At 44.0% G+C, this 115,098-nt stretch overlaps 2 protein-coding genes across 2 annotated transcripts; one reads left to right on the plus strand and one right to left on the minus strand.

The window, feature by feature from the left end:
• Nucleotides 1–6,792: 6,792 nt before the first annotated feature.
• On the plus strand, nt 6,793–87,464 carry mtor (mechanistic target of rapamycin kinase). Its single transcript, XM_079273783.1, has 58 exons — nt 6,793–6,928; nt 7,391–7,533; nt 7,735–7,843; nt 8,027–8,259; nt 8,743–8,943; nt 9,039–9,173; nt 9,258–9,533; nt 10,347–10,455; nt 10,699–10,882; nt 11,117–11,245; nt 11,459–11,703; nt 12,568–12,777; nt 12,979–13,184; nt 13,855–13,977; nt 14,303–14,386; nt 15,188–15,280; nt 15,750–15,884; nt 17,239–17,368; nt 21,896–22,146; nt 22,263–22,349; nt 26,951–27,118; nt 31,084–31,196; nt 31,536–31,698; nt 32,536–32,628; nt 32,956–33,102; nt 33,680–33,822; nt 34,050–34,212; nt 35,359–35,504; nt 53,661–53,736; nt 55,390–55,529; nt 58,053–58,153; nt 58,624–58,739; nt 61,308–61,385; nt 61,719–61,826; nt 65,623–65,748; nt 66,493–66,624; nt 69,928–70,043; nt 73,819–73,936; nt 74,164–74,352; nt 74,734–74,861; nt 75,028–75,124; nt 75,338–75,436; nt 75,553–75,675; nt 76,091–76,273; nt 76,943–77,077; nt 78,238–78,412; nt 79,944–80,079; nt 80,242–80,389; nt 83,054–83,176; nt 83,644–83,726; nt 83,815–83,887; nt 83,976–84,050; nt 84,591–84,726; nt 85,598–85,660; nt 85,752–85,832; nt 86,087–86,167; nt 86,621–86,726; nt 86,927–87,464. The coding sequence occupies exons 2-58, from the start codon at nt 7,405–7,407 to the stop codon at nt 86,940–86,942; spliced, it is 7,566 nt and encodes a 2,521-aa protein (XP_079129909.1). The 5' UTR covers nt 6,793–6,928; nt 7,391–7,404; the 3' UTR covers nt 86,943–87,464.
• Nucleotides 38,418–41,845, minus strand: angptl7 (angiopoietin-like 7). Its single transcript, XM_079274174.1, has 5 exons — nt 41,353–41,845; nt 39,992–40,092; nt 39,695–39,889; nt 39,299–39,494; nt 38,418–39,206 (listed from the first exon to the last, which is right to left on the minus strand). Exons 1-5 carry the CDS (start codon nt 41,711–41,713, stop codon nt 39,034–39,036), a joined length of 1,026 nt encoding a protein of 341 aa, XP_079130300.1. The 5' UTR covers nt 41,714–41,845; the 3' UTR covers nt 38,418–39,033.
• Nucleotides 87,465–115,098: the final 27,634 nt, after the last annotated feature.

Here is a 115,098-nt window from a genome sequence, read left to right on the forward strand (position 1 = left end):
CAAGTGCTTCATTCATTCATACATTTTATTCAAAAGCAAAAAGAACACCCATTAATCTGAAAACGGCTTTTTAAGTCTGTGAATATGTTATTTTTAACTGGAGAACATGGGGTCAACAGAATAAAAGCTCAGGGGTTTCAGAATTGAATGAACACAGTCGTTGTCAGTTTCACTTTGGATGTTTCAAGGTGATTTAAATCTGCCATTCACTATAAGCAGCTTCTAATGTTCTCACAATGAATTAAATAGAGATCAAATACAGGTTATTCCAAGACTATACTTCAAACCAGATGCTCATGCATGGTATTATTCTTCATATTAAGTGTTGTTCTGTAGAAGCTTGTTCAGAGCAAGTTGAGCTCAGCTACAGTTTTAGTTGGCTAAATGAAAGGTTCATCATCAGACTGGAATGGAACTGCTGCTCTGGTCATTAACGATGAACAAGTCAGAGTTTAATTCAGCATTCAAAGAAATATGTTCTCACAGGGTCACAGCAAGAATGACCTGCTGGACTCACATTTGAATTATTGTTTCAGGGAGGAAGCTAATGTGTGCAGCAATGCTTTCATGGTGCAGTGCAAAAAAACAACAAATGAGTGTGTTTTTGTTGTGATGATCGCATGGATTTTTCTTTTTCCTCTTTTTTGCCTGAGAGTAGTGAGACTGCTGGGAGTGCAGTAACAATGAGGCCAATGAAAGACATCCATTAAAAACTCGAGTTTCAGCTCTTTACGTTGTCATTTGTTGTCCAAATATAAAACCAGTCTTCATCACAGCTTACATTTTATGTGTCCTGAAATTGACCCATCCCATTTTGCCTGGGACCCACTGGAGCTTCCTAAAGGACCACCGGGCCTCAGACTGGGAACCACTGGCATACCTGAGTCACTAAATGAGAGAGGGAAATGTTTGCTTACCAGAGGAAACATCCATTACACCACGATCTCAACCTAATGATGAGGGTGATGTAAAAGAAGATGGCAATTATCAGTGGCGGCTGGTGGAAAATGTTCTAGGTAGGGCCATCCTATCAATTTCAGCAAACATCCCAGTATGATTTAATGCAAATGTAAGTATCAAACACGCATTATTACTTGGCAGTTAAATATTTAACATGTATTCCAACACGAAAACAATCAGTAAATAACACTTATATAATATAATATAACATGTTCATTTATTGAGATGCCCCTATGGACCTTGTTATAGGAGGTAAAGATCAGGAGAAGTAAACATGAAGTGTAATTATGAATACTGATGTTAAATTAAGCTATGATGAGTTTTCACTGTTAATTTAACATCTCTATTACATGTTGATGCCTCCATGACCAAGTTAAGCAGATGAGACTGAGGCTATGTAGAAGAAAAGATGTTCACTTTGCCGAATATGTAGCTTGACAGAGTTCTCCATGTGTGTCCTGGTGTTCTCATGTTTCCTTACCTCCTCATCCCTCACTCCCTACCCTGGTGTTCTCATGTTTCCTTACCTCCTCATCCCTCACTCCCGTAACTGTCCGTGCTGGATCCGTCCCCGTTGTTTTAAAAAGCTAAATAAATGATTAGCATGACGTCATCCAGCTAGCCAAACCTGTCTGGTGTACAGCTAGTACAGAAGCTTTGCATGTACTGCTTCCCTTTCCTGCTAGTCTGCTGTCTGATTGTGAGGTCAGGCTGATCTGATATCAGCTCTTTGGCTGCAGAATCTCCGCCAAAGTTCTCCTCTCAAACGGGTCTTGGAGGAGTCGTGCTCGCGCTGGCGCGGCCGCCTGTAGAGACTTCTACTGACGAGAACGCGCAGCTATGGGCCTGATCGTTCTGGCCCCACGCTGAATCTATTTGAGGGCGCTGATTGGCTAAATTGTATGTCACTCATTTATATCTTGAATCAGCAATTGGCTAAACTGCTTCATAGACCCGCCTCTTTTGGGCCAAAACGATTAGGCCCCCCAAGCTGCGCGTTCTCAGAGTGTCGTGCACACAGACAGAGAGCACGAGCAGAGAGCACAGGCTGAGAGGACGAGCAGGAAAAGCATATATTTTGCGCAGATATCATATTTTACACACATTACTGGGTACATTCCATCGTTCAAAAACACAAATATTGACAATTTGTATAATTTATGATTATTATTATTATTATTTTTTTTTTTTCCTTTTTTGTGTGGCTCATGGTGGGGCCATGCCCCATGGCCCTCTATTGACCAGCCGCCACTGGCAATTATGCTTCAAATGCTGTTGACCTTTGGGGTCTAATTTCCTACAACTGAAAAACAAGAGTCTAATTGGTGTGTTGTGGTAAATGTCACTGGTCAGAGCTTCATGCAATCCAATATTTCCCTCTCAGTCATACAAGCTGGATGTTTACCTGGACAATGTCTCCCCCCTGAGGCTGAAGATTATTTACACCGTGAAGAAGAAAAAGAAAAAAGAAACAGCCACACATGTACATCACCCAGAACTCATTTAATGCCGGCATATTTTGTTCCATGTCTTACGCAGAAGCTCGATGCCATTTAGTTTGTACACTTCTCGCATGCTTGTAATACTCAAACATGTTGCTTTTGACATGGTTGTATTATCATTACATGTAATGAATGTGGAGAGGTAATGTAGTTTCAATTCACTCTCATCTTTTCTGAGTCCTCTACTCTTGACAGATTCCAGTAACTGAGCTGAACTCAAGAATCTCGACATGAAAATCTACACCGACACAAACGTCACCAAGATACAACTGCTCCAGGACACGCATCGGCCTCTGGTCTTCGTTGAAGGCTACAGCAACATTGCCATCAACGTATTTCACGTCCCACCTGTTAGTGTGCGGTTAGTGAGAGAAGCTGTGCTCATGGAGAGAAAGACTGCAACCGGACAACAAAGAGAGGGACTTTAAGTCAGCATTTCCGATGCAGGTGAACAACACATTTAGTTTAATAAACTTAGTTCAGGAACGGGACCACGCCCAGAACAGGGCTCATTTCCCCTGCACAAGTATTTAAGCTCAAACGCACCTGTTCACTTCCTCTTCGACTCCGTTCTCTCATCCCTCCCCCCAACCCCATTTTTTTGTTTTCCTATTTTTCTCTCTTGCAGGATTACAGGAACGACAGGGGACTCTGCACCGCTAGAGCTTCCCAGAGATGGCCCCACCCAACAGTCTCCGTTCCCACCAGCCACTGGACACCAATGGCCCTCCATCACTTCCCTTCATCCCTCTACCTCTATCCCTACCCTACATCCCTACATCACTCTACCTCTACCCTTACCCTACATCCCTACATCCTACAACTATCATTACCCAATAAAAATGCTCGAAACTTATCCTGTTATTGGTGTGGTCCTTGTTAGTGAATTATCAATACAATAAGCATTTTGTTACATATATGGTTTTATGGAACAGAAATATGGGTAAACATGGTCCATTTATACTATTTATTATTGTGGGAATTCAAATTAAAGACAAGACTTGTCATATATTGTCATATAATTTGAAACAGGACTTGTGTAGTGACAGTCCACCGACCCTTCTGCACTGTGTTGTATGTCACGAGCTGGCATTGCTAATTAAAGCGTTCTGTAGCTTTTCTATCTTTTTACAACAACCAAATGAACCGAACAGCTTAAAGTGGTCCTGTGGACAGAAACTCAAACCCTGCCTGTAGACTTTTCCAGCTCTTTAACGGTCACCTTTGGACTCTTCATTGCCTCTCTGATGAATGTCCTCCTTGTCTGGTCCTTGGGGTTTGGCCCTCTCTTTAAGGTTTGTTTTGTTGTCATATTCTTTCCATTTTGTAATAACGGACACTGATGTTGAGCAGCTATGATTTTGACCACCAGTTTCAATTATAATGTTGCACGGTGTTTAATTGAATTCCTGAACTCCAGAGTAGTAGAAGCTGGGTTCATTTCACTCTCTATACAGATGATGAACCATTGGATCTGAGCCACTGTATTGGAGTCAGTAGCTGTGTCTCAATTCAGGGGCTGCATCCTTCGGAGGACCCAGCGTCCTTTGAGGACCGCGAAGGCTGGACCATGCGGTCTCTGAAATGAGACGGCCTACGCTACAGAGGACTTCCTGTTTCCTGCCTAGAATGCCTGCTCAGAAGGATTACTGGATACAGATATTAATATACTGTAAAGGTTTTAGTTTTAATCAGTTTTTCAATCATATATTCAATAATTCATTCACAGTTCTTTTTCATAATATAGTTTTTCTAAATTAATAATCAGTTTATAATGTAATCAGTTGCTATGTTAAAGAACTCATTTTCAATCATTTATAGTTCTTGTAAATAAAATGTATTTATCAATAACTTTTTTATTTCATTCACACACCTATATACGTATATATATTCATAAATGTATATATCAATTATAATGATTAATTAAGTTCCCACATTGTTTCCCCCTTATTCATTAACGTTACATCTTGTTCCCTTGCACCTACATGTATGTGTCATCAGTTCTGTACTAGTTAACAATCAGTAAAGATTTCAATTATTTATGATTTAGTTATAATTAAATTGACAAGAATTATGCTGCACGTTGGGGCAGTAATCTAAAGCTTTCCCTATTTTATTTATATCAACATGTAATATTATATTTATTAATCCTTAACAGTACTAACAGCCTTTGAGTCAAATGAAAATCAAAAAGATATAAAATGATCAATGAACAATATTTATTGTATATTAATTGTCATTGGTTGGATGACGTCCACTCTCAGCTGCCCCACGAGTGAGCCAAAAGCACAGAGGAGTCCTGCCCTGTGAGACACAAACACAAGAGATGAATACTTTGAACTCAAGTATACGACCTTTACATTGTTGTGTTGAATCTGGCCTCCAATGATGGAATCTTATTGCTGATACTTCTGTAGTCTTAGTGAAGGATTACTTACTCAGCCCACTGAAAGAAAGGCGACCACTGCTCTTCATCTGGTCCTGTGGTCCTCCATCTGTCTCATCTGGTCCAGAGTGAACACATCTTCTCTGTTGTCTGGGAGATCCTGGATGTTGCTTCCTGTGTTACAGCCATCGATACCTGAGTAAAAGAGACTTGGAGACTTTTTCTTAACATTAGTAATTATTAGTTTACCTTCGTCTGGTAAAGACACCTGGACTTAATAAAGAAAAATACACAACAGAATAACAACCAGTCACTGATACTTACTCTGGTTTCTGCATCTAGCATCAATTATTACTCAAAAGGAAAATCTGAATCACAGTCAGAACAGTTTATTGCCATGGTGAACATACAAGGAATTTGACATGAGGGGAGGTGCATACAATCAACACAGTGCAGAGTAGAAACATGTTAAGATTTACAGAAAAATATAAAATAAAGTGAAATATAAAATAAAGTGCACAAACGAACAGATAACAGGACTATAAACAAGTGAGATGTAAGTGATGTAAGTGTAGTGTAGAAGTGTTGTTGATGAACCCGACTGCGGATGGGAAGAAAGTGTTCGTGTGGCGTGAGGTCTTGGTCCTGATGGACCGCAGCCTGCATGAGTTAAGGTGAGAGCACCTTGGACGAGAATGTCCAGTAATTCCACAGAAGTTAGTTGAAAAGTTGGAAGTAAGTCCGCTGGAGTTGTTCCCCTGATGTTTATGAACTCATCTCTGGTGAAAGAGCTCTGGGTATCGCAGCATAAAACTGATTATGCTATTAAACTATTGTGAACACCTTCCACAGATGTCCCGCAACATTTAAGACATTCTGCCACTCGAATAATCAGTTTACATGAGCGTCTGTTTCCGACAGGCCTGATAATATAGTGTCAACTGTTCACCTTTCACTGATTTCTAAACGGAGAATGCTTTAAATGCTTTGAAGGGGGTGAATCAAAAGAAAAATGCTAAAATAAATGTAAAAGGTAACTTACCCGCAGAGGGATGGGCCATCTCTCACAGCACACTCCCCGCAGGTGCTTCTCCTTCAGCCGAAGATCTTTCAGGTGCTTCTGTTGTCCACGAGAGTATAGCGATCCAGTAGTTTCTCCAACAAGTTTTGTATTAAGTAGCTTTTCTCAAGAAGTTAAAAACTCAAAGAGTCGGCTCTCCACGATATGTCCAAGAGGTGTTTACGCTCAGGTCCAAGTGCAGAGTGAGCGATCAGAACGTTCTGAGGCCTTAGTAACCTCGGGTGGGTCCGTTTCCATGGCATTCAGTGACGCGTGCGTGAGTGAGTGCGTGCGTGTGATTAGCCAAGACAGAAAGAGAGAAATATTAATTATTTGATCTAATATATAATATATTTTTTATTTGATTTATACTAGTTATTTTAATTTTACTTATGAGTTGTAAACATTACACAACCCGTCTCTGCTTATTCTAATACAACAAATCTGTATTGGAAACGAAATTGAGAGAGAGAGAGAGAGAGAGAGATTAAGTAAATATATATACATATACATATATTTATTTATTTCTCAAATTAATCTTTCTAGTAGAGACAAGAGCCTGGATTGCAATAAGGCAGAGGACAGTTAACAAAAACAACAGCAGCAAAACGTGTTTATTAACTTGCAGTAACACATATGCACATACTTTATATTTTTTTGCTTGCAAGGCAGTCACCCTGCCCTGCAGGATTATTTTCTCCAAAATTGTCCAAATCACATTGAGTCAATTATGAAAAGAGAAACACGTATCAATAATATTCACACAAGGATGCAAACTTTTACTGAAAACTGTACTTTACTCAAGGACATATGCGCTACATGCGTTCAGCTCTGCGCAAGCCACTCGACGCAACACAGCGCTTGTGAAGTTTTCCGCACGTACCCTGCTGCAGACGGCCCAGCCTAATTTAGCGATGCGATACCTAGCTAACATTTCTCTGCACTAGCTAGGTAGTCGTACAATGAGAGATATTCTGCAAGAGCCGAATAGCAATTGACCGACACATATAAGAGAAACACGTAAGTGGTTCAAAGCGACGTTGCTATCTTGCTAACACTTTGCTACGATAGATAGCTTAACCGTAGCCATGGCTAACGTTAGCTAAACAAAAGCAGCATGATACACTCATGAGGCTCTGTGTTAGCCTGTAACCTACGTGACATAACACAACGACACACTACTTAGACATGTCAGTGTTGTACTAACTCTTGGTATTGTACAGGGTATACTTTTTCTAGTTTCGTGTAATGTCTGTTTGGTATGTTGAGTTAACCAGTAAGGTTTCTGAAGCTAACCAGACGCGTTAGCTTGCTGCAACGTCAGCTAACAACAACATTGACCTGTGTAAACAACTCAGGACGGATATAGTCTCTTTCCAAGTATGGTATTTGAACTTGTTATTCTTTTCTTTGTTGCATTTCCTTTGACGACCCAGGAAATGTTAGCGATGGCATAAATCCACGTTATATGTCTCCTTGCAGATTAAGCCATCCAAATGGTGATCATGTCAGGCACAGCCACTGTGCTGCAGCAGTTTATCAGTGGGCTGAAGAATCGAAATGAAGACACCAGAGCAAAATCTGCCAAAGAGCTGCAGCACTATGTGACCACAGAACTCCGAGAGGTAAACATGGATGTAATAGAAACCTGCCACTAGGATAGGATTACAATATACTGTTGTTGCCCACAGCTGACTGATCAGCTGTTTACACTGATTCATTGTGGATATGAAGACTTTTTAGACACCTAGTTTTCTTTTTTTTTCTTTCATTGTACAAGTCATCAGTTATGCTTTTTCAACACACATTTTTTGTGCCTTCCACAGTTAAGTCAAGATGAAGCCACTACATTCTACGATGAGTTAAACCACCACATATTTGAGCTGGTATCCAGCTCTGATGTGAATGAAAAGAAAGGAGGGATTCTCGCCATCGGTAAGCCGTAAACTTCGACATGCCAGATTAACTTCATTCAATTTAACTTTTGATTTACCAACGATCTGGTGGAATTGTCCAGAGATAAGTGACTGTCCTGCATGTATGTCACATGAAGATGTGCAATACAGCACACAGTATGTGTGAAACAGCATATTACTGAGACTCAATCCTGTGTTCCAGTGAGTCTGATTGGAGTGGAGGGAGGCAATGCCACCAGGATCAGCCGCTTTGCCAATTACCTGCGCAACCTGCTCCCGTCCAGCGACCCTGTGGTGATGGAGATGGCCTCTAAAGCCATGGGCCACCTGTCTATGGCAGGGGACACCTTCACTGCAGAGTATGTGGAGTTTGAGGTGAAGAGGGCCCTGGAGTGGCTGGGAGCAGACAGAAATGAGGGCCGACGCCATGCTGCAGTAAGTGATTCACAGACGGCAAGGGCTGTGTTGTTTGTTGTTGAAATAAAGCCACTTCTTGGTGGTGTTTACAGTATGTGTGGTGGAGATGAGGGCTGAGGACAGTTTCACTCAAAATTGTCACATTGACCCGTTTTTACTTTGTAAAGCAGCACAAAGCTAGAGTACTTTTATTTTAGTGGCACAGTTTCCTCCGGGCACATTAATCTCTCACGCTCTCTTTACCACATCGTCCCCGAGTTGATGGTGAATGGACACATCATTTTAGCAACCAAATATAACATTGTTATGACATTTAAGATGATGACGGAACAGTACACACACAATTTATTTCCAGTAGCACTTTTTTTTTTTGAATTCTAAGGGTTGATATTAATTGCCGAGTGATGTCTCAAAGCACAATATTTACACATATTTTACACTGGAAAGACCCAAGAACGGCAATCAATGCCCAGCTGTGAAATGCTTTCCTGTCCTCTCCAGGTGTTGGTGTTGAGGGAGCTGGCTGTGAGCGCGCCCACCTTCTTCTTTCAGCAAGTGCAGCCCTTCTTTGACAACATCTTCTACGCAGTGTGGGACCCCAAGCAGGCCATCCGGGAAGGGGCTGTCTCTGCACTGCGAGCCTCTCTCATCCTCACCACACAGAGGGAGACCAAGGAAATGCAGAAACCGCAGTGGTACAAAGTAAGACATCGAAGTAACTTCCCTGCATGCATTTGCTTGAATAAAGCCTTTGTCCTTGTATCAGACAACACGAGTGTTCGTCTTTTCTGTGACAGCAAACCTTCGAGGAGGCAGAGAAAGGCTTCGATGAGACTTTGGCCAAAGAGAAAGGGATGAATCGCGACGACCGGGTCCACGGGGCTCTCCTGATCCTGAATGAGCTGGTCCGCATCAGCAGCATGGAGGGAGAGGTGAGGAAGCCGCGTTCACTGTGGAAACGTTTCTCGCATCCGCAAAGTGAAACCTTCATCTCAACCGTCTCGTCTCTATGACAGCGCATGCGCGAGGAGATGGAGGAGATCACGCAGCAGCAGCTGGTCCACGATAAGTACTGCAAGGAGATGATGGGATTCGGAGCCAAGCCCCGGCACATCACGCCCTTCACCAGCTTCCAGTCGGTGCAGCCCCAGCAGTCCAACGCCCTCCTGGGCCTGCTGGGCTACAGCACGCCGCAGGGCTTCCTCAGCTTCGGAGCCACGCCGGCGCCCGCCAAGAGCTCGCTGGTGGAGAGCCGGTACTGCCGCGAGCTGATGGAGGAGCGATTCGACCAGGTAGGTCTCACAGAACAGGTCTGGCTTTTCCCAGAAAAGCAATTTCGGTAATTGCTTGATCTGACGATCATTGTGTTGTTGAATTGATGTTGTGGGCTTAAGAAGAGATGCATACCAAGCCATGGCATTTTACAATTTCCCAAGTAATTCAAGTGATAGAAATAACGATAACGTCCTAATAATAGTGCCAAAATGAGGCCCAAAAAGCTTTTACTACCCCCCCAACAGAAAATGAGAAGATTATTAAGCTGTTAATAGCTGTGATGGTGATTTACGTACAGCATAATTATGATGCTTCTTTAATGCATATCAACCCTTGCATCTCTACACTTTTACCCGGGTCTTGGCGAATGTTTTTTGTTTGAAAAACATTGTATTTATGTGCCATCTCAAAAATTCAGAAATGGAAAAATAATAGCGTACGTCGGGGTGGTGAAATCTCTTTCCATCGGCCCCAGCTTTTCTCCACCATAAGGCCCTGCAGCCAACGATGCTTGACACCAAATTGAAAAAAATGTAATTCGTGTTTCCTGCTCTGTATTAGTCCAGGAGTTTCATCTAACCAGTCGTCCATGAAGGTGGACAAGTACAAACTGGTTCATTGGACGCGTGAGGTGTAAGTTAACTCACCATCAAAAGTCACATTTTGAAAAAGAAATAACTCTACTAAGCTCCCAAAACATTGCAGCAGGCTCACGTAGAGATGAAAGGAGTATGTGTATAAGGTGAACAGCACGAGGCCAGCGCTGCTGCTTTAGCACCCGGTAAATCTTAGTTGACATTCACAAGCTTGTATTATGTGCTTTTGTCCAGGTGTGTCGGTGGGTGCTGAAATACAGGATCAGTAAAAACCCTCTAATCCAGATGACCACCCTCAACCTGCTTCCACGCCTGGCTGCCTTCCAGCCAAACACCTTTACAGGTAAGACAAGTTAATGTTTGAATGTAACCCACGATCCATTTTAATCTTTAGTCAAGTAACATGCAGCCATGCATTCTTTCCCGTCACTATATATCCACTGGGCTTTGACAAGATCGGTCCTAATATCAATGAGCTCTGCTGGGATAAATTGCTCATAGTTTCCCCCCCAGTCAGTTATGTGTCGCAGCCTACACATATCTGTGTTTAACCGTTTGCACCATGGTGCTTCTATCCACTGCTTAGACCAGTACCTGTCGGACACTATGGGCTACCTGCTGGCCTGTCTGAAGAAGGAGAAGGAGAGGACGGCGGCCTTCCAGGCTCTGGGACTGCTGGTGGTGGCCATCAGGACAGAAATCCAGCCGTACCTCACGAGGATCCTTGAGATCATCAAGGCCGCCCTGCCGCTCAAGGACTTTGCACACAAGTCAGTCATTTAATACATGACATGATGGCTCTAGCAGCTTGTAGTCTCTGTATACTGCCAATTCTATTTCTTCATGTTGAGGTATTGATCTGTTTGATTTGTCTTTTATTATTTTGTTGTACTTTAATAGTTATTGCCGTTCTCCGCGGTATACCTGGTTTAAATAATCATTTTAGGATATTGTTTATGAAAGGAAGAGAGACTTGCCGTGACCTCATGTTTTCTTCCTTGCAGGAGGCAGAAGACCATGCAGGTGGATGCCACAGTGTTCACCTGCATCAGCATGCTTTCCAGAGCCTTGGGTCCCAGCATCCAACCAGACATCAAGGAGCTGCTGGAGCCCATGCTGGCTGTGGGCCTCAGGTAGGACAGACTGCTCTCACCACTCTGCTGAATGATTGAACTAACAACAAGTGGCTGGGTTTAAATCCAGACTTTGTCTTATATGGCTTGTTCTCTTATGTTTAAAGCTCCATGTGGCGATACACACACCACAACACGCTTCTTTGTCCTCATCTTAAGATGACAACTATGATGATATTGGGTTGTTTGTCCTTTTCGTCCCGGATCGTCTAGTCCTGCGCTGACAGCGGTGCTGTACGACCTGAGCCGTCAGATCCCCCAGTTGAAGAAGGACATCCAGGACGGCCTGCTGAAGATGCTCTCCCTGGTGCTGATGCACAAGCCGCTGCGTCACCCCGGCATGCCCAAAGGCCTGGCTCACCAGCTGGCCTCGCCAAGCCTCACAAACATCCCCGAGGCCAGCGACGTTGGCAGCATCACACTTGCCCTACGCACACTGGGAAGCTTTGAGTTTGAAGGCAAGAACCTTGCACGAGACACCGCTTCATAGCAGGACTATCATTTGATTCTTTAATGCTTATTTCTTAAGAAACTCAGCGAAGGAAAGTCCACAGTTTGAAAAACATGTCCAGACCCCCACTTCAGTTCTAACACACCAACCACCAGTGATCTTTGGTTCAGTCAGTAGAAGAAAATCATTATTTTAGATATGGGCGTTACAGCCCTTAAAAAAATCCTCAAGCATGAGAAGGAATAACAGATGGGCATGACTCCTCGGATTGGACTGCACATTCAGTAGAATTGGGGAAAAAAGGTTTTAAATTGAAGAGGCATAAACCATCGGGTAGGGACCCACACGGGGGTGGGGGGGGGGGTGCGCACATAGTCTGTAAGAAATGATTAAGTGAACCGCAGAAATGGCTGGAGTGGTTGTATTGAATGCTATGTCCAGCTGTTTTCTGGATTGGACCCATGGAGGTTTGAGGCAGCATACCACAGGATCGTACAGCAGCCCAGGGTAAAGCAATGGCTTCTTAAAGTCTTATGTTGTCATCCTGTAGTGGACTGTGGGCTGGGTTTGCCTCTTGGTGAAGAAATAAGCTGTGGGGGTCACCCTTTACTGCACAGATGTTACGAGTGATGGAACATTTCTGGCTCTTCTTTTGAAAACAAGTTGTTGACCAAGAGTTTAGTTTTGTAACCTCAAACTGATTGAAATGGAAGCTGTATACATGCATTCAGTGTAGTAAAACCGAACATGGTTTATTGTTACCTGTATTTCTGCCCTGACTCATCCTGAACTGCAGTTAAACCAAAAAGGTGGCTGTAATGCCAAATCTCCCCATTTCAGGGATCATTCTAACTCTCCGTTCTTTCTCCAGGACACTCTCTCACCCAGTTTGTGCGCCACTGTGCCGATCACTTCCTGAACAGTGAGCACAAGGAGATCCGGATGGAGGCCGCTCGGACCTGCTCCCGCCTCCTCACGCCCTCCATCCACATGATCAGCGGCCATGTTGTCAGCCAGACCACCGTGCAGGTTGTTGCGGATGTGCTCAGCAAGCTGTTAGTTGTTGGCATCACCGACCCAGGTAAGAAGGGGAGGAAGGGGACAGCAGTAGCATGTGGATTTATTGAGCTTCGTTTTATTTTGAAACTGGTTATGATGTCTCTGAAAGTTATGGGAACTCAATTATGCAAGAATCGGCATTTGATAATAAGAAATGTTGCATTTGAGGTGAAGAGTCAAAATGTCTGACTTTTTCTTGTCCCTGTCCCCCCCCCCTCTTCAGATCCAGACATTCGATACTGTGTGCTGGCATCTCTCGATGAGCGCTTCGACGCTCACCTCGCCCAGGCGGAGAACTTGCAGGCGCTGTTCGTTGCGCTGAACGACGAGGTGTTTGAGATCAGAGAGCTGGCCATCTGCACAATCGGGCGCCTCAGCAGTATGAACCCCGCCTTTGTCATGCCCTTCCTACGCAAGATGCTCATCCAGGTAGGAGCGGCACAGCAGATGGCTCACACGGAGCAGCCAGATGTTTAACAGATGTAGCACAAGTGACAACTTGTCATTTGTGAACATCTGGTCGGGGTGACAGTCTGTCCAGTCAGGTTTTATGTGGGCATGAAAGACAAAACCCTCATTCCTAAAAACTAATGCTACAAATTTGAAATATGTTAAACTCAATACATTTCCACATAGAGGTTTTTAATCACATTTTAAATAGATGATGATTATTATTATTATTTTTTTGTGCTGGAAATGATGAGAACATTCTCCTCAAGACATTTGAGAAATTATATATATTTTTAAATTAACATCAAAGAGGATGTTAAAAAAGAATAATGGTGTCAAATACAAATACAATATTTATATTTGTATCATCATGCACAGATATGTAGATAAAGGTTCTGCTTGAAAATATCACTTGTCTGTTATTTCAATTGGACACCTTTACCGGTAGATGGCAGCAAAGGCCGTGGTATTGTTCACAGTTTAAACATCCACAGTCGTCCTCTATTAGACCCACTGAAGGTGTGTTTTTAAAGACACCATACTGAAGGTGTGTTTTAAAGACACGTTATGTACCCCTTGCATTAACCTTTAGGATTCACTCCAGATAGAGAAGCCTCCACACTTAACTCTGTTCTGAATCCTGTTGCAGATCTTAACAGAGCTGGAGCACAGCGGTGTCGGCAGGAACAAAGAGCAGAGTGCTCGTATGCTTGGTCATCTGGTGTCCAACGCCCCGCGCCTCATACGACCATATATGGAGCCCATCCTCAAGGTACACCACTGCCACTTCTCCATTGTGTGTTGCCGTGTATGACTGTAAACCGGGCTGTTACGTAAGTGGAGCGTGTGTACTTGGTAGACTTCACACATCAAAGTGTGTTGGGAGTTTCATTGTGGGTCATGTAGCTGCCAGGTTTTTACGAGAGAGAAGAATGGTTGAAATAAAAAAAATGTTATAGGGGTCCAATGCAAAGTCTGTGGGGGACTCTTTTACAATTTAATTTCCTGAAGCTCTTTAAGGATTGTTTTTCAGATTATTAAAATGATGGAGAGCTCTTTGGTTCATTAAGTGACCACATTACCTTTTTCATTTGCAGGCTCTCATCCTCAAGCTGAAAGACCCAGACCCCAACCCTGGAGTGGTCATTAGTGTCCTTGCGACCATCGGCGAGTTGGCGCAGGTAAGGCTGAGTGCTTCAATGTCTCCAAGTTGTAAGAGGACACGAATAACCGGTGTATCATATTCATTCTCTAGCTGCTGCTGATTGAAACCCAGTAAATCCGAGCAGAAGTTTTCTTTTTTTCCCCCTTGTGCACATTATCTCTCGCTGACACAGTTTTAATGCAAGCATTCTGAGCTTGTCCTTTTCTGAGGTTTCCACCCTCAGGTTCAGGGTAGATCCCCGCCCATGGATCTGTGCATTGCTCCGCCCCCCCGTCCAGGTAATTCGATGGTCCCCGCACAGGAGCACAATTAAAGGCAGGCAGACTCTGCAGTTCAGACAGAGTGCAGGAGGTGCTCGGGTAGACCGAGTGTTCACGGGTGACTTAGCGCAGGAAGAGACAGACGCCCAGCTGCTCAGGACGCAGCGCAGGGAGACGCGACAAAACGTAGGGAATTCAGACGACAGCCATGAAATGCCAAGCCAACTTGCATGCTTTGTAAGTTTTAAGCCACGATGTTTAGAGTTCGAAAATGTGTTCACAAAAGAGACTGTAGTCAATGTTGCAGCAAAACACCCCCTCTACCCGAATGAATCCGACCCAACTTAGAGAAGTCTATGTAAAACACATACCATACATCATAATAATCAAACATAAGGACTGGTTTGATATGGTCAGATTGAAACTGTTCATTTATATTACTTGTCATTTTAATATAAAAAGTAATTATTCCCGCCCTTTCAGATGTTAGAAGATCTTAGTGACATACAATCGGGGGGTGTGGTTTTGTTTACGTCACCTGTGCCTACCTGTGTCAGGTGAGTGGCCTGGAGATGAGGAAGTGGATGGACGAGCTTTTCCCAATCATCATGGACATGCTGCAGGACTCCTCCTCATTGGCCAAACGACAGGTACGCCAAGAAAATCAGTGTCCGCCTCATCTGGTTCTTATCATTACTTTTTATTCTCATCTCTCCTCAGCACTACTCCAACAACTTCTGACACATATGTATTTCTTGGGTACAGTAAATACACAGTTTACACAGCAGGATGTCATTTCTGGAAACATTTTAAGACACACAAAAAACAATTTGTAAAAGCATTGTTCGTCTGGTATTTCCTGTTTCAACAGGAGTGTGTGCCAGGAGCTCACCGAGAGGATAATTCAAAAGTAGTAACCAATGACCTGCAGGATTAATGGCTGTAATGTTCTTTTCCACCTATTTACACAGAATAAAGTGTACAATAAGAATACATCCAAATCAAACTAAAGTAACTGTTGCATTGTTAGTTAAATCGTTCCATTTTATTACAAGGATGGTGAAGTAACAATGCAAAGAACAGTGCATCCCAAACATTATACTTCATGCTTCCCACCAGGTGGCGCTGTGGACTCTGGGCCAGCAGGTGGCTAGTACAGGTTATGTGGTGGAGCCCTACCGCAAGTACCCCTCCCTTCTGGATGTGCTGCTCAACTTCCTCAAGACGGAACAGAACCAGGGCATCAGGAGAGAGGTACGCCACTTCTTGTCCCATTTGTACCCCAGGTTGTCTTCATAGCAATGTGAACCCAACTCTGTGGTCCAGTGTGTCATTCTGAGGCCAGACCCTGTCAACGTACACAAAACCAAGATAGGTCTGTTTAGTTGCATTGACTTGGTAAATTGTAATCACGTGTATGCAGACAGTATGGGGCGATGCACATTTTCCATAGATGTGTGGAACCTTTTCTTAAGCCTTGAGTTGCGATGTAAGTGATAATTGCCAAAGTTTCGTCCCTTGCCTGTTACATTGAGTGCGTCTCAGAGAGTGCTTAGTGCTTAGTGCTTAGTGCTTAGTGTGTGTGTGTGTGTGGCACGTGGACATTGGCTCTGGCATTTCTCGCCCCTGGATCCAGCATCTAATCAAATACGTCTGAAATCCAGTTGGGCTCATTATCCAATGGTAGTTGCTCGTCGAGGGTGACCATGTACCCTGTACAAACAGCAAGCATTTATGTCAAGTTATGGCTTACTTTTGTAAGTTGTTGGGTTTCGTATGAACGTCTGTCTTTTGAGTATCATACGTTCAGCTTGTAGGCCTAAAACGATGGCTCTGCTTCCTGCTTTAAAGAGTGTGTTCAGTTTGGATTCACAGCACTACAGATTCCAGCCGTGTATGCATGTCTATTTGCACTATTATACACCAATACTAACGGTATTGTACTATTTATAGAATTCGATTCCTGCGTACGATTGTGTCCAACTTGTGTGATCCAAACATTTCCAATAACTCCAGAGCGTTGTGAAGTCTAAATGTAAAAATGTATTGAAAAAGAGACAATCATTTATCAAAATTCACGTGTTTTATATTACATGTCTAAATATTCTGCTTCGATCCATATTTGTTAGTCTTTCAAAAACAACATTTTCACTGTGGTCAAAAAACAGTTCTCCTGCTTGCTGCACGCTAAGGGAGGCACGCGCCGTTATTAACGGGGTGTTCTAGCAGCATTCTAACTGCACCATTAATCACATTTACCCCCAATACAGAAAATCTGTTTTTTCCACATTTATTTAGGGTCATGACTCCATGAAACATGACGACAGACCTTCAAATCTTGATTCAAAAACCTCAATAGAAGCTCTGAATGTAAAGAAACGACACACAGCCCTATATGCTGCTTCCACAGAGCTCCAGAGCTATACGGAGGACATAACACTTTGTAACTGCTGTCAAAAGAATGCTCATTTTCTTAGACTGCTGAGAGCGTGACCAAGTCTGACCGTCCTGTTGAGGAGTTCTCTGCTGTTAGACATGTGTTCCGGTGGAGGGCGAACACCGCTCAGTGGAAGATTTGCTAACCGTGTGCTGTTGTGCGCTCCAACAGGCTATCCGTGTCCTGGGCCTCCTCGGAGCTCTGGACCCCTACAAACACAAGGTGAACATCGGCATGATCGACCAGTCACGAGACGCCTCCGCCGTCAGTCTCTCCGAGTCCAAGTCCAGTCAGGACTCAGGTAGGCCACAACAGCTGATCACAGTTTTAGGAATACTAGTGAGTCACAATGGAAAGTGGTTCAACTTTTTATTTGTGTTTCTCAAAGTTACGGCGGTATTAAATTCTCATTCTTTGCAATTCTGCAACAGCTGGAAAATCTCGAAATCAACAGGAACCTTTTTGTAAAATCTCACTGCGCTGGTCCATCCATTGGGGGGGGTGTTGCTTTAAATATGGTTTGTCTGTGTGAGCCTGATGGAAAGTATTATAAAGAGTCTGTATGTAGATCATCATGGAATTTGTGGTGATTTTTTTCAGTCAGCCAGATTGTGAGGGCAGAGGTTTTTGGTTCACATGTAATGTCCAGTATGCTGTAGTTCTTGTGTTTAATATTTTAAAAGGAATGATGTTTCCACTAAGACATGAAGGATTTACTGTATTACCCCCTTCTGACACCCTTTCATCTCTAAACCTCTCCCAAGCCACCCGTTGAGGTGGTCCAATGTGTTTGGCAACATTAAGAACATACTCTGTGTGTGTGTATATATAATAGTGTCTCGACATTAATATAATATAAATCAGGTCCAACCACTCAGGGCACGCATCTGGCAGCAGGCAGCCGAACACGCTCCTGTGAGGCGACTTATTGGAACAAACAGCTCCAGTTTTAAAGGTCAGCCAGTCAGCAGTTTAGAGGATGCATGTAAACGTAAATGTCAAAAGGCCTCTGAGATGTAAAACAAGGCTTTTGCATTTGTCATAAATTGATTTGTCAGTTCTCATGCAACGTTTTGATTTGAAAAAATCCCATTTTTTGTCACATTCATGAAGAGTTTAGTGTTTTAAAGCAGCTGGTGTTAAAGTAAAGTGGGTCCCGGATTATAACCCTTTGATAAAGCAGCTGGTCCTAGTGGTACGAGCTGTTTTATGCTTCACTGAATTGAACAATATTAAATTGTGGAAATTCAAATTGAGATATTGAACCACTTGTGCAATGAATTTGGTCCGAATAGGATCGCTCTGATTTCATCCTCAATTACTTCAATTGCTGAATCTGACTCACAAAACCATTGATTATCTAGAGCTCATTAGAAATGGAGGACAGAGAAGTGAAACACTATTTTTCGCGGTCTTGAAAAGTCAACAGCAGCTTTGGGTTTGAGAGTTGTTGGATCTTCGCTCTTCAGGATCTAATGTCTGGCTTCTGTCTGATCGACGTCCAACTCAAACCTCCAGTTGGGCTGGTTGTGCCGCTTTAGGGGGAAATGTAACTGCGGCAACTGGATTGGGACTTTTTAGACTGCAGAAATAATTTAGAGTGACCCACTTTTGACTGAATTAATAAAGTTAATGACACACGTCACTTTTATATGTCATTTTATATATGAGGATTGATACTGAAGCTAAAATGTATGACCAGCTGAATCATTCGTCATTACACATCATTAGAGAGATCTATGGCTGTCAAGCTCAGTTTGTTGTCACAACCAATGAGAGCAAAGCATGAGCGTTGCAGCGTGTTACATAAAGGTTCCCTTATCCTACCGTAGCAGTATCTCTGGAAAAATACATTCATGTCCAAATACCATGGTGATGTGTAACCACCAGGTTACACATCTGGGTCATATTCAAACCCCCAGGAAGAGCGCCGGGCTTTGAAGTTAATTTTACATAGTGTACAATGATAATATACGACAAAAATACTTTTCCCCATAGACTTACATTAGGGGATGAGCCGCCTGTAATTCAGCGGAGGCGAATGTACTTTCAAGTACGAGTAATTGAATAGCTTTTATTCAAATCTATACATCCCATACAAAAGTTGTGAAATGAGCTATCAGCCGGAGGTAGAGTTATTTCCCTCGCTCCGTTCATGTGAATGAGCCCGACGGCTGGGGGGCGGGGTTAAAGGAAACACTAGTGTGCTTGCTCTATGGGCCCCTTGGATGCAGAAGATCGGCGTACGTATTTTTATACTCTGAATTCAAACTTTTCTTTGCTTCACGCGCCACTGAGCAACTTTCATAGAAATGAACGGGGCGCCGCCTCCAACGCTGTATCAGTTCTCTTTATAAGTCCGTGGTCATCTTCTCTCTTTAGCTCTGAGTGTACGCGCGGGTATCCATCAGAACAGTCTTGAGCCCAACAGGCTGCATTGTTCTTTACTGTCCACAATATGAAAGAACTAATAGAACAAACTTGTGATCTTGTCTATTGTCACCAAAAGCATTGGGATTCATCCACTGATGATTGTGAGTGGAACATTTTGACCCAATGGTGGTGCAAAATGAAAGGTCCCGCTGCAGCTTAAAGCCCGGCACAACAATGACTGTAGATACAAACGGTCAACTCAGGGCTCCACTCGTCTGCGTCTAAGAATGTGATCTTGGGACAATACGCTAATAGTTTTACCAGTTTTCCTTCTCCGAGTAAATGGTCTGTGACTGGAAGTGGAGGCTGTATATCTGTTGGCAGATCAGGGTCAGTGTCTGGAGCACTAGCAATATCTGACAGCATGTATTTTGTTTCGTGGGAGGTCACTGGCGGAGGCCCGTCGCCTCACCTGACTTCAAATGAGACCAATCGCGTCACTACGGAACGCCAGGGTCATAAAACTGATGAGACGGTGCCCTCTTAACAAGCTGTATTTACATCTGTTATTATGGCTAGGAAACAGTTGAGCTTTTCTTTCTTTTTTTCTTCTCTTGCACAGCTGAAACCTGAATTACTACTGCGCTGCTACCTCACTTAACTACACGGGTGCCTGTTTGTGGGCTGTAAAGATACACGTGTTGCCATCTATCACCGTCATTACTCTGGACTTGGTGGAGGCCCGGAAAAATAAAAGATCCAAAGCTCACCCCTCTTTAGCCCGTGAGCCCTGTGCCAATCTGTTTAGTCTACAGTCCGGAGTCTTCAGCGAGACAACTGGAGCAGCTGAAAGCGTCCTCCTGCAGAAGGCCATTGAATACCACAGATCTGTATTCTCAGATGCCTCGTAAAAAACATAATCGCTCCGTGTAGATAAACGGTCTGACTGACCCCATTTGCATTGCCTGTCACAAAGAAAAAAACCATGAATAAAACGAGTGAATTTAAGAAAGACGTACGCATTATAAATGTTAAGTAGACCACCGCTGTCGCTTGGTTTCTTTTAAGAAATGCATTAAGAAATCGCGCTCTGTAATTCTGGGCACAACTGCTGAAAGCCTCCATGTGGCTCTTTTTTTAGATGCTCCTGTACTTAAAGGTGATTCTGAAGTGGCTGATCACATGTGGCAGCAATCACACAAATACCCTCAAAGTGAGAATTACTGGGTGTTCGGACCAAATGGCACAGTTTGAAAGAAAAGTGAGGGGCGCAAACACGATGCAGCTTTAAAAAAGAAGAAGAAAAATGCTGTCCAACAGTGGTTACATTTCTGTCATCTCATCTTCTGCTTTGTCGATCGCACGGCGAGCAGACGCATTACTCTTCATTTTCCGACAACCAGGAATGTGAGCTTGCACTGAAGTTGCATTGTGATGTGATCAAAAATTGGCCTTCATTTTCTCCATGCGGTGCTAACCTGAACTCAGCCTTCGCCTTGCGATTAATGCTAATTTCATGCAACAATGTTTCTTTTTAACGTTCATGCCTATCCTGTTCTCAGTGGAATTACATTTTGAACTGTAATGAGCCGAAACGTATAACCGTGTGAACCCATATCATCACGCATTACCTCATAATGCTAATAGAAGAATGGAAGTAGCTCAAAGGAGAACCGACACGATGTTTATGTTGGCAGGAAAAAGGTGCTCTTGTGGTTTAAACGAGACTAAACACACCAGAGCGTAGTCATCAACTACTGCACTCCAGCTTCGTTAAATTAGACCTTTGATTTGTTGTCCACTGTTGTAACACAGGTCGGTGCCAGAACTGACGAGCAACAAGCCAACAATATCAGCTCCCTTCTCCCGTCGGCCTGTTATTGTTGTCTTACTTTACAGAAGCACTGTCAGCTGTATTTAGAGTGAAGGAGGAGGTGTTGATTTGGATGGGGGGGGGGCGCGACTGGTATGCCATGAATCACCATTGATATACTCTCACCCACTGCAGAGTTATTGCCCGACTAATAGTCTCAGAGTGTCAGCTGTATTTGGAGCGCAAACCTCGGAACAAGCGTCTTTGCGCTGTTACTACGTATTTTCTGAAAGTTTTGAATAATTGGGACACAGCTTCTGCATATTGCGATGCGGTGATTCACTTGAGTACCGGTAGTTTTTATTGTGTAACCTGGCCTGCCGTCGTCCAGTGCATGCTGGGAAAGGCTGTCTGTGGATGGACAAGATATAGTTCTTAGTCTGGTTAGGACCAGGAAGTGCCAAGATTTCAAATTATGTAAATACAAACTGTGTGCTACTTGTTTCAGTTTGAGGACAATTATTTTTCTCATGGTTTAGTGATTACAGAGGAAAATACAGCCCCGACTTTTATTCCCTTGTGCACCATACAGCCATGTCCTCCTCGAGAGTAAAACGTGTCTCTATTTGCTCTTCCTTCCAGCGGACTACAGCACCAGTGAGATGCTCGTGAACATGGGCAACCTGCCCCTGGACGAGTTTTACCCCGCCGTGGCAATCGTCACTCTGATGCGCATCCTGCGGGACCCCTCGCTGTCCAACCACCACACCATGGTGGTCCAGGCCGTCACCTTCATCTTTAAGTCTCTGGGCCTCAAGTGCGTCCAGTTCCTGCCGCAGGTCATGCCCACTTTCCTCAATGTGATCCGGGTCTGCGACGCCAGTATCCGAGAGGTAGGCAGCGCCACAGAATAAGAGGGGAAGAGGCTGTCTGGTTGATAATGTCAGTTATTCTCATCAGCAGCGAGTCCCTTACTCTTTTTCCTTCATGTGCTCTCTTTGCTCTCCAGTTCCTCTTCCAGCAGATGGGAATGGTGGTGTGCTTTGTGAAGATCCACATCCGCCCTTACATGGACGACATCTTCACCCTCATCAGAGTGAGTAACTGTGTCAACCTGCACAAACACACTTGTCTATGACATAATCACATAGCAAGGCACAAACTATCATATGACATGGCTTTCTAACGGAATCTTGGTAACACTGTTACCGGTACCTGCTCCTGCAGAAAAGTAATTGAGAGAACCGAAACCCCTGCGCCTCAAGTCCCTCTGAGTTAATAAATGGCGTGTAACACAAAGAATCTATTCATTTTTTTTGCTCCCGCATCCAGATGAGGGGGCTGGAATAGCCATTCAGGATGTACACACTCGCTCTCGAGTCAGCTGCCACAGGCTGGGAAAGCAGGAAGTCGGGGGGCTGCTCGAGACCTCTGACTAAACACCTCCGCCAGATCTCACAGCTGAAGCCCATTGACTGATTGACGCATTGCGTGACTTCAAGTCTTCCACTTTAACTCCAATTGCGATTATCTCGAATGAACGCTACGGTCGTGCCGACATTTTCCAAAAAAACGGTGTCGTAAGCCACCCAGATATGATGTCAGTCCCAGTTGATGGGGAATCGTCTCTGTCGCACTCGCACGAATGGAAACACATTTTGACCCGATTCCTCAGACCCACACAAACACCACGCGAGAGAGCAAGGTGGATGAGGTAGTGCTTTGGATGTACCCTCTGAATATTAAATATTTTATATTCAGAAATTGGACTCTCATGAATTGAGGTCACTTTTATTTCGACGTATAACTTACTGCACTCACATCTGTCTCTTAGCTTAGGTAAACATTTGTGGAGAATTTTGGTTCCAGGATTCTCTACAGTCTGACCGTATATTATTTTATTGCATGTATTTAATATCTTTATTGGACATTTGCTTGATAGTATTGCAATCCCTTTTAGAGCTGTATAGTAGCAGAATGCCTTTTGCGAGTGTGTTACACAAAGCAAAGACGGTTTAGTTTATGTTTTTTTTTTTAAGAAATATTCAATTCAATTCAATTCAATTCATTTTTCTATAGCCCAAAATCACAAATTACAAATTTGCCTCAGAGGGCTTTACAATATGTACACGTTTGACATCCTCTTGTCCTGTAGAAACCTGTGGGAGAGCAATAGAGGAGGGGTCCCTCTCCCCGGATGGACAGAAGTGCAATGATGTCATGTGTAGAACAGGATAGTGAATTACACACATTCAATGTATGACACAACCACGACAGGAGGCAACACCTGGTCCAGGTAAACCCGGATACACAGGAACCTGTGAGGCGAGAAAGCACAGAGACTCTGGTGAAGAAGCAGGTCAATAATGTGCATTAACGGTATCGGTAGCATGAAATAGTAATGTGAGTAATAATAAAAGTGATATTAGCAGTTGGAGTCAGCAGGGCCATGGTAGGAGGAAGGACCAGGGTCCAGATGAAACCATGCTCCATGGAAACCTGTGAGGAGAGGAAGCACAAGGACTCCGGGGAAGAGACAAAATCAGTACTGTGCAGTAATGGTATCGGTAATCGGATTAATAATGTTAATCATGAAGATCGTAGTAGGTGTCAGCAGGGCCATGGCTGGTTGAAGAACCAGTGTCCAGATAAAACTGCGGTCATCCTGTGAGGCGAGAAAGCACAAATACTCCGGGGAAGAAGTAAAGTTAGTAATGAGCATTAATGGGACATCAATGCATACAGACGGAGGTGAAGAAGAGGAGGAGAGAGGTGCTCAGTGTAGGAAGTCCCCCTGTAACTATCGAAGAGGAAAGTCTTAAGCCTACTCTTAAATGTGGTGAGTGTGTCTGCCCCCCGGACAGAAACGGGAAGCTGGTTCCACAGAAGAGGAGCTTGATAACTGAAGGCTCTGGCTCCCATCCTACTTTTTAAGACTCTAGGAACCACAAGTAACCCTGAATCACTGGATCGCAGCTCTCTAGTAGGGCAGTATGGTACTATAAGCTCTTTAAGATATGATGGAGCCTGACCAGTTCGGGCTTTGTAGGTAAGTAAAAGGATTTTAAATTCTATTCTAGATTTTACAGGGAGCCAGTGCAGAGAAGCTAATACAGGAGTAATATGATCTCTCCTCTTAGTTCTTGTTAGTACACGAGCTGCAGCATTCTGGATCAGCTGGAGAGATTTAAGAGACTTATTAGAGCAGCCTGAAAATAAGGAATTGCAGTAATCTAGTCTAGAGGTAACAAATGCATGAACTAATTTCTCTGCATCGCTTTGAGATGGGATGTGCCTGATTTTTGAAATATTACGTAGGTGAAAAAAGGCAGTCCTGGAAATAAGTTTTATCTGAGAGTTGAAAGACAAATCCTGATCAAAGGTAACTCCAAGATTCTTGACTGTGCTGCTGGATGCCAGCGCAATGCCATCTAGAGAAACGATATCATTCGATAACTGATTTCGGAGGTGTTCTGGGCCTAGTAGAATAACTTCAGTTTTGTCTGAGTTTAACATCAGGAAGTTGCAGGTCATCCAGGTTTTTATGTCCTTAAGACACGCTTGCAGTTTAGCGAGCTGGTTGGTTTCGTCTGGTTTGATCAATATATATATAATTGAGTATCATCTGCATACCAATGAAAGGTTATAGAGTGTTTTCTGATAATATTGCCTAAAGGAAGCACATATAAGGTGAACAAGATTGGTCCAAGCACAGAACCTTGTGGAACTCCATAACTGACGTTGGTCTTCATCGAGGCTTCATCATTTACATAAACAAACTGAGATCGATCCGATAAATAGGATCCAAACCAGTTCAGTGCGGTTCCTTTGATGCCAATATAATGTTCCAGTCTCTGCAACAGGATGTAGTGGTCTATAGTGTCGAACGCAGCACTAAGGTCTAACAGGACAAGAACAGAGACGAGTCCTTTGTCTGATGCGATTAGAAGGTCATTAGTTATTTTTACCAGAGCTGTCTCTGTGCTATGATGCTTTCTAAATCCTGACTGAAAATCCTCAAATAAACTATTGTTACACAGAAAGTCACACAACTGATTTGCAACTGCTTTCTCAAGGATCTTAGAGAGGAAGGGAAGGTTCGAGATCGGTCTATAGTTGGCCAACACCTCTGGATCCAGAGTGGGCTTCTTAAGAAGAGGTTTAATCACAGCTACTTTAAAGGACTGTGGTACATGACCTGTTACTAAAGACAGGTTGATCATATCTAATAAAGTTGTGCTCATTAATGGTAGCACTTCTTCAAGCAGCCTAGTCGGTATCGGGTCTAAGAGACAGGTGGACGGTTTAGACGTAAAAATAGTTGAAGTCAGTTTGTCAAGGTCAATGGGAGTAAAGCCATCTAAACATATATCAGGGTTTACAGCTGTTTCTAAGCTTACTCTATTTGTGGAAAGATTGGTCGAGGGCAGGAGATTATTAATGTTCTCTCTAATAATTATAATCTTATCATTAAAGAAGTTCATGAAGTCATTGCTACTGAGGTCTATAGGGATACTCGGCACAACAGAGCTGTGACTCTCTGTCAGCCTGGCTACAGTGCTGAAGAGGAACCTGGGGTTGTTCTTATTTTTCTCTATTAACGATGAGTAATAAGCTGCTCTGGCATTACGGAGGGCCTTCTTATATGTCTTAAGACTGTCTCGCCAGAGTAACCGAGATTCTTCCAAGTTCGTGGAACGCCATGTTCTTTCAAGTTTTCGCGATGTTTGCTTTAATTTGCGGGTTTCAGGGTTATACCATGGAGCGAATCTCCTTTGTTTTACCAACTTATTTTTTAAAGGAGCAATAGAGTCTAGTGTCCTTCTCAGTGAGCTTGTAGCACTGTCGACAAGATGATCAATCTGGGTCGGTCTAAAGCCAGCACAGGAGTCCTCCGTCACATCGAAGCATGGTATCGAGTTAAATACAGACGGAATCGCTTCTTTAAATTGAGCTACGGCACCATCAGATAGACATCTAGTGTAGTAACTCTTGCTTAACGGTGTACACTCCGTTAGTAAGAATTCAAAGGTTATTAGATAATGGTCCGATAGAAGAGGGTTCTGTGGATAGACTATTAAATCTTCCATGTTAATGCCATAAGTCAGAACCAGGTCGAGAGTGTGGTTAAAACAGTGAGTGGGTTTCTGTACATTCTGACAGAAACCAATCAAATCTAATAATGAGATAAATGCAGTACTGAGGCTATTGTTCTCGACATCCACATGAATATTAAAGTCACCTACAATAATTACTTTGTCTGTTTTAAGGACTAGACTTGATAAAAACTGAATAAATTCCGATAAAAACTCAGAATACGGACCTGGGGCCCGGTACACTATAACAAATATAACTGGCTGTATTGTTTTCCAGGTTGGGTGTGAAAGACTAAGAACCAAGCTTTCAAATGAGTTATAGTCTAGTTTAGGGTTTAATAATAGGCTAGAGTCAAAGATGGCTGCTACTCCACCTCCTCGGCCGGCGCCTCGAGGAATGTGAGTATTGATATGACTTGGAGGAGTTGATTCATTTAGGCTGACATATTCATCATTACTCAGCCAGGTTTCAGTAATACAAAGTAATACAAAATAAATCAATATGATTATCTGATATTAGCTCATTTACTAGTAGAGCTTTAGAAATATTCCTTATCATGGTATTCTAATTCATGGCAACCTCTTCTGTGCTGCCCTGTAGGAGTACTGGACACCAAACAACCCCATGCAGAACACCATCATCCTTCTGATCGAGCAGATCGTGGTGGCACTGGGTGGAGAGTTCAAGCTCTACCTGCCTCAGCTCATCCCACACATGCTGCGTGTCTTCATGCACGACAACAGCACCGGACGCAGTGTTACCATCAAGGTCAGTGCAACGCGGCCACCGATCCCAATGTGCGACGATAAGAGGACACCCGGCTGGAGTAGTGGTGCGCCACTATTCTTCATGGATTTAAAAGTACAATTAGTGATGAGTGTACACCGAAGGGTATGCCAACCACCACAATGCAAAGACAAGCAGCTGCTGTCACTCCTGATTCACACAATAATACTGGGAACAACAAATTCTAAGACATTATTATTTCCCTCTGTTTTTTTTAAAACAGTGAAATATATTTTTTGTTTGTGATGAGATGAGAAAGGTACAACATTTTTTGCTTGTTTGCAAAATGTTCAACTGTATGTGAATGAACAGTCACACAAATAACAGGTTGAACCTTTAACTGTGACACATGTCAGAATCACAGATCAGATAAAAACAATCCAAGGCCTGCTGCCCTCGCGACCAGGCCTCAGGTAAGCAGATGAGGATAGATGAATGTAGAGAGGCACCGATTCTGATGTCCCTTTTTTTACTTACAATGTCCCTAATACAGCGTCATCAATTTCAGCTATTGCAGCATTAACTTTTCATGAATCAGGGAAAAAGAAACAAAATGTAATGGAAAGAATAAAACCAATAAAGAATTAACATACTGAGAGGTTACAGAAATGAATCTAGGAACGCTGGAATTGAAATTGTGGTGACAGCGCTGGAACAGCTTTAGAAAGTGCTTTCAGAACCCTCAGCAGAGGCTCAACAAGTTAATGCTGCCATCAATGCTTTCGCAGCCGAGTGAAGAGCAATGGCTAAAATACTAAAAGAAATTTGGTCATTTGAAAAATCCTTGCAATGAAATCAGACCGAACTGCCCGCTATGGCCCAGTGCAATACATTTGATGATGCTCTGAGATAAGCTATAGTAGCCTAAGCGTCTGTTATCGCTAGATAATCACAGACTGTCAGCATAGTGTCGCGCTTATTTCTGTACTGTATGCAAATCTGGTGGATTATATCAGTTCTTCCTCTATTTGGTGGATCATATTTTTTCATTATACAGCTTTCCTTGTTCACCACAACCTGTCAATCACAAGGTAGCCCGCCTTAAAGCAGACTCTGCTTTTTGGTCCACTTAATTCTAAATGGATCATAATTTACGAAATGAACATCATGCTGTATAAACTAGTTATTTAGAGCATAAACTCATGGTTACAATGTTTACTGAGGGAATAAATCAAGTGAGAAGTAGTCATTTTCTCATAGACTTCTATACAATCTGACTTATTTTTGCAACCAGAAGAGTCGCCCCCTACTGGCCATTTGAAGTTAAAGACACGTCCGCCATTGCCTCACTCTTCAGAACGGAAGTTGCCGCCTAGAGCAACATGATACACATTCCTGCTGACGTGGTAACGCTATGCCACTATTCAGCAGCGGCAGTAATGCACCAGGAAAGGAAAGGAAGCAGAAGGCTGTCTGTAACATTTGTATTTTAAGGTACCCTGTTGAGTTTTATACAAATATTCAAACATTTCAGGCCAGCCTCGTGGCGCAGTCGGTAAGAAATGTTCTTCCCATTCCTTCTTTGTGCAACGGGACACTTTGCACAGAGTTCAATGTCATTGAAAGGAATCGTGAAACTGCATGGCGTAATGATGCAAGCAGCAAAGAAGGAAGAATGCTGTTTTGCTGCAGTGAGTGCAAGACTCACTCAAAAACGGGTGGACCAGTCGCTACAGAGGCTGTACTGGTGGCTGGAGAGGTGACAGTTCACTTCCTGGGCACTGTTTAGCAAGGCACCGAAACCCCTAACTTCTCAAGCGCTTGACTATGCGGCAGCCTCATCCCTCTGACATCGCTCCACAACAAAGCACGTCTGTAGGTCCTGTGTCTGTGTGTATTTCGGGCCGATGTGTGTCCCAACGGAATGAAAAAATGTGATTTGTGCGTTTGCTGAAACACAACTTAACAAATGTGTGGACTGCTGTCTGTAGTACGATAGCTCCAGCCGTGTATCTTTACGAACCGACCCACACTATTTCCTCCTCCCCCTGCTTTTGGCAACAACGCATGAATACATTTCACCAGGCGGATTTCACTCCGACTGTGCCGGAGAAAAAAAGTCGAAAAAGAGTAATTACGGACTCATTTCGATGTGCTTGTGGTTCACTTAAGAAATAAAAGGTAGCTGTAATGGAGAGTTAAAAAGTGAAGGGTTACTGGCCATCATTGATAATGTCAGTGGAACAGCAATATGCGTCGCCCCAGTCGATTTTTACTGCTTTATTTTTTGACTACCGGGCTGATTAATGGAGAAACAGTGACTTGTCGTGTGTCATAAATCAAGTGGAGAAAGCGCACTAACTAGATGGAAAAGATCAAACGTCATATTTTGAGTAGATAACTTAAATCTGCCTGCACTGCCAAGAGGTGTGGTGTGTTTTTTTAGAAGTGCTCTCATCACTCTCAGAAGTCACAGGAGCTCAGCCCACAGTTGACTTATTGGGGCGCTGCTTTCTGTTCGCGGTTTCCGTCGATATCCATCAAAACCCATTCAGGTCATGAGCCATTCATTTGCAATGCAGCACTTCAAAGACATGCATAGACCTGTAGCTTACACACTCTCCCGTTTCAGCAGCTGCTGCCAGAGTTTGTCTGGGTTCTCTCTGACCCTGAATCACGGTTTGTGCTCAGACCACAGAGGCAGAATCATAAGAATCACCGTCATCTAGCTCTCTCTCTCTCTTCTGGTGCTGTTTTGTCTCACAGTCTGCCGTATTAGATAACCCCGCAGCCCACAGTCTGGGTAGTCTATAACTCAGGCCTGGGTCTGGTGCTTAATCTTAAGCACAGGATGGGGGGAACCAGGAATCGGGTTACCCGTCTAGTCCAAAGGAGAAGAAAAGAAAAACACACTTCCATCATTTCATGGCGCTGTTCTTCGCAACCCCCTGAACACGCACACTCGCACACCTCCATCTCGGCTTCCTGCTGTCTCGCTGTGCGTCATTTAGACGTGGGGGTCGGGGAGCAGAAGTGGTCATGGTGCGCGGGGGGGGGGGGCTGGGTGTGCTTCAACATACGTCATTCCTTTTAAGAGCATCTATCCGTGCACATTCCTCACACATGCTCCACACAACATGATGTAACCATCAGATGAAACTACAGGAGGACTCACACGGCTAGTGTTCATTCTCTTAAAGATGTGTTGTTGACAGCCAGCAACTGATCCCCTTCATGAATTTACAACTTAATATGCAGTCATGAATTCATGCTGTTCATTGCATGCCACACTGTGCGAGTTGGGTTCAGCAAAATCTTGTTTGAAAACTGTATCAAACCGTTCAATATTAACATACAGGTATGTCAGATCTGCATGAACTCTAATGCTGTATGCGTAATGCTGTAGATTTAACAACTCGTAGCAATGCAGAATTATCCCAGAAGGCTAGCATGTGTGCTCGCACCTTCCTGAAATACAACACCGTCGGCGTTTCTTTAGGGATTCCTGAAAAGGCCACTTATTCAAAATTAACTGCTCATGTTAAGTGACTGAGCATTTAATTAGACGTTAGATGTATCATCTCGATTTCAAGGGACTCCCAAAGCAAATGGGAAACAGAACAAGACACAACATCACATAACACAAACGTGAAAAAAACAATCAACTAAATAACTGAGAGAGAGAGAGAGAGAGAGAGAAAAGAGTCCAAGGTTAGGCTAGATACAATCAAACAAACAATGATCTATCTCTAAATAGAGGAACAGTGAAAACATTGGCAATCTGTTATAGGAGAAGAAAACAAAGCATTTTTAATTATTTCTGACAATTAGGGCAAAAAATGAATTGCGACGACGGGTGGAATTGACGTCTTATGCTCAGATGGAGCCATCGGAGTGTCCCAACATTGTACAGAAAATACCCTGTTATAAATCTGCAGAGTCTGTTATGTGCAACATTTACGGGACGGAGATCAGTTTTAGTTTCAGTGTGCGCTTCTCTCTTGCAGATGCTCAACGCCATCCAGCTGTTTGGTGCCAACCTGGACGACTACCTGCACTTGCTGCTGCCTCCCATCGTCAAGCTGTTCGATGCCTCTGATGTGCCCCTGCAGGCCCGCAAGTCAGTACAGCACCTGGCTGTCCCTGTGCTAACGTAGTCTGTGCTTCCAATTATAGCCAGAGGTTTAAAGTCCCGTCTCACTGGGTCTCACACAGCAGTGGATTTTATGGATTTAACATTGTTGTGTTATCTCCTAAATCTGATTTTGATTGTATACACACTTGCGCCACAGAAATGGAAAAATCTATACCAGCCAGGAAGAAGAACAGGGTTTCAGGTTTAGTCTCCGTTACAGCACGACGTTGTTATTTGCTCTTGTGTCGGGCCGCTCCGTCCTACTGCTGGTAAAGTGAAGCTGAGCGTTTTTGTGTTTGTCTCTCTTTCCTCTGTGTGGCTCAGGGTCGCGTTGGAGACACTGGACCGGCTGACGGAGTCCCTGGACTTCACCGACTACGCTTCGCGCATAATCCACCCGATCGTTCGGACTCTTGACAGCACGCCTGAGCTGCGCGGCACCTCTATGGACACCCTGTCCTCGCTAGTATTCCAGCTGGGAAAGAAGGTAGCTACAGTTGTCCCTCGGCGTTCCCATTTAGGTGCGATTATTCCTAAAGAGACTGCTTCCAGCCTCCCTGCTGCCGTGCTCCACATAACCAGCATTTCGGGAACCCTCCACCCAGCACCAGTCTTAATTACCGGTACTTCCTGCCAGACTGCTGATGTCATTGACTATTTTGCGGCGGGGGGTTGGTATTTATGAGGGTGGATGAGGTCACGTTTACCCCTCCCTCTTCCCCCCCTGAGCCATCCCCTCCCTTACCCCGAAACCCTCCGATGGTTTTTTTTAGGCCGAACCTCAGAAGCACCAGCCCATGTGTGACCTCGTCTGGCAACACAAACGTGCAGGGGAAGCTTTTGATCTGAGACTCGTGGTGGTTAGAGACAAGTGCAGGAGTTTCAGTTGTTTGGCGTCTGGTGTCGGGAAAGAGTGAGCCAGACTAAACTACACACACACACACACACACACACACACACACACACACACACACACACACACACACACACACACACACACACACACACACACACACACACACACACACACACACACACACACACACACACACACACACACACACACACACACACACACACACACACACACACACACACACACACACACACACACACACACACACACACACACACACACACACACACACACACACACACACACACACACACACACACACACACACACACACACACACACACACACACACACACACACACACACACACACACACACACACACACACACACACACACACACACACACACACACACACACACACACACACACTTATTTACTCTCCTTCCTTATCCCCTCATTTTTCAGTACCAGATCTTCATCCCCATGGTGAACAAAGTGATGCTGAAGCACAGGATCAACCACCAGCGTTATGACATACTCATATGTCGCATTGTGAAGGTGAGTCCCCCCCCAATATATCCAGGTTTTCTCAAAAAAAACATTGATACAACGCACATTTTCGACATGAATTCATTGTTCTTTGCCTCTTGCCCAGTCAGGCACAAACAATACAGAGTAACTGCACATGATCAAGCAATCAATTACAAAAGTCATTATAATGTTCTGTTTATCAACACTTCAAGGAAATGCACTTCTACATTCATAAAACTTGTTTGTCTGTGTGTGGGCTGCGTGTGTGTGTGTGTGTGTGTGTGTGTGTGTGTGTGTGTGTGTGTGTGTGTGTGTGTGTGTGTGTGTGTGTGTGTGTGTGCGACTACATTATAGGGCTATACTCTGGCTGAGGAGGAAGAGGACCCTCTAATCTTCCAAAATCGCCAGCTTCGTAGCAACCAAGGCGACACTCTGGTCAGCGGGCCGGTGGAGGCGGGGCCTATGAAGAAGCTTCACGTCAGCACCACTGCACTTCAGAAGGTCAGAGGGGGGGTGACTGACATTGGTGCTTTCATGCTGAAGGGTAACACACACATGTCCAGCGCTGATGTCCACCGGCGTGGTTGTTGACTGTATTGCGGTTGTGTACAGGAAGCAGCCTTGTGGACAAGCAGATTGTTTACTCGTAGTGATGACATACGGACCAACAGAGAAGTGATGAATGAAAAACCCAAACAAATGACCGGAGAAACACAATGAACACCGATGCTCCCACGCAAGGGCTGACTGAATACTTCGATGAATATGAAAGTGATGTGAATCATATGCTGTGGCCTTCACGGTCACTAGATATCAACAAGGCTCTCCACCACCATCATCATCAAAACACTCAAAATGAGGCAATCTTGTGGAAGAACGCGTTTTATTCTTTAAGAACGTTTCACCGCAAGCAGTAAAAATGATTTATGTGTCCGTCTCAGCCAGATGAGCCCCCCCCCCCCCCCCCCCCCCCCCCCCACACACACACACACACACACACACACACACACATTACCTGTGTCTCTACCCACGTAGTTCCCAGTGAATGCTGAGATGGAGGATTTCTGTCTATTCACAGGCATGGGGTGCTGCCAGGAAGGTGTCCAAAGACGATTGGCTTGAGTGGCTGAGGCGCTTGAGTGTGGTCCTGCTCAAGGAGTCGTCGTCTCCAGCCTTGCGATCATGCTGGTCTCTGGCCCAAACCTACATCCCTCTCGCCAGGTCGGGTCTACCGCACTACCTTTATTTCTCCTTCACATTTCTTTTTTTAACGTTCCACGTGCACGATAGTCCGCAACACCTAAAAACAATCGCATAATCGGCATGCTAATGCAAGCAAGCTAATCTCGCTACTTATCGATTTGCCGTTCTCCCAAATTCCGTTAAGGCCCCGTTCTTGCAAAATATCATATATTGAATGTGTATTTGCTGTTTCCTTGGGTCCACAGGGACCTGTTCAACGCGGCCTTCCTGTCTTGTTGGTCCGAGCTGAGCGAGGACCAGCAGGACGAGCTCATCCGCAGCGTCGAGCTGGCCCTCACCTCCCAGGACATCGTGGAGGTCACGCAGACTCTGCTCAACCTGGCGGAGTTCATGGAGCACAGCGACAAGGTTAGCATCGAATCGCAGCAGCTGCTTTAATCCACAGCGTCACCGTGATGTAGTTCAGGCTGAATCACTGGTTTTATGGCTGGCTGCTTTTATTAGAGTGCTTGCAGGTCGATATCTTAAGTTGTTTTCAAAATTCACGTTTTGATATTACGTCGTGCATTTTAAAGTGGCGGTATAAAAAGCTCATTGAATGTCAAACCGCCCACCATAAATCTACGAGGGTGAGATGTTATTCATTCTACCCATGACTCAGCTCGAACTCGTCCCTTTTTAAGCTTTTATATATATATACAAACTGTCCAGCCCCTGTCCAGCATCTGCCGGAAAAAATTCCGAACGGTGCGTCAGATGCAAAACAAAACAAAAAACAGTGTATGACCGCAAATAACAGAACCTGCACAGAGGCGCTCGGGAAACTTACCAATGCAAAAAAAAACAAGAGAAACCAGGTCTCCTCGCTTGCCCTCGTATTCTGTGCAGACACCGTTGCCACACTTCACCGCAGTCAGGAAACCTACAAACTGTGGTTTTCAGTGCTAGGTGTTGTGTAAATGGATTGTGTGTTGGTGGTTTGAAATGGGCCCAAAACGGCACCACATTACCCTTCTTGGTAATAATTCAAAAAGTTGCAAGAGGAGGGCTGAGCAGAAACCATTCTGGCTGCTGTCATTGTGATTCAAAATACAAACAGGAGGAGATTACACTTAAAACCACAGTGAACAGAGAAACCCTTTCACGAGAGCCCTCTGTTTGACCGCACATGTTGAGCTAATTAGTGACGAAGCCGTTGCGTTGAGGGCAGAGAACCGTCATGGCCGGGTCATAATATATCATTTCAGCAGGGTCACCCCCCTGCTGGGAGGCTGCAGTAGAAACAGACATAAAGTGTCCGGTTCCAAGCCGGTGGAAAGAGGGGCATAAGATGTTTTCTCTAGGTTACCACACCACCGTAAACTCAATAACTACCGTACATAAAGCTACCTTATTTCAGTCCGTCACGTCACAGCGTACGTGAAATATAGTGTACAGTTCAATAACAAGTTCAAACCCGACTAAATGCAGATTGAGGACAGCAGATGTTATTCGAGTTTCATTATATTTAGGAAACAACTTATTTCACACACTTTTTTTGTTTCCTTTGTCCAGGGCCCTCTGCCCCTCAGAGACGATAACGGCATCGTGCTGCTTGGCGAGAGAGCTGCCAAGTGTCGCGCCTACGCCAAGGCTCTGCACTACAAAGAGCTGGAGTTTCAGAAAGGGGCTTCTCCTCTCATCCTGGAGGCTCTTATCAGGTAGGTGGTCTGAAAAACTTTCTTTTTTTTTTTTTATGAGAAAAAAAGCATGGCTTTCATAAAACTGTGGTAAGATGAGCGCAGTCCTCGTCACAGTATTTGACTGACAACAGCAAGCACACTGTTGTTCTTTACATGAAAAGGGCAAATAAGAAATGAGTGTATTTCTTTTTCAGCCTAACTCATTGTTTGGTTTTGTGTAAGTTCTCCTTTGGTCCACAGTTTAACAGTTTTCTTTTCATTAAAGTTATAGTCGAGTCAAAGGAATATGTAGCTTCTTCAAAGTCAGGACTTCATTTCTCGGTAACTTTGAGATCACAACATAAATCGGTGTCAGTGGGAGGTCTCGTCCCTCTGGTGGGAAAATAGGTTTGACAGGTGCCCCTGTGATAAACAGTTAGTGCATTACAAGTTATTGCTTAAAGACAAACCGTTCCCTCAAAGTCAATTTTTATTCCAATAAACACACACAAAATGATATTGCACATATCTTCCCTTAAGCCTTTGATATCCTCTGTCATCTTTTCCATCCCCTTTTCCTCATCCTTCTTGATTTCTATGCCTTGGGCACGGCGGGGTGAAATCTGTTTTCCAGGCATCTAATTGGACGCTTGCCTCCTTTTCATCTACGAGTGTCTGGACTTGTGTTTCTCAGGGGCCTGTTTTCAATTTCTCAGGAGCCTTGATGATGATGAATGATGGGAGCCGGCACTCTGGTGTTTTCAACATCCCCATCTGGTTCTCACCTCTCCAGGATTTCCCATAAAAAGATCCAGAGGCTGGTGTGCAAAAAAAAAGAAGCACAATGTAAATACTCTACTGAGTATTTAGAGAGAAAAAAACAAAAACGTTCATTGCTGATGCCCACTTTTTGATGACGGGGAGGCATCGTCACTGCTGTTTCAGCACCTGACGAGTCACCGTGTTTCGAGATGAGTGCGCGAGTATTTCAGGTGTTGTTTTTTTTATAGACGCAAATGGACCTTCAGTTAAAATTCAGGGAATTCAATCTGAATAGGTGACACACTCATAATAGAACACATTTTATGAGCTGTAACTGCTATGAATAATGTGTGAAGGATTTTAAGAAAGTCAAAATAATTAGTTTGTGGTCTAACTACATTCACAGGCCCACGTAGCTGTGGAGGGAGCCAGGAAGCCGCTCACATTTTCCCCATTTATCCCAACAGAGGAACGTTGTTAATTAAGCATTTGGCCGATAATGTTATGGTACATCATAAAGGCTCTTTCAATTGACTTGGATAAGTAATTTGTTTCTGTTTTTATAACATCTTGTACAATTTGACAGTCTCTGGTAGACGGCAATGATGGGGCGGAAGCTGCGTGATGGAGAATATAAAGGTCTGTAATAGATCCGTGCTCCTTCACTTACAGAGGAACTATGACTTTGGTGGCTCCATCACCACGGTGGCTGCTGAAGCTGGGCATTGTTGCATCTGGACCATGTGTTAATAATAATACATGGGTAGCCATAATGGAAATGCTGAGAAATGGAAAATGGAAAGTTTTGAATGTGTGTCATTTATTCAGCTGTAGAGATGGCTGCAAACTGTTCAGCAAAATCTCAGTTTATACCAGCTTGTGCATTCATTTATTGGACTACTCAAGTGCTCAGTTGGACTCAATGTATGAGTAGACGGGTGGACACAATAGCAGGAACACTTGTACACTGTAGTGCAATGTGTGCTGCCTGAGTTTCCCTTAGGATGTTGTGACTGCATCAGATGTGTGGATTACACCTGACAGGGTGAAGGAACACCTCATTCACCTGATACGTATAATAATGTGTATAGGTTAATATATGTGTAAATAGCAGGAATACAGCAGTTCAACAACATCTCAAAATGTAGCCTATAGATTTACCCTTAAGTTGAAGCCGTACTATCTTCCACCATATTAACCTCCATAAGGTTGCATTTGTTGCAGAGCTGCTGCAGTGGATTGCGTTAAAATGTACTGTAACACAGGGACAGGGTGCATAGGAGTCTCGCTTTATATAAAACCTATGTTCCAGGTGAAAGTGAGGTGAACATAAGATACTGTAATCACATGAACCAATTTTTAAATGCACACAATAAATCCAATGTGTTTCCTACAATGTTTGGATGACCTTTAGTACAATCCATTTCCACACGTTTTTTTGGGTTTAATACCCAGAAGGTCAAGTCCCATTCACCTTAGTTTACACTTATCTTCATCAAATAATAACTGCAGCTCTTGGCCGCCCTATTCGCTGAAGTTTAACCATAACTTCCCTTTGCAGCAGCGTGGTTTGCTCAGTGCGTGGTGCGGTGCGTCGCCCTTACACCGTCCACCACGGTTCAAGGTCTGCTTTTGTTGTTGGGGTCACAAGTTTGAATGCTTTTCAACACCGGAATAGAAAGAGCAGGTCATTTGTCACCATCCAAAGGTCCTGTCCTTCATTCCCCCGTGGTCATTTCCTTCTCAGGGTAGAGATAAACGTCCAGCTTTAATTAGATGTTTACCCCCCACTGTGTCACCTTGTTGGAGGAAGAGGATTTTCACGAAGCCTTCCACCGAGCCCGTATAGGCAGTGCTCCCTGGCTGTAAGGTATTTAAATGCTCGAAGGAATTCATGTGTTTCAGAGCGTAGCAAAAGGGCGTTATTGGTTTCAAGGTAGTAAAGCTAGAGGCATTCAACTCGCTGGCAGAACAGAGTGTGTGTGTGTGGTCTTCATTCCTACGTTTAGCTAAGGTGCACTGGGACCTTTGGGCAATATGTCAGCAGATGACCGAAGGGTCAGAGGCAAATATGTTGCTATTACTGGACACGAATGGACACGAGACTTTCTTTTGCCGTTAGACGTTGCTACATTGCAACCCGTGAAGAGAGCAATGTTGGATGACCTGCATGACACGCACCGTGTTTCGTTTAAAAAATATGTTTATTTTCTATCACATAAAACAACGTAATTACAGAGCTGTACACACTTTACAAATGACACATTTCCATCATCAATGGTTAGGGTTTTACAATAAAAGGCAGCTTAATTCATAGGAAATGCCTTCGGTGGTTGATCCCGTTCCAGCAACTCCCAAAGATCGCTCTTCTGTATTCGTTCCTACCAGTCCTTAATGATTTATACCTGAACCTGACCACTCTGGACGGATTCTTGCTACCATCCTTACATGTGTTACTTGTGTTCACTAAAAAAATACAACCTAGTGCTTTCAAGACAGACGAGAGAAGGAATCAAAATCCAGTCACCCTTACGGGACAGTGGTAAAAGAGCATCTATTAAAAGCATTTGAAAAATAAAATATTAGTTTTTTACTGATAAATACACAAAATGAACTACAATTTACAATCAAACACGGCAACAAACATGACACATTCATCTGACAGAGACGTAACCAGACCGTCACAAACTACATTTTCATTACTTTCGCAGTCGAGGGAAGGCCACAATTTGGTTGAACAGGTATTTAGTGAGATCGCTCAGCATTCATGCGTATCGTCGCGGTCCAGCACACACAGCTGAAGCACTTATGGTCGAAAATCCACCGGCCGGACCTTCATCTCCACTTTCTTGAGGGAGTAGTTGGACCCGTGCCAGCCGTACCAAGTGATCCCATCTGGGTTCTTCGTTATGTGCTGACCGTAGCGGTAAAAGACGCCGTTCAAGTTTGAGTCAGTGCAGCAGTTGTACCAGTAGCCACCTGGAAGGAGACGAGGGGAAGATAATTTAGACTTTATGTCGATGGGAGGGGGAATGTTGTACCTGTAATGTAAATGAAACGTCATCATTTACCTTTGCGCAGGGACGCACAGTCATCCACACACTTGTCATTGTCCTTCTTGATGGTGCTGAAGTTGGTGTTGTTGTGGTAGCGCAGCGAGTTTCCGGCGTTCCCACTGTAGTTGGCGAGGAAGAGCTTGTAGCTGTTCAGCTCATTGTCCACGGTGAAAAAGCCGTACTCAGCGTAGCGCGTCTCTCCCTGCCAATCCTGCATGGGAAAAGATATATGACTTGATTCAGAGAGCGGTTGTAGAGACTAGTTTGAATTATTCATTATTTATCGGTACCAGTAGGAACAAATTGTGTTAAGGCCCTTCTACTCTTGGGTTTCTGCACGGTTTTACGTGTTTTCTTGCTTTGGCATCTCGGCCCCAAGCTTACACGAGCGCCATGTTTTCCAACACGTACCTCCATCTCAATCCGGAGCACACTGGGCTGCCTTGTTAAACGGAAGATGTGGTCGTTGCCGAGCCAGAAGTCTCCGCGGATGGATCCAAATCCGTTTTTGTACTGCTTCCAGTCCCGGTGGAATGATGTTAGGCCGACTTTGCGCCGTTGGATCAGAGTCCAACCGCCTCCTTTCGTCTCCATATCGCAGAAGACCTGAAAAAGTATTCATCAAAATGTAATGGAGTGCAGATGCCTCACTACGCACCACCAAACAAAGACGGCGCGCTGTCCACACAGCTCTGAAGTGCAACTTACGCTCATCTCAGGTGTCCCCAGAAACTCATCTTTAGGCAGTTTGTACTCGCCAGAGATTTTGTAGCTCTTGCTGTACAGGGATGCACAGTCATATATGGCATCTGGAGAAGGAAAAAAAACCACAATCTCTTCAGTTATGATAAAACCATATGCAGTTTTAATAATGCCAGCGTCATAAATTCTAACCGCTTTATGGATATCTGAGTGATCGGGCAGATGAAAAAGTGACCTTTACCACCACTAAAAGCGAAATAGATCAAAACGGAGTGGAGTCATGGCTCCGATTTTTGCAAAGGTCTTCTCTTTCACTCCCGTCAGAGTATGGCGATGCCATTAATGGGGCTATGAGATCACTATGGAGCACTGAGCCCAATGCTTTAAAAAAAAGTCGGTGTGAACGAAACCGAGATGGAAACCTTCGGCTTCTTCTAATCTTTGCGTCCCTTCCTGTTCTGCCCTCCTGTCTTTAATTTACTCCAGCTTTAAGAGCAGGCCTCTGTGTTCCCTCTGCCAGTGACATGAACGCGGCCCCGCTCGACCACACAGTTGAGGCCATTGGAATAATAAACTATGTCATGCCTGGTTAACCTCTCTGCGGCAGCCAGCGCTGATTAGCGGCGTGTTAAAGTTGAGCTGAACGTCGGGGATGGTTTGGCTTCGGTGGGAGCTTTTTATTGACAGATGGGACTCCAGCTCCAAATGAATGCTTTAGACTGCCGTCGGGCCGCTCGCAGAGCCGCGTGCACTGTAATCTGCCTCACAACCAATTCACGGCAGCTTTCTGAGACTCTTTCCGAAGCAATGGATGAGGCTGATTATAGTTCTTCACAGCTGAAATAAATGTATAGTGTCTTGGCCTATTTGAGGACTGTTTTTGGAAAGTTTAGGTACTCTCAATCAACTGAAATGATGGCTCGTTATTTACTGGAGTTTCTCTTTTCAATTCAAAATGAGTGCTCTCAAAATAAGGCAATGTAATGTAGTCAAACTAAAAGTGATTTAGATTTAAATCAAGACTGAGACAGTTGGTAGACGGACGTTACACTTTAAGTTCCGGCATATCTAAAGTCTTTGTCCACATGTGTAAATAATTTGACAACAGCTGGCTAAAGAGTGCGACGAGGCAGGTTGCTCAAATATGCGATGGAGTCACCGACGGATCCGTTTTTCTCCACGCGTGAACACTTTACAGACTGTCTCCGGGTCTGCTTTCTGTATGTAAATTGCTTTCATGTGAATTAAATTTCGCAAAAACAATCACCAGTTAATGCCGACCCTTACTCATGCAATGCAACGCCAACCATCTGCACACATTTACTCCCTACTCTACTAAACAGCTTCTACAGATCGTTGATGCTCACCTGAGGAGGTCTGGGTGGCAGACTGCAGGGTTTGCAGCTGCATGATCTCCACGCGGTTGTTGATCTCCGAGTACTTGCTCTCGGCCTCCGTCACCCGGGCTTCCTGCTGCCGGTTCTGCTTGTCCAGATCCATTATTTGCCGCACAACGCTCATCAAGTCCGTCTCCTGCTTGCGACTTATCTCCTCCAGGATGCTGGTCAGGTTGGCCACCTGCACCTTGAGAGAGCGCACGGCGTCGCAGCACTGAGCCTTGGGAGGCTTCGGAGGCGCCAGCCTCTTCCTGGGATTCTGGGCCCACGTCTCTGCCAACAGGAGCAACGTGACCCCCAGAGCCACCACGATCAAATTCACTTTTGCCATTGTCTGGATTCTCACGGGTCTTTTGAGTGCGGTCTGTGATAGGAAGTAGTCTGTCCCCGTAGGAGGTCTTTTGCTGGAAATCTCAGTTGAGTTGGAGCTCCTCTTTAAACCAACGGCTCTCCCAGGCTCTGTCTTATGTCCCTCAGTGAAGCCCTCCTCTGCCTGAACATCTTAAATATTGTTTTGTGCGAGGGTCCTCCCCCTTCCCTCCCAGCGTGCACCAGTCACCGCTGACCCTCTCCAACCTTCGGGGGGGTGGAGGGGCTTTCCCATCCCGCCTCTCCCCCTCGCCCTTTGCCTCCTCCCCCCCCCCCCCCCCCCCCTCTACCCCTCCCCTCATCTTACTTTCACTCATTCCACAGAGGGTTTTGACCACGTTTCTCCTCTCTCCGTCAGGTGTTGAGGGTTTACTGGCCGGTGTTTTTTTGCCTCTGCCTGGAGGGGCAACATATGGAGCCGAGGAAACGACGCTTCCAGGCACAAGCCGCTTCGTGCAATGCGGAAACGCAAACTCTCGAATACTTTGACTTTTAAAGTCGTTTAGCTGTACGAAAAACATTGTTACAACATTTGTAGGCTTTAAGACAGTTGTATGTAATTTCCTTCTCTGTCTTCACACCGAAATGACCCCGTTAATGAGGGATTTCACTGTATCCCCGAGGCCAACCGTTTCTTCATTAAATTGGGTCTTCACATGCCAAGAGGTGAGTGACGTCACTAAGCACTCTTAATTGTAGGTTAAGTGTTCTATTGATGCTCCCTTTTTTTTGGCAGATGTTGAAACGGGCTTGGTTTCCACAGAGCCTTTCAGCATCACATTTCGGCTCAACAGGATAACATGAGGCCAAACTGTAGTTTCCATTAAGCGGAAAGTATTTGTTCAGGAGAGGACGACGTCCGAGTGTGCAGGCTGAATGTTTTTGCCATCACACGTGCACGGCATTTTTTTAAGTCGCTATACTGTTACCCACTGGAGAACAACAGAATGAGGTGATACTCGTGTGGCTTTGGAGAACAGAAGGCTGCTTGTATTTTCCTCTCTGCGTTATGACACACACAACACTGACATTGGTTTCCATGTTGCTTTACCACCGCAGAATCTATTCAATAATGTTTTTCGGCGAAAAATACGGGAAGCATTGGAAAGGAAAGCCACATAAATATCAATTATATTTTCCTTTTTTTATGCAACAGTGGAAGACACAAAGCAGCCGGGGGAAGTGTTTCGCCATTTACAACCCGCCGCTGAATGTGCTGCGTTTTGTGTGGCCCAATGACGGTGTTTGCAAACTTCCTGCTTTTTGGCTCACATTCTCCTTTAAAATGAGTAACATGCCAATCCCTGTCTACGGCGTGAATAGAACACCTTTGCAGTGTCAGACATCAGAGACGCTCCCTCGAATCCCAGCTTCCCCCCAGAGGAGCTGCCAGCCCTGCCAACTTAGCGGAGACGCCTTTGGAGATCAGACCAAAGGTTTAGTCGGTGGGGATTTGGGGGGGATGGGTGTGTGCCTTTCGGCATTGAGACAACAGATCACGCATGCCTTTTATGACGCTCGGCCATGTGTGATCATTGCCATGCTAAAATAGATGAACTGCCATGATGAGGTGTGAAAGTATGCTCTAAATACAGGGAGTTGTGCGTAATACTAACTGAGACATGGCTGGACCAGGACATTCCTGTCAGTATTTACTTCAACTTTACAGCTTTCCCCTTCTTCTTATGGACACTAATGGAGTGTCTGGAAAAGGCAGGGATTCAGGTGTTTGCACATTCATAGAGGAGAAAAAAAAGTTGAACTTTAAGTGTGAAACCACAGCAGTGAATACTCTGTTCAAGCCTCTGAAGACCAATGTATTAGCCTCAAATGTACCCCGTTCAAGTTTTTGAACAATATCTAGTGTGCATGGATGATACGATGCTTTTTTGTGTCTGTGCTGCCAAATGTTTGGCAGGTGACCCTCGCTTTCACTCACTTGGTCCGGAAAACAAGTGGAGTTGTGATTGTTCTGCTCAGCATCATCTTTGTGTCACGGAAAATGCGGTCCGGAGCACAAATTCTAAAATGATTACGTAGTTATGACATGGTCTGTTATTGCTTTGATGTTCAACATTTGGATTTGTACAACTCCAGCTCCTTGAATGTTACCGGACATTTCTTTTTTTTTTACAACTGGTCACAGCTTTGCAATTTTCCATGTACTCCCCTTTTTTTTGTTGTTGACATTTGCTTTTAGTTTCGTGGATTGTTTGATTGGTAAGACGCATATGGGAGTAATAAGCCATTTGTTGTCGTCATACAAACATAATAGCCTTCATGTTTAGTTTGTGGCAATGTCTTTAATGGCCAGACAAATTCTGTCTCATTAGGTCATGAATGCGATCCTCCTCTAGATTACCCACATTTCTCAAAAACACAACAGCAACAGCTCTCCGTCATGTTATAGTCAATATTTCTGTGGCTCAGTCACAGGAACCTAGTCCTGGTCTTACCTTTCCCTTCTATTCTAAAGTTAATAGCTAGCAGAGAGAAAGATAATTAAGTTAGGATAAGGATCGTTGCGGTGATATGATAAATATAATTGAGTTACAATCATCCAACTCCAAGTATCAACTCTGCTGCCAACAAAGACATTTACTGGTCCCTCACTTTAAAAGAAATCTGAACGTTTTCTTTATTTTTTCTTAATCATTTTCACCTCAGCTCCTTTTCTAAATAATATTTCCTCGGTTAGTATGTTTCTAACTAGTAATGTTAGGTTAATAACGTCATGTTTGAGGGCGGGTAGTGCCTGCTGACCTCCCTTTGAATCCTAACCCGACGTCATTGATGTGCTTCAGTTCCTTTTGGGAAAAAGTTGGATAATTTGCCCTCCTGGATCTTCTCTTTGCTCTGTGAGTCACATCTCACTCTCCAGCAATGCATCCCAGCGGCATCACTTTCCTCTGGGCCTGGTCTCTGTCATTCAGATGCTGTTTTATATGTTTAGCATCACGCTGTTTTCCCCCCTTCAAAACAGCTTCTTGAAACAGCATTCGCCCTTTAACTATGTCTCGCCAGGCTCTGTCTGAAGAATGCACGGCTCCTCTTAACATTAGAGGTATTCACGAAGCTTTAACCAAAGCCCCCTTTCTTTATATGACTTCCTCTGGAAGCCCGCACATTTCATTGAACAGCTTTTTCCTTTACCCCGCGAGGCGAGTTCGAAACCCCGCTGTGCTAATTGCAGCCGTCATCTATCTTTGATAAGCACGGCCTGACAAAACAAAGAGTTGTTATTGTTTATTTTTTTAATCAGAATATTCTCACAGACCGCTAAGGTTTCCCTAAAATACACTGGAAAAACGTTTTGTCATCAAACGGTGACCACCGGGGCCAAGCTGTCAGCGGAGCGCTCATGGGTTCAATTACAGGAAAGGCAGGAGGTGAGAGCAGCAGCCAGTGGATTCCAGGGCCTCTATCTCAAAACTTTGAATTACATAATCTTTATTAAAAGTAACCTCTTCCACCTGTCTGCTCTGCTCGCAACAGAAGAGCCTCAGTTTGAATTCCACAAATGGTTTCGCTTTGGCTTATTGCATGCGTTATATTCTCCTTAAAGTGCTTGCACCTGATTTTTAAATCATTAACTTCACTTTGTGATTGTTATTTAATTTGAAGGACCATGTTGTTTCTGAATGTAAGATTTGGGAAGTTGATCTGGTATTTTAATTATTAGCCCAGTTTAAATTGAAATACAAATCCCCCCCCACCCTTCGTATAATGACCACAGGATGGATGGTACCTTCATTTGAGACTTAAGGCAAGTAGCCGAGTTGCCGTGGAAATAATGCAATGGATAATGATCTGCAACTCGGTTAAACCTGGTCACGTATAGGAGTGAAATAAACTGTTCCATATTTTCCATAATGAAGGAGACGATATGCACCGGGGTATCCCGCTCTGAGGCAGACTTCATGCGCTGGCAGGCCATGGAGAGGTCTGGTGGCTTAAGCCGGTGATGGCTGCCAGGTGGAGTCTGTTGTCGCACCGCGTATGCTAGCCGACTACAAACCAGTTGAACTGGGACAATCGGTACTGGGGGGGGGGGGGGATAGCTTTAGAATAACTTTGTGTATGCACAGTTGGCTTGTGACTCTGACGTATTCCTTTAGTTCAAATGAGACAACCGTACTCAACCCCATTGTAAATGATTGGCCCTTATCTGGTCACTTTGTGTTATTTATGCTTGTAATTCCGCTCCTGTTAAGCACTTTGTGACTAATGTCTGTGAAAAGCGCGTTATAAATAAGTCTTACTGACTTACATTGTTGACAAATCAATTCTTGCATGATTCAATTACAACAGAAGGAAGCAATAATAAACAAGTGGCGTCTTCCATTTGGAAGTATTTAATGGTTAATTTCACTGTCAACATAGTCAATATGTCTGTACAATGCATAGTATACGGATCTCTTTGTCCACATAGCAACAGCAGCATTCCAATGAGGTAGCGCGGGTTGGGGGTGGGGGGGGGGGGCACTGGAGACGCTTTGCTCTGTTGGCCCCTTGACCTGAAGGGCCCAGGAGACACATTCTGCAGGGGTGTCCCAGTGTGTTGATAGCGTGGTGTAAACACGGGTCCAATGGTTTCTCCGGCTGATTCCTCCATGGCCCCTTAGCACGCCTAAATTCCTTGAGGAAAAAGAAAAACAGAAGAATGTCGGGAAATGATGCAATGGACGATCGAGCTGTTTTCTCTACGTATACCATTTCAACAGGGACATTTTCTTTTTTTCTTTCATTTTGCATTATTTGCATCACCAAGTAAACAACGTCTCATTTGCCCTTTTCCTGTGTACAATGCCACATTAGTCCTAAGCGTTATGATGAGCTTCACGGAGAGAGCTGATTCTGGTCATTTCGAGGAAGTAGTTTGGAGTCGAGGGACACTAAGCGTTTCCCCATGCCGCGGCATCTGCTCGGCCGTGAAACAACCACCTTCTTGTCTTGACGTTTTTTCGGAGGAGCGAGAGACAAAGGGCTAGTCAGATGTTGTCAGAGATGAGTTCAGCCCGGCGTTAGCCGCAGACGTCCCAGGGCAATGTGGAAGGAAGCGGGTGAGGTAACCCCCCCCCCCCCCTTCCTTTGCCTCCGTGCCTATCCCATGCAGCGATGCTCTGCTGTTTCTTAAGGCACGCAGAGGTCAAGACATGCATTCGACGGTGACAACATGTCTCTCTTTATTTCAATAGCAGATGTGAGCACGCCAGCCTGGAAGATGTATGTCATGTTTCAGGTATTTCAAGTTTAGGATTTATCTCCGTTCAGACACGATGTGGTCCGTTGAGATATCTGAATGAAAGATGGTTATGGTTATGTTGAAACATTTATCAAAGTCTCTGGGCTTCAACCGGTTTGATGACGGTGAGATGTCTGTCCATCAGCTGTATTGATTACATAACTAATCTGTAGCAAAGGTTGGATATTTTCATACTTCAACATGTGTTACTTTGCCCGGGGTTCTTTTCTCTTTCTACTTCAATTATTTATTTCCTTCGACTTCTTCTCAAATGTTAAAATGTATTTGCCTTAGGTCAAGCGTGTTGATTTGTTTGAAAGGGGTTATAGAAATACATCTGCCTCTCCTGCCTCCTGTCAAAACTCGGCTCATGCTGCTAAAAATAATATCCAGCTGGAAAAATGGGAATCTTTTGGGTCCATTAATGTCAATCATTTTCTAATTGCCCCTGACTGAGTGGGATTGTTGGTTTATACCTGGATGGAGAAGGAAAACAAAGCTAGTTCATGCCACGTTGGTCGCTGTGATTCAGTGAACAAAGGAGGGTCTCTGGAAGCAAACCATTTCCCCAAGAAGAAGAGTTTTAGGGAATGGGCTGTCTTAATATTATTTTATGTGCTTGGAAGACTATGAATCTTGCGGAAATGTAGGTGCTGCTCCAGTTCCAACACTCCATAAGCAGTGTTAATTTGATACTGATTTGCCTTCTTGAATTTGAAAATGCCTCCGCCTCAAAGCTCCAATATCAACAAGGATGCAGGATTCAAGTGCGACAGCTTCATTTATTCAGTTTCTTTATAGCTGCTATTTGTGTGCATCTGTGTTTTAGGTATTTGAGGATTTACGTCTCATACTTGTGCCACCTGTTAGCCAGAAAAAATGTATTGTTTTGCAAAAAACAGGTTGTTGGCTCTCCGCGGCGTCTTCCACTGCTCGACATGTGTTCTCGTAAACATGAGGTCATCTGGGATTGGATGTTTATTACCTTTTTAATTAAATTTAATTTAAATGCCTTGGGAAGTGTTTGTTAAGCAGCGTCGTGAAACTCCACGCGTTTCTCATCTGTATTTACTGGAAAGAACTCCCCCCAAGGTGCCAGACAGTTGGGTTCATTCTGCCTGGGAAGATCGTTGATTGCATTTTGGCTGCCCCACGGATGAACAGCTCCTTCGGCGCATAGGCAAAAGAAGCGTCGGGCTGCTCAGTGTGGAGCGAACGTAAGGCTCAGTGGTGTGAAAGATCTGCCACTGAAATGGACCGGCTAATCAGCTGCAGTCTCTGCAATGCCTCGGTCACATGGAGGGACTGTGCCTACTTGGCGTGTCCAGAATTCATGCCTCCAGGAAGCTTCAACAAAATCAAACTATGAACCAAATATTTATTTCTGTGTATGGGCGGCTTTTTCTCTCCTGTAAAGGGACTCAACGAGCTTCATTCATTGCAATTTCAACAACTTTGACCTCGCAGACTTTTTCCAATGTCACATGTGGTCTACGTTTGTGATTTGTCATATTTAACTACATATGGTTAAATTATTTTACCAGACAGTTTCTTTTTTTGCGTATGCAATATATATATGCTCTTAACTTGCACCTAATGAGAAACCTGCAGAACAGGTGTCAGTACAGTCTTCATACTTCCGTTATATACCTGTCGATAGCTGCTATTATGAGATGTTTTTTAGAAATACACCAAAAAGTGAATCAATTGAATGGACCTTGATTCAGCTTTTACTTGAACAGTGTTTAGATAGCCAATCCCAGTGTTTAGATAGCCAATCCCATTTTGAGATGATTGTGTTCAACACTAAGGAATGGAGTTGGCAAGTTGGCAAGCAAAGGGCCCAACAATCAGCCAGGATCAAGTGGATATCTTCCTGATTAGATTAGATCCAGTAGTGAGGCTCCATTTTTCCTCTCTGTGAGACCCTTGTACATCTTATCCTCTTTGAGGGGAAATATCTGCAATTTCCTCAGAAATCACGCTCTCGCCTTTCAGTGAAGAAGCCAAAGTACTTTAGAGTAGTTGAGATGGGGTTCATGGATTATTTTAATGGGGTAGAGGGGATTTTCTTTCAAGAGTTTAACATATAAAAAGAAAATATACATTTCTACTCCCTACTGGTGCTTTCTGACCCAAGGTAATCGTGGCTACCGGTAAATGCATTGTATTCATCACAATCTAATGCACACATGCTGGTTCAGTCACTTGAGTAGAGTGTAAGTGATTTGTTTCAGCGTGCCTCGACCCATCTGAAAGATTCAGTCAACATTTGTGATTTAAAATATGCCCGAAACATTTCTGCCACCGCTGCAAATGTTTTACAGCTTAAAAAGAAAAACACCCGGCATGAGTCTGTCTAAGGTGATTGTTTTTCTTTCTCCTCCGGTCAGAGAAGTTTGAACAGCAATGGTGCAGAGCTCTGTTTTTGTAATAGAGGGGGCAATAAATATAAAGGTTTGCACTCATAAAGCAAGCTGAAAGACATACTGTTCTTTCTGTATTCGGCCAAATGTGGTTCTAGGGTCTGCATGTGTGCCGTAGAATACATTATCTAATTCACTCTCAGGCTATTTTGTTGTGTTTACATTGTAGCGTCTGGCTGCCTTGTGCGTTCATGAACCGGTATCGAGGATCTCCCGCCCTGAACGTCTGTGGAAAAGAGTCGCTTGCTAAACCTCATTCAGGGTTTAGACTTGAACCTCTGAGACATGGCATTCAGGATACACGGCACACTGTCTACATTTCATTTGATTTGATAAGTCGTGACGGGTTTACAGTCAACAGCACCGGAGCTCTCTCCAGTGACTCTCACCAGCAAAAGTTCCAGTTTGGAAGTTCGACTTGTGGCCCCGCACAAGAGAGAGAGAGGGTTGAAGGAAGTTTTATGCTTGCTAATACTTTGACGGAGTTTCTGCTTGAGGAGAACATTATGTGAGCCTTGTCATCTGGTTGTGTTTAGACTCCGTGTGCTCAGAGCTGGCAGCCAGATGGCTTCAGCTGAGGGACAATGAAATCTCCAGGGTCCGCAGGAGAGAAAGCCCTCCTTCTGATTCGTCTCCTCGGATGAAGCCACATCTGGGCAGCTTTAGCATACCTCGGCAGCGGAGGCCTCGGCAGCGGAGGCCTCGGCAGCGGAGGCCTCGGCAGCGGAGGCCTCGGCAGCGGAGGCCTCGGTGGCGCTTTGTTCATCTGGTGCTGACTTGATTATTTGACAACGGGGAGTCATTTGTTGGTCCAATTGGAATTAAAAAGTATACACAACATACCCGCGTGTTTTTGTCAAGTGTTATCCAAAATACTGGATGAGTAGTTATGTTTAATGAAGTGGGGATAGTTATTAAATGGGTTGCCGAATGCGTGTGGCACTCCATCAGGCCTCACGAGAGTCATAGACAAATGCTTATTTACTCAAATGAAGTCTTGCACCCCACCCCCATCATCTGTTTACACCGGTGTCTTTTGACAAATCACTTCAAGTACTACAGTGTGTGAAACGAACATATTGATTGTCACGCAAGACCAAAAGACATGAAGGACATCTTGCGCCACTGTTTGGCTTGTGATAGATCTTAGAACTTGTATTTCATTTCCAACCGGATCCATGTGTGAGGTTAGTTACCGTCTTGGTCATTGGACTATCGTTGTATGAACACTTGGAGTTAAAAAATTATGCCATGCTCAAGCCTTCAGACTTTTTGGGAGATCTTTGAATCGATCAGTGACATGAATAATATGACGAACCCCTTCCTGTTATTGCCTCGTTGGGATTGAGACCCGGGGGGGGGGACGCAGTGTGGCCGGACGAAATCTGTAATGTGGTCGTCTCTACTGCGGTTGGCTGGCCGGCTCATCCTCCTCAGCTGGAGGAAAGCGGTGCCACCGTCTCATTAAAGATGGCCAAGAGAGATTCTGTTTTACTTGAAGCTTGACGAATCGAATTCACATTGAAAGGGAACGCGAATAGATTGGAAAGCGTCGGGAGGCATTTTTCCGACTATGACGGCCTAACCCAAATAACAGACTGGGAGAGTTCATAGCCTGACTCATGCTTGGTGTGGAGTAACATTGTAGAAGTCCAACTAAGGGCTACTTTCTCATTCTGTATCTGAAATTATTATTTTATCTGCTGATTTTGTGATTTATAAACTGCAAAATTCCATTAAACAGAAGTATTAAAAATGACAATATGTAGATAAGATCAGTTCCAGTCAGATTTTACATTTAAAAAGTAAAAACAGCACTGGTTTTGGATTCTTATCAGTATCAGGAGAGAATCAGTGCATCCTTGGTTGCATTAACTCTTTCCTGGGACACGTATTGGCACGTGATTAGCAGCTCGGAGCATTGAGTCTCGAGTGGTCCAGTGGTCAGATTGTCTTCTGTTTCCAACTATGTACAAGATAGCGCCCGTTGTTATTCTACGTGTCACCACGCAGGGCGGCACCAGCCGCTCCCCGAGCTTTGGCATGACCACTTGCTGTGCCATTTCATCACATTTCCTGGCCTTTACCCCACGTCCAACCGGGTTTCTGACATATGTATACTCAAGTATCCTTCATCAACTTTCCCCTGCTGTCCTCAAGAACTCCACTGCATACCAGTCCTCTTCAAACGCTACATTTTACAGATGTATTGGCCGTGCCTGCACAAGGGTTTTGCAGTTGAGGAAATATAATAGACTCGCGGTTCATACGAGTGTTTCCAGATGTGGTGGTGGCGGCGGCGTCGCGGGTGAGTGGAGGGTGTACAAACGGGAATTGTGGTGTCCTGACAGATAACATCATTTGTCGAACAAGCGTGACACATGTCTAAAGATGCGTTTCGTCTTCACAATAAACACCTTGCTGAAAGAGGAAACGTTTATTCTACATTGTCAAAATGCATTGAATCAGGCTTCTTAGTTCGCATTGTTGGGTATGTTACTTTTCTTGAAGGCAGAATGATGGTTCAGGGACACACTTGTCTCTCAACCCCGGAGAAACCCGGGGTTCTATGTTACAGCCAGTGAAGGATCACAAACTCGTGTCTGCACCACTGACTCATACACTGGTTTGTTGTTGCCCACACGGTTCATCTGAAAAAGGAAAGCCACCGACGTCAACTGTGGAGTTGGCAGCAATACAGACTTCAGTGCGAGGCATTTACATTACATAGAGAGATAGATAGATAGATAGATACTTTATTCATCCCCAGGGGGAAATTTGTATGTTACAGCAGCAAGACACACCAAAAAGCAAAGTAACAGAGTAACCAAAATATGAAGTATTAAAAATGTATGACAAATTAAATATCAGAATATAGAATATATAAGATAAAACTAAAATGCACAGTATATACAATGAAATAGAGTAGTGTTAAATGATCTGCCTCGGTGAAAAACAGTGGTGCAAAAATAAAAAATCAACCCCAGCAAACAACAGTGTAGCAGTGTGTAGTTATGTGGAGGATGATCTGGCCAGAGCTGTTTTATTGTAAAGTCTTATTGCAGTTGGCAGGAATGTTCTCCTGTATCTTTCCTTGTGACAGCGGAGCTGCATCAGTCTGTTGGAGAAAGTGCTCCGCTGTCCCTGCAGGAGGTGGTGGAGAGGGTGGTCCGGGTTATCCAACATGGATAATAGTTTCTTCAGTGTCCTCCTCTCCACCACCTCTCCCCACATAGTGGGGCGTAAAGGACTTCTGGGCAGTTAGACATTCGACATCGACTTGATGTACCTGTGTAATCACTCACAAGGATGTGGAATTCATGAAAATCATTTTCTAACTACTAAACAAACTGCATCCACATATTGAACCAGATATTTCCCCAAGTGTAAGTATTCCAAGTTTTGTCTTCCAATCCGTCTAAACCTTAGTTGTTTCCTGTGAAGATGGAAGTTTATTTTGAAAAGACAGTATGCATGTAACAAGCCAAAACAGACTCATGTTGCTGGACTTTTGCAGGAAAAATGCACGAAAAATGAGGAGTAACTTTTCGTAAGATATCAATAAAACAGGGATGAATTTATGTCGTTGTATAAAGAACGACATGAGAAGATCAATCTCATGTCTGTAAGTTAAATCAGCTATAATCACTCTTTTAAAGTGATTTATGACTCGTCTAAAACATTTAAAAAAGGAATAACTTCAATAGAATCATTCTATACACTGTAGCTTCTTTACATTCTAATAGAATGTAACTTCTTTACATTCTAATACAATGTAACTTCTTTACATTCTAATACAATGTAAAGAAGTTACATTCTAATACAATGTAACTTATTTACATTCTAATACAATGTAAAGAAGTTACATTCTAATACAATGTAACTTATTTACATTTTTAATAGAATGTAAATAAGTTCCATTCGAATACAATGTAACTTCTTTACATTGTATTAGAATGTAAAGAAGTTCCATTCGAATACAATGTAACTTCTTTACATTCCAATAGAATGTAAAGAAGTTACATTCGAATACAATGTACATTGTATTAGAATGTAAAGAAGTTACAGTGTTGCCTTTTCTTTTCTTTCCTTCCCACAATAACGTAATAATGCATTAAATGCAATAAATAATGCATTTTAAGACATTTTAAGGTGCGGGCCATATAAAATCTGACCGTGGGCAGACTTTGGACATGCCTGGTCTAAAAGCTTGTCTTTGCTTTTGTCACTTCTTGCAGCATCAACAATAAACTACAGCAGCCAGAAGCTGCATCAGGGGTTCTGGAGTACGCCATGAAGCATTTTGGTGAACTGGTGAGTATTTAAAGACAGGAAACCTTATCTTAGGTTGTATTCAGGCACTGGGACCTCCCTTTTTTATTTCAATCATACCATTACATTGGCACAGTAGGCCAGCTACTGCAGAGGGCCACTGCAAACCAACATTTTGTCACTTGTAACCGTAGCAACAACCCTCACCAACTCAGGTCTTTGCATTTCTTGATGCATTTTCAGACTGAATATGTTTATACTGCGCTGTGTTACACGTGGCCTCTTGTACACATGCACGTCTTCCCGGAATATCCTCTCCCGATACGCGCATGGGGAGGAGGGCTGCTGGCATGCCCCCAGAACCCCCTGTTCTTAATGTGCAGCACGTGGAAAAACCATCTGCTTTGCTGATCGGTAGTCAACTGCAGGCAGCAGAATTATGGACATTTTGTCCTATGGACAGGATGTTTGGATTTTCTCGCATTATGCGTCTCCACTGTCTGTTTCTGAAAGGCGAGTGGTTTGTAAAGTCCCTAAATAGCTTCATCTATTGTGACTTCTGATGGGGCCGAGTTGAAAGCCACAGAATATGTCACTACTTTTTTTATATTCCTGAAAACTCCTCTGTGACCATGTTCTGTGTGGGTATACCTGGTCCAGATATGAAATAACTGTCAAACATTGGACACCATCACACACATTTTCCACATCAGTTCAATGAGTTATATTCTGATCGTTCCCCCACACTGTGACCAAACTTGCACTTTTTAGTAACTGGTCTTGTTTGCTTGTTTGGATGTACCGGGCATCCTTTTTAGGATCAGTACGAATTATGGCCTTAAAGGAAGAATTCACCATTTGTATATGAATTACTGAAGAGTTCTTGATGTCAAAATAATAAATTATACTATAATTCTACGTTTATTTCACTGTAGAACACTTTAATAGATACAGGTAGGACATTGATGTCAAAATCGAACACAGAGAAAGTAGATGACATTTAACACAGCCATGACATTCATCTTGAGGGCTGTGATGGGCTGAAATGATATCCCTCTCGTGTACACTCGAGTGTAAATGAGATGATTATAACCTTTTTATGACAATCTGTGCCTAACGGCTAAAAAAACCCAAATCCGTTAGCGAGCAGAGTTACTAATACTTAATCTTTCTCCTTTTTTCTACAATCCACTGTTGCCACAAATCCAAATTCAAAGCTTAGCTGGTGTTGAGGACAAACTCAATGTATAAAGTGGTTATTTGTAGCCTGAAGTCAAGTCAAATGTTTCCCCCCCCCCAACTACTAGGACCCCTATGTAAAAGGTCTTTCCTTCTGCCTTTGTGAACAGCGTTTATGTTTCTCTGTAAAAGAGTGAAAAGACTCAGTTTCACTCTGCACTTCCGGGAACTTTGTTTATGAGGCGATCGTCTGGAAAGCTTTACTGTTCGAGGGTGGAAGGTTTCCCTGTTTGGTATAGCAGTCAGGAATCATCAGTAAAGGTTGGAAGAGATCTACCGTATGTACGTAATCTACCAAAGGACGGCAATACTTTTACATGAGGTCAACGTTTAGATAGAACTGGTCCAGGACTGATTGGTTAGAATGGGAACCTCCCCCCCCCCCCTCCCACAATTTATGACATCGTCAAACGGTCTACATATCAAATGTGTCTACTTTTTGTTTTGATCTACTAGGAAATCCAAGCTACTTGGTATGAGAAGCTACACGAGTGGGAGGATGCTCTGGTTGCATATGACAAGAAGATTGACATGAACAAAGAGGATCCAGAGCTCATCCTGGGCAGAATGCGCTGCTTAGAGGCCCTGGGAGAATGGTATGTCGGGGGTCCTATCTGTTGTGAGTTCAGTGGGGCTGCAGCAGTCCGTTCAAATCTGTGTTCTTCTGGTCTCACATTCAATGACACGTATTTGCCTTTTCAAACACTCAGAGAATCAGCATTACTGTTTGACTGACATACTGCTGTGTGTTTTTCTTTTTAGTATACATGTTTCTTCAGTTTTTAACCTCGGCTCTAACGGATAAAGACAGTTTCTGAGGTAGTATACTTGCAGTGAGCGATTCCATCTCCTATTTTCGTTGGCCGCATAATTCCTAATGAGTCCTGACATGAGGGCCTTTAATGAGTTGTCAAAAAGAGAGAGAAACTTTCCTAATTTCCTAATTCCTAACCCGGATATGCACGAACAGGTGTCCAACGGCAGCAAGAGGCGCCGCCGCTGCAATGAACCCTCACCACGGCTGAGGCTCGACTCCATAACGACCGCCCGCCTTCAAGGAGCACTTTTCTTTTTTAATCAGGGAAAAAGAAAGTCACAAGACGTCCCGAGTGGATCCAAATATGTGGATCGTCACCGGGCCCGTGACTCTAAGCAGATGTTAATCTGCTTACGTAACCTGCCTCTATGGGCCATTGTTGTGCACACTATGAGACATTTCACTAGAAAGTGATTCAGCCGATGATTCAGCTAAAGGGAGGCTGTGTGTGTGTGTGTTTGTGTGTGGACGGGTGAGGCGGGGAGATGATATAACAGTTGACCGGGTCATTAGTCAGAGGAGGTCAGACTCAAGAGGGCACATTGTTCCGCGTTAAGGTAAGCGGATACTGTACAAGCGCTCTCTGTGATAATCCTAAACTGGTGAGTTAGGTTTTTAAATGTTTTCGGCAGTTGAACTCAAACATTAGTTAAGTATTGGACAGATTTGAAGCGTCCTTGAGCCTACAATGTCCAATCAATTTAGCGTATGTGTTTTTGGTTCAAAGTGGGCCTCCCCGTTCTGTTAATCTTCACACAGCTTGTTTAATGTCTAACAAAATGCTGCTAATTGGCCCTCAAGTGCAAGCATGCAGCTGTTTTGGCATGTTGTGCTCTGGGGATGGAGGCTTGTGTGTTGGATAAAGATGCTTTTTGACACCCCTGTATATCTTTCTGTTATAGACTAAAAAAAGAAATTGTTCCACACAGCTGATCTGAAAAAAAGCCAATAAGCATGAAAAGTAATGGAAAGTTTCAGAAGGCTTTTTTGTTTTAGTACATATAATAACCTTTTATTGGATTAGGATAGTAAAAAGGATCGTAGATTTTGGCAAGAATATACTGCAAAGTACCAGGATGTCGGTCCCTGTATTCAGCACTACTTGTGTTCTTGTATGTTACTTAAGATGCTCCACAAACCTGCATGTAACGTGACCTACAATGATATGCTCATAAAAACCATTCCATTTAGGTGAGCTAGCTCCCCGGTGCTGCTCGTGTTCATGCTTGACTCACTATCATGGTTTACTGGAACCCTTTTTAAAGGAGCTGAGTCATTGTTAACGCGTGCCGTGAAAACGGACTGTTTATCCCGTCCAAGCAGGTACAAGGAGACTAACGAGAGCGTGAGGGAGGATCACACGGCCCTCTGAGAAGAGGCTCAAGTGAAACAATCCTGTGCAGGGGGACCAATGACTTGCAGTGAAGGGCCTTTAAAAGAGTCTTTAAATTGCGAAATTAGTGTCTCCTTTTACGTTTTATTCTAGCAACTTCTGAAATGAAAATTCCAGAGACGTGAATAATGGTCTGCTGGGTCAAATTAAAAGCTCTTCCCTCTGCTGGACTCTCTCTCTGTCTGTCTGCTGTAGACAAACATACGGCCAGTGTGCCGGAGCGCTCTGTGCTCGTTGCTTTCATGTTATACGATATAGCCAGGCAGCTGCAGAACGGCTCCACTTCACTTACCTAGGTCCAAACCTGCCTCTCTCTGTCTGCGCCTCCCTCTGTCTCTCTCCCTCATCCAGGCTCGCTCCAGCATCCTGCCTGTAATACACATGCGGCGGGTTTGATCTCCCGGACAATGGCGTACTGATTGTTGTTAATGAGGAATTAGTCTTGGTTGGATGCACCTGACCCCAAGGGGAACATCCCATCTGTTTGCTGGGACGCTTGATTTTTTATCGGACTCTTTTGGGACGGTACACTGATTTTAAGATGTTCCTCTTTAGGAACAAATGAAGGAATAAATAATGGCAGATGTAGAAGAAAGCCTTATCTCCTTCTCCTGCTTGGCTGGAAGTGCTTGGCTATTCTGATGACGGATAACTTCAGCTTTTGCTCTGTGCAGGAACAGTACATTCAGTGTCTTAACATTCATGTATTCATTGTCAGGACTTTTTAAAAATGTTTTGAGGATTAAGACTTGACCAGTGCAGTATAGCATTGCTTTAGATATGTTTTAAAAGCTGCAGTTTTTGCAAGTGAACCTGAAGATTGCTTAGATCGGTTTCAGAATAACTGATGTCGTCACTGGATCTGCTTCTTTTTTCTACCATCTGAAGCCTGCACTTGTTGTTTTCCAGGGGGCAGTTGCACCAGCAGTGCTGCGAGGAATGGACGCTGGTGAGCGAGGAAACCCAGGCCAAGATGGCTCGTATGGCTGCTGCCGCCGCCTGGGGTCTAGGTAACCACTTCACGTCAGATATGAACTTACAATGGAAGATATTTGGAAGAAAAACAATGAATGCAGCAACGGCTCTGGCCAATTCCCCCTCACATAACCAGATGGGAACGGTATCCAGTCATAACATTGACATATCGGAACGCGCAATGGTGGAGAAAAGCAGGGACCGCACTGCAGAAGCTTCCTCAGAGGTCTGCGGTCTGGCTCTGACTTTCTTAAATCAATGGTAAACCTTGAGACGAAACCCAAACCGCAGACCCATCAGACCATCTTTTATTCTTGTCAGTGGGAAGCCAAATGTTGAGGTTGCAATCATTTATATTCTAGCAAGCTGAGGTGGACAGTCAAACTTCAACCTGCCTTGGTCTTTGCTCAAGATATCCAACAAATAGCCGTTTCAGTCCTGAATAAAAACTCCCTGCTTCAATCGGCTTTGGTGCTATTTGGTAACTTGATTGTTGTCTCTCCAGGGCACTGGGACAGCATGGAGGAGTACACCTGTATGATCCCAAGAGACACGCATGATGGCGCTTTTTATAGAGCGGTGCTAGCCCTGCATCAGGACCTCTTCTCATTGGCCCAGCAGGTGGGTTACATCACTCACAAATACACCCAATGGATTTCTCCCTCCTCCTCCATTTGATGCACATTAAAAGTCTATATTTTTGGAAAACATCTCATAAAGACATGCCACATGGGAGTCTGGTGTCTGGAATTTTCATTAGTCTTGATAGCGAGGTATGAAAAGTTAAAATCATTGGAAACCAGCGCTGTAAAGAAACATAAAAATGTCTTTATGGCTATTCCAGACAGGATCAAATTCCCCCATCAGCTCAGGCTTTTCATAAAAAAGAGTGAAATGCACAAGGTTTCGTTTTTTTTCTCCTTTTTACACCGTGGTGTGGAAATGTTATGTAACTCAAAATTGAAAACCATGGCAGCGTTCGGCCACAAACAAATACACATCCCTGTCAGCCTGTCAACAAGGTCAGGGTGGTGTTCTCCTCAATCGATGAAGGTTTGTATGTTAGATGAACTCACGCTCCCCAGAGATGGATTTGTTCAAGCTGTCTTACGAACACAAGCTCCAACACTGACACCAGTTGACACCTGCTCCTCTAATCTCCCTGGACTCATCCTCCAAGTCCCCTTTTTCGCCACAAAGCCCGGGAGACCTGCTCTCGGTGCCCCCTCTTCCCTCCACAGCTCTAATTTGGAGATTAGACCCAGGTGTGGCCCATAGGATTCGACATCAGCTGAATCGGAAAAGCAGACTTTTGACTCTTGGCAACAATGAGGCCGCTCAACAATGAGTGGAGAGGAATTAAAAGCAGATGGAGCGAGGGTGAAAGCTTAAATGTCAACATGAGCTCAGTCTAGTCTTCCGGATGTGGTCGGTAATCCTCCCACTAAGTCCTTTTGATTCCATCGGGCTGTTCCTTTCCTCCCGCCTGTACCCCCCAACAACCAAACGTGCTCTCTGGGAGTTTCACTGCGTGTCTTTTGGAAAGGGTTCAGGTTACTTTGCTTTGTAAATCTCTGTGTTTTGGTGTGTTCCAGCGATGACGTGTAGACATGGCAGTCATGCGCCCTCCCCAAAGTAGAGAAGTCCGTGGCTGTGCCAAGATTCGTGATATATCCAGCGCTCCAGTGTGCGTTTGACATGGTTTTCACAAACTTCGAGTTTCCTCCAGCAGTTGATTTGGCTCCAACCGTTCACATAGAGGCCTTCATATCACGCTGCAGTGATAAAGTGATCTGACTGCACCTATGCAAGTAAGTAGGATCAACCTTTATGTGGGAGATTGGGTCACGGTTTGTTTGTGCTGCCAGAAGCCAGACACTGCATTTATCAGGAGTCGTCTGGACTGCATATTTCCAACGAGGCCCCATAGCAGTAATTCAGGAGTAAACAGCACCAGAACTGAGGGGAGGCTGTAAAGAAGCAGCCTCATTGTCACCTCGTCCCAGCAGTCCTCCCACAACCCCTCCTCTTGTTGTGCATGCCTGAAGAGGTGTTTCGACACGACATTCCTCCTTTCCCTCCCCGGCAAAAAAAAAGAAAGAAAGATTGGTGGGAGTCGTTCTGAAACAGCTGTGTGCGCCGGCCTCAGATAGCTTCCTCAGTCAAACTCCCTAATTTTACCGTCCCACTAATAACAGTTCCCAAAACCACTGGCTGTGGAAGCCCGAGAAATCAGCACATTTTCTTCCACAGTACCCGAGTCCTTGTTTTTGTCCCCTTTGCTGCTCTGGATCGGGTCGTTCTCTCAGCTGCTGTGTTTTTTTCCACCCGTCAGGGTTCTGCCTGCTGATGGAATGTCTGCTGTGTACTTGTGTTTGGAGAAGTGTTGTCCTGTTACGAAAAGTCAGGGAACTGAGTTTACCAATGAGTCGGTAATATACGGTAATACACCCCAAACAAAACCATTTTTAGGGCATGAATGTACTGCGTGAGCCGGTTAAACATCATGAAAGCGTTTTGGGGAATTTGCATCACTGTCCTGGAAGGAACCATGACTAACCCTATTTTATTCAATCCCTATTCTCAAACCCCTCTCCCTGTCGCCGAATGGACGTGCAAAATCAGGCTGTTTTTTAAAGATACATTTGACATCCACAACCACGGTTGCATAGCTTTCACACTGTTCATTTCCCTCTCCTCATAAAACACATGGCACTCAGCTTTGCATTAAACCAATTTTGCTAAACAAGCTGGCGTTCTAGTCCTCGCTGCACTTATGTGTCGCTGTTGGCTCGACTTAAATGAGAAGGGTGCGAGCAGCGAGCAATACATGCCTTTGTACACTTTGTACAAGGTGTTTTTATTCTCTGGGTTTGGTCCAATCCCGGCTGGTCCTGATGCGAGACGTTTTTTTGGACGGTGTGACATTGTGTTATGTGTATATGCCGGGGTCGTGTTCGCCATATGTCATTGAGGAAACTGCTATTTGTTAGCTTCACTGAGAGTTGAAGTATCTTGGGGAGGCAACTTAGTTAGTTCATGGATTAAATCTTCTTTCTCATGTCAAGGATGTGCTGCGGCTTCAGAAGCTAGTTGACAATGGCACCATCAGTGCAACATTCATGTAGACATTCATTTCATTAACGGATCACTCTGTAAATGTTTTAGTGTTGTTTATTCTTCATGTAGTGTATTGACAAAGCAAGAGACCTCCTGGATGCTGAGCTGACGGCCATGGCTGGAGAGAGCTACAGTCGAGCCTACGGGGTAAGTGAGTCAGCCAAAAATATTCAGCGCTTGGCTTCAGCGGACCATCTCATTTTTCATAGCGTTCATGTGCAGAGGGATGATGCCACGTCATCACAATCTTATGAAAAGTTTAAGTCTCTGATAGAGCTTCTTTAGAAGGCAAAAGCATTGTTTTTTTGCAGTTCAACCATTCGATGAAGGTCCAGTGGCATGCTGAATGCATTTAATTGTAGATTCTGATCAATTTACAAGCTTTAATGATCCTTTTTTTAATATTGCACAGAAGGGAGCTTTTGCGACTACTAATGAACGTGTGGATAAGAATTAATGTGTGTGTGTTTTGGTCTCCAGGCCATGGTGTCATCCCAGATGCTGTCGGAGCTCGAGGAGGTGATCCAGTATAAGCTGGTGCCAGAGAGGAGGGACATCATTAGAGAAACATGGTGGGAGAGGCTTCAGGTGACTGCAGCGTGTGATAGACCGACACACACACACACACACTAACACACACACACATTAACACACTCACGTGTGCAACTACAAATGTGAAACAGCTGTTGGAAAGGCTACTGTTACTAATGGGAAACATTACAAGACAGACGCCATACATACACACACTAATACCTCAGCTAGCACGGATTCACCGCCTGATAGATGTGGGTGTTTATTTCTATATTTTGAAGTATATTTGTAAAAGCAGAATCATTTTGGGCTCTGGTAAGTTTACTGTGCTTGAACAAACTTCAGATGAAGATGGGTGCTAACTAAGTCAAAGATATGTTCCACATGTAGCCAAAACTAGCTACAATCTCTCCAAAATAGTCTATTTGTCTCCAGAAACAAATAAAAGAAACGAGAAGAGAACATCTATATCTTTTTATATATTAAATATATATAAAAATATATCGTAGAAATAGTAAAACTATTTAGCACACTATCCACAAGTGGTCAAATGTGATTTGTGGGGTTTGTCCTTGTAGTTCATTATCATCTCCCATCATGAAAGAAATGAGGTGATCTTGTGCCGTAATGAGTCCAATTTTAATATTTGCCCACTGAATGCAGTCGGCAGCAGCAGCAGCATGTGAACCACCCGTTCACCTTTGATTCCATTTACATAGCAGGTCACTTATATTACTGTAAGTTGGATGATGACAAAGTGATGTCAGATTTGAACCTCTCAGAGACTCACTCTGAGTCCCGTGTTCGGATCGTTTTTTACATGAGCTGAAAGTCATGACCATACGTGAGAACATACAGTAAAAGGGCTTGTAAATCATGAGCTTAAGTTAAGACTCAGTAAATATAACTGCCCTCCCCCCAAAACACCAACACACTAAAGAAAATAACATACATCATTCAGCGGCGCCCTTACTTGCCATCGCCTGCATGAAATGACCATTGTAGGAATATTCAGAAAAGACCCCATCCAAACTTCCTACTTCCTGAGTCTGATTATGATTACTATTATTATCTATGTTAATTATGAATTACAGTGTTGTGCGTGTTGTTAAATGAGACAGCAGGACGTGTGGAAGAACCACAAATCCGCAAGTGGTTAAGGAAAACTGTGCCGCCCGCCAAGTCTTTGACATTTGAGACGAATGCCATCCGATCCAAGATGATACTCTTCAAGTTCATCGTTTCCATGTTGGCCTTCAAGATGTGATTGTCTGGAAAAAAAACCTCTGCCTTGTCTGTGCACATTGAGGGAAGAATTTTGAGTCTGGCAGAATAACTGAGAAGCCATCGATCTGTGATGCACCATTCCTGATAACATTGCATCCAAGCTGCTCTGTTTAATACGGCGTTTATAATGCTGCTTACCCTCTCTGCCTGTTGGCATTCCGGTCCTTCACATCCTGCTCAGATGTTACTGGCATCTTGGAAATTCCCAAAACCTGCGTCATCCTTTGCCCTCGCTGCAGCCCAGGGCGATTCTATTTGTTTTTTCCTGCCCAGCTGTTAGAAATGCACCGAACTCTTACTAATATCCTTTTGACATTTCAAAGGTTTCTGTGTAACTAGCTTGACCATTGAATGGAAACCTTGACACACACCCACTCGAACCCTGTGCAGTAAATTGAAGATACTCTTGAACATCTCAACCTTTTCCAGACGGAGGTGGGTTGGGGGAGGTGTTTAGGATCAAGAGGGGTCTTCTTGAGCAAACAGAGCAGCCCATAATGGCACCTGAGCTGGTGTTTCCTCTCTCTGTCGTGATTTATTGGAGGCTGACCTCACACATCTGTCTGGGAGTCACTGTCCCGCTCCTTTCTGTCAATGCCAGTCTCTCCCTCATCAAAGGATCATAGTTATGGGAGCGAGCGTATGAAAACACTGCACCCCACCGCCGGTGGGTAAATGTGTCCGAGTGAGTTCTTGCACTTCTATCCCCGTGACGACCTGTTGGAATTTGGGGCTCTTTGCTTCTTCTCGTCCTTTGCTCGTGTTTGCTGCGCTCCTCTCTGCACACATTTTCAAACCATTTAACTCACACTTTTACTTTGCCAATTCCATATCATAAAGGTCTCATATGTAACATTTCCACATCAAAATGACTGAAAAAGACCAGACCTATGTTATTTATTTTGTTGAGTTTATTTCATCCAAATGTTTACAAGAATTTTCTAACCTAGAATAATTTAGTGATTTTAAACAAGGGAACAGTCAATGGCGTCATCTCTACTGCATGCACGTGCGTCAGCGTTGTCTGCAAAAGTCATAAATCATTTTTTTATCCAGTTTTAAGCCTCATTTTTATGCTGCACTTTTTAGATCTCGGTTATTTTTAACTATATATTTTGTCATCGGCCGTCTGGATCTTAAAGTCATTAGAGAATCAAACTGAGTAAACGTTCGCTGCACCTCAGCTCGAAGCCCCTCCGGGACGTCCCTTTGCCACCGAACACAGATTTTTCATAGGAAACCTCTTTGTTCAGTGTTTCACCGGTTTTAATCACTGGGTCCGTTTGTTTTGGAGAGGAGGAGACCTGTGCGGCTAGTTCGGCTCCCGGGGAAAACGCCTGAATCTCAAATTATTAGATAAACATGCTGAGTAAATCTGACGGCAATGGTGGCAATGGTTGTGAAAACAACAACTCCCATGACCCCACGCTACTTCATAATGTCCCCAACATCGTCTTATGTTATTGCTTTGATTGAGAGACCCTAGTGCCAGAAAATAGCATTTTGTCCGTTAAGCCCATTCTCCAGCATGACACATACCGTAGTTCTTTGTTAACTTATCTTTTTTTTCTACGTTTGCCCTTACCCGATAGTATTCATTGAAGAAATGTTGGGAGAAAGAAAGGGAGATGACGATGATCCACAGCTGGATTCAAACCCAGAATGTTGCGGTTTCATGGTGCAGGTCTTGGTCCAACATGACGCCCCCGATGATATCGGCTGTTCTTTTCAATCGAGTTGCTTGAACCTCCTCATGGCTTCTCAGCAGTCTCATACAGTTAAACCCAGACTAAACTTCTAATCACTGAACGAAGCTTCTGCCAGATTTCACCTACACTCTGCCTCTTATCCCGTCATGGTAAGCCCACTGCAGAAACTGAAGTATTTAAATCTAGCCTCAGCTTCCTAAAAGGCTTGTCCCGACATACTTGTGCTGCCATCTAAGGAACACAGCAAACAAGTGTTGGGTGGTGATGGGTAGTGTTATCTTTGAAACTCTGTTAGCTGTGTTGTTGGTTAACAAGACATCACTACAGCACTGATTGTTTGTTGCCATGCAGCCTACAATGACCCTTACTTGTAGCAGTGTCTGTAAATGCAATCGGGTAACATCAGTCATTTTTCACATTTCTATTATTTTGTCCACCCCCCTAGACTTTGACCTAGAGCGGATTATACAGAGCTTACTTATGTTCACCAGCGCTGGATCCCTCAGTGTCGCCTCCCCCTGCAGCACTGAGTTACATCACAGTGATGAATGAGGTCGGGGTCGAGAGAATATTAGATCGTGAAAGTGAGCTAATGGTGCTTGTAAATGTATGAATACACACCTGTGATTGTGAATGTTCTTTTCTGCCACGTGAAGGTGTAGTCACGTGTGGACATGTTTAAGACAGAGGGACCACTGGTTGCACTAGTAGCCCCCTGGGTTTCAACCGTGCCCCTCTCACATGTGTTCATTCTCTCGAGTTTTAACGAGTTAGGTTGCTCTCTTTTGAGGGGAGTAACAAAAGGGTAATGCATCTAACCGTCTGTCCCTCGTGATCTTTGTTTCTTTTCTCTCCAGGGTTGTCAGCGCATCGTAGAGGACTGGCAAAGGATCCTGATGGTCAGATCGCTTGTCATCAGCCCCCACGAGGACATGAGGACTTGGCTGAAGTATGCCAGCCTCTGTGGCAGGAGCGGACGCCTGGTCAGTACATCGACATATCTGTACAGAGCCCCTCAGCCGTCTCTGATCGGACCCCCGATCATGCGTGATTATCACGCTCCCATAACATTTAGGAGGAATGAATCAGAGTTGATTAAATCCGACTTGTCAAACGGAAAGAGGTAAGCTGAGCTCTGAGTTAAGTGCAAACATTAATAGCAGCCATGACATTTAACTTGATTTCAACCTGTTTTAAGTTGGCGCTGATGAAGGTAACGCAGCACCCTCAATCACACTGTTTAGAAACCCGAGCCTGCATATCTGCACAATTTTCAGTGGTGCAATTTTCCATCCTTTACCTCACTGTTGTTCTAATTGATTGCAAGGGATGGCAGACACAATCGGCCAATTTTTCTCTCTGCTTACTTTGCGTTTACGCACACACACACACACACACACACACACACACACACGCACACACACACACACACACACGCACAGAGAATGTGATTGGCCAATGTCAAACATAGCAGGAAATGTGATTAGAAGGGGTTGGAAAAATTGACATTTACCATTTTCTGTCTTCACAAAATCTTTAGCAATCACTCATGCACTGACTTACTTGCTTTCTTTTTTCCTCTTTTGGTAAACAAACGTAATCAAATAATATCATGGTAGAAATTGATCACGCTCTTATTGTCTCGGGGCGCCTAAAAACTGGGTTCTAATTAAACTATAAACCTTCTTGCGATTCATTTGCTTCTGTTGCCCTCTTCATCCCACCAGGCACTGGCCCATAAGACCCTGGTGCTCCTTCTGGGCGTCGACCCCTCCAAGCAACTTGATCACCCGCTGCCCACGGCCCACCCGCACGTCACCTACGCTTATATGAAGTACATGTCGAAGAGCGCACGCAAGGTAGGAGCAGACAGACATGCTGTGTTGAGTCGACATTTTAGTTTTATGCTTATATATTCATCATACATCAGATTTAGCTTTAATGGCCCAGTGTGTGTACACATGGAAGGAATGTATGCGGTGCAGACTGCACCACATACATGAGGTAGGTTGACAGTATATACTGTGTTAACACCATGCTCATAATGTGTATATATGTCTTTGTACTTGACGAAAAAACAGGTATTACTTTTTTAGGATAAATGGCAACGGGCATCGTGTTCTCTTCTAAAGAGTTCTGATGTTCATTACTGTTGTATGGACGTTTTTAGTGCAACATGAGGCAACAATCAGAGTTTACAATTTTCCAGATTGTGAGGGTTTAAAGTACTGTAACGTCAGTGACATAAACAGCTAATTAATTGAACATTGTGAAGGAAACAGCCTAAGAAACATTAACACTAACAAACCGTAAAATGGAAATTGCAACCAGCCCTGTGATTGTATTGTCACGCTTAATGAATCCGTCCCACCAGGATCTGGAAGAGGCGTTTTATGATCATTAACAATGACTGTGCTTCCCAGAACTATTATTATATATTTAGTGTAGTCGGTTGTCTTTCGGTAACCGTAGCCATAAAAAGCCTTCTGAAAAAAAGAAGCTTGTACCAAATATAAAAACAGTAAACCTGAAGCATAACATGAAACCAACGTGATGAGGACTGGCTACTTTAAATGGCAAATTCTTGTATAAATTAAGTTCACTGTTGTATATGCAGGTAGCTAGCCAAAAGGTTATGTCGTGTTTCGAACTGAAGCCAAATAAGACCACTGGTCCAGCCCATCTTCTTTAAAACGGTGCCCCCCAAGGTTGTTTCAGTCCCTCCTAGACACGGGCACAGTGCTAAAATCATGGAAACTCTCAATAATACGGCCTGTGCCATAAAAGCAATGTGCAAATAAGCCAAATGACCTTTGACCTATTGCTATATAACCTCCATATTGTGTGAAAAAATTGAAGGAGTTTTGGCCAGCCACTGGACCAGCACTGTGGGCACTACGCTGGATCCGCTCCAGTTCGTTTATAACAGCGACAGTAGCACAAGCGACTCTATGCTGACTCGGCTTAATAAAGCTACAAAACACCTTATGCATCCTAAAGGTTCTGTCCGTGGGATTTAGCTCAATAAAAGGCTCATTGATCTCAACGTCGATAGTTCTCTGGATCAGAGGGTCTGTGTCAGGGGGAGACCCGAGGTGTCGCTGCAGATGTGGCCCACACTGAAGCCTTTCAAACATGGGGTCGCATTCGCCAGCTAGAAATCAATGTGGCCAAGACAAAATAATTAATAATGTGCAGTAAAAAAACCCGACATCTTAACACATGTTGAAACTGTGAACATCTGTATTTACCTGGGTACAGTTCTGGGGTCTCATTTATAACCGTGGTCTGAAAGAGGCGAGAAAGTTCATGAATGGAAGCCAGATTATAGGAATTACACGTGAGAGGAATCATTACACTCCAGCATATTGAACACAGACTGTAAACATCTATCCGATGTGAGTATCAGAGCTCACTGGAGCAGAGGAGCAACCGCGGTGATATCACACACCACCTCCAGTCACCTCACCGGGCAGACTTTCACCACCATTGTAGCGACCATTTTCGAAGCAATCTGTCTGATCGTTGTAAACATATAAATACTGCGGTGGCACGCTGCTCCACCATAGATCCTCTGTTAGGGCTGCGTGACTGGAAGAATCAGGAGGGAATGAGTGTTCTTTCTCTTGGTAGTTGCTCTGATTCACTGTAGAGAACCACTGATCAGCAGGCTCATCCTCATTCATCCTCATTCATAAGGTGCTTTGCGTTGACCATTTATGATTGAATGTGGGCGTGTGGAGGGCGGTGTGTGAGGATGAACCAGCTGCGCACATTTACAGGTTGTGATTTATAAAAGGATATTGCGTACTGGCAGGCGTACACAAGGTTTTAGAAATCAGAATATGTTTTGCCGTACGTGCGTTTCCTCCTTTGGACGTATGTTCACATTTAGTTTGGATCCTATGCACTGTTCTATAAGTTAGACTCCCAGAGGTGTCATTTAATGAGTATATCTTCTTACGGCAGCTTTATCTTCTTTTAAAATGTTCATCCAGGTAGACGATTATGATTTATTGTATTGTGATTCGTGAGATTTGCAAGTGTTCTTCTGATTTGACAGACATTGTTAATGTTTCAGACATTGCAGTGTGGAGTTTGGTTAAATTTGCATTCATTAGAATCCTGTAGCAACTTACTCTCAGTCTTTAGTAACTTCTGAGAGGTTTTGATCTTCCTAAAAGCCTGGGTCCATCAGTAAAACACACTCGGCTGTTACGTTTCAGTCAACATTGTTTTTATTCTCTTGTATCCATGGCAACGGTGGATGAAGTAAGCCTCACTTAATATTAGCGCAAATAATAAACGTAAATGTTTGTTCTGAACGAGCTGTGCTTTCTGTGGCCGAGCGTCCGGCACAAGAACACCTGCCAAACTCCCAACTACCAGCAGTGGTGACCTAACGGCACACTGCAGGTGTGCGTGCACGTCACCGCAGCAGCCTGGGATTGAACTGCTCTGCCCTGTGCCATTTGTCCCCTCAAACACACCGGCATTTATTGCCAGGTGTTGAATAGTGTTTGTGGCTCCAGAGCGCAGGTCTCATGAGGGGACTTAGGTAAGTGTGAGCATAAGCGTTGCTGTTGCTCGGGCCAGCTGCACTGCTCACCAGGAAAATCTGAGTATATTAAAACACACACACACACACACACACACACACACACACACGCATCTGTAACGGACACATTGACTGTTCGCTCCTGAGATGCAAAAGTAGGTCTTTTATCAGGTTTTTTTCAATGTCATTTTTCAAATGAATTTCCTCGATGAATTGTCTGAAACAATATGCTGGCCACAGCAAATATGCCATCTGGATCAGTATGTCCGGCCCTTATTTTCTCCATTGTGGACGACATCCCAAATTTGGGCACGGCTGCCTCTACCTTGCAGCGTCACAGCGTCGTCCTGGCTGTAATATAAGCTTCCAGCTGTCCAGCATTAAACTGACCGTCGGCTCTGTAGGAGCAGTAAGATGATGATAACAAATGGCATATAGTTGTGTCACTTCTGGCAGGACACACAGATAAATATCGAGTGTGACAACTTAGTGTCCTCGTCAATTTAGCACCGTCTGTTCACCGTTTGTCACAAACCAAAACCCCGCAGACGAGCGCGTTTCTCTCGGTGACGCTCTACCCGCCTTTTGCTTTGTGTCTCTCCAGATCGAGGCCTTCCAGCACATGCAGCACTTTGTGCAAGGGATGCAGCAGCAAGCCCAGCACGCCATCGCTGCCGAGGACCAGCAGCATAAGCAGGAGCTCCACAAACTGATGGCCAGGTCTGCCTTTTTCTGAAACCCTAACCCTTCACATGTCGCAGTAGGAAAAGCACAGGCGTCAACGGCTACTTACTGGGACAACAGAGCAGAGCCATCGTTGACTTTATCAGCAACACCTGTGCTTTTCTTACTCCAGTATGACAAGTCAGAAAAACAACTATGGTGGATATCAAGTGTCTGTGTGCCCGTACAGACATTCACAGTTTTTAATGACGGATGTACGGAAGTCCCGATAGGCAAGTGGGGAAAAGATCATTTTTTCCAAGTAACATTTTTTTTAAACAGGTGGGTGGAAAATGATTTTACTGGTGATTTTTTTTTAAATTTTTCTAAAGGATCATTTCTTTAAGTGTGTGTAGTTGTAAAACTCATTTCGGCCACAAGAGGCTCAAGTGCACCACTACCCCATGTTCTAAATAGGACTTAAAGCATTCATGACGAGGTGAGTTTTAATTTACATAACTTGATAAATGTATGTACCTTGTGTTTAGAGTACATGGGGAGATTAAGACTCACCCGGAAGAAAACATGAATGCTTTCAGTCCTTTTTAGAACACGGGGTAGTGGTGCATTTCAGCCTCTTGTGGAAAGAATTACAGCTAAACATACATAAACATTTGTAAAAGAAATGTCACCTTTTCACTTGTTTTCACAGATGAAAAGAAAGAAACCTAAAAAGTTTGCCCCAGCTGTTTCACTGAAAAAAAAACAACGAGTAACTTAAAGAGATTGCCCTGATTATCCTGATTTCTTTTTTCACTTATTTTTAATTTTGATCAGACTTGGAAAATGGGCCACCATTTTTTTTTCTCACTTGACTCTCAAGGCTTCCGTAGGGATGGCCCAAAATACAGATCGAATCCCAGACATTTTTCACTGTCATTTCATTAAAATAACTCTCAAAACAAATGAAGTTCTGGTGTAATTAGCTTTGATCTCAAGGCTCACCCCGAAACTGAGTCGAGTCCTTAATTCAGTGGACTGTTCTGGAGAGAGATGCTTCACAAAATCTTTTAGGTTTTACATAACCACAAAGTAGTTTTGACATTAGAATGCCTCGATCCAGGCAGAGACTAATAAGTACCACCTGCACATTCTTGTGGTCAAAGGCATTTGAACAGAACCAAGGGGCATCTATAAACTATGTCGCCATCGAGTAAACACGAGCTGGAGATCAGTCAGAAGCAGCATGTGTGACTGGAGTCCGTGAATGTAGACAAATAATTGAGAAACTCCTCTTGGTGGTTTGTGAGATAGTGAGCAGTGTTCACCTGCTGCTTTCATCTGCTAACCTCACGAAGAAACGTCACCAGTAAAGGAAAGTGATAATAGTTATATTACAATACAGTGAGCAATGTTGCAACTAATGTCTTAGCGTTACATGTAAAGTTCTTCTTATCAAGCTTTTACAAGTACTAAGGTAGATTTAAAACATTGAGTGCTTTGAAGAAAACTCACTATCTCTTCACTCGGATGCACAGATGCGACCGACTCCAGTAAATATCACCGGTGAAGCTCCCGAGAGGAGGTCAAGTTCACCATGAAGTCGTGCCAATGGGGCATCATGCATTTATCTGGGGTTCAGCAGCATCACATCTCAGATTGTGCCTCTGTGCCAGCCTCCATACACCCACTCCAGCACGATGGAGAAAGCACACAACGCACCACGCGTCAGTCAGGAAAAAGTAACCTCATGTATTTTCTGCCCTCGTGTTGTAAACACACAGAGTCGTGTACGGTTGTTCGGGTTAGGGTTAGGTTCTGTTCTGTTCTGCTTCTTTTTTATGAGCGTGACCCAATGCGGCTTAGCACCTTTCCTGCTACACCGTTGGCGCGCCGTGGTCTTTTTTTCAAAGCGGGCCAGATTCTCGGAAATGTCTCACCTCAAACGTCTCAAAAAAAATGATCCCGTTTGTGCAGTTTGTCCCACACGGCTACCAAACATGTGCCCGCAGGTGTTAAAAGGACCGGGTGTGTCTGAACCTGCATCTCCCCTCACCCGGGTGTTGTGCTCTTCGGCTGACAGCCCTGGCACAGTGTTGGCACCTCTCCACTGGGATCGCCTCGCTGTGGGATAAGAAGCTGTTTGGAGTCTGTTTCAAGCAGTTGTCAACACAACACCGGATTTATTTTTTAAACGTGACATTTAAATAGCTACCATGTGTTCTCAGACGCTGATTTTGGGGGATTAGAGAATGGAAAGTTTCTTATTCTCCCCCAAATTGCCGGGAATGACTTCAAAGTCTTAAAGAAGTTGCTTGCATGCTCTTGTGGGCTCATGAAAATATTTGAGGAGGATGTCGTAAGCTGTCTCATTTAGGTGTGTGATGGTTGTTGTTGTAGCATCATGTTGGTCAAACGACTCAAAACAAGTACAAAATGTGACCTGGCAGCAGACGGCTATAATCCTATGCTGTGTACAGTAAATCATACAGTCGTCTCTTCGGGTCTTGTGGACAAACACACGCCAGTCACGTGCAGCCGCCCATCTCATAAATCATACATGGCAGCACACAAGCGTGACAACAGGCAGAAGGGGCTTTTTTTTTCCCCTTTCTCTCTTGCATCGTGAAAAAGCGTGACTCTGTCTGTCTGAGGAATGCATGTTGGGGGGAAACACCTGTATAATGTCAGTCAGGACGGGTGCTCTCCAGACGTGCTGACACACTTTCATGAAGACAGGTCGGCCGCGTGGTATGGAGCACACCTGGACCGCTCAGTCAGATGCTCGCGTCCGCACAGTCACGTGGACGCCTCCACTCTCCCCCCCAAAGAATCCAGTGGAATTTTCAGCGCCCTTTTTTACGAGAGATCACTGACCCTTGCCGTCGCCGTTCGAAACAAACATGTTTTTCCGACGTCCCCAAACATCCTGGCCTCCTCCGGCCTCTTCCCCAAAAGTTCAACCCGCTAACAGTTTACGGAAACAGTTTGGCATGGACGCGCTGAACCCAGACTGTGCGCTCGCATGGAGAAGCACTCAGAGGCAACCACGCAATTCCCGGAAAAACTCATTGGAGGTGCTCTGCAAGCAGTATTCAGGCTGCTGGTGGAGGGGTCGACGAGGCAGTGCTTGCCAGTTGCTCAGTCTAGTGTAGTTGTGTGTGAGTTATACGTCTTGGCCGCTCCAAACACGGCTAGTTTTACTATTTGTGTGTGTGTGTGTGTGTGTGTGTGTGCGAGGGTGACGGATAGCGCTAAGTCCTCTTCAGAATGCCACAAAGCTCACAGTCGGTTTAAATTAAAGGGAAAAAAAATGTTTGGATAATTGAAAGTCTCCGGCTGTGATCCCAGGACCTTTCAGCAGATGAACATGCTTTGCTGCTTTAAGTAGCGATGCTTTTGATTATTGCCTACGTGACATCAAACTGTTGTATCCGGCTCACTGCCAACTCTCCAGAAGCAATGACGACAATAAGCACGGTTTTAAACTCCTGCTGACGTTTCTTCGTTGTCTCGTATGTCGTCGCGTAGTCATTGATGGAGTTCTTGTTGCAGAGCTTCTATGAACTGCATTGCCCTCTGACCTCAGCAACTGTTTTTCTGTTGAATGCCAGAACATGTCAGCAAGTGTGTTTATCGTTTGTAGAATCGAAGCTGGTCACAGGAGGTTCAGTGGTCGGGTGCCACTTCATTGTCGTGCAGTTTTTCTACATGTTGGTGTAGAAGGCAAACAATCAATCTTCCAACAGGTTGGGCAAAGTGTAATTTAAATGATAGTCTTGGCTGAACTGTCCCCCTCCTGCCTTTCTATCTATCCCTTTCCTTTGTGTAGGTGCTTCTTGAAGCTGGGGGAGTGGCAGCTCAGTCTGCAGGGCATCAACGAGAGCACCATCCCCAAGGTTCTGCAGTATTGCAGCCATTCCACCGAGCATGACCGCAACTGGTACAAGGTCAGTGTCTCCCTTTTAACTCTGACCTTTCACTTTAGACTTCTCTGTAGCCGCACTCAAACCCCAGCTGTGTCAGCAGGATAACTTTGGAACCCATTCTATTGCCCTCTAACCAATCATGTTTCTCCCTGAGTAAACTGGAAAATGACATCATGCACAAACATGCAAGTTGTTTCCAGTCACCACCTCGTATCCCTTTTCACTCAGTTTGTGTCATCTGTCCGCAGGCCTGGCACGCCTGGGCGGTGATGAACTTCGAGGCGGTGCTGCACTACAAACACCAGACCAATGGACGGGACGAGCCGCGGCACGTTGGCGCCGCCAGCGCTAATAGCGAAGCCAGCAACAGCGACAGTGAGGTTGACAGCACCGACCACAGTCCTGTGCCCTCACCGGGACAGAAAAAGGTCAATGAGGTGAGAGCCTCAGAGAGTTAAGCCCTCTTCACCCCCGCCTACAGGTGCTCTTCTCCTCTCCCAGCACTCCAAGGTAGAAATACTGACGCAGATCCCCGGCTCCGCTAGTCCATGTCAATGTGTCCTTGGACAAGACTCTCCAACTTGTTCCTGCGGCGTACGAATGGGTATGAATGATTAGATAGTCCTGATGTGGCCCCTTGCATGGTAGCCCCTGTCATCAGTGTGTGAATGGGTGAATGATGACATGTAGTGTTAAAGCGCTTTGAGTGGTCGGAAGACTAGAAAAGCGCTACACAAGTACATTTCCCTCGCCATCCCCACAAATGTTCGACACCGGTACAATGCCTTCTCGCTAATAGCTTCTTTTCTTGCATGAAGCATCTGCTGTTTGCTGACCCTCCTCAGGACCTCTCCAAGACGCTGCTCCTGTACACAGTTCCTGCTGTACAAGGTTTCTTCCGCTCCATTTCCCTCTCCAGAGGCAATAACCTGCAGGACACACTCAGGTGAGTTGAGTGACTGAAGTAGTCCAAGCAAGCTTAACAGCCCCCGTGTTCATGGACACCCTGAGCAGAAGTGGTGCGTGGGGATGGGAGGACCTCTAGTGGTTTCATTGTGACTGCACCGTGTCATGAGCCTGAATAACAAGGCACTGCTCTTTGTTCTGTTCAGGGTTCTGACTCTGTGGTTTGACTACGGCCATTGGCCTGAAGTGAACGAAGCCCTGGTGGAGGGTATCAAAACCATTCAAATAGACACCTGGCTGCAGGTAACACACACACACACACACACACACACACACACGGAGTTAGCCTAGAGATAAAGAAGTGTGTTAAAGGAATCCCTATGAACGATGCATAAAGGTTTGGACATGGCTAAAACCTTTTGATTTGAGCTCTTGTGGCATCGATGCTATATTTTATATCACACAGGTAAAGCCAGGTCACTGAGGTTTTATTCCATTATGTGTCTGCCTGTGCAGGTGATCCCTCAGCTCATCGCTCGAATTGACACTCCTCGAGCCCTGGTGGGCCGCCTCATCCACCAGCTGCTTACAGACATCGGACGGTATCATCCCCAAGTAAGTCTGCTCACGCATACCGCTGTTTCAGAACAGGACCGAGAACATGCCTTTTGCGGCCACTTAAAGCAATACGGTCGGTGAGTGTTGGATTGTTCTCTCTGTTCACCTCCCAGGCTCTGATCTACCCACTAACCGTGGCCTCCAAGTCCACCACCACCGCCCGCCACAATGCTGCTAACAAGATCTTGAAGAACATGTGCGAACACTGCAACGCTCTGGTCCAGCAGGCCATCATGGTAAAGGAATTAAATTATTGCTGTTTATCATTACTCATTCAAATCATTTTCACCCTTTCCTCAGAAAAGGTCGTTTCTTGAGGGGTAAAACTTCTGTTTGTCTGTTTTGCGCCTGCAGAATAAATGTGTCAGTTGCTCGTTGCCTCCTCCATCTCTCTTTCACGTTCATGTTTAGTCTTTGGTCCCATAAAAAACAAAAGTGCCCGCGTTACAGATGTGCATCAATCTGTGTCATAAAATCTGAACTTCTTCCTCTGCCTCTACCGTGCACTCTGCTGTAAACATGAAATGAAAAGAATGCATGAATGTAGATATTATGTAGATAATATCCATGCGGACCAGATGCCTGATATCTTATACCCCTTAGTTTGGAGGGGCAGTATCAGTCTGACCTCATTCATCTTCCTTCATCCAGGTGAGTGAGGAGCTTATCCGGGTGGCCATCTTGTGGCACGAGATGTGGCACGAGGGCCTTGAGGAGGCGTCGCGTCTTTACTTCGGCGAGCGTAACGTCAAGGGCATGTTCGCTGTGCTGGAGCCTCTACATGCCATGATGGAGAGGGGACCACAGACCCTCAAAGAAACCTCTTTTAACCAGGTGCGTGCCATCTCAGATTGGGGTTGAATTTCGAGTTTACACCGCAAACTTAAGCCTCTGCATGTCCCCCGGTGCGACATAGATTAAAAGTTGCACGACAATCAACAATCACGCCACAAATTTCTTTTTAAACTGTTGTTGTAGAAACTCAAATACAAATGTTGTCTTCCTAATTCAGTTCCTGAATTTAGTTCTCAAGATGTGGAAAAAGTAAATACCGCCTTGTAAACATCAGTTTGCAGAGATTTGTTTTCACTCTCGCATTAATCTTTTCTGTTGATTCGTCTAAAACAAAAAGGTGTCATTAACACACTGTAAATCGAAACCGTAAAACAACAGATGAATGTGTTTTACAGGCATTGTAAAATGAACTATGTATATTTAGTTACTGCACAATGAGTGTGAGTTGGACACAGGACTATTTACTTCACAGCCATAAGTCATACCAGTGACCCTAGCTCTGAATGTTTCCATTCAGGCTGCCTGTTGCAGATGTGCGCTATTAAAAACAAAATACTTACTGAAAAACCCTGCATTCATCAAGTTGGAGCGGTGATGTTAATGCCGTGACATTCAGTTTTATAGTCCCGCTTTGGCAAACCGTTTTTGGTTTAGTTGAATGAGTCATTGTACGAGGACAGAGTGTGTTTGTCTCACTTCATGCCACAGGCTTACGGCAGGGACTTGATGGAGGCTCAGGACTGGTGCAGGAAGTACATGCGCTCTGGAAACGTGAAAGACCTGACCCAGGCCTGGGACCTCTACTACCATGTGTTCAGACGCATCTCCAAACAGCTGCAACAGGTGAGTGACACTACTCAGTCGCAGAGCACTGAATCAGTTGTCCTCTTAAAAAAACTAATCCTCGAGGAGAGAGAAGACTCTGAGGCTCCCGGTAAAAGTAGAGCTGACATCCCACCAGCTCTGCATTCACATGTCCATCGGGTGTGATGAGATATATTTTGCCTTTTTACGTCACGACTCTTTCTTTGATCTCATGGCAGGTCAATTTGCGCGCGTACTGTCTGTAAAGGGAATTCAGAGGGATGATTGACGTCGAAGAGGAATGGCAGAGCATCATGGGAAAGCAGCGCTCCTTTTAAAAGCAGATGGCTCTTCTCTTGATAATTAAACTCCCTTTTCCTTCACCAAAGATTTTAATACACTTGGTATCTAAATGCTCTTACAAACGCTCTTATATCCCAGACATATGGATGTGCTAATATGCACATTACTATTCCCATAGTGATCTGTATGTAGAAAAGCGTTCACATGGAGACACCGTATCCATATCTGGATTCACACAGGCTGTTAGCCATTTGCTTTGGCAACCTACTCAAAGTCAGTTTGCTAAGTCAGGAGGAGAGGGGCTTAAACTTTATCTCCACAGGTGAAATTGAAGCGCTAGATGTCGTTCCTTGCGATCATTGCGTCGTTGCACAACGACATTTCAAGAGCTCTCGCTTCACACAGCAAATGGAGACGGCAATACTATTTGACATTGTTGCGCGGTCCCGCTGTAGGGGGGGGGGGATGCTCCCTGCTTTGACGTTACAGTAAGCAGCATGAAATACACAGCGACATAATAAGATGCTGGGAGCATTTTATTCCCCCTCTGGGCATTAGCAGGGAAATAAAAACCCTCTGCAGGATGCATCCGAACAGCAGATCCACAGCGGGTTGATGAGGTAACCATACATTCAACTGTAAAAGCATTTAAATGGATTCAATGCGCTTTAAAACACAGACTGAATGCCGACAAGCAGAGGGGCCGTCTGTTGATGTGAAGTGCTACAGAGTGATTTATTAAAGGTGGTGGATAAACAATTTTTTGCACATAAGACCTGAACTTGGATACGAGCCAGTGTCTTTAACACTGTTGCTATCAGTGCTTTTGTTTGTTTTCAACAAACAAATTGCCTCGTCCTGTGCTAACATCTCCACCTCATCAACTTTCCCCACAGCTGACCTCCCTGGAGCTACAATATGTGTCTCCAAAGCTGCTGATGTGCCGGGACCTGGAGCTGGCTGTACCAGGCACCTATGACCCCAACCAGCCGATCATCCGCATCCAGTCCATCGCCGCCTCCCTGCAGGTCATCACCTCCAAGCAGCGCCCACGCAAACTCACCATCATGGGTAAGATTAGCAGGAAACTGCGCATGCCTTGTGGCTCTGAAGCCATTATATTCGGAAAATAGATTAAAGAGCATCTGTAGTCGGATGCTTTCAGCAGGCGTGGGCCATCGCATGAGAGAAAATTCAATATTCATAGAATCTTTACCCAAACAGCTCCAAGGCCGCTATTTATTTTGAATTCATCAGTCGTGGCAAAGTTCTGTGTGTGGATAATACACCAGAATAAAAAGCTTCTTTACAAACAGAAGCAAGATTAAACCTGCGATTTATTCATTCCAAAATTAATCTCAATCACCACTAAAAAAACCCAAAACAAAGTACTTTTTTAAAACTCAATTGACAAGGAGTTCACGTCGTGAGTCATGGGTATTGTCATTTTCTCTCCGGAGAAAATTTTTTTTGCATGCAGGTCAGATTGATTTGTCAGTAATCCTCCCAACACCGTCCACTGGCATTCATTTGAATACATAAAATAAGTAATTCTGACATTTAATGCCCTGCTCTGCTTCGTGAAATACGACTCCGAGGTACTTCTGAAATGGCATGGCACGATAAAGTCACCTTGTCTAGAAGCCCAATCCTCAGATTATCAATCACAAATGGTTCGCTCCACTTCACTCTTTTTCTAGCCCACAATGTACCTCGTTCTGACGTTTTCCATCAGCGTTGCACAACACACTCTGTGAAAGACGATGGCCAATAAATCAACTGACCCCCGGAGCGCGACTTCAGATTAAGACCTGTCACCCACTACGGGCCGCTTGGATTTACTGTCGGCACTCGGCCCCCCCAGTGACACACAATACATTGCTCACTGGGATTGTCATCAGGAGCAGACGGAGGATAAAGCAGCGACTCTGTCGAACTCGTTCCACCGGAAGTATCGGTTAACTCCATTGAAGGTGGAATGATAATTCCAGTGTTGGTACAAATCATTGTAGTCTGCTGAGAATACGGTATAAAATAGTGGAACAATTATACAAGTGACGTCGTCTGCGCTTCAGATAAGTTAAATACTTTCCCCTCACCGTCCTGCTGAAAGCTTCCCGATGCTGAAGAGGATTTAGTTGATGTCACAGTTCATCCAGTGCTCAGATACATATTTTCCTCTCCTCGTGAGTTGATCGAGTTCAATGCCTTTGCCGCAGTCAACAGAACTTCACGTGAACTTCAGAAGGTACTTTCAGTATGTACTTGTGTGTTTGTGGGGTTCTTTTCCATGGCAGAGTCCCGTCATATCTGTCGTTCCGGAGAGCCGCTCCAAACCACGGGCGACCGTTATGCGAGGGATTATGGGGAGCAAGCTTACTCTGGGAGCGCCCGGGTTCATATGAAATCATTTTTTGCCGCCTGCTAAAAAGTCACTCGGTGTTGCTTCAAGCGGAGGTAATGGAGATGCAGAGCAGCAGGGGAGCACCCTGGAGAGAACAGCCAGTAGCTGCCAAATCCAACCACATAACCCTTCTTATGTAACTCCTCAACCCTTCTGAGAGCGGTGCATCGACGCTGTGTTGTGTGGCGCCCTCTGCAGGCAGCAATGGCCACGAGTTCATGTTCCTGCTGAAGGGCCACGAGGACCTGAGGCAGGACGAGAGAGTCATGCAGCTGTTCGGTCTCGTCAACACACTGTTGGCCAACGACCCTGCGTCCTTGCGCAAGAACCTCAGGTACATCGCACACACACACACTCACACACACAGACTCTGAGGTACAGTACACCTCACACTTGTCTGGAGCACACACAACACACACTCTCACAGTTGTGGACATGAAGGTATTGAAGATAAATAGGGCGTTTGTTTGTCTTTTCTGCGTGTTGGGTTCGTCAGCATTCAGCGCTACGCAGTGATCCCGCTGTCCACCAACTCGGGCCTGATTGGCTGGGTGCCCCACTGTGACACTCTGCACGCCCTCATCAGAGACTACAGAGAGAAGAAAAAGATTTTGCTCAACATTGAACATCGCATCATGCTCAGGGTGAGGAACCACGAACGTCCATTAGTAGGGACGCACCGGCCGATACGATGTTTAAAATAATATATTAGCCGATTGCCGATACCAATGTTCTTGTTATTGTTGTTATTACTTAGTTGTTGCTGTTATTTAAACCCCATCTGTGCCGGGGAGCTGTTATGTCAGTCAGCATTTCATGACCCTGTCTTTAAATGAGCACAAATGTATGGAACAACTTTTACTATAACCTCCTTTCACATTCATAAAATGTTCTTAAAAATACAAAAAAGACCCTTTAGCTGCTACACAGACCAACAAAGATATTTGTTTTGTGAAATTAAATGTAATTACATTTGTAATGGCGATTACAAACAGTGTTTACCACGCATGAACTTAACTTGGGCGGGCTGTCCAGGTTTGTTACCCCCATTTCAATTTGATCCATGATCCGTACAAACCAACACAACATTCAGTCCGCACTAACTTGACACAACAGATAAAAATCGCCCACTGCAAGGCAAATATCAGCCGATAAATCAGTGCGTCCCTCGTGCATTTTAATTGAACAGACAGAATTGACATTATTTGCCGACGTATGTGTTTGTTTACATGATTACAGCAGAGTTTTCTCAGTTTCATTTACCTCGCCCAGCAGTATTAAAATGTTAGAAACAATTACAGTCCATTCCCAGGACGGATCTTAATTATGCTCACACATTAATGTGTGATGATGAGCTAATGTGCTTGCATTATGTTCACTGTATTGGGCCAACAGTTGTCTCATTCATGAATTGTGCGTACGTTTAATACTAAATACGAACTAGATTCATCAAAGCTGAGGAAGCGTCTGTTTGCAGTGATTATAAAGATGAATTCCAATTACTCTTTAATGAAAACACATTCACAGGCCCTTAATTGTCTTGAGTTAACCTGATATCTCCGCGTCAGAAATGCCCAATAAAGCATAGAGAACGCATACATACAAAATCCTCCCTCTGGAAAAATGTCACCACAGGAAGTGAGAGTGATGATGACAAATGTGAGCAGAGACAGAGCGGGTTAAGACCCAAACAACCGCTGTGCAAAAAGCTTTACAGAGAGTGGTGTGATTGAAGAAGGAACATCAAGGCTGCAGGGGAACGGCAGAGCTGAAATGTCATTGTTCAAAGATAGGATGATGACATGATGATGTCCAATTCAGTGTTCATTCAGTTAATTTGCACTGAAATATGTCAACAAGCTTCATTGCCATGACTAAAACGAGTCAATATCAACAAGCAATATCGTTGAAAAAGAAAATAAAAGACAGGACTAAAATGTTGTTTAAAAAAATACAAAACATCAAAATCTCTCTTTATTTTTGACACCTAACACCTTCTGTTCCCCCTCTCTCTGTAAGACACACACACACACACACACACACACACACACACACACACGCTCACTCCGTCTCTGTCCTGACAATTGTGCTTCTTTCTGGGTCCGGTCCGGTTTGCGTGGGTGGTTGACAGGTATTTGTGCATCTTGAGCGATGCTCCTAGCGGGCCGGGCGGGTGCGACCGACCTGCACATCACTAATGACCCGAGTCAGGACGACTCGGAGGAGCAAAGCTGTAGTCTTTAGCATTCAACCTGTGTTTTATCCATCAGATAATATTAAATAAGATCTTACACAAAATATGTTGGACTTCAATGGCGAAATTATTTGATTTTGGCTCGATTGACTGAAACGTTCAATAAGACTAATACTAAAAGACTAATAATAAAATAAGACAAAGACTAAAATGTCATGACTGGACTAAAACTTTTTGAGTTGTCGTCGACTTAAACCACACACAACTTAAACTGTGGGGAAAGGAAAAAAATGACTAAAACTAATAACTATAATAGAAGCTGCACTGTGAACATGTTTCCTTCTGCTGGCATGTTTTGAATAAGACTCTCATTCTATTTTTAATTTACTAATAGTGTTATTAATGATGTGTTACGTTGGGTTTAAGCCATTTAAATGGCAAGATATTAAGTTGAACAGTCAGTCAGCCAGCCAGGCCATCAATCAGTTGTAGATGAATCATGAAGCAGATGGTTGAGTGAGACAATGACAGATTGAAGTCTTTTGGAGTTTCACCGTGTTTCTTTCAGCTCAGTAAATATAAACAATTATAAACAATTTCACTTCTGCCTCAGGTTCACAGGGAACTCAGCTGTTGTACACACAGGGCAAACACATAAAAAGCATATAACGCCTTTTCCTTCATCAGATTAGTTCGTTTCTCATTCTCTCTGACCTGAAAGCAGTTTATACTTCAGTGTTAACACAACCTCTTAGCTGTAATTACATTAACACGTTGAATCCTTACGGGTATTATATGTCTTTCACTTGAATTAATTCAATTTCCCTGCAGGTTATAACGCAGACAGTAAACATTCAGTGTGAAGAGTCCACCAACTTATTTGATCTCTTATTCATTCAATAATATATTGGCCTCAAAAGCACATCATACAGTAACCGTAGTTTATGAAAGGTGAAGTCCGGCAGAAAGCAAAGATCATTTCGACGTGTCAACATATTAAACATGAACATTGAAGTATTTTAATCATCTTCTGGAAATTGCGTTTGTCCTGGAAACTTTATACATCATAGTTTAATTCAAAGTCTGCTTGTGTAACGGGCTTTGTTTACTCCAGATGGCCCCAGACTACGACCACCTGACGCTGATGGAGAAGGTGGAGGTGTTCGAGCACGCCGTCAACAACACGGCCGGAGACGACCTGGCCAAGCTCTTGTGGCTGAAGAGCCCCAGCTCTGAGGTGAGATGCTCTGCGGAGGATGATTGAGAGTCCTTGATCTTTCCAGCATCCTTTCTCACATTCCAGAGGTTCTCTGGTAAAATGTTCCAGAGTGGTCAGTCGAAGAAAAGCAAACATGCAGATCTATAAATCAACATTTTTGGCAGGTCATTTTTGGAAAGGTTTTCATTTGATGCAGAGGAAACACTTTCTCAAGTGTATCCAGTCTCAGGATGTTTCTAATTATTTTTGGGAAATACAGAAAAATCAAAGTGATTTCCCTGAAGAACTTTCAAACCACTGACTTCACAGGATCCAACAAACACACAAACCCTTCAAATTGAATCCGTTTAGAGAAACAAGAATACCTCGTGCTCCTGATGCTGTACAGAGTCTGGAAAGAGGCGTCGAGCAGCCTGCGAGAGATTTCAATGTCATTTTCCGCACTGTTCTGCTTGAACGGTGTCATAATGTCATCTCTCCTCCAGGTGTGGTTCGACAGGAGGACCAATTACACCCGCTCCCTGGCTGTGATGTCCATGGTGGGCTACATCCTCGGACTGGGTGACAGGTGAGTTTCTCAGCCAAAAGAACACATTGTTATGATAATGAGAATTATCATAAGATATGAACACAGAGATGATGTTTCTGTTCTCCAGGCATCCTTCCAACTTGATGTTGGACCGCTTAAGCGGCAAGATCCTCCACATTGACTTTGGAGACTGTTTTGAGGTGAGAGGAGATTTTTCTTACAATCCGTTATCCATGAATTTATGTTTTTGATTTGAGACTGACGGACCCCCATTGCATCCTTCAAAAGGTCGCCATGACCAGAGAGAAGTTCCCTGAGAAGATCCCATTCAGACTGACGAGGATGCTGACCAACGCCATGGAGGTATGCAACTCTTGTGCTGTGATAAACACTGTTGTAATAGTGCGACTATGACTGCGTCTTAAAAAATAAATTAAAAAAACCTCAATAGTACACAAATGTTTTTAATGTGTTCTTATATTTTTAGTAAAGTAATAAAGTCCCCCACATTAAAGCTACATTTACTCCTGGATTTAAACTGAATCCTGTCTGAGCTTCTTCTCCACTGTCTTCTGTATTTTAGTCAAAATATTAATGAATGTTTTTAGCAATTCTGCAGCGTGTTATCAGAAGTCACGACTCGCTGTGTGTTGTATTAGATGAGCAAAGAAAAATGAAAAAGTAAAACATTTAAGAGGTTTAAGTTGTATCTCCTAAACAACTGGAGACATTTTTAGAGTTAAAATCATGTTTAAAAAGAAAAATTCAAGCATGTATCTACATACCACAGGGTTGCACCTCCAACAAACCTCTTAACTCCCAGATACATTGACATCTCTTTAACGTGCAAACACAAAGCTCCTGAGGTTTGTGTCCGTCGGTTTACATCTGATTATGCTTCAGGTGACGGGCTTGGACGGTAACTACCGGATCACCTGCCACACAGTGATGGAGGTGCTGAAGGAGCACCGGGACAGCGTCATGGCCGTGCTGGAGGCTTTCGTCTACGACCCGCTGCTCAACTGGAGGCTCATGGACAGTAAGAGATCATCAGCTGCTCACCGTCGGTACATTGAGCGTAAAGGAGCACAGACGGCCGACATAGTTCACGTGGCGGACTGAAGGAACCACGGCAGCGTCACCTGACAATAACAATAAACTGGACGTGAACAGGTTCAGCCCACAAGAATACATTTGCGAGGGTGACTCCACTTGATGTAGAAACTCCTTTTTTTTAAGTGGTTGAGAGTTTGAAGCATTACATTTAATCAGACGGGGCTAAAAAAACTAAAGCGCGCTCCAAGTAGTAGAATGAAAATCTATTTGTCTCGTATTTGGGAGAGGAAACGTTTCAAGACGTCTAAAGGTCGTTTGTTCAATTCAAGTGAGCAAAAGTGAATGAATATCTCTGGCACACCTTCTCAGCTACTGTCTGGCTTCCCCTAAGACGAGCAGCGTTCATCAGTTTTACTCTAAATGAGGGGCAGCATCTTCTATTTATTTTTCAACACATAATTATTGTCGTACATCATTTGTCGGCATTTATTTTGACAATTAAAAACGGTTATAAAATCATGAAAATTGGTTTCTAAAAATACTATTTAGACTATTTTTTGACTATTTATGGTTTCTGACCCTGCAGTTCCCGCATTAGTTAGCAGGCCATGAGGCCTTTCTCTCAGTTTCCTCCTGCACTTTAAATTACTGCAAGCTTTTTCAACACCACAGTAGGACCCTTAGTTAATGGCCTTAACTACTTGTAAAGGTTAGAAGCAAGCTTCTTTCTTCTGCAGTTAAAAAGGTTAGAACAATGCTGCTGCTTCCTGTGTGATGGATGAAAAATACAATATAGCCATTGTCGAGGGAAAACAATAGACTCACTCTCACACCTTTCCTTGTTTCTTCCACAGCAAACACTAAAGGCAACAAGCGTTCCCGCACCAGGACCGACTCGTACACCGCCGGGTCAGTGGGTGAGTCTGCAACACTAACCGTGCGCCGTGTTTCCTACCTGATAATGTTAAGAACACGTTTGAACCTGCCGCCGCGCTCTGTCCTCTGCAGAGGCCCTCGAGGGAATCGACCTGGGAGAGACGACGCACAAGAAACCCGGCAGCACAGTGCCCGAGTCCATCCACTCCTTCAGTGAGTCGCCGGCTCATTCTGTCTGCCGTGGATTGATCTGTTGAAGCCTTTTAGTGTGTTTTATTTTCTTTTTGTTTCTCAACAACTCAAAGCTTTTTTTGCTGTCATAAATGATTGGTGTAACCGCTGTGTTATTGTTTGGCAGCACTTCGGTTGATTTGAGCTGCAGCGAGGCTCGGTGGAGAGAGAGCTCTTGCATTCACCGGTTCTAAGTCAGTAGTAGTTGTTGATGCCGTTATGTTTGTGGTTTTTAGTCGGAGAAGGATTGGTGCAACCTGAGGCACTCAACAAGAAAGCCATTCAGATTCTCAACCGAGTGAGAGACAAACTTACAGGTGAGTTCCACACCGAGCTGCTGTTTGACTCCAGTTTTGATCTTCAACACAAGCCTGTGGGTGAAATACAGAAATCTCTAGTATTTAGTAGTAAAAGAAATGGAAATGGTGAATTACCACGCAAACAAAGTTGCAATCTTTGTGGAATAACTTCATGTTAAAAACTGATTTGTTCACAGTTGTTTTTTTTCCAGTTGCTCAAAAAAACTGCTGCAGTGCAGAAATGCTGTAGAGGGAAAAGTCAAGTGGTCCTATGTTTGACTCGTACTTTACCTTCTTCAGTCACATTATTATGATCACACTGTAAGCTGACCCACCACCTCTACGTGTAGAGGAAAGGACCTGAACAGTCCTAAGAACACCCCGGTGCCACTGGTTGAAGTGCTTGAAACGGGAGGGATCCAAGCCTCCTGGTAAAGGTCGGGTGTTCTGATGACACTTTGTTCCCTGCAGGTCGAGACTTTTCTCACGATGAGACACTGGACGTGCCAACACAAGTGGAGCTCCTCATCAAGCAAGCCACATCACATGAAAACCTGTGCCAGTGCTACATTGGATGGTCAGTACCCGCCTGTACTTATTATTATCATTATGCCTGGTATTTTCTTCCTCCGTATTGAAGTAGATGATGTAGGGCCGCAGAAATCCACATATCCGTTGGTTTCCCACATTTTTTAATTCACTACTACATCACTGGTGTTCAGCAGATTAAGCAGAACGAGACACACTTCAGTGAATCTTTACTTTTTCTGTCTCCAGGTGTCCATTCTGGTGAAGAACCGCCTCCGGCAGACAAAGTTAACACTTGACTTTCTTTCCTCACCGGTAAACCAAGAAGAAACACTCGACTCAGATGTTTCTCCCGGTAAAGTGCTTCAGCGACACAGTGCCGAGCCTTTGGGAAAGACATCTTTTGTTATTGTATAAATATCAGATTTTTCCAGTGTGTTTTAAGGTTGTGAGAAAGAGCTCAGTTTGGACCTAATGATCATAATTGAATTCAAACTGCTTCAAATGACTTCCCTCGCTTTTAGCACCATAATCAGTTGCTCAAGCTTTCTACGGCGGCCATATTGTAATAAGTTATGACATTTCTTACTTCACACACGATTAAAAACCCACCAGTCCGTCGTATCATTGTGTATTAATCTGACCGATTTCAATAACATTCTTATGAAGTTTACTCATGACAAGTCAAATTGCGTTTGAGAGGATGATAATGTACTGTGTGTGCGCCATTAAACCCTGTACAGATACCACTGTGACCGCACTGTGTTCATTTAACTGTACGTGTTGTTCATTTGGGTCGAGTTTGTCACACCTACTGCAGGTGAAAATATAAATATATATATATATAACAATTAATAAAAGATCTCCATTAAAAGGCATGGGTGTAACGCTCCCTTTGTTTTTCTATTGTGCCCACAGAGGGCACTCTGACTCCTGACAAGATCCTCCTCCATCTTTTCAGGAATTATTTTGGGAGAGGACGCACTCATCAGGCCAGAGATGATGAGATCGGACTAGATTCTCATCTTAGAAACCAGACCAAAAAAAAAAAAAAACCCAGAAATACTTTAGATCTTGGAACATTTGCTCCCAGTCTGAGACGAGGCTGCTCTGGTCTATGACAGCAGCTATGTTTATCCTCCTCTTTAGGACCACAGGGAGATGCGGCCATTCACAGAGAATGCAGAAATACAAGACAGAAATAAAACCAGCAGAGGCAGCAGTGGAGACAACTATTAATTTCCCCGTGCTTATCTGGTCCGTGCAAGGTAGCTTCTGTTTTACTCGTGCTCATTGCTATTCCCCCTCTCATTTCTCCATTTATTCCTTCCCTGCATTCTCCTCTGAAGGTTAATTACTTATAGATAGTTAAGGATTACGGATCAACAAAAAGCAGCCCATTGATCTCTTTCCTGCCGTGCCCACCTCTGCAATGTCACACTCTTTACACATTGGGACAGAGGGCTGGTGATTATCTGTTCATATCGATCCATTCTTCCTCTGTTTTCCCTCGCTCCCTCCGCTCTGGCACTTTCCTCCCTCCTGCCCGCCAAAACGCTCGTCACTGAGAAATGTGGCTTTTCATAGTCGTGCGCCACCGTTTCTGTTGTTCTCTCTCTCACTCGTCGAATTTGTTTGTATTTTTTCAGCCTCGGAAGTCTGTCGAGAGGCATGCGGGTCAATAGCTCAAGTTAAATAGGCTGCATTGATTGGGAGAGGGATTTAGCTGTTTACCAACTGTGGAAATGGGCTCGGATCCACAGAAAAGAACGCTTCGGGTGTCTGCATGGGAGCAAGTCGATGGTGACAAATGATTCTCATTGCGAGACAATGCCCCTAAATGAGGGAAGGTGAAGGGCTTGGCGGGCAGAGGCTTGTGGATGCAGCAGGCCGTGCTCCATCAGCCTTTAAGGTTGTCACATGAGGCCATCCAGGCCTGGCGCCTTGAGCCAAGACATGAGGAATGATGGGATTCAGCAACACATTCGCAAGTATTACCCCGCCCCCCCAACCACCACCACCCGCTGGGACCCAAGCCGGTTTCTCCATCCTGTTTGTATTTCCTTCATCCTTGAGCTTGTATTCCTCCACAGGAGCTCCCCACTGGGTGTTATTCCACTTCCTTGGAACCATCTTGAGCTTCTCATGACCCCTGGAGTGCTCTATCCAGCACTCAGGATAGAGAAGACTGGTAAAAGCATCAAATCACCTTACATTTCTCATCTTTTAATAGTCAAACAAAACTCGGGAATTATGAACATTGTGAGTCCGTCACTTTGCCCCACGTGCAACTTCACAGCCATGTTGTCCAACCACCGTTTCTACAAGAGAAAGGCAGCTTACGCCTGTGGCTGAAAGGATGTCTTGCAACCGTATCTTGATTTGTAAAATCACTTCATTTTAGGCCGGGGGTTTCAGGAAAATCCAAAGTAACAGCTAAGGCGACCGCTGAACAAGGGACACAATTCATTTTCTCTTCAGGGATCACCGGCGATGTGGGACGGAGCACAGGTCTCTGTGTCCGCCTGACGGCTGCACACCGGATCTCATTATGGTGTCATGAAAATGTATCGCTCTGGTAACGGTGTGCAGAGCAGGTGTGAGGAAGTGGAGCTGGAGGGAGAAACTTGCAGCCTTTAAGTTTTCTCTGAGACAAAATAGTCCTCTGCCTCCCGGTGGTTATGAGAACACAACAACCCCCCCCCCCCCTTCTCTGTGGCAGGGCTAACGGCTGTGAAGAGAAAGACAGAGGTGATATTGACGGCCAGCCAGAGGAGTTCGATAGCAAGCTCTGGAGTTGTTTAAAGCTGGGCCCTGCAGCCAGGACCCGGGCTGTCTGTGTGCACTGTGGTGTAAAGCCGCTATCGATGAAGTTGACAGCAGTTTAGCCCGCCTAGAGATCTGCTGCTCTCTAAGGACGCTTCAAACACGCTCTCCCGCCAGCTTTGGCCTTGTTTACCCTGCCTGTTTGTGTTCCCCGGTGTTGGGACGTCAGAAATGTACTCGGAAAGAGTTTCTAATTATGTATTCACCTGTTCGTCAAAAACCGGCAGCAAAGAGTGGGGCCATTTAAGTAACACGGTAACTAAAGACTCCAGCACAGAATACAGAATCAGGAGCTGATTGGGATGAAAAACAACACAACGTCTTGTAGTTACTGTAACCGTGCTGTAACTACAAATAGAAGCAGGGACGAGATGAAACTTAAAGCTGCACTGGGCATCTTCCACGTTAATGGATCCAAACAATGGCACCATGAATTTGTTGAGTGTTTGAAAAATGACAACTTTAATAGCTAGTGACATCAGCAAATTGCGCACACTATGCTCGTGTTTGTGTTGACCAACTCTGCCGGTCTGTGATGTTTTCCACCGGAAAGAGAGGCACGAGGCAAGAAGCAGATCTCACTGGTGAGTCCAGCTTTCCGGTTTAGTCCAACGTTTCCTATTTGAACCGGCTGAATGGATGCTGGATCCCTGACCCTTTTAGCTGAGGGGATACTTGTCTCTACTGTTATTTATCTATTTTGTCATTCATCTAAGCATGCAGATAGTTGTCTTTTATTGGCCCTACAATTCCTCAATACAATGGGCCATCAAAAAACAAGTGCAGACAATGTCTGGGTTACTCTGGCTGATCTACAAACCTCACAGTAATCTATAAGAAGAGGACGTAGTCACCATAACTCACCCATTGGTTAGAGGACGCCCTTTGAAGCCTTGCGTTTGTCATTTTGACTGTTGCCATTTTGGGTTTTTGGCTGTCACCATCTTGTTTTTTTGCCACCAGAAGCGACGAGAGAGTGAAGCGAAGTAAAACTGGGTGACTAAAATTTGACGATTAACTTTCATGAACTGAAAAGAGACTGAAAGAGTTTCAAAGGCGGAAACACAGACGACGCCCAGGCAGCGACCTGTCAATCACAAGGTAGCCCCGCCTTAAAACATACCTAGCTTTATCTTCTGTTTTACTCTAAATAAGACCATAAGTTACTAAATGTACATCATGTTGTGATGAATACTTGAAACTAGTTATTGAACTCATAAACATGTTTACAATGTTTATTAAGTAACAAATTAAGTCAGAAGTCGTAATTTTCTCATAGACTTCTATGCAATCAGAATTATTTTTGCAACCAGAGGAGTCGCCCCCTGCTGGCCATTAGAAAGAATGCAAGTTTAAGGCACTTCAGCATTGGCTTCACTTTCCAGAACCGGAGGTTGCCACCTGCTGAGACACAGCAGTTTGAATGTTTCTGATTTTGTTCGAATAAAAAAAACTCACTGTGGGCGGAGAGCAGTGCTACTACAGAGAAGAATAGACTGCCACCATGGTAATGAAGATATATGTCGTGTATAACTTATACACAACATAACTCTTCATTACCATGGTGGCAGTCTATTCTTACACAGTATAAGTGAATGACAGCAGCAGGTATGTGATTGTTGCCCACATGCTCTTGTGCATGTGCGTCCTCATGAGCTTGCATCTGCTTTTTGAATGTGTTTCATGGACCCAGAGATGTTTGGTTCCATTGGGGTTTTTTTGACTAACATTTTCTCCCGCAGGATGTGTTTCCACTGTCTATACCCCCGGTGATGCGAGGCAGGTCATGGGGGAGGTAAAGGTCTCCAGCAGCCGTGAGCCTGGAGAGTTGAGTCATCCGTGTGTCTGTAGTAACACAGCGCTGCGGGGCTGATGATGTAATTCCAAACTTGATGCAGTTATTGGACCTGTCTGACCAAAAGTGACCTCAACGCTGTGTTTGCTTCTGCTGAGCAGCTCGGCGGCGTGCAGTACAGCGAGAGGCCGTCTGCGTCTGTGTGTGACGGCTCTCCCAGGTGTGAGTGTGTGCGACCGTACGGATGTGCTCAGAGAGGCTGCACACAGCAAAAAAATCCTTCCCTGGATGATTAAAGAATGTTAAAGCGTGGTTTGTCTCACAACTTACTGTAGATGCAGTAGCGGCGACTGACGGTATTCGATTTGACATTTCGATTGCATTTTGGCTTTATTGGATTGCAGAGAGAGATGGGAGGCGCTGACACTTTTCAAACACATTTTCACACAAACGGCAGCTAAGACTCTCATCCGAAGCCTAAACCATACACTTAGCCGAGCTGATTATTGACGTTAGCTAAAACAACTTAATCACATACCTGTATGTGTGTTGGTGTGTATATTGTATGTGTGTATGCGAAGGTTCAATCCTCTTATTTTTCTTAATTTTCAGGTACAATGATCAGAAGTGCAATTCAGTCTCGTGTTAAAGACCCTGACAATGTCTCTCGCAGATTTACTGCAGCATAACTACGGTTATATCTTAGATTTGATTAAGTCCTTCATTTTCAGGTCTTAAAATGTCTTATTTACAAAGATTGTGCGCGTCGGTGGAGTGGACTTAAGTCCGTGAATGCTTCCTGATTAGCTGGAAATCTCTATTTAAGAAAGCCAAGACTGTTGGACAGAAGTGGTTGCACTTGCACCGGATCAGCAGCAAGGCTCAGGTGCACTAGCATCCAATGATGCCAATAATGGGCATCATGCTTGCCAAGCAAGCCCTGCCCGCACCATTACGTGCCGTCGATCAGCCTGAACCTCTTGACACGGAGACACCAGCTTGCTGCAACACCACGAATTGAGATTTGTTGGAAGGGCAGCGAGCTCTGCTCTTTCATAAACCAGCATGGGAAAAAAAGTTTGGCATTTTGGCTGTCGCCATCTTGATCTACTCCGCTTTATGGTCCATTTGAAGGTGCGACAGAGATCGGGGGCGTTTTGATTGCCTCTCAACGGCTCCCAACATGGCAACGGCTGAGCCGGCGGCTCGCAGCTAACAGCGCTAACAGTGCAACCCTCTGCAAAAGTGCTGACAGAGTTGTCAGTGTTTAAGCTACCTGAAGAGGAACCGGAGGGTGGCAGCTACGCTTCCGCAACTGACGCGTTATCGGCTGTAACCGCCGTACGAGAGCATGGCAGAGCGGCGGTACACATGCACTGAAAGCACGAGCGGCCGGCCCGGCTATGTCAACAAAGCAAAGTACACCAACACACACAAAGGGAGAGGTACTTTATTCTCTGCGGAGGTAGACATCACATCTACACTGCCCTAAACCTTCAGATCAGCACTCTGTTGTTCTCGTTCTTCTTTTGGTCCTCTGCTGCCTTTTGTGCCTCTTCCCTGTAGTGAAGGTGTGACTGGTTCATTATTTACAGGCATCCCTCTGCGTGCCAGTCTCGCACCGAGCTGTTGGTGGAGTAGGTATGGCCTTCGTGTCGGCTTGAACATGCCTCGGGGGGGGTCATCTTCTCACCTGTTTCACAGAGCTGCCGGTGCGTGCACGCTTTGTTGTTCACACCAGTTTCTGAGGACGTGTGAAAATCTCAGGAGGGTGTCCTGCTCAACATCAGCCCAAGTGCACACACACTTCGATCTCATGTCTTGTCCATGTTCGCTCAAATAGCAACTTGGATGCCGTCTGCATTCTATGTGTAAGTTGCAGTCACGCCATTGGCCATGCGGAGGCAGCTTGGAGTGCTGTGGTGTACCTGATAAAGCGTGTCCCCCCCCCCCCCTACCCCCTGAGCGTAGATTAGCAGCTAACCACTCTGAAGTATTAAAGTGGTGCACATTGTTTTGTTGTCACCTTAAGAACTGAGAGCTCAGATTGAACGCCGGCGATCTCGGGAACAGCCTTCACGTGTGAGTGTCGAATGGCCCCGAGCCCTACAGAGCCATGTACCCAATCATTCAGCCTAAGTAACTTGTTGATGTGGGACCGTCCTCCAGCTGTCTGGCCGGGCCATCCTCTTGTCTCCCTGCTGAGATTTACTCCCCGGGGGAAATAGCTATTACATCTCCTGTTATTATTTGTCATAAAAATGCACTGAATGGCGACCAACTCAGAGGTGCCATAAAATGCAGCGGGGTGTGAGATGGTGTCTGCACGTCATCAATCAGACACAGTGGTGAAACATTGGGCCTCTCCACTGGGTAGTGGAAATAGATTTTTCTGTAAGTCTCAACGATTAGGGTGTGAAAGGGGGGGGGGGGGAGGAACTGGGGGTAATGTGGATGGGGTGTGGAATTGTGAGAAAATGGAGGAAAAGCTAATGTTATCAAGCGGTTCAATAACTGTTGATATATGCACTTTGCTTGTTTTCCTGAGATCCTAAATCATGGTGGACTTTGACTTGGGACTCCTCTCAGAAGCTCAGCTTGGAACGTAAACTAAAGAGATCAACGTCAACGGCTTAGAGCCATTAATACGTCCAAGCAGGAGTAGTACAGGTGTAATTAACAACCTTAATAAAGGCTTCATCCCTGTGACGTCTTACATTTCCAAGGTCCTTTTGTTGTGCGTGCTGGATCTCTGGCATGACTTACTGCGACAAACGCTTACGCCTGTGCTTTTCTGGCTTGGGCAAGTAAAAAGCCGAGTGATGGCCTTCGGAGAGGCTGGCTACAAGACACGTTGCTTGTTGATTTACAGAAAATAGTAGTACAAACTGTGATGGTTGTGTAAGTGATTTAAAGGATCAGTTTGGGGTGTATACAATAATCAAAAAATGAATGGACCCTACCAACAAGTATCGTCTGTGTAGCCTGATTCCTCTGTGCCGCCGAGCTCCACCAAACACGTCGATGAGCGACGCGGTTATGAACTTTCACATTGTGGTTTGTTTTCAGTCAACCACGTACGCTGTCCTGCTGCTGTGAATAGTCACTGAGGCATCAGCTTTGTGTTACTAGTCCCCAACATTACTCCTTTTTTATCTGTCTGTTACCTGTCTGTTATCACTCCTCAATGTACCATTCTACATAATATTGTAAATTATGATTAATTCTACAACGAGCATTAAGTTGAAACTTCTGACACTGGCATTGTGATATTTACAATAAGAATTTGATATTGCCATATCCCTTAAACCCCTCCAAACATTTGCTGGTCCAAGCTTCTCAAATGTTTGGATCTGCTGTTTGATGTCACTGTAAATCAAGCATCTCTGTGTTTTGGACTCTTTTACGATGTCACATTGGACTCTGAGAACTGCTTCTTTGCATTCCTCACTATTTTCTGACATATTATAGACCAAGCAAGGCCCTTAGTTGTAGCATTAGCACCTTTTTGCCACTGACATTTAACCACTCAGCTTTGGTTTTATTGACCACCGTTTTCCTCCAGATGACTTGAACGGGAGAAACGACAAGCTTACGTGTAATTCAGCTTCCAAGGATCCTTGAGCCTTGAAAATTGTGATTCACACACACACACACACATCTCTGTATGTCTATCTTTGCGAGGACATTCTTTGACATCATGCCTTCTCGAGGTCCTTATTCTAACCCAAACCATCACAGCTAAATGCCTAACCTCGACCCATAACTCCCATCTAAACCTAAAAAAACAAGTCTGAACCCTAAAAACTGTTTTTTGAAGAAGTGAGGACCGACCAAAATGTCCTCACTTTCCAAAATGGGTCCTCACAAAGATAGATGTACAAGCAAACACACACACACACACCTTGCGTCGAGGAGACGTGTTGCCGAGTCCAGCCCATCCAGTTTCTTGGCCTTATCTTCAATTCATTCCCCGTGCATCATCCATACACATAACTGCACTGTAAGCTATGATTCAGTGCACTATTCTTATCATAGCCCAGGCGTGATGATGTTCTGAGGCATGCTGGTGCAGTGACCCCCCTCGCCTGTGTCTCCAATAAGCATAACCACGTCTGACAAGGCCAGAGCTATTGAAGGAAGGAGAAAGAGGGGGGGGGGGGGGGGGGGTTGGGGGTGATTCTCGCCTCCTTTAGCTAGTTTTCCACCCTTCTGTTCTCTTGGCTTGTTTCCACCGGCGCTCTGTGGCCCTCTCCTCCTCCCTCTCCTCCCCCCTCTCCTCCTCCCTCTCCTCCCCCTCTCCTCCTCCCTCTCCTCCTCCCTCTCCTCTATGAAATGTAGCTGACTTATTTTTCCATATTGTTTGCTCAGCCGTTGTGTTTTTTGCCCCTCTCCTTTGCATCCCCGGGCATTTAGCATCAACAGGCAGATGAGTAGACAATATGGGAAAAAATAAATAAATAAGTCTGTGACAAACGGACAAACCCGGTGGCTTCAGACGTGAAGGAGTGGAGAGACGCGTCGTAGAGGTGTGAAGCGACTGGATGCATGTTACAGGATATGAGCCCACCAATCATTCTCTACAGTCCTGTGAGAAAAGTTAGGAATCCTCCCCCACACACACACACACACACACACACACACACACACACACACACACACACACACACACACACATCAACACTTGAATGAATTTCACTTACTACCCACACACTGCATTTTTGTTTTTTGAATCTACATAAATAATGTGCATGCGCCCATTATCTCAAGAAGGGGCTGCCAGAGCGTGAGGGGCATCTTTCGCCTGACTGACTTTCATTTACAAAGAGACGATGTTACTTTTGTGTGGGGAAATGAGATAGCACTGCAGCAGACAGGGGGCTACATTATCCCGAGCAGGGCGCTCATCCTGCCCCCCCCCTCCCCTCCCTTTATCAGCGGCTTTTTCTCACATTGTTCATCAGCCCCCGAGAGACACACACACACACACACACACACACACACACACACACACACACACAAAAGAGGCCCGTCTCCCAGGATCAATTAGTCACTTCTAGGGAGTTGTGGAGCGGTATCTGAGGAGACAAAAGCCACGGCCATGTTGGCGTCGCAGGCGAGGTGATAAAGTGACATGGTCTTCCCTTCCAGGCCATTAACGTGACAAGCAGTCCTTGTCCGGGGAAGGTGGACCTGACAGCAGAGTGGTGCCCCGCCAGGATGTGAAGAGCGCTTTCAAAACACTTTTTCTCTTTCCCCCCTCTGCGTCTTTACTCCATTCTCTCTCTCTCCAGCTGTTTACATTCAGTCGGCCTGCTCTCTCTCTTTCTTTGTCTTTTTTAAAAACTACATCCCTGTCCTCTCCCTGGAGCTTCCCCCCCCCTCTCAATCTCTCCCTCCATCCCCCTCACTTTCTTAAAAGCTGTCTCTTTCTAAAGCCCCAAAGTACCCCCCCCCACACTCACCACTCCAAATGTCTCTTCTTTCATCTTTGACTCTGCAGTCTCCTCTCCCTCCATCTAGACTTCCCTTTTCTTTTTTTCTTAAAACATCTTTCTATCTTTGAACATCACCCTTCTCTTCATCCTTCGTGTCCACCTCCTCCTCTCCAGCAACAACTCGTCTGCTGTCTCTCGTCTTAAGGCGACCGGAGCAAAGCAAAAGCCGTGAGCTGGCACTCCGAGTCGCAGCAGGACACAGGCCCAACAAAGCACAGGAGGGTAAACAAGGACTATTTTTAGGATGCTGTCGCCTGTCCTTAAGAAGCCAAAAGCAACGCAGTTCGCATTACATCACATGCCATTCGTTTGGCATTCTGTTGACCGACAGTATAAGTGCTTTCAGCCTCCGTCGGAGCAAGAACCATGATTCATTAAAATGAGCACGTGTTGTAAAACTTGGTGCTGGCATTGTTCTGTAAAGGTGCAATGTGTAAGAGCATTCCAACTAATTCAAAGTAACAGTTGTGGAACAGTAACATTGTGTCAAAGACCTCTATGTATTGTGTTGATGAGACATAGTGAAATGATCCTGCATTCAAAATATTACTCAAGTAAAAGCATAAGCACCAACATATACTTAAAGTTAAATTATTTTGTTCATGGCTTCTTTTTCAGCTGGTAAAGCTGAAATACTTTACATACTGCTGGGTAGTTTAATCTATAATACAAAATAATGTATGAGTTGATTATAAATACATTTGTTTCAAAGTAACTGAAGCTTTTAGAAAACGTAGTAGAGTAAGTTCAACATTTACCTTTTAGAGGAAGTGGAGTAGGACGTAGCATAAAATATAAATTTTGAAGTACAAGTACTTGTAGCCTACTTAAGTACAGTATACTTTACTGAGTTACATTTCACCAGTGGTAAACGTAAATACATACAGTATCATGACTTTTCCAACTCTAAGCAATATAGTACTCTTATACACACAATTATACAACCTTACAACGACTGATATTCTGAACACCACATCTACATGTTTCATTGATTAAGACATGCGCTTTGAATGTGAGAGCCAGAAAGAAGCCCCGGCTAGCGGAGCTGCAGCAGGTCTCCTGGTGGTGGAGGACGAGACGAGATATGTGCCATTTTCCAGTTTCCGCCATTTTGGATTAGTCCAATAAACAGACGATCAAAGCGTTCGCCCTTGATTAGTAGTACACGCATATGACGCCACACGTATAGATTATAAGTAACCCCCCCCCTTACAGGGACCCTTTATTCCTCATAAATTCATGACTGATGTCATTTGGCAAAAAACAAGAAATTATGTTGTTATATCCTTGTTCTACTGAGAGTATTCTGACCAAACCAACAATATAAAACATATAAGATACCAGGAACACCATTCAAACCCACAGTCACCCCCAGACATTAGTTTTGCACTGAATTGTGTTTGAGTTTGAGCTGCTAAAACAGTTTGGATACAAGAGTGTTTATCCGTCTCTTACTGTGAGTTTTGGCCAATGAGGCATTCTTTTTTCAATTATTTCTGCTTGGCTGTCATTTGCTCCCCAAAATAAAAAAAAGATATGTTTAGATGTGCGTTATATGTGTTGCAGCAATCAGAGTGAAACATCCACGGATGTGAAGTATGCATGGTGGGCTTTATGTGTGATGGCACATCACACACTTACTCCCAATCGGGGAAATTGGTTGAACAGGGATACAAATCTTGCCACTTGTTAATTCTGCTTGGTGTGTTCACCTCAATGATAAAAACTCTGTCATTCCTCCCGTTATGGGGTTTATTTGGCGCGTAACTATTCTACGCCTGCAGCGCTGGTCTTCACAATGTGTGACGTGAAGGGAAGGAAGAAGGAGTGACACACAAACGCTTCCCTCTCCCCCTATCAGCCTCACTTCCTGGGGTCCACTGCTGAGTTTGACCCTGCCAACGTCCTCCCCCAGAGAAGCCCATGGCCTGACCTGCTAAAGGTGCAGTCCATCGCTATTACACTGACCTCTTTGTGGGAATAAGGAGGTGTTTTTTGTTGTTGTTGTTGTCATCTTTGGTTTATGTTGAGATCACAACCGTCGAAGTAAGAGAATCAATCCCAAACCAATGCCAGGGTTGAAGATGAGCCTCACCCTCACCCCACCCTAAGTGGACCACTGAAAGGGAATCATATTTGTTCCCTTATCACAAGAGATTAGTAAGCAGTGGAACTACCTTTTACAAAAAAAAACACATCAGAAATGACTTTTAATCATATTCCATTTAGCCAGAAATGTCCAGACAACTATTAGATGGATTACAATGACATTTTGGCTCAAACATCTTCCCCCAAAGAATAATTTGTAATACTGGTATCATACTGTGTAATTCATAACAATAACAATAATAGTAAGTAAGTACAGACTAGGGTTCAGCTTGGGCCTAAATCCGAGACATGAAGACAGACCGGACCAGCCTAAACCCGCCTGGTGAGACCCGAGGCTGCAGTTATTTTTCTGTTATTCCTCTTCAAAGACGCATTATATGCTTGCTTTGGAAACGCATTCTCACAAGTAAAAAAACCTAATCTGCCAAGGGTATTGGACCCACACAGAACATGGCACAGAGGCTGACCCACAAAGCATCGACACATTGTGCGGGAACTGTCCGCTTCACGTCAGGTGCTGAACTCCAGTAGCGAGCTAAAGACCGTCTGAACGTAGACTTAGTCTTGTTCAATTGTAATATTTCCGCCCTGTCGGCACCACAAACTCATTTACTTTCACCTAAAATGTGTAAGGACGGGAACATTTTCTGAGGCAGATGTCTCGAAAACCCGGGTAAATAAAGCGGAAACTATCGGTATAGCTAGATAAGAAGGTGTAAGAGGGGAAAGAAATGTTGTTTTTGCCATTTGAATGAACTGATCCTTTAATGAGCGGTTCAGCTCAGCCATATTAAGCTCTGGGTCTTGAGGCGCTGATGTCAAGCTGTTCAGCTGCAGTAGGAATGAGCACATACATACTGTAGATGCCGACACTTTCCGATACTTCTCCAAACTGCCCAACTCAAGCTTGCGTAAGCTGCTTACATTTGTAGTTGTTCATTGGCTGCTGTTAAAGAACCCCCCCCCCCCAAAAAACCCTTTATTGTTGGTATTATGAAACTCCTGAGAACTTCTTGCTTTTTATTGACAGCAAATTTGCGGCTAACGGTGGTCGCCACTCCGGCACAATACCACATACAACAGCTCTGAGGGCAAACTCCTCTGCTAACATCTTTACACCAGTACCCAACACACACACACACACAGGAGTGTATATACACTCGGCCTCCTACCGCCCCCTTTAAGCTGCCGTGACAGCTTTGTCACAAAGATGAATTCATCGTCAGCACTGCAGCCAAAACAAGTAATTTGATTGCCCTGACCACAAATTAAGTTCGTGTGATTCAATTTTCGATTTGGGCTTCTCCTGCAGCCATACATCAAGGGAGACATATTTCATTGCACAGCGAAACCACAGGCGAGCAGGCAGCGGTGGCCCGCTCCCTCCATAGGAAGACATCATGGGAGCATTATGGCATGTACTCGATACCGCCGCCGGTCCAGTGAGGCCGGTGGGCTTGTTATCCAACGGGGCAACACAGCTGTGTACTGTACGGCCAGCATATTTAGATTGTTTAGACTTTAGACAGCTGCAAGCCAAGCTGCTGGCAGGCCTCGCTCCATAAGAAATCACACGAGTCTGGTGAAGAGTGCTAGGTTTTCATCACAGACTGTATGTGAGAAGTGGACGTAGTCATCGCCGTGACGTCACCCATTGGTCGTTTTGAAGCCTCGAGGTTGGCATTTTGGATGTTGCCATCTGGTTTTTATGGATGTTGCAATCTCGTGTTTTTTGCAACCAAAGGTGAAACGATAGGGCGGAGCCAAGTACAACCGAACACTGAATAAGACACTTTTAAGTGATCAAAAATGTGAACCATTTAACTTTCATGAACTAAAAAAAACACACTGCAAAAGTTCTAAGACGAAAACACGGCCAACTCGATGAGTCAAATGCTGCTGGCTATGAGAAAGAATACAAGTTTGAGGCACATTAGCTTCACTTTTGTTTCCACCTGAAGATGCCTGCTCACCTCACCTTCAGCAGGTATGCTGATAAGTGGAATCACCTGGTTGAATGAAGACCTGCACACTCGTTGTGCTCTTTGCTTTACAGGAAGTGTTCTCCGCTTCACCGTTGTTAGGATTCTGATGCAATCGCACCATCTCCTACTTCCTGCCTTTCCTCCTCCTCCACCTCCTTAAGGTTTCTCCTTGCCTACTAAATGGGTTTGAAGACAGAGTGCTCAATCAGCGACTGCTAACACCTCCTCCTCCTTCCTTCTCCTGCCCTGCCTCACAATGGAGCGGAGAGCTTTCTAATTAAACTGCCTGCTGTTCTTCTGGGTAACCAGAGTTTGAATGCTGAGGAGTGAGTATGCGCCACATGGCCATTAATTCCAATGAATAACACTGAGCGGGGCTGAAACGTGCCCCTTGTTTAGCTACGTTATCGACAGCAGACTTTGTTCCGGTGCAGATTATTGTTGTACTTCACAAATTACCTTGCTGTTATATTCATGAAGTACAAGAGACAAATGTCATTGGAGTAATGGGCCGTGATCAGACGCTCAGCCAGATTAGTACTGAAAGCATTCGATGATTGTGGGAGCCGATTGTCCAGTCCAAAGAGTTGCTGTGTGGCTTTGTTGTACGACGTGAGAAAGACATCCTTGGCACACAACCTCTGCATTGTGTAGCTCAGACAATTTTATTTTGATTTTTGTTTTTCTGTTCTCGTGCAGCAAGTCTCCTGTAACAAAAGCGTGTGTAGCATTTCAAAAGCAAATGATTGTCAACTACTGACCGACACCTTTTGTGGTGTATTTCAGTTCAGTTTGAAAAACAGACCCATAAGGCTCATGAAGGCTCACGAAGGCTCATAAGGTGCCGAACAACACTGCACAGTGGTTTGTAATACAAAGGATTCAGCTGCTCTGGAAAGCAGCAATTATCATACCTTTTTTTTGTTTTGCGACAACTGCGGGTTAAACACTGGAAATACATTCAAGTGGCATTCAAATGACAAAGTACTCTACCAGGAATGTGTGCTTTTTCTGAGCCTGGTTCAACTTTCTTGCAAGGTGAACCTGTTTTATGCCCGAGCCCTGTATGTCTCATCTAGCCTCACCGAAATGAATGAGCGGGCTGCGCTTTTCCACACGGGGCTGAAGTTGGTCGTCGAGCCGAGGAGCTCAGACTGCGGGACCACCGAGCAAAAGGGGGCTGGCTGAGGTGGTTCGGGAAGGGGGCTCCATAGGATGCCAAGTGTTCTGGGAATGTCCACCTGGGAGGTTGAGCCCATGTGCGAGCAGAACTCACTGGAGGAATCCACACGTCCAATCTGACCTGGAAACCCTTCAGGATATCTCAGGAGGACCCACTTAGACCCGTGCAAGTGGCCGAAAATGTATAATGTTGATGGAGTGCAGGCAAATGTCGTCGGCTAAGACAATTCATTAGCCAATTAAATTTGTAAATACATGAAGAGTAGATGGACTCTCTCTTCTGCAGTGCCCTTCTGGGAAATTAAGTGGGAGAATAAATTGCCACCGATGTCTCTTCCTTGTGGTCTCTACCTACAGGGATGCTGCTAGTAAGTCTGGGCCAAATGAAAACTGCTCTCCTGGGTCTGCGAAATAGTGCATATCTATAATCCCTGGCAACCTCATCCACGTGTAGGGCCCCTGGAAATGGGTAGAAAATATCCCTTGGAGGACATTTGCATATTGGGTGGATATGAAGATGTCACAAATTGTTACTTTTAAAGGAAATCAAGAAATGGCACAGCAGTTTGGGAGGAGCTCAACATTGCCTGTAAAAGAAAAGCGTTGTCCTCTTTGTCTGCTGAGTATCAATTCACATTTTCCCTTTTTGCCCTCCGCAATTGAAATGATTCCTCACGGCGTTGTGTCTTCAAGGCTGGCTGCTCAGGTATAGTGGAGATATGCCGCCTGTCTTGTGACGCAGGTTTCATTTGTGCTCCGTGCAGGATGGATAAGCACTCCGGAGGAGGAGGAGAGAAGCAGCGACAGAAACACCCACCAAGCATGGGACTGTTTCTGGCAAATGAGTCTGTTGTGTCTCCCTCTTCATCCAGATGCCAGGGCTGTGGGATTCCAAATTACCGCAGTCAATTTTGCACAACTGCTTCATGCTTGATTATCCCTGATCTGAGTTTTCGCTCTCCCTTTTTCCCCGCTGCTCTTTGTGCCTCCTTTCATTTTGTCTGCTTTACTTTCTCTCTCGCTCTCTCTTTCAGTAGAATTACATTGATCACTCTTACGCCACCCCCAATTTTTTAAATAACAGAGTATATAACATGTCTTTTTCCCTTCTGCTGTGTAGCATCTTGCTTCCTTCATTCTCCTAAACTCTGAATGGATCGTCCACTTTCTGGAGTTCATTCATCGCCTCTGATGGGGGATGAAGGCCAGATATTTTACACTTTGTCGCCAACTCCAAATTCTCACCCTCTCATCCGTGTCTAGACACCGTCGCCATCTTGTGGCTTACTTCCTCATCCGGTCTTAATGCTTTAATATTTCATGCGGTTCAAGGCCTCCTTTGTAATATGCAGGTGCTGCACTTTTCTGGACAGTTTTAGAATTATGTGCCTGCTGGCCATTCTCCGATTCAAGCAGGAAGCCGTTGTTTCCATGAAAAGAAATAGGGGTCACTTGTCACAATGGTGGAACACGTCTTTGCTAAATGGATGCTAAGATTAGCTCTTCTGTAAGAGGATGAGTCATTATAATCACTTTGCAATGTAAAGGAGGCAGCCATTCGACATTTAAGTGGACAGCGCTCTGATGCCAGCAACAATAGAGCAAGGGCTCCTGAGGGAGGTGAAATGAACATGAATGGCAAATGTCAGGATGGCGGAATTTTCCACGCCAAATTCCAATTAATATATTTTTTTTTTGGGGTAGACTCATTGCCTGCTCCTCCATAAAATGTTAATGTGCGCTGCTGGGAGCGAGACAACATGAGGGGAAGCTGCAGAGACGGGACTGCTGTTCCTGGTCCGCAGAGTTATTTTACCTCCGACTGCTTGACGAGGAAGCACAAACTTCCTCCTGTGGCCTTCCTCCTTCCTCCTTGTTTAACTCCATGGTTGAAAACAAGCAAAACAAATACAGTGGACTGGGCGTGCACTTTTGGAGAAAAGATGTTTGTTTTAGAAATCGTAACGTTCACATATCTACTTGTGTCCAATTTTAAAAGGGTATGTTCACCCAAACCAGGACAACAGTACAGGGCCATCTCTAGAGCGCCGCTGCTGGTGTGGCTAAACATCCAACAGCATTGTGTCTTTCCTATGAAGCCCAGCGGGTGTCTTCTATTTTTTTTTATTTAATTGTATTTGTGCACACAGATTAGTCATTTGTGCTGTTGAATAACTGTCAAAATACACTCAACAGGAAGTCACTGCAGTGGGAGACCAAGGGACCGAGCTAGCATTACCGCTAGCAAGCTAATCTACTCGAATCTTTAATGCTTACTCGATGTTAATTAACTGCGGGCTAATATTTAAAAAAACATTTTTTTTTACAGATCACACTGGCTGAAAGTTTAGCAATTCTGTTTCATGATATTTAATTGGAAACACGTTACAACTCGTTTCAGTAGGTAATTAAAAATGACATTTTCTCACTTGAGCTGTGCCCCTTTCATCACTGAACAGAGGTGGTATAAATAGTATTTCTGGCTGACAAAGCCACACAAATAATTCAAGGGGAAATGATCTGATAGTAGAACTATAATTGTGTCTCTCTCACTTCATCACCTCTCCACTGGACTACTGCAACAGCATCCACCAAAATCATTAACAGACTACACTACATCCAGAACTGCCCGTCTGCTCTCCCCCTCCCTCACCAGAGACCACATCACCCCAGTCCTTCAAAACCCCCACTGGCTCCCCATACAGCAAAGGATCCAGTTCACGATTCTCCTCATTACATACAAAGCCCTTCACAACCTCACCCCTTCATACCTTTCAGACCTCCTGCACTGACACGCTCCCAACCGCAGCCTCAGATCCGCCGACACCAACCTCCTTACCCCCCCTACTCTGTCCAAGCATCGGACCTGGGGGGACAGGGTCTTCTATATTGCTGCCCCCTCCCTCTGGAACTCCCTCCTCATTCTCCGTGACTCGCCACTTTCAAAACTGCACTTATAACTCATCTATTTCAATCTGCTTTGAACATGTGATATATGCATGTTTTTGTTTTGTTTCTTACTCTTATGATATGATGTCCTCTATCTGCCTATATTGTTACTGCTTTTAATGTTTTTAAAGTACCTTTAAAAGCGCTATACAAACAAAATGTACGATTATTATTATTATTATTATTATAATACAAATGAAATTGAGAAGTTACTTATCGTGATTCATTGAGGTTATGATGTCATCGTCTTTAGTTTGCTTCTCTTTCATCTGAGCTGTAAACTGCTCACATGGAGTGCTGTGGGTTATTCACAGTAACCAGAGCACTGCCTCTGGAGATGCATGTTGCTGTTGAATTTTTTAAATGTAATTTAACTAATTTGTCAATGCTGTGAGCAACATCACAACTATTCTATTCACTTCCCTTTTATTTGGCTGGTGGAAGAAATCTGGGAGAGAAAGAATCAACCAAAACTGCCTGCATGACTAGATTAGAATTTGATTGAACCCACTTTTTAAGGTTTACAATAACACGTTCAACTGCAGGTGTATAGTTTGTCTCTCTCCACTGTTTTGAGCTCCAGATTTAGGGTTGCAGATCAGCGGTACAGAGTGTGGGGGGGCTTCAGGGTGTTGACCATCACAGTGCAGATTCCCTCTTTCCTTATGTTATGATATTAATAGTTGACTCCAACAAAGTAGAGTTGCGGGTTTGTCAGCTCAACTGATGTCAACCCCCAAAAAATGATGCACGGCATCTCGCTCTATACTTCTGCCTCTCTCAAAGTGCAGTTTCAGGAGCTCAGATTAAATTGCTGGCCACCATTTCAACAGCTCTTACACAGACGGATAGCTTTTAAATTGCTGTAGAAAATCAGAAATATCAAAAGTGTTCCCTGTAATTCCCATTTTTACTGGAGCAATGGTTCGGTGTAGCAAATACATGTTGCTGGTTAAAAGAAGTCTGAGGAGCGAGAGCTTACCTGCTGGCTACTCCGCTGTGGAGGAAATATGGTCTTGTCTTTTGGCTGAAGGTTATTAAAATTGAATTTCGGTGCGACAGAGGCGACTTTAGCATACTGAGTGACTATAGTGGAACGGTGATGACACAAGCATTGTGATTTTTGCTCAATACAGCCATCCTAAAGGATAATTCTGGTTAATATCGCCTCAATCTCAGATCCCATCAGATATCTGTCGGACGACCATCGAGCCTGTGGGGGCAACTGCCAATATTTCAGGAGTTGCAGATAACAGATGTCCTTTTCCGTGCAGTGGTCATAGATAACTGTGCGATCAGCAACTTTCAACGTGAGAATGGAGTTGAGAGACGACGTCTACGACCGGATTGTTTACAAAGTTGCCAGTTTATGCTTAATTAACATTTATTTTTCAGCTAATATGAAGCTAAATAATCATCAGACAATAACCGATTTGTAAACACAGACTGTTTACCTGCATTCAACCAAAGCCTGCTTGAACGTGATTGGTCAATGCTATAAACTGACTACAAACAGGAAACAGACCACCTCCGATTGCAAAATATTGTCCTGTTGCCTACAGATTCTGCAATCATGTGCAGATACCCGTTTATAGAGAATAATTACACCTTGGAAATAAAACGATCAAATAATCTTAACTCAAGGACCAATTACGGCCTTTTTCCGAGCTTTCCACCATGTCTTACCCTCTTTATCTGAGCCATCCTCACGACAACTAAACAAACTCCATCTGCTGATGAAGTACATAAGAACCAGTTGAAAGCTCAGTAAAACAGATGGTGAACCCCCAAGGTAGCCAATGTTATTACTGGATTGGTAAAATGAATACTCTGAACTGTTTGTTGTAAACACAGTTTACAGACTGGGTTTGCTCTTACTGTACGAATCCCTCATTTCATAGTTTTCCAAGTGACATTTGGGTGCACTCACTTAAAATAATTTAAGTGAGTGCAGTTTAATAATTTGAATAAAAAGGGGTTGCTTGTTTATGACTAATAGTCCCACTGCTTCCGTTTCTTGCCCCATTAAAGTTAGCAAATGTCATCATGTTGCCAGAGCTCAACAATTACAATGTTCGTCCAATAGGAATGATGTCCAAAGCTATAAAAAAGAAATAGAGACCCAAGCTGGAATAAACCGGATTTATCCTCTAACACTCTGACACTTAACAATAAGTTCACAGTCATGCAAATGCCGTTAACTAAAGACGTCACAACTTCTAAATCCTCTGCAGAGAAAGTTCGTTGATAGCTTTTTGCAGCCGCAACTTCACCGTGCGAGCCTCTTTTTCTCGCCTGCCCTACATTCTGCAGCCGTATTGTTTGCATTCAAAGACGGTGCCCACACACAGCTGGAGGATAAGCCAAGTCTCTCGGCAGATAAAGTGCAGCGCCATTGGCTGCTGCACCCTCTTTTCATTTCCCTCTGTCTACTGGGGTGTCAGAGGCTCCTGGCCACAGCTGGAAGATGAATAGTGCTGCACCACTCCACTTTGTCATGGTGTCCAAGAAGGCTCTAAATGGCACTGAGAGACTCTCAGGCTCGCACAAATGGGATCTCTGCGGCTCTGTGTAACCTTGTGTGTACGGAACAGCCTGAATCTCTAAAGTTGTCTCTTACAAGCCATTCCAAATCTATCGTGGGCACTGTTGCTTGCTTAGAATACAGGCGTTATCAAGCCACATGTATCCCACATACCGGGCTCAATTCACTCTCATTTGACATTCAAAATCATTTAGTAATAATCTACATCAGCGGTTCCCAAACATTTTAGGCCACGCACCCCCTTCTACATCCCGGCCGGGTTCACGCACCCCCAATCCCCCCCCCTCCCCCCCCACACCTTAGAAGAAAAAAAGCAACAGAGCCCATTTATCATCCAAGAAACTAGATGAGTGTTTGTCTGTGGACTCAGACGACCAGATGGAATCCTACCACAGGTACGTCTTTATTCTATTAAACTACATCTGTATTCTATTAAACTACGTCTGTATTCTATTAAACTACGTCTTTATTCCATTAAACTAAGTCTTTATTCCATTAAACTACGTCTGTGTTCCATTAAACTACGTCTGTGTTCTATTAAACTATGTCTGTTCTATTAAACTACGTCTGTGGTCTATTAAACTACGTCTTTATTCCATTAAACTACGTCTTTATTCCATTAAACAACGTCTTTATTCCATTAAACGACGTCTGTATTCCATTAAACTACGTCTTTGTTCCATTAAACTACGTCTGTGTTCCATTAAACTACGTCTGTGTTCCATTAAACTACGTCTGTATTCTATTAAACTAAGTCTGTATTCTACGAAACTACGTCTGTATTCTACTAAACTACGTCTTTATTCGACTAAACTACGTCTGTATTCGACTAAACTACGTCTATTATATTAAACTACGTCTGTGTTCTATTAAACTACGTCTGTATTCGACTAAACTACGTCTATTATATTAAACTACGTCTGTGTTCTATTAAACTACGTCTGTGTTCTATTAAACTACGTCTGTATTCCGTTAAACTACGTCTGTATTCCGTTAAACTACGTCTGTATTCCGTTAAACTACGTCTGTATTCCGTTAAACTACGTCTGTATTCTACTAAGCTTTAAAATCCTGCTGTCGGTTTACAAAGCACTGAATGGTTTGGGACCAAAATACATCTCTGATCTGCTGCTACCTTATGAACCATCCCGACCCCTCAGGTCGTCTGGGACCGGTCTACTTTCTGTTCCCAGAGTCAGAACTAAACATGGAGAAGCAGCGTTCAGTTTTTCTGCTCCACATCAAAGTCCCAGAAAGCTGCAGGTCTGCTGAGACGCTCAGCTCATTTAAATGAAGATTGAAGACTTTTCTGTTTGCTGCTGCCTTTAATTGAACCACATTCAATTCATATATTAATCAATTTCCTGCATTTCTGCATTTTATTTCTTACTGTTTTTTAATTGTTTTTGAAATCTCCTTTTCTTTTGCCTTGTGTTTTGATGCTTTTAATGGTTTTATGTGAAGCACTTTGAATTACCTTGTTGTTGAAATGTGCTATACAAATAAACTTGCCTTGCCTAAGCTATGTCTGTATTCTATTAAACTACGTCTGTATTCTATTAAACTATGTCTGTATTCTGTTAAACTACGTCTATTCTGTTAAACTACGTCTATTCTGTTAAACTACGTCTGTATTCTTTTAAACTACGTCTGTATTATGTTAAACTACGTCTGTATTCGACTAAACTACGTCTGTATTCTATTAAACTACGTCTGTATTCTATTAAACTACATCTATATTCCATTAAACGACGTATTTATTATATTAAACTACGTCTGTATTCTATTAAACTATGTCTGTATTCTATTAAACTACATCTTTATTCTATTAAACTACTAAATGAACTGTGAAGAATAGAAGAACGGATCATAAAATTCACAGATCAGATTAGCATAAAATTAAAAAGGCTACTAATTATTGATCATCAATGATCATTATTCAGAGATGCAGATATCTTTGATGTTTGATTACATCAGCTGGTCTACAAGGATCCACAATATTTATTATAAAAATCTTTTTAACGCTCTAAAGTCAATAAACCATCAAAAATACTAAATGTTTTACTTTTACTTTATTATAGTAATTTATTGTGTTTTTTCTTCATAAAAACACAAAATTCTAATTATTAGGAAATAAAAGATTACATTTTTATCATCATTATTACCACAGTGGTGGAATGAACTGATGTCAGGACAGCAGAGTCGCTGCCCTTCTTTCATCAGGCTGAAGGCTCAAGAAGTACTACCTGAGCCTTCCACTCAGCACTTACTGTATTCATACTAGTTTGTTCCACTTATTGTATTCATACTAGTTTGTTCCACTTACTGTATTCATACTAGTTTGTTCCACTTACTGTATTCATACTAGTTTGTTCCACTTACTGTATTCATACTAGTTTGTTTCACTTACTGTATTCACACTAGTTTGTTTCACTTATTGTATTCATACTAGTTTGTTTCACTTACTGTATTCATACTAGTTTGTTTCACTTATTGTATTCATACTAGTTTGTTTCACTTACTGTATTCATACTAGTTTGTTTCACTTACTGTATTCACACTAGTTTGCTCCACTTATTGTATTCATACTAGTTTGTTTCACTTACTGTATTCATACTAGTTTGTTTCACTTACTGTATTCACACTAGTTTGTTTCACTGACTGTATTCATACTAGTTTGTTTCACTTACTGTATTCACACTAGTTTGTTTCACTTATTGTATTCATACTAGTTTGTTTCACTTACTGTATTCATACTAGTTTGTTTCACTTACTGTATTCACACTAGTTTGTTTCACTGACTGTATTCATACTAGTTTGTTTCACTTACTGTATTCATACTAGTTTGTTCCACTTACTGTATTCACACTAGTTTGTTTCACTTATTGTATTCATACTAGTTTGTTCCACTTACTGTATTCACACTAGTTTGTTTCACTTATTGTATTCATACTAGTTTCTTTCACTTACTGTATTCACACTAGTTTCTTTCACTTACTGTATTCATACTAGTTTGTTCCACTTACTGTATTCATACTAGTTTCTTTCACTTACTGTATTGTAGTGTCACGGGTTGTCCCTAGGGTGGGGCAGTGCAAAAGAGAGCATCAAACAGGCACAATCAGACCATATGAACAAAAATAAAGGTTTTATTGGCCCATCTCACTGGCAGTTCCTTTAACTCCAAACATCACACCTCAAACTAAAAAGTCCATGAATAAACCTAAAGCGTCCCGGAGGAGAAAGGGGGTTCTTCATCCAACAAAGTACTCCCACCCTGCAAAGTCCTTGGTCTCGGTTCCTCCAGGTATGCGTCCTCTCTCCTACTCCAGGCCCCCCCCCCTCTGCCGTGGTACTCTCCCCTTTATTCCATTTTCCCAGCCCTGCCTCAATTAGGGGCCTTAAGCACCTGCAGCTGGGTGCATGATGAGGCAGTCTGGGAGCTGTAGTCTCTAGCCCGCCGGCCATTTTGGGTTGTGGGCCCTGATCCTGGGTGAGGATGTAGCGCCCCTCCACAACCTGTCCCCTTGTGATGCCACAGTATTCATACTAGTTTGTTCCACTTACTGTATTCATACTAGTTTGTTCCACTTACTGTATTCATACTAGTTTGTTCCACTTATTGTATTCATACTAGTTTGTTTCACTTACTGTATTCATACTAGTTTGTTCCACTTACTGTATTCATACTAGTTTGTTCCACTGACTATATTCATACTAGTTTGCTCCACTTATTGTATTCATACTAGTTTGCTCCACTTATTGTAGTCATACTAGTTTGTTCCACTTATTGTATTCATACTAGTTTGCTCCACTTATTGTATTCATACTAGTTTGTTTCACTTACTGTATTCATACTAGTTTGTTCCACTTATTGTATTCATACCAGTTTGTTCCACTTATTGTATTCATACCAGTTTGTTCCACTTATTGTATTCATACTAGTTTGTTCCACTTACTGTATTCATACTAGTTTGTTCCACTTATTGTATTCATACCAGTTTGTTCCACTTATTGTATTCATACCAGTTTGTTCCACTTATTGTATTCATACTAGTTTGTTCCACTTACTGTATTCATACTAGTTTGTTCCACTTATTGTATTCATACCAGTTTGTTCCACTTATTGTATTCATACTAGTTTGTTCCACTTACTGTATTCATACTAGTTTGTTCCACTTATTGTATTCATACCAGTTTGTTCCACTTATTGTATTCATACTAGTTTGTTCCACTTACTGTATTCATACTCATTTGTTCCACTTACTGTATTCATACTCGTTTGTTTCTGTACGTCTGCTCTGGTTTCTGCTCTTAGATTGTTTAGAGGAGATGCACTTATGACTTCTGGTGACGAGTAGTTCTGCTAAATGACTGTAATGTAATGTAATATAATTTATAGCCGCATAAAAATCGGACCAACGAGAGAACAGTTTGCTCGCGCGTGGCGTTTGTTTACAAGATAAAAAACACAAAAAAGACGAAGAATCTTCCTGCACCGTGCCTTCGAAAAGGTAACGGACATGCACCAGAAGATTGGCCAGATTGGCCACATCTGTAGCCTCTAGCCTCTATCTCTATCTAAAGCCTTGCATTGAATTGCCAGCACATTGGCAGTGCTCGGGCTGGAAAGACACAGATAACAGGAATCTTTCAGCACTGCGTCCTCTCTGTTCAGTTTGGTTGTTCTTACACCAGGGGCAACACCACCTACCTGCTCTGTCTCACTGTTCTCATGGAAACGCATCAAAGGAGCTCGAAGACAGACAGAAAACTGGAAGGGGAAGGGGGGGGGGGGGTGGACATGCTGGAGATGCTTTCTTACTGTACTGTTGCTCTTCTCGGCGGCGACAGTGAACCCTGTCAAACATCTCTTTCCCCGTCTTGTTGGAGGGGAAGACCAAAGTAGAACGCGCAGTGTGCAGGCAGGTGCTGCTGCGCTGTGTTAAAATTGAAGGCGCCCAAGTTACCCACTCAACCGGCACAAAATGCACACTTTGGTCGGTGTCAGGGTACACCCATGCATATTTCAGTGGCGTGAAGGTATTCCTCCATGTTGAGTTTCCCTCATGTGATGAAAGCAGGGCTGACGCAGAAGAGGGCCCGGGGCCTGGAGAGTTCTGAACCAAGATTAAACCAGAGACGCCTGTAGGCCTACAGGCGGTGATTACAACAGCTCCCATTAAAGGCGGCCTTGACGGAAATCCAAAGCGGCATGTCTCTTTGGGGAAGAGACGGGCAGAGGTTGCGTTCGCGTCCGCCATAAGGCAGTAAATGTTCTGGCGTTCGGTGATAGCGGGTCATGTACAGTAGCAACTCCTGCTGACTGTCTCAACAGCTCCTCCACGCCAAACAGCTTACCAGAACGAGGCTATAGCTGGTACGATGAAGCGTTATAAAGTATGAATTGTGGTCACTTTCTTGATTGAGTTAGTTTAGTTCGTGGTTAATATCAGAACACAAAGGAAACCTGCTGTCTCCACCGTGTGAAATATAAAATGTTGATTTCTGAGTACATTGCCTCTTATCATGCCAAACCTTTCGTTGCTAATGTTTATTCAGTCTTGGACGATGTCTATTCTACTGTTTTTTTGAGGTGGATTAAAACCAACCTATGATTTTCTTCTTCTACCTTTCTTTTACTGTTACATCCATATTGTTATGATCTGGGCAAAATCTCACAGAGCCCCCGTCCCAATCTCCACACTCACAGACTCAGGGTCTTTGAGACGCCTTCCCTACTTAGTCTCTGAAGACTTACGCGCTGTCCAACTGTCCAATTGTCAAATGAACAAGACATTTTCAGCCCTTTGTGCACACTTTCCTGCATTTCTGCAGGCTTTGCTTGAGGGAATTGCGGATGGTCAGAGCAAAGGATGTAGTATTTAATAAGTCCACTAAAGGTAGGAGGGACTGCTGGTGGATGGGGCAAACAAACACAGGACTTGCTCTACAAATAGATTAAACCAATCATGAATATTTAGCAGAAGACCACACTGTAATGACAGATAAAGGGACATAGAATAGTCTATGTGAAATGAATCCAACAAAACATGTGAAACACTCAGCATCCTTTAGAAGCCATAATTCACATACTATCACATCAATAGGCGGAGGAGCGTTGACTTTGGGGAAATTAATGAGACAAGATGAGCGGAAGTGATGAAGCAGTCCGAGGGGGAAGGAAAATGACGCAGGAAAAATTCCTGTCCATCGCTGACATTTCTGGTAGAAATAACGCAAAAGCTTTCCACACCAACACGCTCAAACCGAGCGGCCCAGCACAGGAACAATGGATCCTCGGCAGCGTGCCCAGTTCAGCATTTGAGAGTCTTTGACTGAACAGTTCCTCTGAGCACCGACGATGTGCTGCAGGAGGTTGTGAAGGCTACATGATCGTGACTACAGAGGAGAGTGTTCCATCAAGAGGAGGTCTTTCCGTTGGTTTGGCAGCCAGTTCATTAATTCCACTTACAATGAAGAGAAAGAGGAAGGAGCCGAACACCCACGACTGCAAATAAAAAGAGGCTGAAAAGATTATTTTTGGCATTTATTACTACACGCCGTGTTTTTGGCTTAATCACCATCAGCAGCAGCACAAAGAACTATTCAGACAGCGAGGCTACAGAGAAGTCCAGACGCATGTGTTGTCACCATTCATTGTCTTCAGGCCTACTATCACCAGTGGTGCTTGGTAAAATGCTGGTAGAGTTTCTGGTGGGATTGGAAGTCCCACCTAGGAGGATTTAATTCGCGCTTTGAATGAATAACTTTTCACCCATTTCACTCTCTGTCCTTGGTAATCAGTTCTGGTCCATTAATGAAAGGACGACTATCGACTGGCGGAGCAGGCTGCTGATAATTGAATGTGTCGAGGCCATTAAATATTCCTAATCAAAAACAAACACTCCAAAGCCGCAGTTCTCGCAAAACAATATGATGCAACAACAATGGAAGCATGTTTGTTAGAAACTGGAAAAAAAAAAGGCAGAAAAGCATCTCTCCAGTCAGTCTTTGCTTTGTTATTGAGCTATCAGCGCCAACTGTTCAGACTTTGACAGGCCAGAAAATAGGCTGCATTTCTCGGGGCATTGCACTACATTGAATTTCCCAAGTTCGTGTTTTGATCCAAACAGCTGAGAGGGGGACAGACAAGAAAAACACTTTGTTATTGAAACGTTCTTTAAAGGCCGCGTTCCACATGCAAACAGGTCCGTAAACCACTAATAGGGGCTGCGGTGTGGCATTGGAAATCACTGTCCCTCTATTGACTTGGCACAATCGATCTGACTGCAGCGTCACCACCACTTGCATGAGGTTGGAAGGTCAGTATTACTAAAACCCAACCCCGTGTGGCCCTCTGCTTGAGCCTTGAGATAACGACGTTGAAGTCGAGCTTTAATTCTGTATGTTTAAACCCTTATTCTTGTGATTTTAATACCTCTAAATCAGGGGTCTCAAACTCATTTTCACTCCGGGCCACATCAGCATCATGGTCGCCCACAAAGGGCCGGTTGTAAATGTAACGACTC

This window comes from Melanostigma gelatinosum, assembly GCF_949748355.1.
Source record: "Melanostigma gelatinosum genome assembly, chromosome: 8".
NCBI classification, from domain to species: Eukaryota; Metazoa; Chordata; class Actinopteri; order Perciformes; family Zoarcidae; genus Melanostigma; species Melanostigma gelatinosum.

What these genes read in the sequence shown, in the direction of transcription:
- mtor (XM_079273783.1), top strand. Translation starts at nt 7,405, where the DNA reads ATGGTGATCATGTCAGGCACAGCCACTGTGCTGCAGCAGTTTATCAGT. An exon ending in CCAGCCAAACACCTTTACAG is followed by an intron (nt 10,456 to 10,698) that starts GTAAGACAAGTT and finishes TCCACTGCTTAG; the next exon opens with ACCAGTACCTGTCGGACACT. An exon ending in AACCTGCAGGACACACTCAG is followed by an intron (nt 74,862 to 75,027) that starts GTGAGTTGAGTG and finishes TGTTCTGTTCAG; the next exon opens with GGTTCTGACTCTGTGGTTTG.
- angptl7 (XM_079274174.1), bottom strand. Translation starts at nt 41,713, where the DNA reads ATGGCAAAAGTGAATTTGATCGTGGTGGCTCTGGGGGTCACGTTGCTC. An exon ending in TGCCACCCAGACCTCCTCAG is followed by an intron (nt 40,093 to 41,352) that starts GTGAGCATCAAC and finishes TTCCTTCTCCAG; the next exon opens with ATGCCATATATGACTGTGCA. An exon ending in TGCTCCGGATTGAGATGGAG is followed by an intron (nt 39,495 to 39,694) that starts GTACGTGTTGGA and finishes TTTCCCATGCAG; the next exon opens with GATTGGCAGGGAGAGACGCG.